The sequence below is a fragment of the Ranitomeya variabilis genome, chromosome 8 (genome assembly GCF_051348905.1).
Source record: "Ranitomeya variabilis isolate aRanVar5 chromosome 8, aRanVar5.hap1, whole genome shotgun sequence".
In the NCBI taxonomy this organism is placed as follows: Eukaryota; Metazoa; Chordata; class Amphibia; order Anura; family Dendrobatidae; genus Ranitomeya; species Ranitomeya variabilis.
The window spans coordinates 164,365,106-164,509,284 of NC_135239.1; the positions used below are offsets into that span (position 1 = coordinate 164,365,106).

The 144,179-nt window shown below is 44.8% G+C and overlaps 1 long non-coding RNA gene across 1 annotated transcript; it reads left to right on the forward strand.

The window, feature by feature from the left end:
• The first annotated feature begins 9,120 nt into the window (after positions 1-9,120).
• Positions 9,121-75,975, forward strand: LOC143788619 (uncharacterized). Its single transcript, XR_013218685.1, has 3 exons — positions 9,121-9,361; positions 67,808-67,935; positions 74,350-75,975. It is a non-coding gene; the product is annotated as an uncharacterized LOC143788619 (long non-coding RNA).
• The last annotated feature ends 68,204 nt before the right edge of the window (positions 75,976-144,179 follow it).

Here is a 144,179-nt window from a genome sequence, read left to right on the forward strand (position 1 = left end):
CGCAGCTCCCTTATACACAGTATGATGGACCCGCAGCTCCCTTATACACAGTATGATGGGCCCGCAGCTCCCTTATACACAGTATGATGGGCCCGCAGCTCCCTTATACACAGTATGATGGGCCCACAGCTCCCTTATACACAGTATAATGGACCCGCAGCTCCCTTATACACAGTATGATGGGCCCGCAGCTCCCTTATACACAGTATGATGGACCCGCAGCTCCCTTATACACAGTATGATTGGCCCGCAGCTCCCTTATACACAGTATGATGGACCCGCAGCTCCCATATACACAGTATGATGGACTCACAGTTCCCTTATACACAGTATGATGGGCCCGCAGCTCCCTTATACACAGTATGATTGGCCCGCAGCTCCCTTATACACAGTATGATGGACCCGCAGCTCCCATATACACAGTATGATGGACTCACAGCTCCCTTATACACAGTATGATGGGCCCGCAGCTCCCTTATACACAGTATGATGGGCCCGCAGCTCCTGTATACACAGTATGATGGACTCACAGCTCCCTGTCATGATTTGGATGCCCCGGTCATTTACTCATCCTCCGGCGTATTCACTATTTTGTGGCACTGCCGCAGTGCCGCTGCTCAAACTTGTGAGCGCAGCTTCTGACAGGCCAGAAGTTAGAAGCTATGTCACAAGCGCTCAATGTAAGACTATGAGGCTATGTGCACTTGTTGCGGATTCGTGTGAGGAATTACCGCGGATTTCCTGTGATTTTGTGCAGATTTCACCTGCGTTTTAACACCTGAGGAATCCTATACAGGAGCAGGTGTAAAACGCTGCGGAATCCGCAAAAAGAATTGACATGCTACGCAAAATACAATGCAGCGTTTCCGCGCGGTATTATGTGCACTGTGGATTTGGTTTTCCATAGGTTTACGTGGTACTGTAAACCAGATGGAAAACTGCTGTGAATCCGCAGCGGCCAATCCGCACAGTGTGCACATAGCCTGAGAGTGAGAAAGAGGCCAGAACGAGGCTCCCATAGACTCACATTGATTAGTGACCTCTGCGCTGCTCCATGAAACACTGGAGCCCCGGACAGGTCACAAACTGCAGGAGACGGAGCCGAGCGGAGACTAAAACAGGTGAAGACGCCAGAAGGTGAGTATCAGACAGAGGGCAGGGGACGGGGATTATCAGCACCGCTCCAGCAATTAAATAAAAGATAATGCTGGAGTGGTGCTGTAAATGTGATGCAGCTCTTGGTTACTGTATGGGGGCTCCTAATACTAATACTCATAAAAGACCGTGGTTGTATCAAAAGCCCCCTACCCCTCCCCCCATCTCCAGCCTCCCCAGACAGCAAATATTACGTGATGGATCACATATAATATCATAACAAAACATTATAATATTCAGCCCCCAGTGACCTGTCCCCCCCCTACTTCAGCCCCAATACCCCCATCATCTCACATCCACCCCCTCAGTGCCCTGTCCCAACTCCCACCTTCAAACAACACCCAAATGGTCTCAGTGCATTCACCCCCCCAGTGTCCTGTCTCCCCTCCACCACAATACCCCCATGGTCTCACATTCAGAGTACCCTGTTCCCCCTCACTTTCAGCCCCCACAATACCCCAACGGTCTCACAGTGACATACCTGAATTTAATAAACCTAATAAGTTCCATCCCCACTTACTGATAAAAGTTGGCAGGCAGGACCAGGAAGTGTGTATGTGAAATGCAAGGTGGGCACTAGGACCCAGCGTGCCTGAGCCAATCCCAGCGTGCATAGAGTGAAGAAGACTGCAGCCAGGAAAAGCTTCATGATCAGGTCAGATGGGCGAAACCATTCACTGCAGGGGGGAGACTGCAGCCGGACACTGTGCTAGCCTGCAGCTTGTCAGACGGGAGCAGATATTATACTGCTCTGCTCCTATGCGGTGCTCTGCCTCGTCACAGAAGTGGCCCTGCCCTGGCTCCCAGTGGGCCCCTTCATGTGACAGGGCCCGGGGCGATGGCCCCCTCTGCCCCCCCAGTAGCTACGCTACTGAGCTAGACTCATCAAGGGAGAGTATACAGCAATACTGAAAAGTGTAGCTGTGAATCCAGCACTGAAGTGAGATAAATTACTTGCTATGAGCTGCAGCATGATCTGTGTGCTTATGTCAGTGTCAGTGCCCTATCTGATCCGCTCTCCTCTTTCTGCATCCCCTCTCCATACTGTAGATATTAATTGGAGCTGTAACTTGTATTTTTGAATGGTGAGTACATAAGGGAGGGGAAAAGGAAAAAGGGGACGAAGTGAAAAAATAAGATTTCGCTGATAAGCTATAACACAAGATTTTTGCATTTGCTTGCACCATTGATTTATGCACAGTTTGTTGAAATGTTATTGACCATGCGCTTCTATAATGGAGCTACAGCAGTGAATCGCTCGTTACTAGATGCAGATTATTTATATATTCTGAATAATAGTTTTTTTTCATACGTTATTAGTTTTCTGCCAAGACTATACTGCACAATTTTTCCAATAATGCATCTTGAAGGAAAAATTCCAGATCCATTATAAGCTAGCAGTGTGGTAAAAGTATAAGATACAAAAATGAATACATCAAATGAATCAAAATGCATCACGATTCACGGCAAATTAGAAATCATCATATCCATCATGGATTCTGTGAAAGGTTTTCAATGATAGCACGATGTCATTTGGTTTAGGCAGTGGCAGAAACATATAGAGAAGGGCCCCTGTGCAAGAACAGTATATGGGCACTTGGTAACCAAATAACTCTGGGCATTATGTGACAAGCCTGACACGTCTGAGGCAGATCCCCTGATGGCTTCTCCGAGCCTTAAAGAAACACTCACATAAAAAAGTTCCTCTTAATATATTTGAATCGTCATATTATATAGCACTGTGCACTTATAATTGCTCATTTTGCCATTCTACCCAGATAATTCTTCTCTCCTCCATTTCATCTACAGTGGGTATGGAAAGTATTCATACCCCTTTAAATTTTTCACTCTATGTTTTATTGCAGCCATTTGGTAAATTCAAACAAGTTAATTTTTTCACATTGATGTACTCTCCTCTGCACCCCATCTTGACTGAAAAAACAGAAATGTAGAAATTTTTGCAAGCTTAATAAAAAAGAAAAAATGAAATATCACATGGTCATAAGTATTCAGACCCTTTGCTCAGACACTCATATTTAAGTCCCATGCTGTCCATTTCCTTGTGATCCTCCTTGAGATGGTTCTATTCCTTCATTCGAGTCCAGCTGTGTTTAATTAAACTGATCTGACTTGATTTGGAAAGGCGCACATCTGTCTATATAAGGCCTCACAGCTCACAGTGCATGTCAGACCAAATGAGAATCATGAGGTCAAAGGAACTGACCAAGGAAGCTCAGAGACAGAATAGTGGCAAGGCACAGATCTGGCCAAGATTACAACAGAATGTCTGCTGTTCTCAAGGTTCTTAAGAGCACAGCGGCCTCCATAATCCTTAAATGGAAGAAGTTTGGGTCACCAGAAGTCTTCCTAGACCTGGCCATCCAGCCAAACTGAGCAGTCATGGGAGAAGAGCCTTTGTCAGAGAGGTAAAGAAGCACCCCAAGATCACTGTGGCTAAGCTCCAGAGATGCAGTAGGGAGATGAGAGAAAGTTCCACAAAGTCAACTATCACCGCAACCCTCAACCAGTCGGGCCTTTATGGCAGAGTGGCCCAGCAGAAGCCTCTCCTCAATGCAAGACATATGAAAGCCCACATAGAATTTTCTGAAAAACACATGAACGTCTCCAAGACTATGAGAAATAAGATTCTCTGGTCTGATGAGACGAAAATAGACCTTTTAGTGATAATTCTAAGCGGTATGTGTGGCGAAAGCCAGGCACTGCTCATCACCTGCACAATACAATCCCAACAGTAAAACATAGTGGTGGCAGCATCATGCTATGGGGGTGTTTTTCAGATGCAGGGACAGGACAACTGGTTGTCATTGAAGAAAACATGAATGTAGCCAAGTACAGAGATATCCTGGATGAAAACCTCTTCCAGAGTGCTCTGGACCTCAGACTTGGCTGAATGTTCACCTTCCAACATGACAATGACCCTAAGCACACAGCTAAAATATCAAAGGAGTGGCTTCAGAATAACTCTGACCATTTTTGACTGGCCCAGCCAGAGCCCTGACCTAAACCCAACTGACCATCTCTGGAGAGACCTGAAAATGGCTGTCCACTAACGTTCACCATCCAACATGACGGAACTGAAGTGGATCTGCAAGGAAGAATCTCATAGGATCCCCAAATCCAGGTGTGAAAAACTTGTTGCATCATTCCCAAGAAGACTCATGGCTGTACTAGCTCAAAAGGTGCTTCTACTCAATACTGAGCAAAGGGTCTGAATACTTATGAGTTATGACCATGTGATATTTCAGTTTTTCTTTTTGAATAAATTTGCAAAAATTACTACATTTCCATTTTGTTTCAGTCAAGATGGGGTGCGGAGTGTACATTAATGAAAAAAAATTAACTTTTTTGAAATTACCAAATGGCTGCAATGAAACAAAGAGTGAATACTTTCCTACCCACTGTATGACATCATGTGATTAAAAACTGACTAGCTGAATCCTTCTAAGCTCTATGTATGCAATTTTTTTCTTCAGAGAGAAAGAGAACTAGAACTCTTGTGCCACCTATAGGAAGTAGCAATCCTAAAACTCAATGTCGACCCTTTAACGAGCCTTGTCAAGTGACTTAGGATAAAAGCCAAAACCAGAATCTCAATTTGCAGACACTGTATTTCAGGGTACTGTCCTCTCGTCAGTGCAAAGTGTGAGATCTGGTTTGGCAGTGTGAGAGGCGTTTTACCGGTATTCAAGGTGTAACGTTTCTCCTTGTGGAGAATTACATGTTAAGCATGCTGAAATGAGGAGACTTAAAGCCGCTGTGGCACTAGAGGTCTAGTTCTCATCCTCTCTGAAGAGACAATTTGCATATTTCCCAGAGGAGCATTGCAGCTTTAAGTCTCCTCATCTCGGCATGGTTAACATGTCACTCTCCACAAGGTCTATGTAGAAACAGGAAGTCTCTTTTCCGTGCATGAGCCATTTCCCTCTTCAACTCCAAATCAACTGCTCCACTCCTACCAAGGACTTTTGCAGTGATGTAGGATGGTAGTTCTAATGATGATTAATGTAAGGAAAAGTGACTTTCTGTTTTGACATAAAGCTTAGTAGGATTCAGCTAACCTGTTTTAAATCACATGATGCCATAGACCTGATAGAAAACAGACAAATTAACTGGGTAGAAGGGTAAAATGAGCAATTGTAAATACACAGTACTATTTAGCTTATCTGTAACTAGCTGTTTCCAGCCAGCTAACACTCGGCACGCTCATTGCTATCTAATTAACGCTGCTGGTGATTAAACTAAAGTAAATAATGACAACATTCAATAGCGCTTACGCAGGTGGTAAATTAACTGAACATGAAGTTAATAACAATAGTGTGATGAGGTGGGGGGGCGGGATTATGTGTGGTAATGGGGTGGGGGGCGGGATTATGTGTGGTAATGGGGTGGGGGGCGGGATTATGTGTGGTAATGGGGTGGGGGGGCGGGATTATGTATGGTAATGGGGTGGGGGGCGGGATTATGTGTGGTAATGGGGTGGGGGGCGGGATTATATGTGGTGATGTGTTGGGGCGGGATTATGTGTGGTGATATGGTGGGGGCGGGATTTTGTGTGGTGATGTGTTGGGGGGCAGGATTATGTGTGGTGATGTGGTGGGGGGCGGGAATATATGTGGTGATGTGGTGGGGGGTGGGATTATGTGTGGTGATGTGGTGGGGGGCGGGATTATGTGTGGTAATGGGGTGGGGGGTGGGATTATGTGTGGTGATGTGTTGGGGGCGGGATTATGTGTGGTGATGTGGTGGGGGGCGGGATTGTGTGGTAGTGGGGTGGGGGGGCGGGATTATGTGTGGTAATGTGGTGGGGGTGGGATTATGTGTGGTAATGTGGTGGGGGGGCGGGATTATGTGTGGTGATGGGGGGTGGGATTATGTGTGGTGATGTGGTGGGGGGTGGGATTATGTGCTGTGATGTGGTGGGGGGCGGGATTGTGTGTGGTAATGGGGTGGGGGGGCGGGATTGTGTGTGGTGATGTGTTGGGGGGCGGGATTGTGTGTGGTGAAGTGGTGGGGGCGGGATTATGTGTAGTGATGTGGTGGGGGGCGGGATTATGTGTGGTTAGTTAGTTAGTAGTATGGCCGAAAAAAGACATTTGTCCATCCAGTTCAGCCTATATTCCATCATAATAAATCCCCAGATCTACGTCCTTCTACAGAACCTAATAATTGTATGATACAATATTGTTCTGCTCCAGGAAGACATCCAGGCCTCTCTTGAACCCCTCGACTGAGTTCGCCATCACCACCTCCTCAGGCAAGCAATTCCAGATTCTCACTGCCCTAACAGTAAAGAATCCTCTTCTATGTTGGTGGAAAAACCTTCTCTCCTCCAGACGCAAAGAATGCCCCCTTGTGCCCGTCACCTTCCTTGGTATAAACAGATCCTCAGCAATATATTTGTATTGTCCCCTTATATACTTATACATGGTTACTAGATCGCCCCTCAGTCGTCTTTTTTCTAGACTAAATAATCCTAATTTCGCTAATCTATCTGGGTATTGTAGTTCTCCCATCCCCTTTATTAATTTTGTTGCCCTCCTTTGTACTCTCTCTAGTTCCATTATATCCTTCCTGAGCACCGGTGCCCAAAACTGGACACAGTACTCCATGTGCGGTGGTGATGTGTTGGGGACGGGATTATGTGTGGTAATGTGGTGGGGGGGGCGGGATTATGTGTGGTAATGTGGTGGGGGGCGGGATTATGTGTGGTGATGTGGTGGGGTGGCGGGATTATGTGTGGTGATGTGGTGGGGGGCGGGATTATGTGTAGTAATGGGGTGGAGGGGCGGGATTATGTGTGGTGATGTGGTGGGGGGCGGGATTATGTGTAGTAATGTGGTGGGGGGTGGGATTATGTGTGGTGATGTGTTGGGGGCGGGATTGTGTGGGGATGTGTTGGGGCGGGATTATGTGTGGTAATGTGTTGAAGGGGCAGGATTATGCGTGGTGATGTGGTGGGGGGCAGGATTATGTGTGGTGATGTTGTGGGGGGACGGTATTTGTGGGGGGCGGGATTGTGTGTGGTGATGTGGTGCGGATTGTGTGTGGTAATGTGGGGGCGGGATTGTGTGTGGTAATGGGGTGGGGGGCGGGATTATGTGTGGTGATGTGGTGGGGGCGGAGCTGCTGTGCAGGGGGCGGGATTAGCGAGTAATCACGATGCCTCTTATATATATAGATAATACGAGCCAAAAGCAGCACCCCACTCTGAGATCTAAGCCGAAGTGGAGATCTTGTGCCTGTTACTGATCCAACAAGGGCCCGTCTATCTGGTCCATCAATAGTCACTCTCATCTCATCAGTCCATAAGACCTTTGAAAACTCTGTCATTAGATATTTCTTGACATATCATGTGTCTTGTTCAGTGGTGGTCGGGTTTCCGCCTTTCTTACCTTGGCCATGTCTCAGAGCACTGGGGGCTTTGTACTTCTGGGCCCTCCAGGAAGGCTGTAGTTCTGGAATATGACAGTATTGTAGGGTAATGAGTTCCTGGTCACTATATGTTTGTTTCTTCTCAAATCTTCGTCAATATCTTAACAATTTCTAGAGTTCTGCATCTCTCTGTAAAACTTGTAACAATTTTTGACTTTTCAGAGTCAGTTCAACCTCTTTTATGGCTCATTTGCCTGAGGAAAATAAGCTACCTAATAATTCTGCACACCTTCATAAAGGGTGTTAATAATATCTTTAGGCCGCACCCTCCTCGTTACACAAATACACATCACCTGATCTGCTTCATCCAATAAGCATTCAAGTTTGTGCAGCTTGGAGTTGAAAAATCAGCATAAAAATGATGATATGGTAAAAAACTGACTTGCCTAATAACTGTTCGCACAGTGTAGGCTTGTTGGAAAGAAATCAGCAAAATTTATATCCCTGGTGTTTATATGCATACGAGTCCACTGGGTGGTCCTACTCAGCTATCTCTGCATGCACAGTACAGGGAGGACTGTCAGTCACTGATAGGACTGCCTCCTGGACTCGTGTACATGCAAACATCAGGGATTTCAAAAAATAAATTGCAAGTTTTAATAAAACTTTTCCCACAAAAATATATATCAATCTAACCAGCTCCTCTTGTTCTAGATATCCTGCTTACAGATCACATACCATACCATTTTCAAAATGACAGGTTCCCATTAAATAATACTGTCATACAATGTTTAAATTATAACACCACACATTACCCTTACAAAATGTGGATACCCAGAGAGATAAAGTGTCCAGATGAATAGTGAATCAAGTTTCCACATGGATAATGAGAAGCTCATAGCTGCTCATGCACATATCAACTGGCCATGCTGCTGATGCTCCAAATTGGAGGTCCCCAAATGTCTCCAATAAGGCCAGGATCTGGATTGTATTCCTTGTCCTTCTGCCGAAAGGGGAGAGAGAGAGCAAAGCAGATCATTTTTTAAGTGAAGGAACATCTTCAGGAATGGTGACTGTTCTCTATTTCTACACAAGTACTGGAACTTCAATCACAATTCTGTGATACAATCTTTGTCCACATTGATCAAAAGTAGAATTTTTCACAGAAAACAGAAAATATGGCTGATCTCCACACTGAAGGCGGAAAATCAGTATGTCAAACATCTGTCAGAAAGCCCTATAAAACCACCTCTGGTGCTAAAACCGACAAATACTTAAAATCTCTTACCATAGCCAAGAATTGCTTGTAATGTGCTGTGACACTGGCTTTCTGGAGGAAGGGAGATGTGATGTGAAACGGGAATGTTTTTGGGTTTCCTGCACACTAGGTGCTTAGAGGCTGTATCAGAGTTTAATGGGCCGGTTTTATGTGAGCACCCGCAGTGCGGGAGGGAGAGTGCTCACTGTACCCCTTTTCCCTGCAGGACCTGTAGGTGTATGAGGACCTGCAGTGAGGTCATGATCATGTGACCAGTACATGTGATATATACCTGGACCTGTGGTTCAGTCTGTGTGGTGTCTTGGGAGAGGAAGCACTCCCATGTAGCTCCAAGGAGGAGCTGAGGACAGTGTGTGGAGAAAGGACTCTGTTGAACTTTGTTTAGTTTTACCTTTTTGTCAGAAAGGCTTTGTTTGTTTTCAGGAACCCTGTGAAGGTTTATGCTACCTAAAATAAACCAGCAGGTGAATTTCTACTTGGACTTTTCCTGTGTCTACCTTTGTAAAGCAGCGGAGCGAGTCAACCCCTCACAGTGTAAGTGATTCTAATGTATCTCACAGACCAAATGCTGTGACAAAATAAGAAAATATTGCTGACTCCAGTCTGTTCTTAGATGAGTGATGAGATTACTTCTGGTGACTTGGAGAAGAGTCCTGCCCTAGTCTGATGTGCAACCTTAATGCCATCAATATTTACATTACGTAATTGTCTGATTTAACTTTGCAGGCAACAGTATCAAAATGGATGTTTCATTGATTAGGACTAACATGAGCACACTCTGAGGGTATGTGCACACGTTCAGGTTTTTTTGCGATAAAAACGCTATAAAAACTCATTAAAAACGCATACATTATGCATCCTATCATTTAGAATGCATTCTGCATGTTTTGTGCACATGGTGCGTTTTTTTTCCGCGAAAAAACGCATCGCGGTAAAAAAAAAAGCAGCATGTTCATTCATTTTGCGGATTTTCCGCAATTCTATGCATTTGGAAAAAGCGCACAAAAAAAGCGTCAAAAACGCGGTAAAATCGCATGTGGATTTCTGGTAGAAATGTCCGCTTTTTTGTCAGGAAAATTTCTGCCAGAAATCCTGACATGTGCACATAGCCTGAGAGAGATTGGCGGAGCGAGAAACAAGACTCAGGCATTATGAAGATAAGTCTGTTATTGTTACTGGAGAGCTATCTGAGGTTTCCAAAGCAACCTGCCAAAGGCCTGGAGGATATGTCTAGAAGATCTAATTTCCTAATAGTCAGAATTCCTGAAAATAGCAATGGGCATGATATACTCTGAAAGAGATTCTTTGCCTTTGTCTCTAGGTATAGAGAGGGCTCTACTCAACTCCCCTGCTAGGAGGGATACGATGAGCTTTTGTGCTCCAGGAATTGTAATAATATGTGAAGTGCTCTCAGAACTCCTTGGGAATAATGGTCAGCAGATGACTCTGCTATGGAGATCCAAAATAGTCATGTCAGTTTCTATGAGGTTAAAAATAAGACTGAAACAAGCTGATATGATCCGCTCCATTATCCTGCACTTTCTTTAATTCATCTTATGAAGAGGCAAAGTGTCTACACAACAAGAATGGAACTTATCTGTGTGGTCAAATATGGATAGTATAGTATGGCAAGTATTAGAATTGACAGCAGCATCATTTTTGTCTTTTATGCTCACTTGTTTTCTTCTCGGAGAGGGAAATATGTTTTGGTGTAAGCGTCTGTTCAAGCAGTACTTTCATACCATGAATAGATTGTTTTGGTGCTTATGGTGGTATCTAAAATCCAGGGTAATCATTAAAGAGGTTGTCCACTACTTTAACATTGATGATCTATTCTTGGGTTAGGTTATCAATGTCTGATCATTGGGGATGCAACACCTGGCGCCCCACCGGTCAGCTGTTCTCAGTGCTGGCAGCTGCGGGACGTGGTCACGGTCACTTTTGGAGCTGCTCCGTCTACTGACAGTGGCTGCTGCTGCTACCGCATGTCTGCCCCTTATTTACAGTGAATCAATAGTGAGCGGATGTGCAGTACCCGGCCATAGACACTATCAGTAGGCAGAGCAGCTCCATAATGAGCACTTTCGGCAGCTGCCGACACCAAGAACATCTCATCGGCAGTGGTGTCAGGTGTCACACCCCCACCCATCAGACCTTAGGATAGGTCATCACAGTGTTAAAGGGAACCTGTCACCCCCAAAATCGAAGATGAGCTAAGCCCACCAGCATCAGGGGCTTATCTACAGCATTCTGGAATGCTGTAGATTAGCCCCAGATGTATCCTGAAAGATGAGAAAAAGAGGTTAGATTATACTCACCTAGGGGCGGTCCCGCTGTGGTCCGGTCCGATGGGTGTCGTGGTCCGGGGCCTCCCATCTTTTTACGATGACGTCCTATTCTTGTATTCACGCTGCGGCTCCGGCGCAGGCGTACTTTGTCTGTCCTGTTGAGGGCAGAGCAAAGTACTGCAGTGCGCAGGTGCCAGGAAAGGTCAGAGAGGCCCAGCGCCTGCGCACTGCAGTACTTTGCTCTGCCCTCAACAGGACAGACAAAGTACGCCGGAGCCGCAGCATGAAGACAAGAAGAGGACGTCATCGTATGAAGATAGGAGGCCCCGGATCGGACCGCGACGCCCATCGGATCGGACCGCGACGCCCATCGGATCGGACCGCCACCCAGGTGAGTATAATATAACCTCTTTTTCTCATCTTTCAGGATACATCGGGGGCAGAATGCTGATAAGCCCCTGATGCTGGTGGGCTTAGCTCATCTTCGATTTTGGGGATGACAGGTTCCCTTTAACCCCTTAAGCCCCGAGGGTGGTTTGCACGTTAATGACCAGGCCAATTTTTACAATTCTGACCACTGTCCCTTTATGAGGTTATAACTCTGGAACGCTTCAACGGATCTTGGCGATTCTGACATTGTTTTCTCGTGACATATTGTACTTCATGTTAGTGGTAAAATTTCTTCGATATAACTTGCGTTTATTTGTGAAAAAAACGAATATTTGGCGAAAATTTTGAAAATTTCGCAATTTTCCAACTTTGAATTTTTATGCCCTTAAATCACAGACATATGTCACACAAAATACTTAATAAATAACATTTCCCACATGTCTACTTTACATCAGCACAATTTTGGAACCAAAATTTTTTTTTGTGACGGAGTTATAAGGGTTAAAAGTTGACCAGCAATTTCTCATTTTTACAACACCATTTTTTTTTAGGGACCACATCTCATTTGAAGTCATTTTGACGGGTCTATATGATAGAAAATACCCAAGTGTGACACCATTCTAAAAACTGCACCCCTCAAGGTACTCAAAACCACTTTCAAGAAGTTTATTAACCCTTCAGGTGTTTCACAGGAATTTTTGGAATGTTTAAATAAAAATGAACATTTAACTTTTTTTCACACAAAATTTATTTCAGCTCCAATTTGTTTTATTTTACCAAGGGTAACAGGAGAAAATAGACCCCAAAAGTTGTTGTACAATTTGTCCTGAGTACGCTGATACCCCATATGTGGGGGTAAACCACAGTTTGGGCGCATGGCAGAGCTTGGAAGCAAAGGAGCGCCATTTGACTTTTCAATGCAAAATTGACTGGAATTGAGATGGGACGCCATGTTGCATTTGGAGAGCCCCTGATGTGCCTAAACATTGAAACCCCTAACAAGTGACACCATTTTGGAAAGTAGACCCCCTAAGGAACTTATCTAGATGTGTGGTGAGCACTTTGACCCAACAAGTGCTTTACAGAAGTTTATAATGCAGAGCCGTAAAAATAAAAAATCATATTTTTTCACAAAAATGATCTTTTCACCCCCATTTTTTTATTTCCCCAAGGGTAAGAGAAGAAATTAGACCACAAAAGTTGTTGTGCAATTTGTCCTGAGTACGACGATACCCCATATGTGGGTGTAAACCATTGTTTGGGCGCATAGCAGAGCTCAGAAGGGAAGAAGCGCTATTTTACTTTTCAATGCAAAATTGACTGGAATTAAGATGGGATGCCATGTTGCGTTTGGAGAGCCCCTGATGTGCCTAAACATTAAACCCCCCCACAAGTGACACCATTTTGGAAAGTAGACCCCCTAAGGAACTTATCTAGATGTGTTTTGAGAGCTTTGAACCCCCAAGTGTTTCACTACAGTTTATAACGCAGAGCCGTGAAAATAAAAATTATTTTTTTTTTCACAAAAATGATTTTTTAGCCCCCAGTTTTGTATTTTCACAAGGGTATCAGGATAAATTGGACCCTAAAAGTTGTTGTCCAATTTGTCCTGAGTACGCTGATACCCCCTATGTGGGGGGGGAACCACTGTTTGGGCGCATGACAGAGCTCGGAAGGGAAGGAGCGCCATTTGGAATGCAGACTTAAATGGATTGGTCTGCAGGCGTCACGTTGCATTTGCAGAGCCCCTGATGTACCCAAATAGTACAAACCCCCCACAAGTGACCCCATATTGGAAACTAGACCTCCCAAGGAACTTATCTAGATGTGTTGTGAGAACTTTGAACCCCCAAGTGTTTCACTACAGTTTACAACGCAGAGCCGTGAAAATAAAACATTTTTTTTCCCACAAAAATGATTTTTAGCCCCCCAAATTTTTATTTTCCCAAGGATAACAAGAGAACTTGGACCCCAGAAGTTGTTGTTCAATTTGTCCCTAGTACGCTGATACCCCATATGTTGGGGTAAACCCCTTTTTGGACGCACGGGAGAGCTCGGAAGGGAAGGAGCACTGTTTTACTTTTTCAACGCAGAATTGGCTGGAATTGAGATTGGACGCCATGTCGCGTTTGGAGAGCCCCTGATGTGCCTGAACAGTGGAAACTCCCCAATTCTACCTGAAACCCTAACCCAAACACACCCCTAACCGTTTACTGAACATTTTCTGACAGTCATAAGTGCCACGTATTTAAGTGCCACGTATTTAAGTGCCACGTATTTAAGTGCCACGTATTTAAGTGCCACGTATTTAAGTGCCACGTATTTAAGTGCCACGTATTTAAGTGCCACGTATTTAAGTGCCACGTATTTAAGTGCCACGTATTTAAGTGCCACGTATTTAAGTGCCACAATATTTCAGTGCCACGTATTTCAGTGCCACGTATTTCAGTGCCACGTATTTCAGTGCCACGTATTTCAGTGCCACGTATTTAAGTGCCACGATATTTCAGTGCCACGTATTTCAGTGACACGTATTTCAGGCACTGAAAAATACGTGGCACTTAAATACGTGGCACTTAAATACGTGGCACTTAAATACGTGGCACTTAAATACGTGGCACTTAAATACGTGGCACTTAAATACGTGGCACTTAAATACGTGGCACTTAAATACGTGGCACTTAAATACGTGGCACTTAAATACGTGGCACTTAAATACGTGGCACTTAAATACGTGGCACTTAAATACGTGGCACTTAAATACGTGGCACTTAAATACGTGGCACTTAAATACGTGGCACTTAAATACGTGGCACTTAAATACGTGGCACTTAAATACGTGGCACTTATATACGTGGCCACTGAAATATCGTGGCACTTATATACGTATATACGTATATAAACGTATATTTCAGTGCCACGTATTTCAGTGCCACGTATTTCAGGTTAGGGGTAGGGTTAGGGTTTTTTGTTTTTTTCTTGTTTTCTTGTGTTTTTCTATAAAAACGCATGCGTTTTACCGCGTTTACATGCATTTTTTTCACACATGCGGTTTTTTTAAAAAACGCATGCAGATAAAAACGCAAGTGTGAAACCACACTAAAAGACGCTTTTTATAGCAAAAAAGTTTTTGCGTCTCCACATTTTGAGACCTATAATTTTTCCACATTTTGGTCCACAGAGTCATGTGAGGTCTTGTTTTTTGCGGGACGAGTTGACGTTTTTATTGGTAACATTTTCGGACACGTGACCATTTTTTATCACTTTTTATTCCGATTTTTATGAGGCAGAATAACCAAAAACCAGCTATTCATGAATTTCTTTTGGGAGAGGCGTTTATACCGTTCTGCGCTTGGTAAAATTGATAAAGCAGTTTTATTCGTCGGGTCAGTACGATTACAGCGATACCTCATTTATATCATTTTTTTATGTTTTGACGCTTTTATACGATAAAAACTATTTTATAGAAAAAATAATTATTTTGGCATCGCTTTATTCTCAGGACTATAACTTTTTTATTTTTTTGCTGATGATGCTATATGGCGGCTCGTTTTTTGCGGGACAAGATGACGCTTTCAGCGGTAACATGGTTATTTATATCCGTCTTTTTGATCGCGTGTTATTCCACTTTTTGTTCGGCGGTATGGTAATAAAGCGTTGTTTTTTGCCTCGTTTTTTTTTTTTTTTTTCTTACGGTGTTTACTGAAGGGGTTAACTAGTGGGCCAGTTTTATAGGTTGGGTCGTTACGGACGCGGCGATACTAAATATGTGTACTTTTATTGTTTTTGTTTGTTTTTTTTAGATAAAGAAATATATTTATGGGAATAATATTTTTTTTTTTTATTATTATTTATTTAGGAATTTTTTTTTTTTTTTTTTTTTTTTACACATGTGGAAATTTTTTTTTTTACTTTGTCCCAGGGGGGGACATTACAGATCGCTGATCTCACAGTGTGCACAGCACTCTGTGAGATCTCCGATCTCACTTACAGCCGTGCAGGCTGCAGCTTTCATCTGCAGCCTGCTCCGACCCGGAAGTGCTCCCTGCAGGACCCGGATACAGCCCCTCGGCCATTTTGGATCCGGGGCCTGCAGGGAGAAGACGTTCGGTACGAGGTGAGTACATCACCTTGTACCGATCGTCTCAGGGAAGCACGCAGGGAGCCCCCTCCCTGCGCGATGCTTCCCTGTACCGCCGGTACACCGCGATCATGTTTGATCGCGGTGTGCCGGGGGTTAATGTGCCGGGGGTGGTCCGTGACCGCTCCTGGCACATAGTGCCGGATGTCAGCTGCGATATGCAGCCGACACCCGGCCGCGATCGGCCGCGCTCCCCCCGTGAGCGCGGCCGATCGCGTATGACGTACTATACCGTCACCGGGAATTAAGGCCCACCCCACCTCGACGGTATAGTACGTCATACGGGATTAAGGGGTTAACCCCTTCACCCCCGGAGCTTTTTTCGTTTTTCGCTCCCCTCCTTCCCAGAGCCATAACTTTTTTTATTTTTCTGTCAATTTGGCCATGTGAGGGCTTATTTTTTGCGGGACGAGCTGTACTTTTGAATGACATTATTGGTTTTACCATGTCGTGTACTAGAAAACGGGAAAAAAATTCCAAGTGCGGTGAAATTGCAAAAAAACTGCAATCCCACACTTGTTTTTTGCTTGGCTTTTTTGCTAGGTTCACCAAATGCTAAAACTGACCTGCCATTATGATTATCCAGGTCATTACGAGTTCATAGACACCTAACATGACTAGGTTATTTTTTACCTAAGTGGTGAAAAAAAATTCCAAACTTTGCAAAAAAAAAAAAAAAAAAAATTGCGCCATTTTCCGATACTCGTAGTGTCTCCATTTTTCATGATCTGGGGTCGGTTGAGGGCTTATTTTTAGCGTGCTGAGCTGGCGTTTTTAATTATAGCATTTTGGTGCAGATACGTTCTTTTGATCGCCCGTTATTGCATTTTAATGCAATGTCGCGGCGACCAAAAAAAGTAATTCTGGCGTTTCGATTTTTTTTCTCATTACGCCGTTTAGCGATCAGGTTAATGCTTTTTTTTTTTTTATTGATCGGGCGATTCTGAACGCGGCGATACCAAATATGTGTAGATTTGATTTTTTTTTTTAATTGATTTATTTTGATTGGGGCGAAAGGGGGGTGATTTAAACTTTTATGTTTTTTTTTATTTTTTTCACATTTTTTAAAACTTTTTTTTTTTTACTTTTGCCATGCTTCAATAGCCTCCATGGGAGGCTAGAAGCAGGCACAACGCGATCAGCTCTGCTATGTAGCAGCGATCATCAGATCGCTGCTACACAGCAGAATTGCAGGTGTGCTGTGAGCGCCGACCACAGGGTGGCGCTCACAGCTGCCGAGGATCAGTAACCATAGAGGTCTCAAGGACCTCTATGGTTACCTTCCTGATGCATCGCCGACCCCGATCATGTGACGGGGATCGGCGATGACGTCATTTCTGGCCGCCCGGCCGGATGCGGTAGTTAAATGCCGCTGTCTGCGTTTGACAGCGGCATTTAACTAGTTAATAGTGGTGGGTGAATCGCGATTTCACCCGCCGCTATTGCGGGCACATGTCAGCTGTTCAAAACAGCTGACATGTCCCGGCTTTGATGCGGGCTCACCGCGGAGCCCTGCATCAAAGCAGGGGAGCCGACATCGGACGGAATAGTACGTCCGATGTCGGTAAGGGGTTAAGGCTACTTTCACACTAGCGTTGTACGACGCACGTCGCAATGCGTCGTTTAGGAAAAAAACGCATCCTGCAAAATTGCTTGTAGGATGCGTTTTTTCTCCATACACTTGCATTAGCGACGCATTGCGACGGATTGCCACACGTCGCAACCGTCGTGCGACGGTTCCGTCGGACCGTCGGCACAAAAAAGTTACATGTAACGTTTTTTGGTGTGTTGTGTCCGCCATTTCCGACTGCGCATGCGCGGCCGGAACTCCACCCCCGCCTCCCCGGACATCACAACAGGGCAGCGGGTGCGTTGTAAAACTGCATCCGCTGCCCCTGTTGTGTTTTTAACTCACAGTTTGCGTCGGTACGTCGCATTGCGACATGCGTCGTACGACGCTAGTGTGAAAGTAGCCTAAAGTGGTGGACAACCTCTTTAATGAAGAAATTTTCTCTCTTTTGTTTGACTAGCTGAACTCATCAGACTTATCATGCATCTTCACATTTATCTGCTCTGCCATTGTGCCTCTTGCCATGATCATCAGAGGTGAGATAGAGTTGGAAAGTTTTATGTCATTAAAAACCTAGGAGAAGATTTTTCTAAGCAGGTGATTATCAATATTATCATGTTGGTAATAGTATAAAATAATGTCCTTTATTATGAGTAATTATGTTTTTATTCTAGCGAGGGGTGTACATAGAAATCATGTGGCTCAGTAAGAAAAATCCTAATTGGGCCCCCACTCTCACCTCCCCCTCAAAAACTATTTTTCAGAGTAGGTGGGGTCACAGTACTGAGGCGCAGTCACAGAAGGGCATTCCGCCCAATTTTTAAAGACACAGAGAGGGATATGTATAGCGGTATGAACACAGTAATGGTGCCCTTTAGTTTTCTCACCCACTACGACACTCCATTCATTGCCCCTCAAAAATGCCACCCCAAACACGATATGATACTCCACACAATTTGCAAAATTCATTTCTTACTATTATTAGTCAGTTATAAGATATTACTGTTTGGAGAAGGGACAGATATACCATCAGTGCAACCTGAGAAACTGTGCCCGGCCCAAGGGGCCCATTTCCACTTCTGAAGCATACGGGTTGGGCAATAGACAGACATGAGGGTGGAGATGTAGAGTGGTGCAGAACTGTGGAGAGCTTTGTGGGTGGGAGAGATAAGTTTATATTGTACTTTGCAGTGGATGGGTAACCAGTGTAATGACTGGCACAAAGTAGAGGCATCAGTGACCTAGGACAAAACCTTGAAGAACCCTGGCAGTAAGAGGAAGAGAAGAAAAGTAGCCAGCAAATGATACAGTGAAGGAGCGGTCTGAGAGGTGGGAGGAGAACCAAGAGAGAACGGGGTTTTTGAGGTGAATAGAGTGAAGCATAGTGATTATGAAATGATTCAAAGATGTAAAAAGGGCATCTGGTCTACCTCAGTATTTTATGTTTAATTCTGAGACATGTCATGGCTGCTCGGGCAAAGAATTCTCTATACATGTTAAAGAATTTCTGAATATTTCAGTTCCAATTGTTAAAAAGAAAATAAAAGCATAACTTTATTATTTGTTAATTAATAATGTTTGTAATAGACATGTCTTTATTTGATATGAGAAGTGGCATAGCAATACAGATTAAATTTCATAATCTGTTTAAGAGAAACTTTTTGTACAATCCACATTATTGTAATAAAACATGGGATATTTTGCAATAGTTAATAGTTGGTTTATTGATTTACATTTTACAAGATTTAAAATGTGTAAAGATCGACGTTGTTCACACTGGTCTTAATGAGGGAGAGTGGTAGAGTCAGATGCTCCTGATTCAGGAAGAGGCATAAACATAAGCTTCTTCATGAATCAGGAGCATCGGACGAGTGGCGTGCATCTCTCTGTGTGCACCTTGTTGCAAACGCTACTACAGGCCTCGGCTGGAGTAATATTTGTAGTGTAGAGAACACTGCTACTCATCATGAATTTGATGAACGGGGGAATGTTATGCCCTTATCCCGGCCCAGCTCTGACCAGTTATGACTGGACAGTACAATCAATGGGCTTTTTACCAATACCAATCTTCTATCATGATGGCTTTGGTCATGCTTAGGCTCAACACCTACTTTGACAGATTCAGGTCCATATTTGATTAGCGCATCTGTGATTTTCACAGTAATGTGGTTTATGTGTCTTTTTGTACTATTATTATTTCATTTCCTTAAAAAGTAAACATAAATGAGAATAAGATTCTCACTGAATAAGAATTTACCCAGTTTGGATGTGTTATTAAGTTTGGCAATGTGTTAGAATTGTGTGCTGTAACACAATTAGCAATTAATGCTCCTTCCAATTAAATAATGGGGGAGGGGAGTATCTCTGTTCTAGCTCTCTAGGACCTGATCAAATAAGCAGAAAATAACTGCATTATCTTGTTATGGATGTAAAATTCTACAGTATATACATTACTGTACAAAAGTATTAGGCAGGTGTGCAAAAAATAGCTGCAAAGTATAAATTCTATAGTTTTTTTTTTTGTAATCAATTTATAAAATGCTAAATAAATTGAAAGAGAAATCTAAATCACATCAGTATTTGGTGACAGCCCGTTGCCTTCAAAGTAGCATCAATTTTTCTAGATACCCTTGCACACAGTTTTTTTTCTGTCTCTTCATGTAATACCAATCTGGATGATGTTGAGATTAGGGCCCAGTGGAGGCCATATCATCATTTACCGGAATCCTTATTCTTCTTTATACTGAAGATAGTTCCTAATGACATCGGATGCATGTTTAAGGCTATTGACCTGCTGCAATGTAAATTTGGAGATGCCTAACTGATGGTATTTTGCATGATGGATTTACCTTTTATTTCTCAGCATTGATGGCACCAGTCATCCTGACCAAATTCCCAACTCCATTTGCTGAAATGCAGCCCAAAAATTTTAAGTTATCTCCTCTGTTTCACTATTCTCTGCAAATCCTCAACAATTCTACCGCTCTCCAGCCCTTCGGCAAACAAAACTTCCTCCTGTTATAGCCAAATATAATCAGTCCAGAGATACTATTGCCATTTTTCTGTACTCTAGTTGCCATGTTTTCGAGCACAGTTGAGTTGCTTGGCCTTGTTTCCATGTCAAAGGTGAAGATTTTTGGCCACAATTCTTACATGAAGACCGCTTCTGGGTAGACTTCTCCAAACAGTGGAAGGGTGTATCTTTGTCCCACTGCTTGCTACCATTCTGAGCTGATTGCACTGCTGGCCATGTTCCAATTTTGAAGGAAAGTAAGCATGATATGTCTTTCATCTGCTGTTCTAAGTTTCCCTGGGGGACCACTGCATCTAAGGTCCTCAACATTGCCCATTTCTTGGTGCTTCTTCCAAAGAGCTTTCACATCACTTCTTTAAACCAATTCTGCTTTGAAATAATTGCATGGGAGAGACTTAGCTGATACATAGAAACATTTGTCTTGTTGCTGTGCTCAGTCTTGCCATGGCATGTATGACCTGTGACATAAAACTAATTTCTTCAACCTCACCATCGTAGCAGAGTTTGTCTATTCCTCGCTCCATTTAAAGCCTCTTGCACAGCAGATTCTGCTTCAACTTATATATGAAAATTATGATCATTATCAGTCACCTGTTTGGTATATTCGGTTAGTCGCACACCGACTAGAATCCTACAAAATCCTTGACTTTGTTCAATCTTGAACCAATAACAAAAACTCTAACCCAAAATAAGGATCGAGTGAAGAAGAGATCCATGATAAAAAGTTATTTGTATTGAATCACAAATGATTAAAAACCAAAAATAGAGTAAGCAAAAAAATGTCATAGGGAATGCTAATAGGTGAGAAAATGTAAAGTAAGGTTAAAATAGACAAAATGGTATGGATAAAGTAATTCAGCTGTTCTGTGACAATCAATGACTCTAAATATCCTTTTAATACACCTGGCATTATTAATAATTGGAGATTAATACTTCCCAAAGAGTGGATACAAAGAAAATGTATGATGCGTATTCGTCGTACGAAAAAAAGCCTGTTAATAAAAGAGAGAAAATTTCTCAAGGTGCTCCGCAGAAGCATAAAAGGGGACAGGACAAACAGGGTAAGATAGTGGATCGCATGCATGGATCTGAATATATTTATGAGCTAGAATACCATAATAAGTAAAAGTTATCAAATAGACCCAATGTGAAGTCCCATAATGAGAACAATAATCCCTCAGAGAAGTAGTTGCACAGGCAATAAACGACAAATACATATACATAATTATAATAAAAGTGCTATATGCCATTTTACCTTATGACAACAAGTAGATGGTATCCAGAGTTAGCTTGATCACCCAAGCGTCCCCTCACTTTGTGTAATCTTGCCTAGAAAAATTAATGATGTTTTAAGGGCACAGTGTGGTCACATCTAATATTGATTTGACAAAAAAAACCTAAAGAAGGCCCTATCCAAATCGTGCGTCAGGGTGTGCGTCACACTAAGTACCCTGGACCACCTAGGTAATGTGTTTATCGTATCATCTTTACTTACAAAACCTTTCATGCCACTCTTCCATATATGTTTCCACTTGTCCCTTATGCCTATTAACATCCCAGCATCTGATGGCCACCTGTTTAGTGTTTCTCTATAACCATCTCTCGTATTATCACCTCAGACCTTTGGTATTTGAACGACCAGTAATGGGTTATGCTGTATATTTAATCTCTAATCACTAGTATTTACCAGTCTATTACTGACTACTGTATATACCACTGTCTAATAGGAGTGTTTTTTCGGTGTTTTTTCGGTTTCTGCAATTGTCTGCTCTGATATAGGGCCACTTTGCATATATTTTGCTTTTTGCTCCACTATTCAGGCCCGCATTAGAATCATCAGGCAGGCTCTTGTTAGTTTACTATTGCGTGGTATTAGGCCTTCTCTTTTTATTTGTCTATTTTTACTCTTGTGTGGTTCAGGACACATATTATATTTGAACCATTATATATCTTGTTCATACACGTTACATGTAGTGTGGGCACCTGTCTCTGCGTGCCACCATGTAACCAACTACTTTGACTCTAGATTCCACACCTCTGACGTTTCATGACCTGATGTTCAGTGCTTCCTCCTTTGGGTTTTCTGTTAATTTCCGAATGGGCAGACCCCATTTACCGTACATCTCAGCTTATATAAGTCGCCATATGGTGTCACTTGACATTTGTCGGACACAACCCCCGCCCTTTGTTTTTGTGTGATGTATATCATTAGCGAAGTCCAGTTTTTGTTTTTCTACTAATATTGATTTGAAATACATTTCTCTTTTGTTCATTCACTTAGCATTTTAATTGATAAACTATTAATACTTCTGATTTTTGTAAACTTTTTTGCAGAATTTTTCTACACCTGCCTAATAGCTTTGCACAGTAGAGTGTATAAACATCGCTATAAACATTTAATTATCCTCATGATCTATGGCTTATGTAGCCTATTCTCCAACCCAGGTACAGACTGGGACTGAAATTCAGCCCTGGCATTTGAAATCACACAGGCCCATGTTGTCCCCGTCCCCAAGGACCAGATGGGATATATTACTAATATTACCCTGGATGGAGGAAAGCAAGATTTACTACATGACTAATATTTCTAATGATGGCTCTGTCATAACTCTTAGCAGTATGGGTGTCTTGAGAACACAGATTCTGTTAACAACGTAGCAGACAAGGCAGCCCACGACCAGACAGGCCCTTCTGGCTTTTGCCAGATGGCCAGTCCGGCCCTGCTCCAATCTAAACCTGCTATTGGAAACAGACATTTTCCATTGCCCGTGACAAGTATGGACAGTTCAGATCTAGGAAATATGATTAACCATGATGCGATCTAATACATGTCATCATTGCATACTCAGATGAGAGATGAGAACATTGCTTTACAGGACCTGCAAATATTGACTTTAATCACGTTCCACATTTTAACCCCCTTTTGATACCATACCATACAAAGATTTGGAATGATTCCTTAGTGTGACATTCCAGTTAATCCATCAGTCCCAGTTATATATCTGGAGGAGCCTGAAATTACATGATTAATTCCCTTTAAAATGTCTCCTGTTTTCTGGTACCTGACAAAGCTGCGCAGCGTGCATGAAATAATGGTGCTCATTCTCCTAGCAACACAGGTTTGAGCTGAAGAATAGAGAGCACTTAGCTTGGTAATGGCATTAAACCATTAAAAAGGCACTTTTCTCATTTCATTACCTGCCAATGATTAATAGTTTTCTTTGTGCTTTATTTGTAGAGTTGTCAACACATAAAAACTGTGGCATTTACTTTTTTTTAGGTAATTGGCAAATTAAAGTATTCATGAATACATTTACCTGTGTCCTTCATATTTCATAAATGAGGCTAGAGCAGACAATCAGTCATTAACAGTTTATAATTATGACTAATGCAATTTCCGAAATTAAAGCGTTGACATTAATTAAAAAAATATTTTTTGGCCCACTACTCTTCCATCTTTAGTGAAACTCTGCCAGTTTATTGCACAGATAATAAGTAGCAATAAAACCCACATAAAACTGTAGTGCACTAACTCAGCAGCACTCCAAACCATTAAATAAATATAAATATATAACAGCTTTTCATGGAGCAGATACATAAAAAGCCCTAAAGTTTCTTGTAAAGAGAATTACAATATAAATAATATTGGACTGCTCTTTTTTTTAAGAAAATCAGGTTGAAAAGATAAAATCATGATCAATGTAAACTCAAAAACATTTTTTTAAAGGCGTTGTCCAGCCTTAAACTACAAGTCTGCCATCACTTTACATGACTGCAGATTTGAGAATCCTCATATCACGTGCACTGTGTGCTGTGAGGATTTTCCAGATCCTGGAACAGCGGTATTGTCACCGCAGTATGCAATATGCATACTCCTGGCCACATTCTGACTAGACTTGTTCTGCCTCACTCAATAAACTTTCATTTTTTCAAACTTCATGTATTTCATCCAGCCAGGGTTTCGCCAGGCTTTGTCTAGTGTAAAAAAGAGTCACTTATGCACAATATTCATAGAATACAAAATATATATTTTTTTTAAACCGCCATATGTATATATTGAAACATAACTTACATTCTTAGGTAGTAGTTACGGTAGTTTACAATTTATGTAATTTCATTGCATTCAATTGCATCTCGCATTAAAACAGAATATTGTAGATTCCATTCAGATAAATGTAAGACCTTGTGCCAATTTAAATTATTTACCACATGGTCACATGGTGCAAGCTGACCAATGGAGAGTTCTCAACTTGACCCATTTCTCATGGTCATGTGGTACTAGGTTTGACCTACAATGTTGCTTGAAAGTTTATGACCCCTTCAGAATTTTTCATGATACACTTGCTAAAACATGTATAATGTATATCAGACTTTGGTAGATCCCTGTTTTTTAACCAAAAACAGGTCACACACACATCTTATTGTCATCCCATTGATTGAAAACACCAGACTGTAATTCCACCTTCAAATTACCTGCCGATACAAAAGGTCCATATACTTTTGCCACTTAGAGACATGTGGTAATGGGTCTATGACTAAACCAAATATTTTGGGCAGGGAAAAGTCACTGGGGCCTGTCTGGCTGAATAGTCACTAGCGCATCTCTGTCCCAGTAATTATTATTATTATACATTTTTTATAGCGCCATTTATTCCATGGTGCTTTACATGTGAAAAGGGGGCAAATATAGACAAATACAACTAAACATGAGCAAAAAAACAAGGCACACAGGTACATAAGGAGGGAGGACCCTGCCCGCGAGGGCTCACAGTCTACACGGGATGGGTGAGGATACACTAGGAGAGTGTAGAGCTGGTTGTGCGGCGGTTCAGTAGGTTGAGGATCACTGCAGGCTGTGGGCTTGTCAGAAGAGGTGAGTCTTCAGGTTCTTTTTGAAGGTTTCTATGGTAGGCGACAGTCTGATGTGTTGTGGTAGAGAGTTCCAGAGTATGGGGGAAGCACGGGAGATGTCTTGGATGTGGTTGTGGGAAGAAGAGATGAGAGGGGAGTAGAGAAGGAAGTCTTGAAAGGATCGGAGGTTGCGTGTAGGTAAGTACCGGGAGACCATGTCGCAGATGTATGGAGGAGACAGGTTGTGGATGGCTTTGTATGTCACTGTAAGGGTTTTGAACTGGAGTCTCTGGGCGATAGGAAGCTAGTGAAGGGCTTGGCATAGGGTAGAGGCTGGGGAATAGCGGGGATATAGGTAGATTAGTTGGGCAGCAAAGTGTAGGATGGATTGGAGTGGTGCCAGAGTGCTAGAGGGGAGGCCAGAGAGTAGGAGGTTGCAGTAGTCAAGGCGGGAGATGATAAGGGTATGCACTAGTGTTTTTCTGGTGTCGCAGTCAAGGAATGCGTGGATCCGGGAGATATTTTTGAGTTTGAGACGGCAGGAGGAGGCAAGGGCTTGGATTTGTGGCTTGAAAGAGAGGGCAGAGTCGAGGATCACCCCGGGGCACCGGGCGTATGGAACTGAGGAAAGTGAGCAGCCATTAACATTGACAGATAGGTCTGGTGGAGGGGTAGAGTGAGATGGGGGGAAAGATGATGAATTCTGTTTTGTCCATGTTCAGTTTTAGAAAGCAAGCAGAAAAGTAGGCTGAGATAGCAGAAAGACCGTGTGGGATTTTGGTAAGTAAGGAGGTGGGGTCAGGTCCGGATAGGTAGATCTGCGTGTCATCGGCGTAGAGATGGTTCTGTATACCGTGGGTTTCTATGAGCTGTCCTAGGCCGAAGGGGTAGATGGAGAAGAGAAGGAGTCCTAGAACAGAGCCTTGAGGAACAACGACGGACCACGAGCGGAGTGAGGAGGTGGTGTCGGGGAGGGAGACATTGAATGTTCGGTCTGTCAGATATGACGATATCCAGGATAGGGCCAAGTCTGTGATGCCAAGAGATGAGAGGATCTGTAGCAGAAGGGACTGGTCCACAGTGTCAAAGGCAGAAGACAGGTCCAGGAGAAGGAGGACAGAGTAATGTCGCTTGCTCTTGGCAGTTAGTAGGTCATTGGTGACTTTAGTTAGGGCAGTTTCGGTTGAGTGATGGGGTCGGAAGCCAGATTGTAACAGGTTAAAGAGGGACCAGGAGGAGAGGTGGGAGGACAGTTCAAGATGGACATGTTGTTCCAGTAATTTTGAGGCATAAGGGAGAAGAGATATCAGGCGATATCTAGACACAGAGGATGGGTCGAGGGAGGGCTTTTTGAGGATGGGTGTGATCACGGCATGTTTGAAGGATGATGGGAAGACACCGGTTGTGAGTGAGAGGTTGAAGAGGTATGTTAGGGTTGGGATGAAGACTGCGGCAAAGTTAGGGATGAGGTGGGACAGGAGTGGGTCAAGCATGCAAGTGGTGAGGTGTGATCTTGACAGGAGGGTGGAGACCTGATCTTCTGCCATGGTGGAGAAGCTGGTTTTGGGTTGAGCAGCTAAGAGGGACAATGGGCGCTTTGGGCCAAAGCTTTCTCTGATCGTATTGATCTTCTGGTTAAAGAAGGAGGCAAAGTCTTCAGCAGAAATGAGAGGGGAGGGAGAGGTGCGGGGGGATGGAGTAGAGAATTGAAAGTGTTGAAAAGCTGTTTAGGGTTGTGAGACAGGAAGGATATGAGAGATGAGAAGTAAGTTTGTTTTGCGGCAGTGAGCATGGACTTGTAGCTGGCGAGGGACTGCTTGTATGCAGTGAAGTGGTCGGCAGAGCGGGATCACTTCCATCTCCGCTCAGCGATCCTGGAAGCCCGTCTCAGTTCTTTGGTCAGCCAGGGCTGCCTGTTGAGTGTACGAGTTTTGCTATGCATGATCGGGGCAGCCAAATCAAATGTAGCTGTTATTGTGGTGTTATAAAAAGTGGTAGCAGCATCTGTGGTCATGAAGGGAGGCTATGTCTGTAAGAGGGAGAAGGGACTCAGAGACTGATTGTAAATTGAGGTGTTTGAGATTTCTGCGAGGGTGAGTGAGTTTGTGGAATGGGGGTTGCACACTTTAGCCAATTTAGCGGTTCTTTATATTTTCGTGCATTTGGAGGGCATACTTCTCCTCACGAAGCTGTTGTAAACAGCGATATGCGTGGAGTCCTTCCCCACACTCCCGATCCTTGGGGCTTGGTGCATATTATGGCCTCATGCGGGAGCTGTTTTTGAGTACTTGAGGAAGCCCTGTCTACAGATATCTTTCTGTACATTCACCTGTTGCCTTCTCATCAGGACGTTTTGCCCCCAGCTGTGTTTTTCTTTCCTCTCATGTGACACCTTCTCCCCTCTTCCATCCCTTATTTTTGCCCTGTCATTTCCTATGTGACCTCTATACCATACATCCCTGTGTCCTTTCCACTTCTACCATGTTCTGGACACCGCTTTTCTGGCCTTGATATAATATTTTTATTTCTGTATACGACTTGCTACTGACGTATAGTTGCTTTACAGGCCTTTGTGTGTTTATTGCTCTAGGGGTTCGCGATAGGAACTCCAGGGGGGTTCATGTTTGTTATCACACATCTGTAGACCATCTTTCAAGTGGGGTTTGATTTATTGTCGCATTGTTAGCAAAAGGGGAATTATTTGTCATTGGAGTTTCGGCTACCCTTTCATAAGCCTACAGTCATTTGACCTTGACCTTTCACAAGCGATACACTTGGTATTATTGTATTTCCACATGTTGAATTTGGTCCCATGTATACATCATTCAGAGGTGTTGGACGATTACCATGTTAAACACATGCTTTTAGATGTTCTTAATGTTTCGCTTTTGTATGTCATTGTATGTCATTGGTATTTAACCCATTACTTGCCAAATTAGCAATTTTCATTTTTTTTTTTTAATGACAGATTTTTAATGATTTGGGCCCTAATGAATCGGAAACATAATTTGCAAAATTTTTTCAAGTACGGATTTTTCAGAAAAGGGCGTCCCAATATTCATTTAAAAATGACAATGACATGATTTCCTATTTTACAAACACAATACAAAAAATTGGACCTAATTATAAAAATTATAAAATCTTAGTTCCTAGAAGCTAAAGATTAGGCGTCCCAATAAAGGACATTGGTAGATAATGGGTTAGTAAGGTTGCACTTTTTTGTACTGTATTGCATCAGGTGTGCACACTATTCTTTGTTTTGGTCTTTTTCTCCACAGCTTACACCTCATTACAAAACAAGGTGTGGCACCCTGACATCTACAGAGGTCCATATATATTTGGACAGAGACAACATTTTTCTAATTTTGGTTATAGACATTACGACAATGAATTTTAAACAAAACAATTCAGATGCAGTTGAAGTTCAGACTTTCAGCTTTCATTTGAGGGTATCCACATTAAAATTGGATGAAGGATTTAAGGCCCCGTCTCACATAGCGAGATCGCTAGCGAGATCGCTGCTGAGTCACAAGTTTTGTGACGCAACAGCGACCTCCATAGCGATCTCGCTATGTGTGACACGTACCAGCGATCAGGCCCCTGCTGCGAGATCGCTGGTCGTGTCGGAATGGCCTGGACCTTTTTTTGGTCGTTGAGGCCCCGCTGACATCGCTGAATCGGTGTGTGTGACACGGATTCAGCGATGTCTTCACTGGTAACCAGGGTAAACATCGGGTTACTAAGCGCAGGGCCGCGCTTAGTAACCCGATGTTTACCCTGGTTACCAGCGTAAATGTAAAAAAAAACAAACACTACATACTCGCCTTTCGGTGTCCAGGTCCCTTGCCGTCTGCTTCCTGCTCTCACTGACTCCCGGCCGTACAGTGAGAAGTGAGAGCACAGCAGTGACGTCACCGCTGCGCTCTGCTCTCGCTGTACGGCGGCTCAGTCAGAGCAGGAAGCAGACGGCAAGGGACCTGGACACCGAAAGGCGAGTATGTACTGTTTGTTTTTTTTGGTAACCAGGGTAAACATCGGGTTACTAAGCGCGGCCCTGCGCTTAGTAACCCGATGTTTACCCTGGTTACCGGGTGCTGCAGGGGGACTTCGGCATCGTTGAAGACAGTTTCAACGATGCCGAAGTCGTTCCCCTGATCGTTGGTCGCTGGAGAGCGGTCTGTGTGACAGCTCCCCAGCGACCACACAGCGACAAAACAGCGACGCTGCAGCGATCAGCATCGTTGTCTGTATCGCTGCAGCGTCGCTGTGTGAGACGGGGCCTTTAGGAGTTTCAGCTCCTTAACATGTGCCACCCTGTTTTTAAAAGGACCAAAAGTAATTGGACAATTGACCCCAAGGCTATTTCATGGACAGGTGTGGGCAATCCCTTTGTTATGTCATTCTCAATTAAGCAGATAAAAAGCCTGGAGTTTATTTGAAGTGTGGTGCTTGCATTTGGAAGGTTTTGCTGTGAAGTAAACATGCGGTCAAAGGAGCTCTCCATGCAGGTGAAACAAGCCATCCTTAAGCTGCGAAAACAGAAAAAACCCATCCGAGAAATTGCTACAATATTAGGAGTGGCAAAATCTAGAGTTTGGTACATCCTGAGAAAGAAAGAAAGCACTGGTGAACTCAACAATGCAAAAAGACCTGGGCGCCCACGGAAGACAACAGTGGTGGATGATCGCAGAATAATCTCCATGGTGAAGAGAAACCCCTTCACAGCAGCCAACCAAGTGACCAACACTCTCCAGGAGGTCGGCGTATCAATATCCAAATCTACCATAAAGAGGAGACTGCATGAAAGTAAATACAGAGGGTTCACTGCACGGTGCAAGCCACTCATAAGCATCAAGAATAAAAAGGCTAGACTGGACTTTGCTAAAAAACATCTATAAAAGCCAGCACAGTTCTGGAAGAACATGCTTTGGACAGATGAAACCAAGATCAACCTCTACCAGAATGATGGAAAGAGAAAAGTATGGCAAAGACGTGGTACAGCTCATGATCCAAAGCATACCACATCATCTGTAAAACACGGCGGAGGCAGTGTGATGGCTTGGGCATGCATGGCTGCCAGTGGCACTGGGTCACTAGTGTTTATTGATGATGTGACACAGGACAGAAGCAGCCGAATGAATTCTGAGGTATTCAGAGACATACTGTGTGCTCAGATCCAGCCAAATGCAGCCAAACTGATTGGTCGTCGTTTCATACTACAGATGGACAATAACCCAAAACATAAAGCCAAAGCAACCCAGGAGTTTATTAAAGCAAAGAAGTGGAATATTCTTGAATGGCCAAGTCAGTCACCTGATCTCAACCCAATTGATCATGCATTTCACTTGTAAAAGACTAAACTTCAGACAGAAAGGCCCACAAACAAACAGCAACTGAAAACCACCGTAGTGAAGGCCTGGCAGAGCATCAAAAAGGAGGCAACACAGCGTCTGGTGATGTCCATGAGTTCAAGACTTCAGGCAGTCATTGCCAACAAAGGGTTTTCAACCAAGTACTAAAAATGAACATTTTATTTAAAATTATTGAATCTGTCCAATTACTTTTGGTCCCTTTAAAAACAGGGTGGCACATGTTAAGGAGCTGACACTCCTAAACCCTTCATCCAATTTTAAAGTGGATACCCTCAAATGAAAGCTGAAAGTCTGAACTTCAACTGCATCTGAATTGTTTTGTTTAAAATTCATTGTGGTAATGTCTATAACCAAAATTAGAAAAATGTTGTCTGTCCAAATATATATGGACCTAACTGTATATTCCCTTATATTCTATTATTGAAAGTGCACCCTAGTCTCTCAAATTGCATGTGGATTGGGCAACATGTATCTGGAGCGCCCCCAAACGCAGGGCCGCGGGGTACTCGGTACCGGGCTTCTCTGTCTCAGTTCTGGGGTTGTCACGGTGGCTAGACCCGGTCCGTGACCCTGCTAAGGGGCGTCCAATGAAAGTTGTAAGTGGTGGTGCGTGGTGCAGGTCGAGATGAATAACAAGGACACAGGGTTGCAGTCTCTTTACCTCTTTACTGAAGGCTTCAAGGTCCTCAATCCAGAGTACTGTTAACAGGGCTGTCTGAGACCGGCCGGTCCGATGGCACCTCCAGAGTTCCCTTTGCCGGTGGAAATCTGTGCCTACCTTCTAGCGCCTGTGTGTTGTAGTACTTCCCTGCTGAGCACCACGGGATAGTCCTCACAACTGTTGTGTCTGTTTCTGATGTTCTTTCCCACAACTTATGTCTATTCTGATGTTCTTCTCCGTCCCCCAGATGATATATGGCTAGGACGCACCCGTATGACGGGTAGGCCTGGAGTTCTTCCGGGACCCTAGTGATGCCCCTCTCCTACAGTTGCCCCTATGTCTGCTTAGGTGATTTAGGTGAGACAGCCAACCTATAATTAACTGTCCTGCCATTGGTTTGAAGTAATGCTTGGAGCTTAATACTTCCTCGGCATTCCGGCCACCGGCTACGCGCCTCAGTAGGATGTTGCCTCGATCTTACAGCACGACTCCTACTGGTGTTATCTCCTTTTTGCTTTGATCTTGTTTCTCACTCTCCACAATAAACCTCGCTTCTTGTCCTTTCTTGAGATACCGCCGCGATGTAGTGCAGGCGCGGTTCCTTATCGTTCTTTCCTGTTCGCTAGGCCTCTGTCAGGATCCCACCCCTGACAGGGACCCCCCTGAATCTTCCCCTGCAACACCCTCTGCCACAGGATGTTGCCTGGTTCCAACCCAGTCAGCTTCTGATCTAACTTTCTATCTAACCCCCAGTTTTACCAGATTGTGAGGAGTGGCCTAATACATAGAGCCCTTTGCTCCCCCTGGAGGCCAGACTATGAAGTGTATTGGTGTCTGTGATACCTGGTCAGATGAACTCCTTCAGTGCCATCAGACGTACCATCACTCCCCTTAGCGGCGGAGCATCAGTACTGCAACGACCAGGACTCTGGGGCGCTGCATATCAACTGTTAGGTTCTCATTAAGAAATATAACAGAAAATGTCATGTTTCTAATTAAGCCTAAAGGCAAATCAACACTGAGATTGATGAGAGCAAAGTAGGAGGACGTAATGTGAGTAACAAAGGTCATACAGAAGCTCATTATAAGGTACTAGATAAAGGATTGAAGTTTACCCCAGTTAAGGGGACACGTATGTTTCTATATTCTAAAATATAAGGAGGGTGGTCTTAAAGGGACACTGTCACCTGAATTTGGAGGGAACAATTTTCAGCCATAGGGGCGGGGTTTTCGGGTGTTTGATTCACCCTTTCCTTACCCACTGGCTGCATGCTGCCTGCAATATTGGATTGAAGTTCATTCTCTGTCCTCCATAGTACACGCCTGCGTAAGGCAAGATTGCCTTGTGCAGGCATGTACTACGGAGGACCGAGAATCAACTTCAATCCAATATTGCAGCCAGTATGCAGCCAGCGGGTAAGGAAAGGGTGAATCAAACACCCGAAAACCCCGCCCCTATGGCTGAAAATTGCTCCCTCCAAAGTCAGGTGACAGTGTCCCTTTAATGAAAATTGTCAATAATGATTGTGTGGTGGCGATCTGAGATTTTGATAATATGCTCTGAAAGATTTAAAAGGAAGATTGTAGTATTGTAATAAAGCCAGCGATAAATGGGGAGGAGTTGTTATTTTAACAGTCTGTACATTTCTTTGTTATAATTTGCAGTGTGCATCTGATACGGAGACATATAAGGTGCAGCATGCACAAAGGATAGCTGTCGGCCCGACGATTGTTCAGCTAACAACTAACCTTTTTTGCGGGACAAGTTGTACTTTTGAACGACGCCATTGGTCTTAACATAACGTCTGTATACTGGAAAACAGGAAAAAAATTCCAAGTGCTGTAAAATTGCAAAAAAAGTGCAATTCCACAGTTGTTGTTTTTTTACCATGTTCAGTAAATGCAAAAACATGTCTAGGTTCTTCTTTATTTAAAGGGAACCTGTCACCAGTTTTTTGCCTATCAACTAAAAATATAATCTAATAGTGTGAGCTATACATTCCCCAACTACTTGTGAAACCCCCCCAGACTCCCCATGAATCCCCCATAAGAACCTTTTATATTGCTCCCGCGCTGTATGGAAATATCCTCGGTCCGGTCCGATGGGCGTTGGTTCTGGCCCCTCTCCCCACCCCAAATCGGCGTGCTGCACGCATTCCGTTCTGTGAATAGTGTTGTTCGCGTACAGGTCCCACGCGTGCGCCTTCAAATTGCCTCCTGCATTAGTACGCATGCACCGCTAAACTTCGTCCCGGAACACAGCAAAAGACTTCAGGGACATAGTACTTCCGGAGCATGCACACTAATCCTTTTCGGCTTTGCCCGCAGTTGGGCAAAGCAAACTGCGCACGCGCAGGAGGCAATTTGAAGGGGCACGCGTGGGACCTGTACGCGAACAACGCTATTCACAGAAAGGAATGCATACAGCACGCCGATTTGGGGTGGAGAGAGGGGCCAGAACCAACGCCCATCGGACCGGACCGAGGATATTTCCATACAGCGTGGGAGCAAAGGTTCTTATGGGCGATTCATGGGGAGTCGGGGGGCTTCACAAGTAGTTGGGGAATGTATAGCTCACACTCTATTAGATGATATTTTTAGTTGATAGGCAAAAAAACTGGCTGGTGACAGGTTCCCTTTAAGTGGTGAAAAAAAAATCCACATTTTGGTAAAAAAATAAATACTGTTTTCCAAGATCTGTAGCGTCTCCATTTTTAGTGATCTGGGGCTGGGTGAGGGCTTAATTGAACTTTTATATTTTTTAAATTATTTTAATATTTTTAGAAACTGGCTCTCCATTCATGTGTTCTGACTGTGACACAGCCGCAACCGACACATGCAGCTGCGGAGCCGAACAGCTGATCAGCCGATGCATTCCATGTATCCGGTTTCCCTCTGCAGCTTATTTGGTAAGCGCTACAGCTTGCCGAATAAGTAGGGACCTGATCAAATTCGCTAATCTCTAGTCAGGTGCTGTGCAGCAGATGGGACAGGGACCGGCCAGTGTGAGGAGGGCTCATAAAGCATTACTTGATTTGTCAGGAGTAATTTTTGCCTAGTGGGAAATACCGCCTAGAACCTAAGTGGAAACATGCTGTAGAGACATTCTCATGTGGTCTTATAGTTGTGAGCACTAGTGATGAGCGAGTGCCGGAGATTTAGTTTTCATCGCGTGGCAGCTGAATGATTTACAGCTATTAGCAAGGCTGAGTACATGTAGGGGTTGCCTGGTTGCTAGGGAATCCACACATGTAATCAAGCTGGCTAGTAGCTGTAAATCATTCAGCTGCCGGGATGAAAACTAAATCTCCGGGAAGTCATAAATACTCGGAGGTCACCTGAGCGTGCTCTGGAAAACCCAAGCAACAATTACACTCGCTCATCACTAGTGAGCACCATTCTTGGGAGATATCACACAAGTGACATTAGTGTCGCTTCTACTGGAAAATAGCCAGATAGAATAGAGAATCTGTACTGCAACTGTTTAAATGTTCATTGTCATTTTTGCTAATATTGTATTACTTAATATCCTGTATTTGAATCATTGACTCCTTGTAAAATGAACCCCTTTATTTCTGTATTAACAGAATAAATAGTTTAGTTGGTTACTTCGGCCTTGTACTTGTCTGCGTGTCACATCCTAGTAACCTGTTTTACAGAGAGACCTATGGAGATTAGCTGATCATCAGAAGGTCCTTTCGTAGACTTAGTGTTGAGCAGACGTGGAGAAGCGATTAATACTATTTGTTGGGTACAGCCTAAAACAGCTGCTGGCCCCTGGTACAAAATAATGAACGCCCTCACCTTAGTGAAATCTGAGGGGGTCGCATGATAACACAGCCACCATGATAATGCAGCGCCCCCACTGCCGCAGGGCCGAGGGGTACCCGGTACCGGGCCTCTGAGTCTCTGTTCTGGGGTTGTCACGGTGGCTAGACCCGGTCTGTGACCCTGCTGAGGGGCGTACAATGAAAGTGGAGGGGATGGTGATGATGTTGTGGTGGTGTGGTGCAGGTCGCAGTAAATAACGAGGACACCAGGTTGCAGTCTCTTTACCTTTTTACTGAAGGTTTGGAGGCACCCAATCCAGAGCACTGTTAACAGGGCTGGCTGAGACCGGCCGGTCCGATGGCACATCCAGAGTTCCCTTTTCAGGTGGGAATCAGTGTCTACCTTCTAGCGCCTGTGTGTTGTAGTCCTTCCTTGCTGAGCTCCCCAGGATAGTCCTCACAACTGATTCTGTCTGTCTCTGATATTCGTTCTCTCTCCATCCCCCAAATGATATGGTTAGGACGCACCCGTATGACGGAGTAGGCCTGGAGTTCTTCCGGGACTCTAGAGTCGCCCCTCTCCCACAGCTGCCTCCGTTGTCTGCTTAGGTGTTTTAGTGAGACAGCCAACCTATAATTGACTGTCCGGCCGTGGTTTGAAGTAATGCTTAGTCTCTTACTTTCTTGGCGTTCCGGCCACCGACTGTTTGCGCCTCAGAAGGATGTTGCCTCGATCTTACAGCACGACTCCTTCTGGTCCTATCACCTCTTTGCTGTATTCCCGTTTTTCTCTCTCTCTTTTTGTCCTTTCTTAGGAATCTGTCAGGATCCCATCCCTGACAGGTCCTCTCTCTAGCTCTTCCTAGTTACTTCTCCCTGTCTTCCTGTCCAACCCCCAGTTTTACCAGAGTGTGAGGAGTGGCCTACTAGATAGAACCACTCCCCCTGGTGGCCAGAGTGTGAAGTGTAGTGTGAGTGTTACCTGGTCAGGTGAACTCCTTTAGTGCAGTCAGACGTAACATCGCCCCCTTAGTGGCAGAGCGACATTACTGCAACGACCAGGACTCTGGGGCGCTGCAATAACAATGCGTAATATACGTTAATCTTCACAGTTTTTATTCTCTACAAAGGGTTAATGAATTTGTTATGTAAGCTGTGCAGTGCACGAGCAGATTATTCTGGTTCAAGCTGGTTTTTTCAGGTGTCCTTCCCGCAATTTTTTATGGATTTTGATTGGTCAAATGGCTTTGAGCGGGAAAGAATTTTGTGTATAAATACAGCTGTTCGGGAGCGCTGCGCGTAGTTACTTCAAGCAAGTTTTGAAGATAAGAAGAGGAACAGCTGATGGAATCGCTTATGCAGCTGCTCCGAAGGGCGGAGGATGAGGGCGGTGTCGAGTGGCTACGGAGCTGTTTAGCTATAGAACCTGCTATAAAACCTACCTCTGCTCCAGAGGTTTTCTCAGCTTCTGCACCGCAATCGCCGCTCTCTCCTACTGTCCCCCGTGAGCCGCTGGTACCTCCGCCTCCTTGCCGCAGTTCAGCGAGGAATCGACAGTCCAGGAATTCATACTCACCGCCACCAGCTTCCGGAGCTGCTGACTGGATGTCGGAACCGCGCAGTAGAAGCAGGAGGTCCTCGTGTCGGAAGTCCCACAGCCCATCGTGGGAGTTCAGCGAAGCTCATCTCGCGTTACAGGCGTCATCATTTCCAGCCTTCCTCGAGGTCTCGTTTATGCATCTCTGAAATCCCGGATGCCAGTTTTGGAGCGCAAGGTTCATCTAGCCACCGCATCCATAAAAGAGCTGCGGCGGCCCAGGGAATTCCAGCGACAACTTGCCAGCCATGCAAGAGAGCATCATCAAGGGAGGTGAGCACTGCTGCTGCCGCAGCGGCGTCGTGGAGGTCCGTATCACCAGTCTCGGAGCAAGAAGAGGATCACATCTCACGACCGCTACAGCATTCTCCAGCTCATGGGGGTTCGTGTGCCGAAGTCTCCATGGAGCGTGACGTCGTCCATCAAGCCAGAGGTGAGATTTTAAATGTGTCCCCGTTTGTCTCTTCTTCTAATTTGAAATCTGTAGTCAGGGATGTCCTTTACGAGTATTTTTCTAATGGTGTTCTTGCAGCAATGGTTAATGTCCCTTCTGCGATTAATGAGTCAGTCTCTGGGAACGTAGTTATCAAACCTGGTTTGCCTGAGGTAGTTTTAAAAGAGTCCCTTACTTGTGAGGTATCCCCCTGGGTTTTCATCTTAATCCCTCAGTAAAGGAACAAATATGGAAAGGGAATACATTGACGTTTTTTCCCTTTTACCTTCTGTAAAGGAACAGCAGCATAAATATGACAAGAAGGAGGAAATGGATGAGAAAAGAGATTTCTAACCCTAAATCATTTAACAATTGGCTCCAGGCCTTCGCTATTTATGCTGCTCTTTTAGGGGAGAAATTCCCCAATTTATGTTCAGGCCTTTTTCAACACCTAGATTCTATTCTCGAAGCTTACAGAAATTTTGAGAGTATGGTGTGGCTTCAATAAGATGAGTCGTTCAGACAGAAATTAGCTATGTACCCCAATTTATCTTAGGGTAAGAAAGATATAGGTTTATGGATCAATTTAACCCCTTAACGACCGCCGATACGCCTTTTAACGGTGGCCGCTAAGGGTACTTAAACCACAGCGCCATTAATTAACGGCGCTGTGGAAAAAGTGAATAGCGCCCCCCAGAGTCGGATTTTCTCTGGGGTCTCAGTTACCGGGGGTAGCCGAGACCCCAGAGAACATGATTCGGGTTTTTTTTACCGACCCCCGAGTTGCGATCGCCGGTAATTAACCGTTTACCGGCGGTCGCAAAAAAAACCAAAACGCGATTTCCCATTTAATTTCTCTGTCCTCCGATGTGATCGCACATCAGAGGACAGAGAAATGGGGTCCCCGATGGCCCCCCGATACTCACCTGTCTCCCCCGGTGCTCCTCGTGGCTCCCGATGGGCGCCGCCATCTTCTTCCGGCAAAGAAATGGCGGGCGCATGCGCAGTGCACCCGCCGGCCGGCACCCGGGAGATCTTTGGGGTCTCGGCTGCCAGGGGTAGCCGAAACCCCAAAGAACATGATTGGGGTCGGTTTTTACCGACCCCTGTTTTGCGATCGCCGGTAATTAACTGTTTACCGGCGACCGCAAAAAAAAAACAGCGATGTGTAATTCTCTGTCCTCTGATGTGATCGCACATCAGAGGACAGAGAAATAGGGGGATTCGGGGACCCTATCATACTTACCGGTGTCCCTGGGTCCTCCTGTGTCCTCTTCTGGCCGCCGGTTTCTTCCTTCGGTAAGAAAATGGCGGGCGCATGATCTGCAGGCCGGCAGCTAGAGGAGTTGGGGCTAAATTTAGGGTTAGGGCTAGGGTTGGGGCTAAATTTAGGGTTAGGGTTGGGGATAAATTTAGGGTTAGGCTGGGGCTAAATTTAGGGTTAGGGCTAAATTTAGGGTTGGGGCTAAAGTTAGGACTAGGGTTGCGGCTAAAGTTAGGGTTAGAGTTGGGATTAGGGTTGGCATTAGGGTTACGTTTAGGATTAGGGTTAGGTTTGGGATTAGGGGTGTATTGGGATTAGGGTTAGGTTTGAGGTTAGGGTTGAGATTAGGATTAAGGGTGTGTTGGATTTAGGGTTCTGATTAGGGTTATGGTTGTTTTGGGGTTAGGGTTGCGATTATCCTTAGGGTTGTGATTAGGATTATGGATCGGGTTGGCATTAGGGTTAGGCATCTTTCACACTTCAGTCTTTTGGCGTCTGTCTGAAACCGCTATTTTCCCATAGACATGCATTAGCGATGGATTGTGGCGGATGGTCGTCCGTTCCATCCGCCATGCGACGGATCCGTCGAGATTTGGCGGACGTCATCTAGACATTGACGGCCATTGTAACGATTTTTGTCTGTGCCGAAATGGCGGTTCATGACGATCCGTCGCGTCTGTCATTCCATAGAATGGCCGCCTATGGGCGACGGATCCGCCGTTACCGTCATTTCGGCCGATCCGTCGCCCCAATCCGCTTTTTCAAATGCGCATGCTCCAAAAAGTAGATACTTTTCCCAGACAACCCCCAAGTAACGGATCCATCAAAAAAACAGATCTGTTAGAACCGTTTTCTCAACAATTGTGACGGAACCGTCGATCCGTCACTATGTCGGAGCTGACTGACGCCAAACAACTGAAGTGTGAAAGAAGCCTTAGGAGTGTGTTGGGGTTAGGGTTGGAGTTAGATTTGGGGGGTTTCCACTGTTTAGGTACATCAGGGGGTCTCTAAACACCACAGCCAATTTTGCGCTCAAAAAGTCAAATGGTGCTCCCTCCCTTCTGAGCTCTGCCGTGCACCCAAACAGTGGTTTTACCCCCACATATGGGGCATCAGCATACTCGGGATAAATTGGACAACAACTTTTGGGGTCCAATTTCTCCTGTTACCCTTGTGAAAATAAAAACTTGGGGGCTAAAAAATCTTTTTTGTGGAAAAAAATATTTTTTATTTTCACAACTCTGCATTATAAACGTCTGTGAAGCAGTTGGGCATTCAAAGTTCTCACCACACATCTAGATAAGTTCCTTGGGGGTCTAGTTTCCAAAATGGGGTCACTTGTGGGGGGTTTCTACTGTTTAGGTACATTCAGGGGCTCTGCAAACGCAACATAACGCCCGCAGACCATTCTATCAAAGTCTGCAATCCAAAACGGCACTTCTTCCCTTCCGAGCTCTGCCATGCACCCAAACAGTGGTTTACCCCAACATATGGGGTATCAGCCTACTCAGCATAAATTGCACAATACATTTTGGGGTCCAATTTCTCCTGTTACCCTTGAGAAAATAAAAAATTGCAGGCTAAAAAAATCATTTTTGAGGGGAAAAAAAAAGATTTTTTTATTTTCACGGCTCTACTTTATAAATTTCTGTGAAGCACTTGGGGGTTTAAAGTGCTCACCACACATCTAGATAAGTTCCTTAAGTGGTCTAGTTTCCAAAATGGGGTCACTTGTGGGGGGTTTCCACTGTTTAGGCACATCAGGGGCTCTCCAAACACGACATGGTGTCCGATCTCAATTCCAGCCAATTCTACATTGAAAAAGTAAAACGGCACTCCTTCTCTTCCAAGCTCTGCGGTGCGCCCAAACAGTGGTTTAACCCCACATATGGGGTATCGACGTACTCAGGAGAAATTGCACAACAACTTTTGTGGTCTAATTTCTCCTGTTATCCTTGTGAAAATAAAAATTTGGGGGCAAAAAATCTTTTTTGTAGAAAAAATGCAATTTTTTTATTTTCACGGCTCTATGTTATAAACTTCTGAGAAGCACTTGGGGGCTCAAAGTGCTCACCACACATCTAGATAAGTTCATTAAGGGGTCTAGTTTCCAAAATGGTGTCACTTGTGGGGGGTTTCCACTGTTTAGGCACATCAGGGGCTCTCTAAATGTGACATGGCATCCGATCTCAATTCCAGCCAATTCTGCATTGAAAAAGTCAAACGGCGCTCCTTCTCTTCCAAGCACTGCGGTGCGCCCAAACAGTGGTTTACCCCCACATATGGGGTATCGGTGTATTCAGGAGAAATTGCACAACAACATTTATTTCTGTTTTTACACTTGTGAAAATTAAAAAAAATGGTTCTGAAGTAAAATGTTTGCAAAAAAAAGTTAAATGTTCATTTTTGCCTTCCACTTTGTTTCAGTTCCTGTGAAGCACGTAAACGGTTAATAAACTTCTTGAATGTGGTTTTGAGCACTTTGAGGGTGCAGTTTTTTTGAATGGTGTCACACTTGGTTTCTATCATATAGACCCCTCGAAATGACTTCAAATGTGATGTGGTCCCTAAAAAAAAAAAAAAATGGTGTTGTAAAAATGAGAAATTGCTGGTCAACTTTTAACCCTTATAACTCCCTAACAAAAAAAAAATTTGTTTCCAAAATTGTGCTGATGTAAAGTAGACATGTGGGAAATGTTATTAACTATTTTTTGTGACATATCTCTCTGATTTAAGGGCATAAAAATAAAAAGTTTGAAAATTGCAAAATTTTAAATTTTTTTGCCATATTTGTTTTTTTTCATAAATAATCGCAAGTAATATCGAAGAAATGTTACCACTAACATGAAGTACAATATGTCACGAAAAAACAATCTCAGAATCAGCAGCATCCGTTGAAGCGTTCCAGAGTTATAACCTCATAAAGTGACAGTGGTCAGAATTGTAAAAATTGGCCTGGTCATTAAGTACCAAATTGGCTCTGTCACTAAGGGTTTAATGTTGCCTCAGAGATTTCCAACATCTAGGCAGAATGTGAGTGCCCCTCTCAAAAAAGGTATATGTTTCGCTTTCAATGAAGGTAGCTGTAAGTGGGCTCTTAATTGCCGCTTTCGGCACGACTGTTCATTTTGCGGGGGAAATCACCCACTGTCTAAATGTTACAGGAAACAATTTTCAAGCCGGACATCATGGGCTCATTAAGGATACTATTCCAAAAGGCTCAGACTCCGGTGAAATTGCAAAACATGGTCCCATGGTTAGAAGCGTTCCCAAATCAGGGGATTAGTTCTCTAATCTTTCACGGTTTTCATGATGTATTTTTTTGTTCCTCAATTCAAAGACTTAGGTTGTAAATTAGTTCAGAATTTACCCTCAGCTGCTGAATACCCATTAATAGTTAGAGATAAATTGTTGAAAGAGCTGAAAACGGGTAGAATTTCTGGCCCTTTTGATTCCCCCCGTTTAAAAATTTTAGGATCTCCCCTATTGGGGTAGTCCCCAAAAAAGAGCCAGGCTCCTTTCGCTTAATTCATCATTTGTCTTATCCGAAAGGAGCCTCTCTTAATGATGAAGTGAACACTGATATTTGCTCTGTTAAATATTCTTCCTTTGATGAAGCCATTGAAATCCTCCAAAGGTTTGGGCAAAATTCATGTATGGCAAAATCTGACATAAGATCTGCTTTCAGAATCTTACCCGTCAACCCAGATGGTTTCAATTCGCTTGGTTTATTTTTTGATAATAAATTCTTTTTTGATAGGTGCCTCCCTATGGGCTTTTTGTTGTCCTGTTACTATTTTGAATCATTTTCTACATTTTTGCACTGGGTGGTTGAAATTTCTGTAGCTAAAGGGGGAATGTTACATTATCTAGATTTTTTGTTTGTTGGCCCAATGGGCTCTGATGCCTGTTTTTCCCATCTGCATAGATTCATAAAAATTTGTGAGCATTTTGGTGTTCCGATTGCAGATGAAAAAACAGTTTCTCCCTGTACTTCTTTAGAATTTCTTGGTATTCATATTGACTCTGTGAGCATGACGTGCTCCCTTCCGAATGATAAGATTTGCAGGTTGCGTACATTGATTCTAAATTTTTTACTTAAAGATAAGGTTACGCTAAAAGAGCTCCAGTCTTTGTTGGGAATGCTAAATTTCGCCTTGAAGGTTATCCCTATGGGTTGGGTGTTCTCTAAATGATTGTATGATCTCACAGCCGGTCACTCTTCCCCTCATGCTCATTTGCGTCTTAACAGTGATACAAAGGAGGATCTGAAAATCTGGTTGAAGTTTTTGTTAGAGTTTAATGGTAAGAACCTTTGGCAATCTGCTTTCATATTTTCGGACGAGCTCAGTTTATCATATTTTACTGACGAGCACCTTGGTATGGGTTTAGCATTTTCTTCCAATTGGGCCTTTGAATCATGGCCCAAGGCTTGGGTCGATAGGAAAATTACTAGTAATTTAGCATTTTTAGATCTTTTTTTCTATTTTTCTAGCTATCCAGTTTTGGGGTGATTATCTTGCCAACAAACGTATTGTTTTCCGCTCTGATAAGCAAGGTCTTGTCTTCATGCTAAATACCCTTTCTTCTAAGAATCATCTGTCTTCTGTAGTTCTTAGGCAGTTGACCCTTCTTTGCTTAAAATCAAATATTTGGCTGAAAGCTGTTTTTTCCATCAATACCAATAATGATAATGCACGGCTTATTTGTCACCGCCAGGCGTCTCAACCTTTGGATCGAGTCTCAGAAGCGGACAAAGGAAAATCAATTTGTCCTCCGGAGATATGGGAATTAATTCAAGTTTGATTCATTGTTGTGTTGAAAATTCTTTAGCAGATAAAACTTGGGCTGACTACTCAGTCGCTTGGAATACCTGGGTAAAATTTGGTCATGCCAATAATTTCCCCTTTCAGGAAGGCGACTCTGCTGTTGCCTTATGTTTTGATGAACAAATGGTAAGAAATGGCTTATCCTACTCGGCCCTTGCAAAAAATCTGGCTGGAATTTCATTTTTTCTAAAAATTTTAGGTAAACCGTTGACTGATTTTTTTCGTAGTCAAGCAATTTTTGAAAGGCTATAAGAGGGCTACCTTCGTACCGGACATGCGTCGCCCTATTTCAGTTCAATTACTAAATGACATTTGCCTATCTCTTCCTTCAGGTTGCAACGATCTTTTTGAAGCATCTCTGTTCTCTACCGCCTTTTCTTTTGCATTTTTTGCGGCTTTGAGAGTGAGTGAGATTGTTTCCCTCAAGAAATCGTCCCCGGCGGGTTTATCACTAGAACATGTTATTTTGCAGGGGCATCATTTGGTTTTGTTTATCAAAAAATCTAAAACCGATCAATTGGGCAGAGGTGTGTCTGTGAAATTGAATGCCATTTCCGACCCGATCATCTGTCCAGTTTCCAATGCTAGGAGATGGTTGGCCTATCGGCCTAGTTCAGATGGCCTGTTCTTTTTGCATAAAAATAACAAACCAGCAACGGTGTTTCAATTTAATTTTATTCTCAAGAAATCTTTGAATTATTTAGGTTTGGGAAGCCTTTAAATTTCATCGCATTCCTTCCGTATTGGTGCAGCTACTGAGGCTGCCAGGCTCGGCCTGAGTGAGACCCACATAAAAAGAATTGGTAGATGGGAGTCTAACCGTTTTAAATTATGATAATTCTGGATGAATATATATCATTAACATGTTGTTCATCTTTTAGGTGTTTTCACTATTTGGATCATCGGACATTCCTTTGTGTATTGGGCCGAGAAGAGGGCATTCGTAAGATGTTATACAGAAAATTTATCTTTTAATAATTCCTTCCTCCAGATTTTTTGGCATAGCAAGAGAGGAATGTTGTGGCAGAACTTGATTTTTGAGATTCATAAGCTAGCCGAGAAGAGACCTTACCCGAACTTAGTCATTATCCATTTAGGTGGTAATGACCTGGGTAAGATGAAAACCCTTGACCTTTTATCTTGCATTAAGAGGGATTTGTGTTTATTAAAAACAGAGTTTTTTAATGCTACATTTGTATTCTCAGAAATTGTTCCGAGATTGTTGTGGTTTCAGAAGAATACATCGTTCCTCGAGCGGATTAGAAAGAGGATTAACAGGAAGGTTCAGAGTTTTATGCCGTTAATTCATGGCTTCTCTTTCAGGCACGTCAACCTTGAGGATGCAGTTCCAGGATTGTATAGGAGGGACTTGGTGCATTTGTCTGATATTGGCCTGGACATTTTTAATCTGGATCTCCAGGCCATTATCGAGGATTGCCTGGGGCGTTTTGGGGGGGCCATGCCTTGTTAAGGCATGGCTTTTGGGAAAAATCGCCCGGGTCCGGGTGGATTCGGACGTTTCATGATGCAGTTTATTCAGTTTTGATGGAGATATTATAAAGGATATGTTGGTTATCCATTTTATTAAAATTTCAGTTATGTTACCCAAAAATAAACGCCACGGCCAATTTCTATTCCAAACTAATACACATAACAAGCAAGGCAAACACTGAAGGCTGGTAAAAGTTTGTACGCTCATACTAATACATATAATCATGTGATAGAACCAGCCCAAATATGGAAAAAGTGTAGGACACACTACTGCTAATAAGCAAAACCACTACGAAAATAGTGTCATTAACCCTTTGTAGTGAATAAAAACTGTGAAGATTAACGTATATTACACATTGTTATCATGGTGGCTGTGTTATCATGCGACTCCCCTCAGATTTCACTAAGGGGAGGGCGTTCATGGTAACACAATCCTCACCAAAACCGATAAATAAAGACACACAACTACAATACTTAGTTTGGAATAAGCAAAACCACTACGAAAATAGTATCAAAGTCCAAAAATGCGTATAAAAAGATGTTTATTAAATACAAAAACAGACAAAGTCAGCAAGGTAGGGGACGTGAAACACAACCTCATGGAACCTAGGAGTAAGACAGCGATCTTCTATATCTATCTATATGCTTCTATATATATTTATGCCCCGATTGTTTAGGTATGTTCCCATATGTTGGTATTGACACTTTGATCTTTTGCATCGTGCATAGTGTGCCATCTGTTTGTGAATAGGAGTGCACTGTTTGCGCCCTGTTCCAATGCACTCGATGTATGTATTTATGGCGATCCTGTTTGCCCCCAATCAAAATGGCTGCCGGCACATTTCCGGTCATGCGCGGTTCACATCTTTCCACTTCCGGTCCGCGATTCTGCGCTGGCACACATGGGTCCGTGTGTGGCTGGCGTGGACAGGTGCGGCCGGTTGGTGGTGATGCGTCCGCCCATTGGTTGGACCCAGCGGCTTGGCAACTATATATTCCACCGGCCTCAGTACTTGGCATGCCCCCTGAGGAAGGACTTTACCGAAATGCACGTTGGGGTGTGTTGGAGTTGGCGTGTATTCCCCATTTCTGAGTGGTATGTTCACCTCTATCATCTGTACTTACACTTGTCTATGGTTGTTCACCATTATCATTATTCTATCACTATATTACTGCTTTGATGTAACCATTTGACAGTGTTATACATTTTTACATGTGAAGCCCACTTTAATGTTATGTACCATCTATGGGTTGATTGTTTTATTGCCTTTGGGGATCACTGTCTTACTCCTAGGTTCCATGAGGTTGTGTTTCACGTCCCCTACCTTGCTGACTTTGTCTGTTTTTGTATTTAATAAACATCTTTTTATACGCATTTTTGGACTTTGACACTATTTTCGTAGTGGTTTTGCTTATTAGCAGTAGTGTGTCATACACTTTTTCCATATTTGGGCTGGTTCTATCACATGATTATATGTATTAGTATGAGCGTACAAACTTTTACCATCCTTCAGTGTTTGCCTTGCTTGTTATGTGTATTAATTTTTTCTGTGTTATGCACAGGTTCGTTGGCTCTCACAATGGATTTTCGAGCCAGAGAGAAAACATGGCTCAACGAAATGGACAAGGTTTTTGGCAGTGGTGGGGTTGATATACAGCAGCCAGTTGATGTTGGCTTGGAGGATACATTTTCTAATATTAGTGGTCTAATTACCAAGAGGTCTAGGCTTTGGTGGAATCTGTTATTCCTTGATAGATACAAGACTAATGGGATGATCCCTAGAGGGTTGAGAGTTAGAGTGATTCCATCATTCCCTGTTGATGATACATCTTTTATAGATAAATGGGAGGAGGCATGTAATATCTGCTCTGTCTCTTATGCAGCTTTTAATTGACCTCAATACCACCAAAATCAATGAACTTGATGGTCAAATTGATGCCGCACAATTGGACATACGTTCCATTTGCTCTCCTGAGAAAATGCAAAAATTTGAAATGGATCTTGATAAATCAATGGATGTCATGGTTAAGAAAGTTCAGGACACTCAGTTGGTGAAATATAGGAGGGATATGAAAGATTATCAGACCAAACGGGTATATTTATGGAGGAAAGACTCTAAGACCAACCTACATAGAAGTACTTCCAATATATCTGTTTCATCACTGAGTGGTCGTTCAGATGTATCAGTGGCATCAGCATCAACTACCGGGTCTATTGAGAGCACGAGACTACGTGATCATGCCTTCAATCCATATAAGAGAAATGCGGCTCCCTCTAAAGTCAACAGGGACAACAAGGTGATTAATCTGAGTCAGTATGCCCTCTCTAGGTCTGATGTGTCACTACTGGAGAGAGGTTTATCTTTTTCACCAGTGGCGGCGTTCGATCTGTTTTCTACCATTAAGGATCTGCATATTTTTGCTAGGTCATTGCTATTCAGAAGGTACTTTAACAATAACAATCTTCATTCTCTTTTTCCTACAGAGGAGGAACAGGAGGCCCTAAGAATCATTGAGGAACTTGCGGTTGAACATACCAACGATGGGGGTGAGATTCCTGCCTCGATCAGGCCACGGTCCACTAAGTTTCCCCCTTTGTCATCTTGCTCTAATGTTGAGACGTTTGTCCAGGTGGTGATGGCGGAACTATATAAGATCCCTAGATTTGTAGTTAATGACAACTTAACAAAAGAGGAGAGGAGTCGGTTGACATATCTTCAGGAACTGCCGGACTTACTTGTCAAACCAGCTGACAAGGGGGGTAATGTTGTCCTCTGGCCTTGTTGTATGTATGAGAGAGAAGCTTTTCAGCAATTGAATAATAATATATGCTATAAGAAGTTATCTTATAATCCTCTCTGCATACTCAGCGAAATTGGATACCATCATTAAGCGGGCTTTGGGTGACGGCATTATCTCCAAAGATTTGTCTTCTACTCTGGTGGTTCCTGAGCCTACTATGGATCGACTACCATTTGCAACCCCTGGTTTCGGGCCTCCCTTCCTTCCTCAAGGATACGGGGGATTTGTTTGCGCGGGGGTGATGGACTGCATCTGGAGGGTGATTCTCTGATGGTTTCAGCAGATGTTGAATCCCTGTACACCAATATTAGACACACTGACGGTTTGGCTGCCGTCCAATTTTTTTCTCAGCAATTCTATATTACCGATTGGTATACGGTATCTTCTGCTGGAGCTGTTGGAGTTCACCCTCACTCACAATTTTTTTTTGTGTTTAAGGGGTCCTTCTACCTGCAGCTCCAGGGGACCGCCATGGGGGCGGCCTTTGCACCGGCTTATGCTGGTCTTTTCCTGGGGCTGTGGGAGAGGGACCTTTTCCAGTCGGATAGAGTGGGGTCTATGGAGTGTGTCCCATTTTGGACACGCTACATAGACGATATCTTCTTTATCTGGCAGGGCACTCCATCTGACCTTGCGCGACTTATTGAGGCTCTGAATGGCAATGACTACAATATCCATCTCACATTTACATCCAGTGCTACATCTTTGGACTTTCTTGATGTTTCCATCAGGAGAGATCCTTCTGGGATGTTGCAAACTGATGTCTTTAGGAAGAAAACAGCGATGAACTCCTTGTTACATGCATCATCTGGCCACCCACGGCACATGATCAGATCTGTCCCGATTGGTCAATTCCTCCGCATTAGGAGAATCTGTTCATCAGATACTGTGTTTGAACAACGTGCGGAGGAACTGACGGAACAATTCAGATCCCGTGGTTATAGTCAAAGGTCGATCAAGCAGGCCTATTTTAGGGCAAAACATGCTTCCCGTCATGACCTACTATATGGCACTCGGACTAGGGGTGGGCAAGGTGATGAGCAGATATTGCGATGTGTTACCACTTTTAGCTCTCAGTCTGACAGGGTTCGCTCCACTTGGATAACGCCTGGCCTATTCTAAGGGTAGATCCGATTATGTCCAAATTTATTTTGGTGCATCCCTCTTTGACTTTTCGACGTGCTAAAAATTTGAGGGACCACCTCATCTCCAGTCACTATTCTAACTTTCATAAAGCTATGTTCCTGGACGGATTCCCAAGGAGGGTGGGTTGTTCCCCATGTGGCAGCTGCGTCGCCTGCCCTAACATAGATCGATGTGACACTTTTGTCAACTCTGATGCAACTAAGAGCTATAAGATTTGATCTTTTATTACCTGTACCACTAGGTACGTGGTATATTATGCTACTTGCCCTTGTGGGTTGATTTATGTTGGGCTTACCACGCGACAGCTCAAAGTTCGCATCAGAGAGCATGTTTTGGGCATTCAGGCAGCAGCTGTCCATGTGGAGACATCCACCTTGAAAACTATACCCCGACACTTTAAGGAGTTCCATAATTGTGATGGCACCCTTTTTCATGTGCGGGGCATTGATGCCTTGAAGATTAATATCAGGGGTGGTAATCTGTCCAGGAGATTGGGTAGACTGGAGACGAGATGGATTTGGCAATTGTATACGGTCCATCCCTTTGGACTTAATGAATGTATTTCACTTGTCCCCTTCCTTCGATCTTCTGGCTGCTGAGTATATCAGGCGTGCTACTCACCACATGCTTCCTTTTTACTTGTTTTTAACTTACTGTTTTTTATTTGTAATGATATTCATTCACCATGATGCTTGTTTTGGCTACGGTGGATTCCTCTTATTGCATGGTGTACCATGGACCTTCATCTAGTTACTGTGTTTGAATATAGTTACATGTATTGTAATAAAATCATTATATGTATTTTTTATGTATGTGTATTATTGTATGTCATGTTTGATTTTTACATGTTGATTTGATCCGGTTGTTGTTGCATAACGGTTGAAGTGTTTTATATACTCATTCTTCGTCACAGTACATTGAGTCATTGGGGCATTCTGTGGTTGTTGTATGTATGTGTGTAGAGATAGAGAGAGATATATATATATATATATATATATATATATATATATATATATCTCTTTTATACACAACTTGTGGGGGCTATATATGTGCATTGGGGTGTATATGTATTGTTTTTGTTGTTTTTTTGTATATTTCGTGTATATCCCATGTCTTTTCATTGGTAGTGGTGCATACATGCATCATAGTTATTGTTATTATTTATTTTTTGTTTTGTATATGATGTTTTATACTTTGTATTTTGTGTTTATTAGTTTTCTTATTATTAATACATTCGCTTGTCCCGGTTGCTATGTATGTTTCCGCATATGCGATTGGCATTCTGATTTTTTGTATTGCTTGTAGTATGTCACCCTTTTGTGAATAGGTGCGCATTGTTTACGTTCTATTTTTATACTTAATACGTGCAATGGTGTCGAATTCGTTTGCCCCTAATTAAAATGGCCACTGGTATATTTTCGGTCATATGCGGTTCGTATTCTGTCGCATTCTATCTCCTCCGGTTATACAGCTTTGTAATAATTAGTATTAATGTTTTGTATATTGTATGTTATTTATGGTCGCTATCCATTATGAGTACCTGTATGCTTCTATATATATATTTATGCCCCAATTGTTTAGGTATGTTCCCATATGTTGGTATTGACACTTTGATCTTTTGCATTGTGCATAGTGTGCCATCTGTTTGTGAATAGGAGCGCACTGTTTGTGCCCTGTTCCAGTGCACTCAATGTATGTATTTATGGCGATCCTGTTTGCCCCCAATCAAAATGGCCGCCGGCACATTTCCGGTCATGCGCGGTTCACATCTTTCCACTTCCGGTCCGCGATTCTGCGCTGGCACACATGGGCCCGTGTGCGGCTGGCGTGGACAGGTGCGGCCGGTTGGTGGTGATGCGTCCGCCCATTGGTTGGACCCAGCGGCTTGGCAACTATATATTCCACCGGCCTCAGTACTTGTCACGCCCCCTAAGGAAGGACTTTACCGAAATGCGCGTTGGGGTGGGTTGGAGTTGGCGTGTATTCTCCATTTCTGAGTGGTATGTTCACCTCTATCATCTGTACTTACACTTGTCTATGGTTGTTCACCATTATCATTATTCTATCACTATATTACTGCTTTGATGTAACCATTTGACAGTGTTATACATTTTTACATGTGAAGCCCACTTTAATGTTATGTACCATCTATGTTTTATTGCCATTTGGGGATCACTGTCTTACTCCTAGGTTCCATGAGGTTGTGTTTCACGTCCCCTACCTTGCTGACTTTGTCTGTTTTTGTATTTAATAAACATCTTTTTATACGCATTTTTGGACTTTGAAACTATTTTCGTAGTGGTTTTGCTTATTCCAAACTAAGTATTGTAGTTGTGTGTCTTTATTTATCGGTTTTGGTGAGGATTGTGTTACCATGAACGCCCTCCCCTTAGTGAAATCTGAGGGGGGTCGCATGATAACACAGCCACCATGATAACAATGTGTAATATATGTTAATCTTCACAGTTTTTATTCTCTACAAAGGGTTAATGAATTTGGTATGTAAGCTGTGCAGTGCACGAGCAGGTTATTCTGGTTCAAGCTGGTTTTTTCAGGTGTCCTTCCCGCAATTTTTTTATGGATTTTGATTGGTCAAATGGCTTTGAGCGGGAAGGAATTTTGTGTATAAATACAGCTGTTCGGGAGCGCTGTGCGCAGTTACTTCAAGCAAGTTTTGAAGATCCCAACCTCCCTCCCTTTGGGTCTTTTTACCCCCCCTCTTTTTTTTTTTTTTTTTTTTTTGTCGTGTCGTTTATTTTGTGGGACAAATCACCCGGGTCCGGGTGGATTCGGACGTTTCATGGTGAAGTTTATTCAGTTTTGATGGAGATATTATAAAGGATATGTTGGTTATCCATTTTATTAAAATTTCATTTATGTTACCCAAAACTAAACGCCACGGCCAATTTCTATTCCAAACTAAGTATTGTAGTTGTGTGTCTTTATTTATCGGTATTGGTGGGGATTGTGTTACCATGGCCCTGCATCTACCATTTAAAATACTAGCAGAGGAATTGTTGGAGCATCTCAGGTTGCATGGCCATGGAACCAACCTCTACACCCCCTGTAGGTATGATCCTGGATATAACTGTCCATTAAGCTAGGGGTCATACCAGTGTATATTCTCTCATCAGAGAGAATCAGGCCGATTATGCAAATCACACTGATCAGAGTGTGATCATATTTTTCTCTGATTCTCTCTGATCAGAAGTTGGAAAAAAAAATGTCTCCATTTTCTCTATTCTGTCAGTCCATGGAAATCAGACTGCACTTGGATGTCATCCGAGTACAGGGCGATGGCTTACTCAGACTCATTGACTTGCATGGCAGATTGCAATCCAAATATCAGCTCAAAAATTGGACATGAGGCGATTCTTCCTTGGACCAGAACAGTCGGAAGAAAGAATCGGATAGTGAACAGCTCCATAGTCCAACAGTATAGATGATTGATTTACTTTACGTAAGACTGAAAAATGTTGATAAACATTGCAGTCAGCCTTCATAGTGTGTGTGTGTGTGTGTGTGTGTGTGTGTATATATATATATATATATATATATATATATATATATATATATATATATATATATATTTATATTTACACTATGATGGAGACTTTGAGAAGTAATGTATGACATTGCTCAGAGGTTGGAAATTTGATTTAATTGTGTTATATCTTGTAAATGTAGTAATATTAAACATTGTATGAAACAAAATCCAATAATGGAATTTGGGATCAAGGAATGGGATAGGACTTTCATGGGTAAAGGTAGGCAGCTATGTGATGATTTCCATTGTTTGACCACTAGAGAAAATCCCTTGCAGCACTCTGTCGTTTCCCGGTATACTGTAGCACCAAAAATATGATCTTGTAATCTGTTACGCATTATCACTGTTCAATCTTTATACATGGATCATCCCTCTTTACTGCAGTCATACAGACGCAGGCTACAATGCTGGGATTGGCTGCTCCGAGGGTAGGTTGTTTGGAGGGGGTATAGTTGGGAGGGGTGAGTAAGGGGAATGCGGAATAAGATTTGAGATTCTGTTACAGTTTCACCCTGTATAATGCAGTCTGTGTAACAGCTCTTCTGTTTGATGACTGCTCAGTTGAGACATAAGAGCCAACAAAATGGCAATAAACATACGAAGACATTGCGTTTCATTGCCTCATTGAGCTAACAGTGCCCTGACAGATAAATTATACATATTGCAAAGCATGAACTGTAGTCTTCGTAAATTACAACAGTGAACTCGTCATTTTCAGGGTTAAAGCCACATTTGCTCTAACATGCACTGATGCATTGGTAGATCATGCATTACCTATACTGCAGATAGTGTTATGTCCATTAACATGTTTCACATCAAAGTTGTTATAATGTTTATTTCATAAATCAATAGCACACATGAAAACAAGCAACACTGTAATGTATTTCTTTCTCCTTCTGGATTGATCTTTCATTATCAATTCATAGTAAAAACACCAATAGCCTCGATCAGAGGTATCAAAGCCCAAAAGCAGAACAAAATATAAGAAACGCCAAAAACACAGCACTTTTTTTAACAAAAAGCTAAAATAATATTTTTATTATAATATTTATAAAAACACATAAATGTTTGCAAAACGTGGGGAGGAACAAGTACAGGAAAAAGAGGGTGGGTACACCTGGGAATAGATGGCATATAAGGCACTGCGGAGGTATATTATTAATCAATCATCAAACATTCACCACATCAATGCACCTTTCGCAGTGGAAAGCTTCGTCCAGGGTGTGATGGGTCCTGGATGAAGTTTTCCACAGTGAAATGCGCGTCTGGTCTGGTGGGTCCCTGGCTTCTGGCTCTGCGGGTATATTTTACTATGATAGTATTGTTTCATTTATCATGATTGCACATTTATGTGATTTGATGCTGCTATTACCTCGTACCTGATACTGCTCAGTCTATTCCTATAGGACTGAGTAGCTGTATTACACTGATTCATTACCCGTTATGCACATGTATTAACATTGTGGATATTAGCACATCATTTAAATTTTTCATGGTTGGTTACTTATATACCTCCACAGTGCCTAAAACGCCCCGTATTCCCAGTTATACAACCCCTCTTTTTCCTGTACTTGCTCCTCCCCACGTTTTGTATATATTTGTGAATTTTTATAAATATTACAAAAAAATGTCATTTTAGCCTTTTCAAAAAAGTGCTGTGTTTTTGGTGTTTCTTATTATCCATTCATAGGTAAAATCTGTAAGTGAAGACAGACTTTCTCATAACTGAGCTACGAAATAACAGTTGGTGCTATTAAAATCGTGCCAGATATTCTTCCAGACATGATTTAGTATATAAATCAAGCAAGAAATTACCCGATGAAAAGGTCAGATTTGTTACTGATTACCAGTTACCACAATCGTTTTTCAGCAGTTAGTGAGGCTCCTACTAGGCCCTTCGTGACCTCCTAGTTCCTAGTCACTATACTGGTAACCCTAAATCCACATTTTTGGATTTATGTCCTAAAAGAGTGGGTTGTGTCCCGTGTGGACGTTGTGTGGCTTGTCCTAATGTGGAAAAAAGTGATACGTTTTTTAATGCAGACAGATCTAAAACTTTTGAGATTAGGAAGCGTATCACTTGCACCACCTGCCACCTGTAATGTAATATATTTGGCCACATGTCCCAGTGGACGTCTTTACATTGGCCTAACTACACGCCCTTTCAAACTCCGTATCAGGGAACAAGTCTTAGGTATTTTGGCTGCCGCCGATTATACTGATCCTTCCACACTTAAAACTATCCCTAAACACTTCTGGCTGTGCCATGGCTGTGATGCCATCCTACTTAGAATAAGGGGCATTGATTCCCTTGAGGTTAATATCCGTGGGGGGAAAGTATCACAGAGATTGGCACAGCTCGTATCCCATTGGATTTGGACGCTAAATATGGAGCGCCCCCACTGCCGCAGGGCCGAGGGGTACCCGGTACCAGGCCTCTCTGTCTCAGTTCTGGGGTTGTCACGGTGGCTAGACCCGGTCCATGACCCTGCTGAGGGGCGTCCAATGAAGGGTGTGGATGGTGATGATGTTGTGGTGGTGCGGTGCAGGTCACGGTAAATAACGAGGACACCAGGTTGCAGTCTCTTTACCTCTTTACTGAAGGCTTCGAGATAGTCAATCCAGAGCACTGTTAACAGGGCTGTCTGAGACCGGCCGGTCCAAAGGCACATTAGGAGTTCCCTTGACAGGTGAGAATCAGCGTCTACCTGCTAGCGCCTACGTGTTGTAGTTCTTCCCTGCTGAGCACCTCGGGATAGTCCTCACAACTGATTCTGTCTGCCTCTGATGTTCGTTCTCTCTCCGTCCCCCAGATGATATGGCTAGGACGCACCCGTATGACGGGGTAGGCCTGGAGTTCTTCTGGGACCCTAGAGTCGCCCCTCTCCCGCAGCTGCCTCCGTTGTTTGCTTAGGTGTTTAAGTGAGACAGCCAACCTATAATTGGCTGTCCTGCCGTGGTTTGAAGTAATGCTAAAAGTCTCTTACTTTCTCAGCGTTCCGGCCACCGACTGTTTGCGCCTCAGAAGGATGTTGCCTCGATCTTACAGCACGACTCCTTCTGGTCCTATTGCCTCTTTGCTGTATTCCCGTTGCTCACTTGTTGCGTTGTTCTCTTAGGAGTCTGCCAGGATCCCATCCCTGACAGGTCTTCTCTCTAGCTCTTCCCAGTTACTTCTCCCGGTCTTCCTGTCCAACCCCCAGTTTTACCAGAGTGTGAGGAGTGGCCTACTAGATAGAACCACTCCCCCTGGTGGCCGGAGTGTGAAGTGTAGTGTGAGTGTTACCTGGTCAGGTGAATGTTAAATATGCTTATTTTGCACATTTATTTAAATCAGGACTTAACCAGGTGCGTTATTCTTAAAAGAAAAATGTCGTCATATTCACATAAAAAGTATAGTGGTTTATTGATTGTCCATAGAAAAATCACTTTGCAGCAAAAACATAAAACAGATGAAAATAGTTACGAACGGATTGTCCATGTGTAGAGATCAGCATTAGTTACCCCTCTTTCCCAAGTTCTGAATGGAAGCCATCTGTCTGTGTGTCTGAAGTTTGAAGGTCATCACGGCTGCTACCAGTTGTTCCTTCTTCGTCTGTCGTCCATGATGGTAGAGGCAGGAGGTGACAGTCCCACGTGACAAAAAGACCCCCACACCCTCCTAAGAGACGCTTATATATCTTCTCTACAGATCACGTGTTCCCTGTATATGGAGTTGACTTATACATACACAAAAATAGCTCTTTGTACTGTCAGCAAGAAGCGATGTGCTCTGTACTGCATCGAGACCAAGAATAAGTCAATTAATTAATATTTAACAGTGAACTCCTTTAGTGCAATCAGACGCAACATCGCCCCCCTTAGCGGCAGAGCGACGTTACTGCAACGACCAGGACTCTGGGGCGCTGCACCCCCCCCCCCCCCGGTTAAATCCAGTACTCCCGGACTGGGGAAATAAGAACAACAATACATGTTAACAGAAAACACACAAAATTCTGAAATATCATAAACAATTAAACATAACAGTGCTTCCCTTTATGGGAGGTGAGGACTCTTGAACGTTGCAAAGGTTAGGTCATGCACAGTTTGACTCTCAGTTCAGTGGTTGAAACAGCGGGGACCCCGGGTAAACAAAGGGGTCCCCTTCTAGAAGTTTTTGGAGCAATCACTGTCCATTACTCCGTTGTCCATTTTAAAACCTGTAACAAAAGATATGCACACAAACATTTTCAACTAAATAGCAGCCCTCACTAATACCTCCAAGTTTTGTAGCGGAGGGGAGTTTGATTCTTGGTGCTGCGTGTCGACCTTCGCAGCGTAGGGGTTGCTGCTGGCCTAACAGGGCCCACTATGCTTGCTACCGCTGGTGTAGTGCACTGCCTTCTATCTACACTTCTAGTGAGTCTGGGTAGCACTGGCAGGCTGGAGCTCTCAGGGCTGCTGCTACCAACAGTGGGTACGGCAGGTTCGCCGATAGCAGAGGGAGGATTTGCTAGTTCAACGGTCGGTACGGCATCTTCAGGTAGGGCTTGTTGAGGTTGCGGGGCCGGATGATCTGGTACCACCATTGGTTCTGGTGGGTTCGGCTGGTGGAACGTTAGAACAGGTACCACGATGGCCTGAGTCCAGGACTGGGGAAAATCACCAAGGACAGTGTGGATCATCTTCTCCTTTTCTACAGGTGGGGAGGTTCCTGGATCCATTTCCCTCGCTCTCAGCTTATCAGGGCAGGCTTTAAGGTGGTCCCTGGATATCACCGTCGAGGTCTCCCCTCCATCCTTGCTGATGAGGCAAACCTTTGTGTTGTCAAAATCGGATGGCAGGACAGTATACGGTTCCGCTTCCCATTGGTCGTCGAGTTTGTGTAGCCTCCTCTTTCGTTTGAGTACGTGCTCACCAGGTGGCAAGGGAATTGCAGGGGCATGCTGGTTGTAGTCCCTTTCCTGTTTTTGCCTGGCCTGAGCAAGGCTTCTTTCCACGCACTCCTGTACCTTGCGGTACCTTTGCCGCCTCTCGGTATCCCAATCGGCATCCGGCGAGGTATCCTCGGGGGTTAGGACCCCCATGTCCAGATCAACTGGTAACTTGCTAGACCTTCCTCGCATCAGGTACGCTGGAGTGCAGTTGGTGGAATTACTGGGATGTGATTATATATGTCCACCAAGTCAGGCAACTTCGTTGGCCACGGGCTCCGTTCCTCTACGGGCAAGGTCTTTAAGTCGATCACCACCTGGTTCATCTTTTCGCACATCACATTGGTTTGGGGATGGTACGGTGTGGTTCTGATCTTCTTACACCCGTACAATTGGCAGAACTCTTGGAACACTTCCGCTTCGAATGCTGGTCCCTGATCGGTCAGTACCTTCTCCGGGTAGCCATGGGGCCTACAAAAGTACTGCTGGAAAGCCTTGGCGGCCGTCCTGGCCGTTAGGTCCTTGACAGGCACAACCACCAAAAATCTGGAGTAGTGATCCACGATGGTAAGAGCGTAGACATAGCCTGACCGGCTAGGTGTCAGCTTCACATGATCCAGCGCGACCAGTTCGAGCGGCCGCTTGGTGATGATAGGCTGCAAGGGAGCCCGTTGGCTGCCACGGTCCCTCCTGCGTAGGCTACATGGACCGCACTCTCGACACCACTTCTCAATGGCTCTCTTCATGCGAATCCAATAGAACCTCCCTCGGAGTAGCCTCTCCAGCTTCTTCCATCCGAAGTGTCCGGCTCCATCGTGGTAGGCTCCCAGGACCATGGGCGCATCTCGCCTTGGCACTACTATCTGCCATACCAATTCGTGAGTACGTGGGTCGATGCTTCTCTGGCACAGCTTGCCATCATGGATAAACAGTTTACTTCTCCCCTTCCACAGCTGTTGGGTCTCCTGTGGATCGTCTGGGCCGGGATGCAACCCTGCCCGCGTCAAGAGCTCTTTCACCCGACGGACCGCGGGGTCACCATCCTGGGTCTCCGCCCATCCGTGGTGGGGCAGGGGATTCAGCATGGCATCCGGTTGGTTCTTGTGCCTGTTCTTCACATGATGGGAGCTCTGAGTGGCTTTGGGGCGATGGAATGCAGGCAGCTCCACCTCTTCAAGTGCCTCCGGATCTTCTCCCGTTTCTGGCAAATTGGGCATTCGGGACAGGGCATCGGCATTTGCATTCTTGCGTCCTGCCCGGTACTTGATGGTGAAGTCCTAGTTGGACAGTCGGGCCATCCACCGCTGTTCCAAGGCCCCGAGTTTGGCGGTATCCAGATGCGTTAGCGGATTGTTATCCGTGAAGACGGTGAATTTCGCTGAGGCCAGGTAGTGTTTGAACCTCTCTGTCACTGCCCAGACGATAGCAAGGAATTCCAGCTTAAAGGAACTGTAGTTGTCAGGGTTCCTTTCCATGGGACGAAGCTTCCTGCTGGCGTAAGCGATTACCCTCTCCTGGCCTTTCTGGACCTGGGACAGCACGACCCCCAATCCTACATTGCTGGCATCCGTGTACAGCACAAACGGTTGGTCGTATTCGGGGTAGGCCAGTACCTCTTCTCCCGTCAGTGCCGACTTTAAGCAAGTGAAGGATCCCTCCAGCCCCTCGTTCCAATCAAATGGGGTATTCCTCCCCTTGGTCTTCTTCGATTGGCCCACCAACAGGTCTTGCAAGGGCGCGGCCTTCTTGGTGAAGTCCTTAATGAACCTCCGGTAATAGCCTACCAGCCCGAGGAACTGCCGACTTCGTGGAGGTTGCTGGGCTTTGGCCAGTCCTGGATCACCGTGACCTTGTCGGGGTCTGGGGCCACTCCTTCGGCGCTCACCACATGGCCCAGGTACTGCACTTTAGGTTTCAGCAGATGACATTTGGACGGTTTCACCTTTAAGCCAAAGTTGGACAGGGCTTCAAACACCTCAGCCAGGTGCTTCAGATGGTCTTCATAGGTCTTAGAGAAGACAATGACATCATGCAAATACAGCAGTACGGTTTCAAAGTTCTTGTGCCCCAGGCAGCACTCCATCATCCTCTGGAACGTCCCCGGGGCATTGCACAATCCGAAGGGCATGTAGTTGAATTCGCAGAGACCCATCGGTGTCGTGAAGGCCGTCTTCTCTTTGTCCGCCTCCGCCACGGGAACCTGCCAGTACCCACTGGTGAGATCTAAGGTAGAGAAGTAGTTAGCAGATTTTAAGGCAGCCAGAGACTCCTCTATCCTGGGCAGTGGGTATGCGTCCTTATGTGTAATGCGATTCAACTGCCTGTAATCAACACACATCCTCATTGTACCATCCTTCTTTTTAACAAGGACTAATGGAGCTGCCCAGGGGCTACAACTGTCTCTCACCACCCCAGCCTCCTTCATTTCTCGCAACATGTCCTTGGCACACTGGTAATGAGCTGGGGGTACAGGGCGATATCTCTTTTATGGGTCGGTGATCTCCCGTGGGGATGTGATGTTGGATCCCTTTCACCTGTCCAAAATCTAAGGGGTGTTTGCTGAATACTCGCTCGTACTCGTGAACCACCCTGTAGGCCCCCTGTTTCTGATGGGATGGGGTAGAGTCAGTGCCCACATGCAATTCCTGACACCAATCTTTCGAGTGCCCTGCAGAACCGTTGTCCTCCGCCACGATTGACGGGACCAAGGGTCCAGGTGTCTGTATCACACTATTATTGACATCGAACAGTTTGGCGAGCGTGGCATACTTGGTGAGGTGGACCTCTTCCTCCCCACAATTGAGGACACGTACGGGCACCCTCCCCTGGCGGACGTCGACCACCCCCCGGGCTGTCAGGATAGTAGGCCTATTGTCTGAATATACGGGTTCTACCAAGGCCTGGTAGTCCTTACCCCTGAGGCCTATGGCTGCCCGACACCATATTAACATCTCACTCCTGGGGGGTATCGCGATGGGGTTTGAATCACTCACAGTGACACGACCAATCTCACCACCAGTCAGCTCTACCTGCTGTCTCTGCATCAGAGCTCTGATTTCTTTTTGCAGGGCGCGTTGTTCACTGTGGCCAGCAGTTTCTGCTACCTGTTGCAACAAAACAATAACTTCTGCAAGACCATTTTCTATAACATTAGTACCGATAGTCATCATGGGATTACATTCTCGTCGATCAATATCAACAATCACAATCCCTTGGGCTTTCAATTCCACCCGCCCCCACCTTGATGGTGACCTCTTTATACCCCACTTGTGGCAACGGCTGACCATTACTGGCTATTATGTTGAAATCGTCATCGGGGCCACGAGTAATATCGGTGTCCTCCCAATACCGTTTATAAAGCACGTAAGGCATAGTTGTCACCTGAGAACCGGTGTCCAGCAAAGCGTTCATGGGGATACCGTCAACCACTACAGGAAGAACTGGTCGCCCTCCAATGTATTTGGCTCTCCAATGCTGCGGGCCTGACCGTCCTACTCCTGGGGGTTGGCCCTTTTCCCCAGGGGTTGCTCGTTTAAAGGACAGTACCTTGCAAGGTGGCCCACCTGATGACAGCGGCGGCAGATGGGTCGTCCGTCCCGATGGAAGCGATCGTCGTCCCGGCCTCTGGTCGGCGGAGTCCTCCTCTGTCGCATCCAAGGGACATCCTCTGGTCTGGAGGCCAGCTGGATCTTCTCCTTGGGGGCCTCCTGTAGGGACTGCACCGTCCGGGCCAGGGCAGCAACGCTCTTGGTCAGCTCCTGCATCTGGAGGCGGAGTCCTGCAGGGGAGTCGTCCTCTAGGCTCTGGGCATCGGCCTCGGCAGCGACTGGGGCATCCAACGCCACCTCCTGGTGGTACGTGAGAGCGGGACGCCTGGGAGGTGCTGCAAGGCTGGGCTGTCCCTCCTGCAACGCCTGGATAGCTTTATCCTTGAATTGCGCAAAAGTCAAGTCTGGATTTTGCATGGCCAGGAAGTGCAATTGGCCCCGTTGGTGACTGCACAGGAGCCCCTCAATGAACCGCTCCTTCAGGAGTTTATCCTCATCCTGCATGCTGTCGGGATCACTCTGCTTAATAGCCCGCAGCGCCTCCTGGAGATTAAGGGCATAGTCCCGTAAGCTATCCTGCGGTCTCTGTTTGCATCCATAGAAAGTCAGTTTAATTTCTGTAGCAGTGTGGGTATCGAAGGTGGCTTTAAGCTTTGCAAAAACCTGCTGTGCAGTTCCCTTATCCGCAGCGGGCCAGGACTTCACTTCCCTCAGAGCCGCCCCGAAGAGTTGGCCGATTATCATATGGACCTTCTGAGGCTCCGTCAGGGGATAGAACTCGAGCAGGCTGCAGATCCCTTCTTTAAAATCAGTTAATGTGTGTGACTCCCCGGAGTATCGCGGGAGCCAGGCCGCTCCGGGCAGGTACGGCATAGAGAAGGGCATTATGGCCTTTGTGGTAGCGGCAGTGTCCGACTGGCTGATGGGGACAGCGGGCTCTGCGGCCACCGGTGGTGGTATTAGGGCCGCGGCTACGTCCGCTACGTGGACCGGAGCTGCCTCTGCGTCCACGGCTGCGACCGCCGCCTCTGCTCCCCCTGACTCAGACATGGCTGTCCCTTCCTCCCACTAACCTGCTGGAGGTCGGAGTTCCTCTTCCGGGGTTGGCACTTTACCGCGCTTTCTCGTTCCGCGCTTCTTTTTGACCGGTCCCGCCCACGAAGCTAAGGCTCCTCCCTCCATGCGCAGCGATGGCGAATTGTGGCGGGAACTCTTGGCGGCAATAACAATGCACAGTCTTTGCAATAAGTCACAATCCAAGCACAATAAATCACAGTTCCAAGGCACACATGACCTGTTTCTTCAGGCTTAAGTAGATCCTGTTCGTGACGCCAAGTTGGAGCGCCCCCACTGCCGCAGGGACGAGGGGTACCCGGTACCGGGCCTCTCTGTCTCAGTTCTGGGGTTGTCACGGTGGCTAGACCCGGTCCGTGACCCTGCTGAGGGGCGTCCAATGAAGGGTGTGGATGGTGATGATGTTGTGGTGGTGCGGTGCAGGTCACGGTAAATAACGAGGACACCAGGTTGCAGTCTCTATACCTCTTTACTGAAGGCTTCGAGATAGTCAATCCAGAGCACTGTTAACAGGGCTGTCTGAGACCGGCCGGTCCAAAGGCACATTAGGAGTTCCCTTGACAGGTGAGAATCAGCGTCTACCTGCTAGCGCCTACGTGTTGTAGTTCTTCCCTGCTGAGCACCCCGGGATAGTCCTCACAACTGATTCTGTCTGCCTCTGATGTTCGTTCTCTCTCCATCCCCCAGATGATATGGCTAGGACGCACCCGTATGACGGGGTAGGCCTGGAGTTCTTCTGGGACCCTAGAGTCGCCCCTCTCCCGCAGCTGCCTCCGTTGTTTGCTTAGGTGTTTAAGTGAGACAGCCAACCTATAATTGGCTGTCCTGCCGTGGTTTGAAGTAATGCTAAAAGTCTCTTACTTTCTCAGCGTTCCGGCCACCGACTGTTTGCGCCTCAGAAGGATGTTGCCTCGATCTTACAGCACGACTCCTTCTGGTCCTATTGCCTCTTTGCTGTATTCCCGTTGCTCACTTGTTGCGTTGTTCTCTTAGGAGTCTGCCAGGATCCCATCCCTGACAGGTCTTCTCTCTAGCTCTTCCCAGTTACTTCTCCCTGTCTTCCTATCCAACCCCCAGTTTTACCAGAGTGTGAGGAGTGGCCTACTAGATAGATCCACTCCCCCTGGTGGCCGGAGTGTGAAGTGTAGTGTGAGTGTTACCTGGTCAGGTGAACTCCTTTAGAGCAATCAGACGCAACATCGCCCCCCCTTAGCGGCAGAGCGACGTTCCTGCAACGACCAGGACTCTGGGGCGCTGCAAATACACTACATCCCAGTGGGCTTAATGAGCAAATTAGTTTTGCCCCTTTTCTTTGACACCTGACATCTGCAAAGTCTACGCTTTCCATCTGTGCTATATCAATTTTCTTTGTTTTTAATTCTGTTGATATTTAATTTTAATGTTTTATATTTTGGATATAGGACCTCCTAGCTCCACATCGGTGTCCCTGGTTAATGTCCAGCTTTCCATGTACAGTGTGTATTCTGCATGAAGATTCCTCATCTACACCTCTAAGACTACTATAATATGACACTTTCTGTCTATCTAATGTTTTAACTATGCTATATTTATTCTGACATGATGTTATGTAACGTTAGTATATTAATATCTTGTTTACGGCACATGTGAAATATCTATTTTCTACTAAACATCCATTTTGCTGGCTATTAAACTGATCTATCACTATTGGATTTAAAAATTGCTGGCAATTGACATTTTTGATATAGCAGGTTGGTGGTTCTCTTGCCGAGTACGCATGTGGGCCGTGTCCTCCCGTGTCTGCCGGCTTTCGGCGTCTCCTGGGAGACATGACGCCGCGTCACATGATTGTGTCTCGGCTCCGCCCCCGCTGACGTCGACTGACAGGGTTTGGACTCTGACCGCGCATGCGTCACTATCAGCGTAGAGCACTAGCCCATACCGAGATTACTGTTCTGCCATCCGCTGCCTTGATGTCTCCCTCACCCTGTATGTCGGCGCCGTGTGGATTCTTCCCGACGAGGCTGAGGTTGTTGAGGTGATGACTGATGGCGCGGCATGTTGCCATGACAACCTTGCATTACCTCCGGTTGCACACCGATTGGTTCCGGTCCTGTTTTTAAGCAGCGCACTTTTGATTGTATCTATGCCCCCTGACGAAGGCTCCACCGAAACGCGCGTTGGGGTGACATGGGGACTACTGGCTCTACCTTTACCCCCTTACCTCCTGGGTGACCCACCGGACTTTGAAATAGGTATGTGAATTTTGGTGACTTTGTCTTGATTTTCTTTTTTATTGCCATCTTATCTATATAACGCTTATGACTGATTGTCAATTGGACTTCCAACTATGATAATGGGTTTACCTATACCCTATTGGGGGTTATACTAAAGGGTTTCTAAGCATAGTTTATTACCAATTGAGAATGGCAAATATGATATTTTGATTGTAGTAGCCAGGGTCTCCATGTCCCATCTCTGTAAAGTTGTTTATATGCACTGTGGTTGTATCCACTTCTCTACCTGTTGTTTGTATTGAACCTAAATAAAGCTTTTCTATATTTTCATATAATATTTGGCCTTTTGATCATCTTTTTTTCTTCGGTTGCTGTGTTATATATGTAATTGATGATTGGCCTATAATTCCAGTCCAATATCTAGGACATTAAAATGATTACTCTTGATCAAAATATGTACATCGAAAATTGAAAATGTCGCCAGGATATTTGTTGGGTTATTCTTATATTTTCTATCTCAGTAGTGAGAAAATCTGTCTTGAGAATTTTGAAAATGAATGATCAGTCCAGAAAGAATCACATTTCTCTAACAAGATATATTACACATATCTTATTTTCATGCACATTATTAATTTATGAAAATAAAGTGATGGTTACTCTTTAAAAGCTTCATTGCAGCTTTTTTCTGTGTGTTCAAAAAATCTGACATTACAGAAAATTAATTCACTGACAAAAAAACACTCGCGAGTCGCTATAGCACTTTATATTCAGAGTTGTCCTTTAGCCCACAGCAAACATTTAGTGCTAATGGATCGCCCCCATGGGGCCGTGGGGTACTCGGTACCGGGTCCTGCGGTTCACAGGGGGATGTCACGGTGGCCGACCCGGTCCGTGGCCCTGAGACGTCCATGTAAAAGGGAAAGGTCTTTAAAGGGATAGGGTTTGTGTTCGTGACGCCACCTGTGGTATGAGGGGTCCGCAGTGAAAACCGCAGTGGTTTTGCACTGCAGATTTTCCAAATCCGCTGCGGAAAAATCCGCAGCAAAATCCGCAACGTGTGCACATACCCTTACTGAAGACTTCAGCATCCACAGTCCAGGGTACCAGATCACAGGGCAGGCAGAGTCCGGCCAGTTTGGAGGCAAATCCTGAGTCCCCTTGTCCAGGTGGAAATCAGTAGCCTTCCTCTGCGCTGTAGAGGTGTAGTCCCTTACTGCCTATGGCTTCACATAAGGGTCTCACAGATGCAATGTTTTGCTCTCTCTGTCACCCCGTATAGGATAGGACAAACCCATATGACTGGTGGCTTGAGGCTGTTTATAGGGACTCTAGCACGCACCGGCCTCTAAGGGTGCCACCGTGACTCCTGGGTGTAGGTGCGGACAGGTAACCTGCAATTAGTTGTCCTGACGGTCTCTGGAGCAAGGCATAAAGGTCCTTACTCCCTCGGTGTTCCAGCTACTGGGCTTCTGTGCCTCAGAAGGAGGCAGCTTGTGGAGGGCTGGTCCCCTTCTGGTATCCTCTCCTTTGCTCTGATTTCCTTCACGCTCGCTGCAATACAGTTCTGCCTTCTGAATGTCTCTCTCTGGGAGCTGCAGCTCTGAGGGCATGCACAGCTCCTTGGACCCTCTGTCCACCTCAGACTTCTGTCTGGAACGTTCTAACAGAACTCCTGTCTGGAGCTCTGCCAGGAACTAACTAACTTTCCCTACAGGCTACCAGATATATATATATATATATATATATATAGATATATAGATATATAGATATATAGATATATAGATATATAGATATATAGATATATAGATATATAGATATATAGATATATATATATATATATATATATATATAGATATATATATATATATATATATATATATATAGATATATATTATATATAGAGTGACCTAATAAATAGGAGCAGAAGCTCCCCCTAGTGGTCTGGAGGGTGAAATGTGTTGCAGGTTTGTGATACCTGGATGCAGTTATCCTTTCTTGCCTCCAAACGTAGCATCATTCTCCCCGAGAGGAAAGCAATACCACTGCGACGACCAGGACCCTGGGGCGCCGCAATAACTTCTTGTACAGTATAGAAATTCCATAAAATATTAGCATAATGATCAAATCATCATGCAATCAACATATTTCAGAATGCCTCCAAAAAGATCACTTCTGTGGCCCAAGAGTGCTGTTGGTAATTGTAACCCAAATTATAATGCACCTAACAGGAGTGAGTTAATTATCATTTATCATGTTAGATACAATCATACATTCGAATATAGGAATATATTTCGCTGCAATAATAAATGCAAAAAAAAAAGTTAAACCTAATATTTTGATAGAAGGTTTTGGGTACAGTAGAAAGGTTAGCAAAATGCTCAAATAAATACTATGTCTTAATTGAAGGGAACTTGTAGACAAAGCCATAATCTGCAGACGAATCCTGTTTTAAACATGTTTAGCTGTGTTCATCGGAGCCCATCTGCCATGGCAAGGCGTACCTTTCTTTGAGACCCTAGCCTAATATTTATCATACATGATTTTCTGTTTTTGTAGTATACTATTGGAGCTGGTCACTGCCCTCTTTTCTGACTAGTACTCCTCCCATCAGCCTAAGGATTTGTTCACTCATCAGTATTTTTTATCAGTCTTTATCAGTATTTACAGTATATACCAAAACCAGAAGTCTCCAAAACACAGAACAGGTGTCCATGTTTCAGTTTCGGTTCTTCTATGTAAGTTCAATTCATGGTTTTGGCATATAAGTACTGATGCAAAATACTGACTAAATACTGATGTGTGAGTAAGGCCTAAGGTGGCTACTTTTAATTAGTGCTGGACCCTCAATGCCCTTTAAATCTTTAAGGTTTAAAGGGAATCTGTCCGCAGGTTTTTGCAATGTAATCTGAAGACCACATTCTGCAGGGGTTAAAACACAGATTTCATTGATGCCTCTCTTATTAAGCTCTGAGGTTTTGTTTGCTTACAATGATTGTTTTAGCACCAGTAGCTTAGCATTGCTGTGACTAGCTGGTGCTTGAGCCCTGGTCCCACAAGACCCCTCCTGGGATAGATTGCTCAGTGTCTATAGACATTGTACATGGAGAGCCTGGTGTGGGTGGGGCAGCTCTACAGCTCTGCTACAGTGCTAAATCTAAAAACCCTGATTTTCTCAGAATGGCTGCACCCAGTAATCTAACTGATACATCATTGGATTCAGCTTCACTTTGCCTACATTACACTGCTCTCGGATGAGGTAGCAAAAACCTGCAGACAAATTCCCTTTAAGCCCAGGAGAGACATGTATAATAAATATGAGGTTTAGGGTCAGAAAGAAAGTTCACCTTGCTGTGGCTGATGGGCTCACACGAATATGTGAGGCCGCAACAGGTAAGCACCTTTACCTGTGTACTGTTTTTTTTTTGTTTTTTTTTCTAGAAATTAGTGGAGGTTTTTTCCTCCTATGGTGTTTTTTTGTTTAGAGTAGGACCGGCAAAATACAAGGACCCTTGACGCGGGTTGCCGGCTTAAGTATTGTGGCCATAATATAAACCAATACCTTGCATACATTATTATGTTTTTGTGCACTTTATATCTTTCGGGGTGCAGTTGGACCCTAGTTGGCTCTGTATACTGTGGCCGCTGTTCACACAGGATGCATTAGTCAGCACTGATTAAGTCCGCCATATGGCGTCACTAATAGGCTTTGAGTCAGATGCTTTGCATTTCTGTGTGAACGTGCCACATACAGTTTATTTGTCTGCACTGGTGTGCCAAGCGGCCAATCCCTGATTGTAGGCTGGCTGCCTCATCGGTATTATTGCACCTGTGTAGTTGCCATCTTAACTTGGGTCTGCTGCACCTTGATAGTGCATTTGTTTGGAGGTCGCAACAGGTAAGCACTTTTACCTGTATACTGTTTTTTTTTTTTTCTCACACAAATATGCCACCTTATACGTCAAGTACTTTCATTTTATAAGTCTATTCTATATAGCAATAATGCAGTTAAATTTTCATATATTCATTGTTTGCATTCATTTTAGCTCCTACAGAGGAAGAGTCTTGCAAGAGTCTTTTCTTAGACTTGCCCCGGAAGAAGCAAAGGCGAAACGGCGTCACGTGTGGGAAGGACATGGCACTTGATTTTCCCATCTGGTAGTTTCCTATTCAGGTATTAATTTTTTTTGTTATTTCTCACCACTTGGGATCAGCTACATACTATCCTTTTGCATTTACAGGCTGGCTTTTCTAAGTATTGATTTTATGGCACTTATGTACTTTACATAGAGGCAGTATGGACAAATGATATGTGATCATCTGGAGGTTTAAGATAGAATATATTTACAGTTGTGCTCAAAAGTTTACATACCCCGGCAGAATTTTTGCTTTCTTGGCCTTTTCTCAGAGAATATGAATGATGACACCAAAACTTTTTCTCCACTCATGGTTAGTAGTTGACTGAAGCCATTTATTGTCAAACTACTGTGTTTTATCTTTTTAAATCATAATGACAACTAGTAAGGAGCGAAAATACTCGTTACTCGAGATTTCCCGAGCACGTATTATTTAGTGCTCGGAGATTTAGTTTTCTTCACCGCAGCTAAATTATTTACATCTGTTAACCAGCATAAGTACATGTGGGGGTTGCCTGGTTGCTAGGGAATCCCCACATGTAATTAAGATGGCTAACAGATGTAAATCATTCAGTTGAGGTGAGGAAAACTAAATCACCGAGCACTAAAAAATACTCGGAGGACACCCGAGCGTGCTCGGGAAATCTCGAGTAACGAGTATTTTCGCTCATCACTAATGACAACCCAAAACATGTATTGTATTGCCCCCTCTAACATCAATGACAGCTTGAAGTCTTTTGTGGTAGTTGTGGATGAGGTTCTTTATTTTCTCAGATGGTAAAGCTGCCCACTCTTCTTGGCAAAAAGCCTCCAGTTCCCGTAAATACCTGAGCAGTCTAGCATGAACTGTGCGCCTGAGATCTCTCCAGAGTAGCTCAATGATATTGAGGTCAGGAGATTGAGATGGCCACTCCAGAACCTTCACTTTGTTCTGCTGTAGCCAATGACAGGTCGACTTGGCCTTGTGTTTTGGATCGACATGTTGGAATGTCCAAGCACGTCCCATGCGCAGCTTCCGAGCTGATGATTGCAAATTGGCCTCCAATATTTGCTGATAACGTGCTGCATTAATCTTTCTTTCAACTTTGATCAAGTTTCCTAAGGTTTTGCAGCTCACACATCCCCCAAACATCAGCAATCCACCTCTGTGTTTTACAGTAGGAATGGTGTTCCTTTCATCATAGGCCTTGTTGACCTCTCTCCAAATGTAACATTTATGGTTGTGGCCAAAAAGTTCAATTTTGGTCTCGTCACTCCAAATTACCTTGTTCTAGAAGTTTTGAGGCTTGTCTCTGTACTGTTTTTCGTATTGTAGGCGAGATACTTTGTGGCATTTGTGCACTAATGGCTTTCCTCTGGCGACTCGACCATGCAGCCCATTTTTTCTTCAAGTGCTTTCAAGAACGCTGCTGACTGGCATTATCAATTCCAATTTCCATTTTCTGTTTTATACAGTTCAACTACCTTCTCCCGTAGATCCTTTGACAATTCTTTTGCTTTACCCATGACTCACAATCCAGAAACGACAGTGGCTGTATGAAAGCTGCAAGAGTCTGTCTGAATCCCAGATACTCACTCAGCTTTTATGCACACACACTGATTACAAGCAAACAGGTCACAGGTGAGGATGTTACCTTTAGTAGCCATTCAAACCCATTTGTGTCAACTTCTGTGCATGTTATCAGGCCAAAATCACCAGGGTATGTGAACTTTTAATCAGGGTCATTTGGATGTTTTCGGTTGTCATTATGATTTAAAGAGAAAACACAGTACCGTAGTTTGACAATAAATGGCTTCACCCAACCACTAACCATGAGTGGAGAAAAAGTTTTGGCATTATCATTCATATTTTCTGAAAAAAGGCCAAGAAAGCAAAAATTCTGCCCGGGTATGTAAACTTTTGAGCAGAACTGCATATATATTGCACTTAGCACTTTGTCTTGCCACCTCATGATTATGCAGATATGTATTCCATTTTCAATACACTAGCCTCCTATAGTGTGCTATAAGTGGTTACACGCTACACATTTTTTACAGCATTTTTTCTGCATTATAGCTTTGGATGGAACGACATATATAACTATGCCTCATTTTCCATATTATGATTTATGGTTATCCATTTTTTCTCCCCTTTTTTGGAGGATTTAGCCCTGTCTTTTTATTGTTGTTTGATTTTTATTATATTTTCAATAAATATCTCTTTTTTGCCATGAAGCTTGAATCTCTTTATAGCTATCAGCTTTTCATACTTGCTATTATGAATATCGGTTGTGAACCTACTGTATAGGTTATATATCAGTATTTGAGACTCACTCTTCTTCATCATTCAAGATATCCACTGGCATTTTATTAAAAGAGCCATATTCAGGGGTAACCATTCTGTTTGATTCTATGAACCCTAGATTTTTCACTTTCTTTAATCCCCTATTTGTGGGGATTATGAATGCTGTTTTTAACCTATTAGATTTAGTATCAGATGTCCCGTTGTAGATGCATCGTTTTTTAATTTGATTCTATGTTTTAATATGGCGAATGAAGGCTTTTTGTATTTTCTACAATATAATTGTCTAAGGGGTACTTCCGTCCTTCTGTGTCTTTCTGTCTGTCTGTCACGGATATTCATTGGTCGCGGCCTCTGTCTGTCATGGAATCCAAGTCGCTGATTGGTCTCGCCAGCTGCCTCTCATGGCTGCCGCGACCAATTAGCGACAGCCACAGTCCGATTAGTCCCTCCCTACTCCCCTGCAATCAGTGCCCGGCGCCCGCTCCATACTCCCCGCAGTCACCGCTCACACAGGGTTAATGCCAGCGGTAACGGACCTCGTTATGCCACGGGTAACTCACTCCATTACCGCCGCTATTAACCCTGTGTGACCAACCTTTTACTATTGATGCTGCCTATGCAGCGTCAATAGTAAAAACATCTAATGTTAAAAATAATTAAAAAAATAAAAAAATCATTATATACTCACCTTCCGCCGCCTTTCCCACTCCTCGCGACGCTCCGGTGACCGCTCCATGCAAGCGGCAGGTTCCGGTGGCAAGGATGGTATGCGAGAAGGACCTGCCATGACGTCACGGTCATGTGACCGTGACGTTATCACACCCTGCGACCGGAAGCTGCTGCCTGCACCACACACAGGCGACAGAACTACAAGGGACCTTGGAAGGTGAGTATATGTTTATTTTTTATTTTTTAACCTGTGACATACGTGGCTGGGAAATATACTACGTAGCTGGGCAATATACTACGTGGCTGGGCAATATACCTCGTGGCTCTGTGCAATATACTACGTGGCTCTGTGCTGTATACTACATCACTGGGCTATATACTACGTCACTGGGCAATATACTACGTCACTGGGCAATATACTACGTCACTGGGCAATATACTACGTCACTGGGCAATATACTACGTCGCTGGGCAATATACTACGTGGCTGGGCAATATACTACGTCACTGGGCAATATACTACGTCACTGGGCAATATACTACGTCACTGGGCAATATACTACGTCACTGGGCAATACACTACGTGGCTGGGCAATATACTACGTGGTTGGGCAATATTCTTTGTGGCTGGGCACTATACTATGTGGCTGTGCAATATACTATGTGGACATGCATATTCTAGAATACCCGATGTGTTAGAATCGGGCCACCATCTAGTTTTAAATAATTATGGATCTTTTTGGGGGGTTTTGATAGTCACTATAACCCAAAAATGACTATTTGACTGAACTCAACAGTGTCATAGTCAAACATGAGGCTAAGTTTTTCCTTAGACAGACTTGGTCCAAGGAAAAAAATCAGACATGCACGGCACCACAGAATAACACTGGTTCGACTGTGACCCTTTGTTTTGTCAGATAGTACTATGACTCAAAATATGGTGCCATGAGAACCACGTTTTTTGCAGACTTAAAGGGGCATTCCCATCTCCAAGACCCTATCCCAATATGTAGTAGGTGTAATAAATAATATTAGCAAATATCTCCAATTAGAAAAAGAATAGCATAGTAGCTATGTCTCTTTTTTCATGTGCAGGGTATTGCAGGACCTTAAGTATCCATGGTTACGTCCACTGATGTAGTGACAGGTAGATAGCTAGTTGTTAGTAGTCGTAACCATGGATCCATAAGGTCCTGCAATGCCTGCACATGACGAAAGAGAAATAGCGATTCAGAAAAACTATACTACATTTTTAATTTGAGGTATTTTCTAATATTATCTATATATATAAGAGGCATCGTGATTACTCGCTAATCCCGCCCCCTGCACAGTAGCTCCGCCCCCACAACATCACCGCACATAATCCCGCCCCCACCACATTACCGCACATAATCCCGACCCTACCACATTACCGCACATAATCCCGCCCCCACCACATTACCGCACATAATCACACCACATTGCCGCACACAATTACGCCTCCCCAACCCATTACCACACATAATCCCACCCCCACCACATTACCACACATAATCACACCACATTACCACACACAATCCCGCCCCCCACCACATTACCACATATAATCCCGCCCCCCACCCCATTACCACACACAATCCCACCCCCCCACCTCATTACCACACATAGTCCCGCCCCCCACCCCATTACCACACACAATCCCACCCCCCCACCACATTACCACACACAGTCCCGCCCCCCCACCCCATTACCACACACAGTCCCGCCCCCCCACCCCATTACCACACATAGTCCCGCCCCCCCACCCCATTACCACACATAGTCCCGCCCCCCACCCCATTACCACACACCATCCCGCCCCCCACCCCATTACCACACACCATCCCACCCCCCACCCCATTACCACACATAATCCCACCCCATTACCACACATAATCCCGCTCCCCCACCACATTACCACACACAATCCCGCCTCCCACCACATTACCACACATAATCCCGCCTCCCACCACATTACCACACATAATCCCGCCTCCCACCACATTACCACACACAATCCCGCCCCCCCACCACATCACCACACATAATCCTGCCCCCCACCACATTACCACACACAATCCCGCCCCCCACCATATTACCACACATAATCCCACCCCCCCACCCCATTACCACACATAATCACACCACATTACCACACACAATCCCGCCCCCCACCACATTACCACATATAATCCCGCCCCCCCCACCCCATTACCACACACAATCCCGCCCCCCACCCCATTACCACACATAATCCCACTCCATTACCACACATAATCCCACCCCATTACCACACATAATCCCGCTCCCCCACCCCATTACCACACATAATCCCGCCCCCACCACATTACCACACATAATCCCGCCCCCCACCACATTACCACACACAATCTCGCCTCCCACCACATTACCACACACAATCCCGCCCCCCCACCACATTACCACACATAATCCTGCCCCCCACCACATTACCACACATAATCCCGCCCCCCACATTACCACACGAGACTCCGTCCCCACAAATTACTACACGAGGCTCCGTCCCCACACATTACCACACGAGGCTCTGTTCCCCCACATTACCACACGAGGCTTCGTCCCCACACATTACCACACGAGGCTCCGTCCCCCACATTACCACACGAGGCTCCGTCCCCCACATTACCACACGAGGCTTCGTCCCCACACATTACCACACGAGGCTCCGTCCCCACACATTACCACTCGAGACTCCGTCCCCACAAATTACTACACGAGGCTCCGTCCCCACACATTACCACACGAGGCTCTGTTCCCCCACATTACCACACGAGGCTTCGTCCCCACACATTACCACACGAGGCTCCGTCCCCCACATTACCACACGAGGCTCCGTCCCCCACATTACCACACGAGGCTTCGTCCCCACACATTACCACACGAGGCTCCGTCCCCACACATTACCACACGAGGCTCCGTTCCCCCACATTACCACACGAGGCTCCGTCCCCCACATTACCACACGAGGCTTCATCCCCACACATTAGCACACGCAGCACTTCCTTTCTATGTAATTCAACCACTTCAGCCAAGGTAAACGTACATTTAATTGCATCCGAATTCTCCAAAACAAAATGAGCCAAGAAGAGTCGCCAGGTCCATCTTACAGGCCGCAGGAAAATCCGGACAACGATGCAGTAGCTGATCGACAACAACAATATCGACTAAATCGTAGGATTGTTGTCATTATTTACTGTAGTTTAATCACCAGCAGCGTTAATTAGATAGCAATGAGCATGCAGAGCGTTAGCTGGCTGGAAACATCTAGTTATTATTATTATTACACCTACTACATATCGGGATAGGATCATGGATATGGGAATACCCCTTTAAATGTTTGACCAATAAAAGGAGTTTGTCAGAGAAGAGAACAATTATTATTATGGTTCTGATTCTGCCCTTGTTTGTGATTTTGGTCTTGGCATCTTTGGTTTTCTCTCAGGTAACCCCTACTCTGAAGAGAAGGAATATAAACCAGCTCACCCGTGATGCATAAGCTCAGTTTCGGGAGCACGGACCCGCTATGTTCAGGCGTGTAGAATCCAAGAGAAGAAAATGCCCAGCTTCACCGAATCCATGAAAAAAAGTTTTCTTTATTCACAAACTTAAACATGGAGGATACAAACTTCAGCACAAACCATATGGATAAGAATCTCAACGCGTTTCTGGAGACTAAGCTTCCTTAATCATGAACAATGGTCATGATTAACCCCTACTCTGCAGATTCAACATGAGAGCATGATCAATGAAGGCCAAACTCTAGTATACAGGATAAAGGGTGAACACAAGGATATTCCTCCGTACTAGGCTAAACAAAGTGGCTAGTTCCAAGTCTCGCTGTGGAAACCTGCTTTGGGGTGACAGCATCAATGTTAACTTCATATGGCAGTTCAATAATTGCTTAGTCGTCAACCTAACATATGACTAATACTCAATTTTGTGCCATTGTACTGCTACACCTTCCACGAGATTGGCAAAAAATATCTTAATTTGAATATAATTATTTTAGTCTTTATACGCTTGGTTAACCTGGATTCAAACAATAAATGTATTAATTAAAAGAGGATTGAATGACCGGAACGTATGAAGGTGACTGAAAATCAATTCTGAATAAGGTTGTGGAAGGTCGAACTAATAGGCTAAAATGTATTCTGTTCAATAATAATATTATGTTTTATATTAATTGTATCACTTAATATTGAGCAGAGTTACGTGTGCTGACACCCTCTTATATACCATATGAGCTGACACACAGCCCATGTACAGTTTGAGCCCCCACACAGATGAGCCCTCACATAGCCCCCTATATACAGAATGAGCCCTCACATAACCCCCCTATATACAGTATAGCTTCCTACAGTCTCGCTCTATAGAGTATGAGCCCTCACAGAACCTCCCTATATACAGTATGAACCCTCCACATAGCCACTTATATACAGTAAACCCCCACATAATCCCTCTATAGACAGTATGAGCCCTAACATAGCCATCCTATATTCAGTAGCCCTCATATAGTCCCTTATATACAGGCACACATCCCATATACATATACTGTATATAGAAAATACATACTCAACTCGTTCTCATTCCCCTGGCCTCTGGTGCACTGACTCTTCACACAGCAGACGCGATGTAGTGACGTCAACACATCTGTTGCACGCGCTGATTGGTGGAAGGAGATGGTGCGGCCCAGGTCTGGACAAAATGATTATTCGTCCTACAGCCAGAGTATCTAATATAAAGTGTTTTTCCTTGATCTAACTCTTGGAATAGTTTGTGATGTATGTAAATAGAAGTTGGGGAATAGAAGTTTATGTCATGCTAGACAGAGTGGGTGGAATGACTCTGTAACCTCAAACATGTCGCATATAACACCTGCAGTCTTCCTAAGATTAGGTACAGCTAAAATTAATGTATATTTTCAAGTGGCAGATTTGTTGTGTTCATGTGAATGTGATTTAAAGAAATCCATGGAGTTACAATATAAGGGGATGGAATTACCTGTTTAAACTGTGCTGTTCCCATTTGTTACCTATGCCAATCTTCATATACCTACCACTGCTCCTTCATCTGTCTTTGTGTTTTGTCCCTTTGAAGGGGATTTCGGGTTGTGGTAATGTAAGGGGGAACTTGGCCGACATCTAATTCTTCCTCTCTAAACGCCTTACATAGGGGTCTCTGGGTTACCCTATATTAACAGACTTTCCGCTTATGGGCCATGGCATCCAAAATGAATTCAGAGCAGATAGGATCATATTCTATCTATATATATATATATATATAGATGAAAAAAAGAAAGACAGCACAATGTCGCCTGAACGGCGTGGCCACGTTTCGGATATCTTTATCCTTTTTCAAGCTTGAAAAAGGATAAAGATATCCGAAACGTCGCCACGCCGTTCAGGCGACATTGTGCTGTCTTTCTTTTTTTCATCTATTACCAAAGACCATTTCAACAGTGGTTGGGAAGACGCTGCACTACAGTTTGGTAATATAAGATGCTGTTCCGATTTTGAACCATATATATATATATAGCTATATTCTGCCCCAATTAATACCAGCCTTGGGGCAGGATAAGTGCAGGGAGGAGTGCACAGCCAAGATGGAGGCAACCATGCACCCATATGTGCAGGGTGAGCTCAAAGTGCCGATAAAGAGCAGCTGAGCAGCACTCCACGGACAGAAGTTTGTCTTTACATCATGTAATCAAATGCTACCGAGCTTTATTGACATCTGACTTGCTGTGTCTTCTCATCTCAAGAGTAAGAAGGATGTCAATCACACCTGGGGAGGTGTGATTACAGCACGTAAAGCTAAACTTCACTACATGAAGAAATGCCCCTGACTAGTCAGATTCATCAGTATGTACCCAGGACAGCTTTAAAGCGTATTTTTATGACAACCACAACTATTTCCTCATATATAAGAGTCATAATTAAGAAGCTGGATTAGTATTCTAAATGGCACTGGATGAGCTTGGGAGCCTTGGGTTAAGTTCCCATGATGAGTTTTTAAAGTTGCATATTTGGCGGTGTTAAAAGCGCAGCGTCTGAAAGTTCCAGCAAAGAGGATGGGATATATAGAAATCTAATGCTCACTGGCAGAGTGTATCGAATTGCGAAGCGTTTGAAATCTCCAACATGTCAATTTGTCTTGCGTTTCCGCCTTGTTTTATATGTGGATTTTCACCATAGAATTGTATTAGATGCAGGTAAAAAAACACATGCGTTCTTAGTCCATTTCCCCATGTAATCCATACATGACTTTATCAATAATGTTTTTTTCAAAGACAAATATAAGGAAGTATCAAAAACAAAGTACGGTAGCTTTATTTAAAACATGACACACCGAAAATACAAAAACTGCAACTTAAAAAAAGCTATTAAAACACTCAAAAACACAATGAAAAAAAATGTACGTAACCTAATAGGCGCAGAAATGCTGCAGAAAATCTGAAACATTCAAAATTCCTCAAATGCTCATCTTAAGAATGTAGCCTTGAGGTCCCTGGTGGGTGCTTTTTAAGCAAATGAGAAAATCAATTTGAGATAAAACATAGAGTAATGCAAACGTTAACCATTTTGGTGTGGAGTCTGTGGCCAATTTACACACATGCTTCAGAAAGTACAGCTTTCAGATGTATTAAAAGAAATATTGGGCAGCATGGTGGCTCAGTGGTTAGAATTGCAGATTGGGGCCCTGGGTTCAAATCCCACCAAAGACAACATCTGCAAGGAGTTTGTATTTTCTCCCCGTGTTTGCGTGGGTTTCTTCTGGGTACTCCGATTTCCTCCGAAATGCAAAAGACCTACTGATAGGGAATGTAGATTGTGAGCCCCAGTGGAGACATAGATGATATTGTTTGTAAAGCACTGTGGAATTAATGGCACTTTAGAACTGGCTAAAATAAATAAATATTAGGTACAAAAAAATGTCTGCCAGAAATCTGCAGTTTGTCAACATGCCATTAGGCCATGCTTACACCTGGCAAACATACAAAATTTTCATCGAAATTTTGCATGTAACAAAATCCCATTTACTTATAAAGCAAAATATCAGCAATAAGACCAACCCTTGGGGAAATGCAAAAGACACAAAAGTAGGAACCGTTGCCATAGTGATGACATTAAAACCAGGATACAATTTTTAGCTGGAAAAAAAAAGAAAACTGATGTAACACGCTAATCTAATGTAATCTGCACTATGTATACAGGTAAAATTGTATATACAGAGAGCCCATCTTTGCTATATATGGAGGAAGATCCCAGGTCATCAAATAGTCCCCGGGATTACTATCTGTCACTACTGTACTATGGCCATACAATAGCAAAAGTATGTATGTATGTGTATGTATGTATGTATGTATGTATATGTGTGTATATATATATATATATATATATATATATATATATATATATACATACACACACATACATATTTATATTAAGTCTCTGGTATCTCCCTTGTTTCTTTCGCTGAAGACCGCCTTGATTGCTGGTTTAGACCTCAGTCCAGCTCCTCTAAGTCCTTTGCCGCATCTAGTTACTATAACAAGCAGTGTTATGGCAAGCAATCATAAATTCTCATTTATCCATATTAGATTATTATTATTATTATTATTTATTGTTATAGCGCCATTTATTCCATGGCGCTTTACAAGTGAGGAGGGGTATACATAATAAAAACAAGTACAATAATCTTGAACAATACAAGTCATAACTGGTACAGGAGGAGTGAGGACCCTGCCCGCGAGGGCTCACAATCTACAAGGGATGGGTGAGAATACAGTAGGTGAGGAATATAGATAGATATACCCTTTTTCTTTCGATTTTATAAGTCTTGCTCATAGAAAGCAGCAAGACAGGGCAATGTCTTACAGGAAACTTATTCAAGGCTTAGAAACGGTAATGATATAATTTCTTGTCTCTTAGCATCATCCCCTCACCAGCACCGGCAGAGCAACAGACCCCTTGTGTCTTCCACAAAGCTCTTCCGAAAAAGGGTTTGCACGGCACCAGCACCAAGAGATGACCGCGACACCAAGGATTGATGCTATTTAAAGGGATATTTTACTGCCATGATTTGCCAGTTCTATAATTTTCTGGCTCTTGTAGCAGTTTTGATCCTAGTACTGATCTTGGCTTGAGTTTGGTGGATATCAAGAGCATTATCATGATATGTATTTTTGCACATTTTTTTTAAATTGTGCATTTATTTTAGTTTTTTTATTATGATGTTTCTTAAATTTGGAGGTTGCCTGTAGCAATACTGTTTTTAGCGGGTCCTCCTTGTGTAAGATGTGATTAAGTTTTTTTGCAGTTTTTCTCAGCACCTCAAGCTGTAGGTTGTAGAACACCACCAGAGGTACACAATTATTTTCCTCCTTTTCTCCATATTGAAGTAATTGTCTTCTAGGGATCCTCGTGGCTCTAGTGAACTGATCATCAATGGGGTGGTAGCCGTGATTTAAAAACGTCTTTTTAAGATGGGTTAAGTGTTCATGGAGCGCCCCCACTGCCGCAGGGCCGAGGGGTACCCGGTACCGGGCCTCTCTGTCTCGGTCCTGGGGTTGTCATGGTGTCTAGGCCCGGTCCGTGACCCTGCTGAGGGGCATCCAGTGAAAGTTGAGAACGTGATGATGCTGTGGTGTGGTGGTGCAGGTCGCGGTGAATAACGAGGACACCAGGTTGCAGTCTCTTTACCTCTTTACTGAAGGCTTCAGGATCCTCAGTCCGGAATACGGTTAACCGGGCTGCGTGAGTCCGGCCGGTCCGATGGCACCTCCAGAGTTCCCTTTGCAGGTGGAAATCGGTGCCTACCTTCTAGCGCTTGTGTGTTGTGGTCCTCCCCTGCTGTGCTTCCGGGATAGTCCCCACAACTGTTGTGTCTGTTTCTGAAGTTCCCTCACAACTCGATTATGATGTTCTTCTTCGTTCCCCCAGATGATATGGCTAGGACGCACCCGTATGACGGGTAGGCTCGGAGCTCTTCCGGGACCCTAGTGTCGCCCCTCTCCAAATGTTGCCCCCTATGTCTTCTTAGGTGATTTGAGTGAGACAGCCCGCCTATAACTGACTGTCCTGCCGTAGGTTTGAAGTAAGGCCTGGAGCTCAATACTTCCTCGGCGTTTCCGGCCACCGGCTACGCGCCTCAGTAGGATGTTGCCTCGTCTTACAGCACGACTCCTACTGGTGATTCTCCTTGTTGCGTTGATCTCGTTTCTCACTCAGCACAATAAACCTCGCTTCTTGTCCTTTCTTGGGGTACTGCCGCGATGAAGTGCAGGCGCAGTCCCGTAACGTTCTTTCTGTTCGCTAGGCCTCTGTCAGGATCCCACCCCTGACAGGGACCCCCCTGAATCTTCCCCTGCAACACCCTCTGCCACAGGATGTTGCCTGGTTCCAACCCAGTCAGCTTCTCCCTAACTTCCTATCTAACCCCCAGTTTTACCAGATTGTGAGGAGTGGCCTAATACATAGCACCCTTAGCTCCCCCTGGAGGCCAGACTGTGAAGTGTATCTTCCAGATGTGCCTTTTCTGGGGTGGCTGGGGGCAGATGTTTGTAGCCAGGGGGGGCCAATAGCCATGGACCCTCTCTAGGCTATTAATATCTGCCCTCAGTCACTGGCTTTACCACTCTGGCGGAGAAAATTGCGCGGGAGCCCACGCCAATTTTTTCCGCGATTTAACCCTTAAATTTAATAGCTACAGCGCCAAAATTTTGCACATACACACTACTAACATTAGAAGTGTGGAATATGCAAAAAAAGGGGGATATGACATGGTTTACTGTATGTAAACCATGTCTCATATCATGTCAGGTTTAGGCAGGAGAAATGAAAAGCCGGCAATTGAATTACTGGCTTTTCACATATATCGCGCTGAAGTAAATATAAAAATATATAGATTTTCCATTACCTTGCATTGGGTTTCGTGTTTCGGCCGATCCCCGACCCCGACTTTTCAAGAAGATCGACCAATTTCACTCGACTCGACTTTTGAGAAAGTCGGATTTCGTGAAACCCGACTCGACCTCAAAAAAGGAAAACCCTCAACCCTATTACAAACAAAACAAAAAACATTTACAGGTGGCCAAACATTTCTGAGGTCCAGGATACAACATAAACAATATGAAACTTGTCATATTAAAAGACAATTTTAAATCAGACAAACATTGCAAAGCTAAGGAATACAAACTTATTAAAGTATTTTATTCCATCCACACAGGATCTGTCATGAGGATTTATAACACACTACGGAATCTGAGGAGTCTGCTCCAGAGACAGTGAGGGCACCCTGCCTCTGATCTTACTTAGATATAGGGGGGGGCTGGAATGGGCAGAGCTAGATGAAAGCCCCCCATGACTGAGTTGCCATGGGAGGGTTTTTTCCCATATCAGATTTGAATTAGTGAAAGGGATTGGCTGGGGGAAAAGGGGGGGGGAGGAGCTGGGGGCTGGGTATTATTGGTTAGGGGAAAAAGTGCGGGAAGAAGTCCAGTCACGAGGAGGAAGGCAATAGAGAAAGACTCCCTCTACTCACTGCAATCTGTTACCTGGAGAAGATGGATTCCGTGGACGGCATGATGGATCGGCTTCGGGAGATGGCGAGATCGCGCAGGGACGGATGGCTGCAGGAGCAGCTGGCCACCTTGCTGGGGACTGCGGAGCCGAGCGGCACCAGGACGAGGAGGACCAGGCCACCGGAGCGCCTGTCGCCGGAGATGGGTACGCGAGGCAGGAGGAGGCCGCGGAGCCCCACTCGGGACCCTGCGGAGGCTCGGTGCCCCGGCGCGGCTGCTTCGCCCGGCGCCGCCTCCGGCAGGAATCCTGGCCCCCGACCTGCCGGCGCAGCGCGGCGCCGCACTATGGAGACCAGGAGCGCGGCGGCTGGGCGCGCTTCCCCTTTACCACAGGCCGCACCAGAAGTGAGGCCTGCGCCTGCGCGCCGGAGTTCGGGGCAGCCGGGGAGAGTACGGAGCGGCGTGGCGCCGGTGTGCACGGCTCGGGCAGCAGCGGAGCAGAGGCGCCAGGCAGCTGGGACAGCTGCAGGAGGAAGCGGAGTGATTGCGGAGGATCCAGGCGCCCACGGTGTTGCAGGAGGGCGGGCGTCCGACATGCGGAGAGGCCGGCAGAGCAGGCTGCAGGGCAGACAGCCTCAGGACTCCCAGGCTGGGGACAACAGTGGCACAGGAAGAGACAGCAGGCTGCAAGCGACGGCGGCTGACGCCAGATCCAGATCCGGCAGACGGTCTAGGGAGCGCCGCATATCCCCCGCTCCGGTCCCCCCTGGTGACGAGGAGGCCAGGGGCGCGGGCCTGGAGAGGCAGGGCTACGACACCAGGAGCGAGTCGGGGAGCGAACAATTGGAGGATGGAACTCGGCAGGAGTCTGGATGTCCGGCTGGCGGGGACACAGCACCCGCGCAGCCCCGTGAGTATACGTCCACGTCTAGTCTGTCTCATTTAGGGGGTAGTTTAAGGGGGGTTGGGGGTATGGGGGGTACGGCATCCGTTATTAGCTCTATAGCGGGGGTAGGGGGCTCTGGGATGTCGGGAATTAGTGATATTTTGGCTGGGGTGTCACATTTTTTGAAAAGTCTGGAAGGGGGAGTTGCGGAGGGGGATGGGGGTTCCCCCCTTGGAGCCTGGTTACAGGGTGTGAGGGCGGGATCGCGGTTGGCTAGTGATGCGACTAGCTCTGGGGGGTCAGCACAGGCATCGTCCGCCGGTGTATCGGTGTCGGTACAGACTGAGAAGGATAAAGGGGATAAAGTAAAATTGGACGACAGGGCAAAGGGGGAGGTATACATCTGCTTCGAGGGCCCGCTGGGGGCGCATTTAAAGAAGGAAGTGAAGGAGAGGATTTGGAAGGATGAGTATGTGGAGATTTTCTCCCTACTCCCTTTGGAAAAATTTAATTTGGACAAGAGTAAGAAGGAGGACAGCAAAAAAGAGGAGGAGGAGAAGCGTAGGTGGCGGTTGATTCCGCAGACTTTCGTTAATTGGCAGCAGGCTTTTGCGATACTGGCTAGTGTCATAGGTGAGAAATTTCCAGATAACTGTTCGGGCCTGTTTTGTTACTTTGACTCGATAGGTGAGGCACATCGGACTTATGGGGGGCAGGCGTGGCTCCGTTATGACGAGCAGTTCCGTCAGAGGAAGGCAGTCAGGCCCGAAATCAAATGGGACCAAAAGGACATCGGGCTCTGGTTGAAAGTCATGGCTCCGGTGAGATATGGGCAGTCCTTTCAGGGTAGCGGGGGCAACAGCACTCAGCAATCAGGACATGCCAGCGGAGGCCAGGGGGCACAGGGCGGGAAAGAGAAGTCCGGTACTTGTTGGCAGTTCAATGATGGCCAATGTAAGTACGGGAACTCCTGCAAATTTAAGCACGTTTGTTCCCATTGCAACGGGAGCTCCCATGGAGCATCCAAATGTTTCAAAAAAGCCAAGGGTAAGCCAGGAACGGGTAGTAGTCAAAGGGGAGACACCGGTGAGGCTTCAAGGGATGGTCCCTTATCTAAATAGATACCCTGATCAAGATAAGGCGGGAATTCTTTTACGGGGTTTTTCGGAGGGTTTTCGGATCCCGGCCCCTAATCACGTGGTTCCCTTTACTACTAAGAATTTGAGGTCAGCGGATTTGCATGCTGAGGTAGTTAGCAGTAAGTTGGCGAAGGAGGTGGAACTGGGTAGGATGGCTGGGCCATTCAGTTCATTGCCCATTGAAGGCATGGTCCTTTCACCTTTGGGGGTGGTGCCCAAGAAGGAGCCGAACAAGTTTCGATTGATCCAACATTTGTCGTATCCGAAAGGGAGGTCAGTTAACGATGGCATAGATGGAGAGCTTTGTTCAGTGGTGTACACCTCGTTTGATACGGCAGTGCAATGGGTACGGCGGTATGGCGAGGGGGCTTTACTGGCCAAGACAGATATTGAATCGGCTTTTCGGTTGCTCCCTGTGCACCCGGATAGCATTCCTTTGTTGGGTTGTAGTTGGAAAGGTGGCTTTTATCTGGACAGATGTTTGCCTATGGGATGTTCGATTTCTTGTTCACTGTTTGAGATGTTTAGCACGTTTCTGGAATGGGTTATCAGGGATGTGTCCGGTGTTCCTTCCGCCATCCACTATTTGGATGATTTTTTGTTTATTGGCCCCCCAGATTCAGCCGTATGCAGGAATTTGTTGGCTACTATGGAGTGGATGGCAGGGTTGTTTGGAGTACCGTTGGCGAAGGAGAAGACGGAGGGACCCTGTAAGGTTCTGAGTTTTTTGGGTATCCTTATCGATTCGGAGAAGATGGAATGTAGGTTACCCGAGGACAAACTTTCGTTGCTGGTACATGAGGTACGCAGGATTGGTCACTTGCGTAAGGTGACGTTGAAAGAATTGCAGTCCCTTTTGGGGCGTTTGAATTTCGCGTGCCGGATTATGCCCATTGGCCGAATCTTTTGCCGAAGGTTGTCGTTGGCAACGGCCGGAGTTAGGGCGGCGCATCATTTTGTTCGTTTAACCAAGGAGCATAGGGAAGATTTGGTCGTTTGGCAGCGTTTTTTGTCAAATTATAATGGTCGCTCTTTGATTCAGTTGGAAGCCGTGGATGATTTTGACTGTGAAATTTACACAGATGCGGCCGGTTCGGTTGGATACGGCGCGTATTGTGCAGGTCGATGGAGTGCGGAGGTGTGGCCGGAAGTATGGCGGAAGCAGGGTTTAACTAAGAATCTTGCACTCTTAGAACTGTTCCCAATTGTGGTGTCGGTTGCGATTTGGGGTGACATTTTTCAAAATCGGAAGGTCAGGTTTCATTGCGATAATTTAAGTGTGGTTGCTATTATCAATAGTTTAACCTCTTCCTCCCCCCCGGTGATTAGGCTGGTTAGGGAACTTGTGTTGCGCTGCTTGGAGTTAAATGCATACATTTCTGCAGTACATGTACCGGGGGTACAAAATTCTTTAGCGGATGCTTTGTCTCGTTCACAGTTGGAACGTTTCCGGGAGTTGGCCCCAGATGCGGACGCCTCAGGAGTGGTATGCCCTTCACGTTTGTGGAAAATTGTTGCGGACGAGGAGGAAGGTTGATTCAATCCTCGGTCTCGAGGTCGACGTGGCTGGCTTACAAATCGGCTTGGGAAATCTGGGAGAGTTGGTCTGGTCAATGGGGAGTGGCTGAATCGGACAGTGATAGGACAATGGCGGTATTGTTTTTGGTGGGCAAGGCAGCTGAGTGGAATTGGTCAGTATCGAAGTTGAATAAATTTATGGCGGGTTTGGCCTTTGGTTTCAAGCTGCAGGGGTCGGTCGATGTTACCAAGAATTTTCTCGTAGTTCAGGCCCTGCGGGGTTTTCGTAGCGGGAATACTAGTGTTGACAAGCGTAGACCCATTTCTTTTAGTTTGTTAGTAAGGTTAGGAGATGCAGTTGGGAGAATTTGTGGTTCTCAGTTTGAAGTTGCCTTGTTTAGGTTGGCATATTCTTGGGCGTTTTTTGGGGCCTTGAGATTGGGTGAGCTGGTGTCCCCTAACAAGGCTAAGGCGGGAGGTTTGTCAGCAGAGGATGTTGATTTTTGGGTGGGAGGTATTTCCTTTTTGATTCGGAGGTCGAAGACTGACAGGTTCGGAAAGGGTAAGCGGGTGGCTTTAGGAAGGGTAAATGGATGTTTGATGTGTCCGCAGCGATGTTTGGAGGAATACTGGGGTTTGTGGTCGGTTAGGTCTGGCCCGTTACTTTGCCACCAGGACGGGACTTTCTTGTCACGTTTTCAATTCTCGGCGGTTTTAAAAAAGGTTTTAGTCGAGTTGGGACTGGATCCCCAGTCATACGGGTCTCATTCTTTTAGAATTGGGGCGGCAACGGTTGCGGATGGTTTGGGTTTAAGGTCCGATGTGATTAAACGAATCGGGCGCTGGAGTTCTAATCGTTATTTGACTTATATACGGCATTAGTCGGTGTGGGGCCATGTAGCTTTCTGGTTCATTTAATTGTTTTGTTTTTCAGGTCGGCCCCCGTTATTGACATGGATTTTCGGACATTCGTTCGTGTATTGGGGTGCGGCGCGGGCTGACGCGAGACCGGACGGCAGACAGTTGGGTTTTTGCCGCGACACGGTAGTGATTCGATGGTTGGGGTTCCGGGGTATGTTATGGAACCGGGTGTTGCCCGAATTTTCCCGGGCGGTTCGTCTGGATAGAGCACCCGATATCTTGCTGGTGCACATAGGGGGGAATGATTTGGGTACGAAGCCGGTTAGGGAACTGATCAGGGACATCCGCTTCGATTTTTTGAGATTGTGGGTCTCTTATCCGGGAGTTACGACGGTTTGGTCCGACATTGTGCCCAGGAAACGGTGGAGGTTGGCTCGGTCTTTGACAGGCATTAATAGGGCCAGGATCAAACTTAATAGGGCTGTGGGGAAGTTTGTATCCAGGAATGGAGGAATTGCAGTGAGGCACTTCGAGTTGGAGGCCGGGGTCGGTAACTTTTGGAGAGAGGATGGTGTGCACCTAAACGATATCGGTGTAGACTTGTGGGCGCTTGCCATACAGGAGGGTGTGGAAAGAGCGTTGGCGGTGGTGGGGCACTCACGAGCCTGAGGTGGTCAGGGCTGTTCGTGGTTGGCGGGGGGGCGGGGTTCTTGGAGTTGGTGATGTTTATTGGAGGAAGGTCAATTAAAAGGATGGGGGTGGATCTGGCTTGTGGTTACGCGCTCTGGACGGGGATTGTCCTCGGGAGCTTTCGGGTTTTTGGTCTGCCCTGAAATAGGGTTACATGGTGCCCTCGAGCTGGTTGTCACGGCTGAGGGTAAAAAAGTGTTGGGTTTTGCCTATATATATATATATATATATATATATATATATATATATGATGCCAGATCTTTTAGCTCCAAGAACCCTCCCCCTCAGGTTTTTTCAGATAATTCTGTATGGTTATAATGTTTTAACTGTTGTTTGTTAATAAACTGGCCGCTGTGGCCAAAAATTTCCAAAGAATTTAATGTGTCATGTTTTTTGTGCATATGTAGCATGAGACGGGGTGGCAGAATTTGGTCTGGGGGTGGGGGGGGGGGGGGGGGGACGGTCCAGATGGGCTATACGCGGTCATGGGACTATAAAACTTTCACACCACTAAACTAATACAATTAGGGATTCATTCTCTGAGCTCAGTTTGTTTATTTAAATGTTCATTTACTATACCATGTTTCTACTAGCAAAATTAAAAGATTAATAGAAAAAATATATACATAGAGAAACTATGTACGGATTTGGAGGGAAAAAAGACACAAAAGGAATAGAGACAGATTAGAAAATTACAGCACAGGGAATGTTTAGAATTGGGCTACAGTCACGCTATCAGTATTTGGTCAGTATTTTACATCAGTATTTCTAAAGGTACCTTCACACTTAGGCTGTGTTCACACGTTCCGTTTTTTCGCGTTTTTTTCGCGGTTTTTCCCGATAAAAACGCTATAAAACCGCAAAAAAAAGCATACAATAAGCATCCCATCATTTAGAATGAATTCCGCATGTTTTGTGCACATGATGCGTTTTTTTCCGCAAAAAAATGCATACCGCACAAAATCCGGACATGCTCTATCTTTTTGCGGTTTTCTTGCGGATTTCCCACTCCAAAATGCATTGGGAAGTGTCCGGAAAAAACCGCGGCAAAAACGCGTCAAAACCGCGGCAAAAACGCACGCGGTTTTCTTGCAGAAAATGTCCGGAATTTTCTGCAAGAAATCCTGAACGTGTGCACATAGCCTAAGCGACGCTGCAGTGATACAGACAGATGCCGATCGCTGCAGCGTCGCTGTTTGGTCGCTGGAGAGCTGTCACACAGACCGCTCTCCAGCGACCAACGATGCCGAGGTCCCTGGGTAACCAGGGTAAACATCGGGTTGCTAAGCGCAGGGCCGCGCTTAGTAACCCGATGTTTACCCTGGTTACCAGTGTAAAATGTAAAATAACAAACAGTACATACTCACCTTCGCATCCCCTGCCGTCCGCTTCCCTGCACTGACTGAGCGCCGGCCCTAACAGCAGAGCGGTGACGTCACCGCTGTGCTGTGCTTTCACTTTACGGCTGGCGCTCAGTCAGTGGCAGTGCAGGAAGAGGACAGCGAGGGACGTGTGACAGACATCAGAAGGTGAGTATGTACTGTTTGTTTTTTTACATTTTACACTGGTAAACAGGGTAAACATCGGGTTACTAAGTGCGGCCCTGCGCTTAGTAACCCAATATTTACCCTGGTTACCATTGTAAAACATCGCTGGTATCGTTGCTTTTGCTGTCAAACACAACGATACACGGCGATCTGACGACCAAATAAAGTTCTGAACTTTAACCAACGACCAGCGATATCACAGCAGGATCCTGATCGCTGCTGCCTGTCACACTCAACGATATCGCTAGCCAGGACGCTGCAACGTCACGGATCGCTAGCGATATCGTTTAGTGTGAAGGTACCTTAAGCCAAAACCTGGAGTGGAACAATCAGTGGAAAAGTATAATAGAAACATATGCCCCACTTCTGCATTTATCATCCACTCCTTATTTTGGCATTCAAATACTGAGGTAAAATACTGACCAAATACTGCTAGTGTGACGGCAGCCTCAGCAGAGAAAATGTATACTTCTGCTCCAACTCCCATTTACCTCCTCACATTAGTAGCAGGTATATACCCACTCTTTCTCTTTGATTCTCTAAAACGTGGCATGAGATACTTTTGCTTTTCTGATGGAACATGCACTTTGTACAGCCTCATTATATATATACACTCACCGGCCACTTTATTAGGTACACCATGCTAGTAACGGGTTGGACCCCCTTTTGCCTTCAGAACTGCCTCAATTCTTCGTGGCATAGATTCAGCAAGGTGCTGGAAGCATTCCTCAGAGATTTTGGTCCATATTGACATGATGGCATCACACAGTTGCCGCAGATTTGGCGTTCCGGCCACCGGTAGTGCGCCTCAGTAGGGTGTTGCTCCGGTCTTACAGCACGACCCCTACTGGTATTCTCCTATTGCTTGATCTTGTTTCTCACTCAGCACAATCTATCTCGCTTCTAGTCCTTTCTTCGGTCCCGCCGCTTCCCGGAGCTGGCGCGGACCCGTTACGTTCTTTTCAATGCCAAGCCTCTGTCAGGATCCCACCCCTGACAGAGACCCTACCGTCTCTTCCTCCACAACACCCTCTGCCACTAGGTGTTGCTTCGTCCAATCCAGTCAGCTTTCTGATCTTACTTCCTGCCAGACCCCCAGTTTACCCACTATGGTGGGGAGTGGCCTAATGAATAGCACCCTTAGCTCCCCCCGGAGGCCTAGCTGTGAAATGTATTGGTGTCTGTGATACCTGATCAGATGAACTCCTTCAGTGCCATCGGACGCACCGTAGCTCCCCATAGTGGCGGAGCCACAGTACTGCAACGACCAGGACTCTGGGGCGCTGCATATACTGTATATATATATATATAGTAGAAGAAAAAGTGAAGTGGCGTGGCACAACTCAACTTCGGAGGGTTTTACAGGTTACATGTCCATAGACGTATTTTAAACGGCGGTGCTAGCGTTGGAAAATAGTCTAAAATACTGCAAGAAGGAAGAAAAAACTGTGTCTCGCCTCACATGTTCCTTCCTCACTAAACTCCCCCGTGCCGTGAAGATGCATGATTGTATGTTGAAATAAAGAAGACTTGACCACAAACAACGGTGAGTGCAGCGTTTTTTCTTCCTTCTTGCAATATATATATATATATATATATATATATATATATATACACATATACATACAACCCCTGGCAAAAATTATGGAATCACCGGCCTTGGAGGATGTTCATTTAGTTGTTTAGATTTGTAAAAAAAAATCAGATCACAGACATGGCACAAAACTAAAGTCATTTCAAATGCTTTGAGAAACACTAAAAGAAATCAAGAACAAAAAATGTGGTAGTCAGCAATGGTTACTTTTTTTAACCAAGCATAGGGAAAAAAATATGGAATCAGTCAATTCTGAGGAAAAAATTATGGAATCACCCTGTAAATTTTCAAATCCAAAAATAACACCTGCATCAAATTAGATCTGCTCGCTAGTCTGCATCTAAAAAGGAGTGATCACACCTTGGAGAGGTTCCTGCACATACTCTGCCCACGCCCCTAAAAACCGCAGACACTTTTTTTTTTCTTTCATTCTTCTTCTCCTCCCCCTCTCCTGCCCCCAGAGACAAGGGCCCACCGGGTATTTCCCCGATACCCTGCCAGGCCAGTCCGACCCTGTGCTCAATTATACTATTTGTACTCTGGGACAATTGATGCCACTTTTCCTGGTGTCTTCCTCTAATTTGAGTTGTTTGGGAAGCTTTTGGGCCACCCTTAACTTGTCTATGCATTTAGTTATGCTTCCCATTGAATTCAATGGGGTTTGGGTATGTACAATGAACATCATGGACATTCAACGAATCGAACCAAACCTTGAAAGGTTCACTCATCCCCAGTCATAATTCATATACAGTCTAGAAAGGAAAGCGCAAATATAGACTGTGATCACAATGTCTCATTGAAGTCAATGATCCTCCTCTATTTAAATAGAGAAATCCAGAAATGGCGATTTGTGTTAACATATACACTGGAAAACTTCTGTTAAGATGTATTTATATCAGAATGAAAATAAATGGGTTGTGATTTTTGATTATAGAGTTACCCAGGGCATCAGTCAATGCAAAATTGGGAGATTAACTTCTAATAACTACCTGTCTGTATAAATGACTCTGCAGGAGAATAATCATTACAAATTACAGGACAAAACACTACAGGAAAGTGCACTGCCAGTTGCTGCTAAATACACTGTATATTACTAAAGCTGTTAGACCTTTATTCATTCTCCTATTGCAGTAAATAGTTCAGCTTAGTTATAATATATCTGATGAGAGCATTGATGCAGTACTACAACTAAGGCTAGGTTATCCCGATTGTTGTGTTTATTTTGCTGTAAAAAACGCCATGGAAACATGATTCAGGTCAGTTTAATTACTGAAATACCAAAATTATATAAGGTATATTTCTAAAAATATTTTAATAGTTAGAAAAGCACTTGCATCAAAGTTTTTATACTCTTATTATATTGCAGTCAGCAGATTATAGAGCACTGTGTACTTACAATTGCTCCTTTTGCCTTTCTACCCAGCTAATTCTTCACTTTTCCATTAGGTCTATAACATCACTTGATTAAAAACTAACTAGCTGAATCCTTCTAAGTTATGTCAATTTTCCTTGCATGAGTCATCATCAGATCTACAATTCTCCATCACAACAAAGTCCCTGGCAGGAGAAGGGGAGCTGCTGGGGTACATAAGACATTTTGATTACGTGGCATTTTATTTTCAGTATCCAGCTTAATTGTTTAATACATTTTCTTTTGTGATAGAAGGTACAAGACAATACCAAATATGTTTATTTATTTATTTATTTTTTTAAAGATGGGATTTAAACAAAGATGACTGATATGGAAAGGATTGGAGTTCAGCAGGCCCACAACTGCTATAGTAACCTATCTGTAATCAGTGGTAAAGTCACAAGGGGGTCAATGGTTTTTGGTGCAGCAGTGCACTGGCAATCACACCATTTAAGGCCGGTTTCACACGTCAGTGGCTCCGGTACGTGTGGTGACAGTTTTCTCACGTACCGGAGACACTGACTCACGTAGACACATTAAAATCAATGTGTCTCTGCACATGTCAGCGTGTTTTCACAGACCGTGTGTCCGTTTTAAAAACACGGAGACATGTCAGTGTTCGTGGGAGCGCACGGATCACACGGACCCATTAAAGTCAATGGGTCCGTGTAAAACACGTACCGCACACGGATGCTGTCCGTGTGCCGTGCAGGAGACAGTGCTACAGTAAGCGCTGTCCCCCCAGCTTGTGGTGCTGAAGCCGCCATTCATTTCTTCTCTCCAGCAGTGTTCGCTGGAGAGAAGGAATGAAAAATTATTGTTTTGTTTTTTTTGTTTGTGGTTAAAATATAGATCCTTGTCACCACCTCCCTCCCACCCCCTGTGTGCCCGCCCGCTGGAAATAAAACACTCACCCAGCTCCCTTGATGCTTCCTCTCAGCGCCGCAGCTTGTCCTGTATGAGCGGTCACGTGGTGCCGCTCATTACAGTGATGAATATGCGGCTCCACCTCCCATAGGGGTGGAGCCGCATATTCATCACTGTAATGAGCGGTACCACGTGACCGCTCATACAGGAAGAAGCTGCGGCGCTGAGAGGAAGCATCGAGGGAGCTGGGTGAGTATTTTATTTCCAGCAGGCGGACGCACAGGGGGTGGGAGGGGGGTGGTGACAAGGATCTTTATTTTAACCACAAAAAAAAAAAAAACAATGATTTTTCATTCCTTCTCTCCAGCGAACGCTGCTGGGAAGAAGGAATGAATTCCGGCTTCAGCACCAGATGCAGGGGACAGCACTTATCTCTAGCACTGTCTCCTGCACGGTCCGTGTGGTACCCAGTCGGCACACGGGCGGCACACGGCTGCCGCACGTGTGCCACACTGATGTGCCATGTGAGCTCACGGACACACAGACACGGATAACTCCGGTACCGATTTTTCCGGTACCGGAATTATCTGGACGTGTGAGACTGGCCTAAATACTGCTGTTAGCAAACTTTAGGATCATTAGTCATCAGGTTTAATGTGTCCAGTTTTTTATCTAATTTTGTTCACATTGCTCCAAGTGGGCCTTTCATCAAATTTTTCACATTGTACTGGACACAAGATGTAATAGTGGCTGCAGAGCATAATAAAACATTTTTGTATTTTTTTTTTTATTCTGTATCTTTGTTGCAGAGGTATAAGGTATTTGGTATAAGTATTTGGCACATAATCAGTTAGGGTACCGTCACACAGTACCATTTTAATCGCTACGACGGCACGATCCGTGACGTCGCAGCGATCGTATGATTATCGCTCCAGCGTCGTAGACTGCGGTCACACGTTGCAATCACGGCGCTGGAGCGATGCCGAAGTCCCCGGTAACCAGGGTAAACATCGGGTAACTAAGCGCAGGGCCGCGCTTAGTAACCCGATGTTTACCCTGGTTACCAGCGTAAACGTAAAAAAAACAAACAGTACATACTTACATTCCGGTGTCTGTCCCCGGCGTTCTACTTCTCTCCACTGTGTAAGCGCCATAGCCGGAAAACACAGCGGTGACGTCAGACGTCACCGCTGTGCTCGCTTTCCGGCTGGCAGACGCTCACACAGTGGAGAGAAGCTGAGACGCCGGGGACAGACACCGGAATGTAAGTATGTACTGTTTGTTTTTTTTACGTTTACGCTGGTAACCACGGTAAACATCGGGTTACTAAGCGCGGCCCTGCGCTTAGTTACCCGATGTTTACCCTGGTTACAAGCGAACACATCGCTGGATCGCTGTCACACACAACGATCCAGCGATGTCAGCGGGTGATCAAGCGACGAAAGAAAGTTCCATACGATCTGCTACGACGTACGATTCTCAGCAGGATCCCTGATCGCTGCTGCGTGTCAGACACTGCGATATCGTAACGATATCGCTAGAACATCACGAATCGTACCGTCGTAGCGATCAAAATGGTACTGTGTGACGGTACCCTTAGTTTAACAAAAGTTAAGTGGGTGTTATCAGCTAGCAACTCATACAGGAGGAAATACACACCCTCAGTGAAAACCATCAGAGAACACCAACTTGGACTTAACTAAAGTTTAATCATTAGATGCAAAATACTTTGATTGTTATTATGTCAGCAGTGCAGAGGCAAAATAAATAAAAAGTTTTATTCCACTCTGCAAGCACTGTTACATCATGTGTCCAGTGCAACATTAAAAAATCCACCATACTGTTCCAGAGGTATGAGCATTTTTATTAAGTGCTAATTTGTATGGTCTTTACAAGGGGACATGGCTCACAGGATCTTCTGGGGCGAGTCTTTAGGCTACTCTGCAATATTGCAGAAAAAATCCCTCATAGGTAAAGGATGATCCCCTTGTATAGAAGGAACATACATGATTATTATGTAATCGTAATATATCAAAGTTTATTGCACATATCAATTGTGCTCTTTATCCTGTTTATCTGTATTTTATATATTTGTGAATAAAAAATAAACTTTGACATATTTCTATTACGTACTGATCACGTAAGCTCCCTCTACATCACTGTAGGTTTCATTGCTCTACATATTACCCTGTGAGCCTCGCTCCACTCGTAAAGATGAAAACAAAATGATCACGGAATAAAAAGGCCTAGATCCCTGGAACCAATTGACGGATTTTAAAACAAAAAAAAACCCAGCATAATCAGTAGAACATCAGGGAATCGAAAACTGTCCACTTTTGACCAGTTGAGAGGTCTTCGCCAAAATGGTTAAACAACAGTGATTGGAGTGAGCGCAAATTGCTACTGATACAGGCAGATGCCATCTGTAACCCACTCCATAAATGTGCAATCTACTTGTGACCTACAGTTACAACAGGTGCGCCAAGGGACTAACATCTATGCTAAGAGTCTCCGCTGCGAGCCTCCATCAAGGATTTCAAGAAAAATACTGAACAAAATTGAAAAAGCATGTTGTGGCATTTCATCCAGCAAATGCCAAACACTTTGGCTTCTTTCACACTTCCGTCGGTACGGGACCGTCGCTAAGCGTCAGCGCGACGTACCGACGGACGTTGTGAAAATTCGGCACAACGTGTGCAGCGGATGCAGTTTTTCAACGCATCCGCTGCCCATTCTAAGGTCCCGGGAAGGAGGAGGCGGAGTTCCGGCCGCGCATGCGCAGTAGGAAATGCAGGACCTGACGTACGAAAAAACGTTCCCTTGAACGTTTTTTGTGCCGACGGTCCGCCAAAACACGACACATCCAGTGCACTACGAACGCGACGTATGGCCATACGTCGCGATCCGTCGGCAATACAAGTCTATGGGAAAAGACACATCCTGCGGGAACATTCGCAGGATGCATTTTTTTTCCCAAAACGACGCATTGCGACGGAGGCCAAACGACGGAAGTGTGAAAGAAGCCTTTGACGGAAACGTGACAAACACAATTATTGTCAATGGATTGATGCCATCCAGTCACACCGCACAGCCTTTTAATCAAGTGCAGTCTTTATCACATATATTATCACAATTATTTTTTTTTAATCTTTGTCAACTCTTTCAAATGGATTATCCTTGCACTGCTTTTAAAGTTGATCCAAATAGGATATTATTCCATGACCTGAAAAGATAAAAAGTTTTAGTAGAAAAGTACTAGTTATAAAACACCATTCTCAATACATATTCCATTTTATATAGATAAAATGTATCACTGTATCTGCAGTTGGCATAATTTAATTCCAAGGACAGTTTAAAATCAAAACTTCCTGACCTCATTTATAATGCTAAAGTAAATGTTACAGAACTATTAAAATTATTAGATTTTATATTTCATTATTTATCTCTGCAGCTCTGATAAAAATCAATATATATGCAATCTGCTAGGGGGAACATACTGTACGTCAAACAACTGTGGCTAGCAAGTGATGCATTGTGGTTGGATAGCAAACATTTTTGGCATTGTGACTGTCTTGGGATCATTTTGCTGGGACAAGAGGGCATTATGCCTGTGACAATAGCATTGTGATTGGCATTTGCAGTAATGTGGCGGAATAAGGAATATTGATATCATTAGGAAACATTCATATAATGGTCATTAGATGCCACCTGCTTGCAAACGTACTCACCGTAAGTCAGATATATAGAAAAGTATGTCTACGGAAAGAAAGTATAGACTGGGCTTATGCAAAAGAAGGTCAGCCTGATTTGCATAGGGCACTTTGTTATTAAGGCAGGCATTGTGATAGGCATAAGGGGTAAGTGGTTTTAATTGGGGCACTAGTGCTGAAATGAGGCATAGTGGTTGTTATAATGGACATGATTGCTGTTATGGATCTATTTTGACCGTTATTGTGCATTATGGCTAGCAAGTGGACCACTAAAACTGGGGTTTTCTGCCATCAGTGGGTATGAGGTGAAGAGCCTCGGCAAACTATCCATCGCATACTGTATTTGGCTGTAAGAAGCAATTGTTTATGTTGGGAACAGAAGGAATATCTGAATAACAACTGCTATCCAACAAATATACCAGTGTCTCCCAGGAATTAATTATTATTTGGGGGTCAAGCTAAATTTTGGGGCAAAGCTTTGTTCCACGGCTACTACCTACTTCTATTTAGTGTTCAGACCTTACCTTTTCAGTGACTCAAGGTGCCACTAGTGTTTTCAGAGATTATCAACTCCATTGATTCTTCTTGCATTAATATAAGTGGAGTGTCTTATTTGGAGATATATGGACTAAAATGTTACTGATATTACATGATTAGCATTCCTTCATTAGCGAATTCTTTAACCTTCTAGCAGAAGTGAATGAAACGGGAAATTCACCAAGAATTTTAGATTCCTGTGCATTTCCGCTAGCCTATCAGGTTCTGAATTCCGGAAAAAAACATGTTGCTGACCGTGACCGTACGACCAACACAGATATTATACCACAAAACCACAACTTAGACTTCATCCACATTGTGAGTCTATGTTCGGTTGTCCTTGTTTTTTACAGCAAGAAATGTATAGTCTGCAGAGCTATTCTTGCTAACAACAACAAAAAAACAGACCCAACATACTAAATAGAAGCTGTCAGGATTTGTTAGGGTTCATTTAAAAAGTTCTGTCAGATCAGTCATGGCTCTATTAACCCCTTCACCCGGAAGGGTGGTTTGCACGTTAATGACCAGGCCAATTTTTACAATTCTGACCACTGTCCCTTTATTAGGTTATAACTCTGGAACGCTTCAACGGATCTTGGCGATTCTGACATTGTTTTCTCGTGACATATTGTACTTCATGTTAGTGGTAAAATTTATTCGATATAACTTGCGTTTATTTGAGAAAAAAAAACGGAAATTTGGCAAAAATTTTGAAAGTTTCGCAATTTTCCAAATTTGAATTTTTATGCCCTTAAATCACAGAAATATGTCACGCAAAATACTTAAGTAACATTTCCCACATGTCTACTTTACATCAGCATGACTTTGGAATCAACATTTTTTTTTGTTAGGGAGTTATAAGGGTTAAAAGTTGACCAGCAATTTCTCATTTTTACATCACCATTTTTTTTTAGGGACCACATCTCATTTGAAGTCAGTTTGAGGGATCTATATGATAGAAAATACCCAAGTGTGACACCATTCTAAAAACTGCACCCCTCAAGGTGCTCAAAACCACATTCAATAAGTTTATTAACCCTTCAGGTGTTTCACAGGAATTTTTGGAATGTTTAAATAAAAATGAACATTTAACTTTTTTTCACACAAAATTTATTTCAGCTCCAATTTGTTTTATTTTACCAAGGGTAACAGGAGAAAATGGACCCCCAAAGTTGTTGTACAATTTGTCCTGATACCCCATATGTGCAGGTAAACCAGTGTTTGGGCGCATGGCAGAGCTCGGAAGCGAAGGAGCGCCATTTGACTTTTCAATGCAAAATTGACTGGAATTGAGATGGGACGCTGTTGTGAAATTGGATTTTGGGCTCCCCCTGTGGCCACTGGTGGAATTGAACTGGTGTGCATCATCCTCTCTGTTCACCTGTTTCCATCAGGATGTGGGAGTCGCTATTTAGCCTTGCTCCTCTGTCACTTCCATGCCGGTCAACATTGTAATCAGAAGCCTTTCTGTGCATGTTCCTGCTGCTAGACAACTCCCAGCTAAGTTGGACTTTAGTCCTTGTTTGTTTTTGCATTTTGTTCCAGTTCACAGCTGTAGTTTTGTTTCTGTGTCTGGAAAGCTCTTGTGATCTGAAATTGCCACTCTGATGTTATGAGTTAATACTAGAGTCTTAAAGTAATTTCAGGATGGTGTTTTGATAGGGTTTTCAGCTGACCATGAAAGTGCCCTTTCTGTCTTCCTGCTATCTTGTAAGCGGACCTCAATTTTGCTAAACCTATTTTCATACTACGTTTGTCATTTCATCTAAAATCACCGCCAATATTTGTGGGGGCCTCTGTCTGCCTTTCGGGGAAATTTCTCTAGAGGTGAGCCAGGACTATATTTTCCTCTGCCAGGATTAGTTAGTCCTCCGGCCGGCGCTGGGCGTCTAGGGATAAAACGCAGGCTACGCTACCCGGCTACTGTTAGTTGTGCGGCAGGTTTAGTTCATGGTCAGTTTAGTTTCCATCCTTCCAAGAGCTAGTTCTTATGTTTGCTGGGGCTATGTTCTCTTGCCATTGAGAACCATAACAGTTTGACCGGCCAAAAAAGGGTTAAATTAATTAACAGAGAAAGGAGAGAAAAGAGAAGTCTGCTGAAGATTTTTTTTTTTTTTCCTCAGTTCTGAGTGTGCTTGTAATTGAATCTCTTGCAAGTCTGCCTATATTGCAGCCTTTCTCTCTCTCTCTCCTTCTAATCCTGGAATGGCTCTGTGTTCACCTGTTTAAAATGGATATTCAGAGTTTAGCTGCAGGTTTGAATAATCTCACCACGAAAGTTCAAAATTTACAAGATTTTGTTGTTCATGTTCCTATATCTGAACCTAGAATTCCTTTGCCTGAATTTTTCTCGGGGAATAGATCTTGCTTTCAAAATTTCAAAAATAATTGCAAGTTGTTTTTGTCCCTGAAATCTCGCTCTGCTGGAGATCCTGCTCAGCAGGTCAGGATTGTGATTTCCTTGCTTCGGGGCGACCCTCAGGATTGGGCTTTTGCATTGGCTCCAGGGGATCCTGCGTTGCTCAATGTGGATGCGTTTTTTCTGGCCTTGGGGTTGCTTTATGAGGAACCTCAGTTAGAACTTCAGGCGGAAAAGGCCTTGATGTCCCTATCTCAGGGGCAAGACGAAGCTGAGGTATACTGCCAGAAATTCCGTAAATGGGCTGTGCTTACTCAGTGGAATGAGTGCGCCCTGGCGGCGAATTTCAGAGAGGGTCTCTCTGATGCCATTAAGGATGTTATGGTGGGGTTCCCTGTGCCTGCGGGTCTGAATGAGTCCATGACAATGGCTATCCAGATCGATAGGCGTCTGCGGGAGCGCAAACCTGTGCACCATTTGGCGGTATCTACTGAGAAGACGCCAGAGAATATGCAATGTGATAGAATTCTGTCCAGAAGTGAACGGCAGAATTTTAGACGAAAAAATGGGTTGTGCTTCTATTGCGGTGATTCAACTCATGTTATATCAGCATGCTCTAAGCGTACTAAGAAGCTTGATAAGTCTGTTTCAATTGGCACTTTACAGTCTAAGTTTATTCTTTCTGTGACCCTGATTTGTTCTTTATCATCTATTACCGCGGACGCCTATGTCGACTCTGGCGCCGCTTTGAGTCTTATGGATTGGTCCTTTGCCAAACGCTGTGGGTATGATTTGGAGCCTCTTGAAACTCCTATACCCCTGAAGGGGATTGACTCCACCCCATTGGCTAGCAATAAACCACAATACTGGACACAAGTAACTATGCGGATTAATCCGGATCACCAGGAGATTATTCGCTTTCTTGTGCTGTATAACCTACATGATGTGTTGGTGCTTGGATTGCCATGGCTGCAATCTCATAACCCAGTCCTTGACTGGAAAGCTATGTCTGTGTTAAGCTGGGGATGTAAGGGGACGCATGGGGACGTACCTGTGGTTTCCATTTCATCATCTATTCCCTCTGAGATTCCTGAATTCTTGACTGAATATCGTGACGTTTTTGAAGAACCTAAGCTTGGTTCATTACCTCCGCACCGGGAGTGCGATTGTGCCATAGATTTGATTCCGGGTAGTAAATACCCTAAGGGTCGTTTATTTAATCTGTCTGTGCCTGAGCATGCTGCTATGCGAGAATATATAAAGGAGTCCTTGGAAAAGGGACATATTCGTCCTTCGTCATCTCCCTTAGGAGCCGTTTTTTTCTTTGTGGCTAAGAAAGATGGCTCTTTGAGGCCGTGCATTGATTATCGGCTTTTGAATAAAATCACGGTTAAATATCAATATCCGTTGCCACTGCTGACTGATTTGTTTGCTCGCATAAAGGGGGCCAAGTGGTTCTCTAAGATAGATCTCCGTGGGGCGTATAATTTGGTGCGAATTAAGCAGGGGGATGAGTGGAAAACCGCATTTAATACGCCCGAGGGCCACTTTGAGTATTTGGTGATGCCTTTTGGTCTTTCAAATGCCCCTTCAGTCTTTCAGTCCTTTATGCATGACATTTTCCGTGATTATTTGGATAAATTTATGATTGTGTATCTGGATGATATTTTGATTTTTTTCGGATGACTGGGACTCTCATGTCCAGCAGGTCAGGAGGGTTTTTCAGGTTTTGCGGTCTAATTCCTTGTGTGTGAAGGGTTCTAAGTGTGTTTTTGGGGTTCAAAAGATTTCCTTTTTGGGATATATTTTTTCCCCCTCTTCCATCGAGATGGATTCTGTCAAGGTTCAGGCTATTTGTGATTGGACGCAACCCTCTTCTCTTAAGAGTCTTCAGAAATTTTTGGGCTTTGCTAACTTTTATCGTCGATTTATTGCTGGTTTTCTGATGTTGTTAAGCCATTGACTGATTTGACTAAGAAGGGTGCTGATGTTGCTGATTGGTCCCCTGCTGCTGTGGAGGCCTTTCGGGAGCTTAAGCGCCGCTTTTCTTCCGCCCCTGTGTTGCGTCAGCCTGATGTTGCTCTTCCCTTTCAGGTTGAGGTCGACGCTTCTGAAATCGGGGCTGGGGCGGTTTTGTCGCAGAGAAGTTCCGATTGCTCCGTGATGAGACCTTGTGCTTTTTTCTCGCGTAAATTTTCGCCCGCCGAGCGGAATTATGATGTTGGGAATCGGGAGCTTTTGGCCATGAAGTGGGCTTTTGAGGAGTGGCGTCATTGGCTTGAGGGGGCTAGACATCAGGTGGTGGTATTGACTGACCACAAAAATCTAATTTATCTTGAGTCCGCCAGACGCCTGAATCCTAGACAGGCGCGCTGGTCGTTGTTTTTCTCTCGGTTTAATTTTGTGGTGTCCTACCTGCCGGGTTCTAAGAATGTTAAGGCGGATGCCCTTTCTAGGAGTTTTGAGCCTGACTCCCCTGGTAATTCTGAACCTACAGGTATCCTTAAGGATGGAGTGATATTGTCTGCCGTTTCTCCAGACCTGCGGCGGGCCTTGCAGGAGTTTCAGGCGGATAGACCTGATCGTTACCCACCTGGTAGACTGTTTGTTCCTGATGATTGGACCAGTAAAGTCATTTCTGAGGTTCATTCTTCTGCGTTGGCAGGTCATCCTGGAATCTTTGGTACCAGGGATTTGGTGGCAAGGTCCTTCTGGTGGCCTTCCCTGTCTCGAGATGTGCGAGGCTTCGTGCAGTCTTGTGACGTTTGCGCTCGGGCCAAGCCTTGTTGTTCTCGGGCTAGTGGATTGTTGTTGCCCTTGCCTATCCCGAAGAGGCCCTGGACGCACATCTCGATGGATTTTATTTCGGATCTTCCTGTTTCTCAGAAGATGTCTGTCATCTGGGTGGTGTGTGATCGTTTCTCTAAGATGGTCCATTTGGTTCCCCTGCCTAAGTTGCCTTCTTCTTCCGAGTTGGTTCCTCTGTTTTTTCAAAATGTGGTCCGTTTGCATGGTATTCCGGAGAATATCGTTTCTGACAGAGGTACCCAATTCGTGTCTAGATTTTGGCGAGCATTCTGTGCTAGGATGGGCATAGATTTGTCTTTCTCGTCTGCTTTCCATCCTCAGACTAATGGCCAGACCGAGCGGACGAATCAGACCTTGGAGACATATTTGAGGTGTTTTGTGTCTGCAGATCAGGATGATTGGGTTGCTTTTTTGCCTTTAGCGGAGTTTGCCCTCAATAATCGGGCCAGCTCTGCCACCTTGGTATCTCCCTTTTTCTGTAATTCGGGGTTTCATCCTCGATTTTCTTCTGGTCAGGTGGAATCTTCGGATTGTCCTGGAGTGGATGCTGTGGTGGAGAGGTTGCATCAGATTTGGGGGCAGGTGGTGGACAATTTGAAGTTGTCCCAGGAGAAGACTCAGCTTTTTGCCAACCGCCGGCGTCGGGTTGGTCCTCGGCTTTGTGTTGGGGACTTGGTGTGGTTGTCTTCTCGTTTTGTCCCTATGAGGGTTTCTTCTCCCAAGTTTAAGCCTCGGTTCATCGGCCCGTACAAGATATTGGAGATTCTTAACCCTGTGTCCTTCCGTTTGGACCTCCCTGCATCTTTTTCTATTCATAATGTTTTTCATCGGTCATTATTGCGCAGGTATGAGGTACCGGTTGTGCCTTCCGTTGAGCCTCCTGCTCCGGTGTTGGTTGAGGGCGAGTTGGAGTACGTTGTGGAAAAGATCTTGGACTCCCGTGTTTCCAGACGGAAACTCCAGTATCTGGTCAAATGGAAGGGATACGGTCAGGAGGATAATTCTTGGGTGACTGCCTCTGATGTTCATGCCTCCGATTTGGTCCGTGCCTTTCATAGGGCTCATCCTGATCGCCCTGGTGGTTCTGGTGAGGGTTCGGTGACCCCTCCTTGAGGGGGGGGTACTGTTGTGAAATTGGATTTTGGGCTCCCCCTGTGGCCACTGGTGGAATTGAACTGGTGTGCATCATCCTCTCTGTTCACCTGTTTCCATCAGGATGTGGGAGTCGCTATTTAGCCTTGCTCCTCTGTCACTTCCATGCCGGTCAACATTGTAATCAGAAGCCTTTCTGTGCATGTTCCTGCTGCTAGACAACTCCCAGCTAAGTTGGACTTTAGTCCTTGTTTGTTTTTGCATTTTGTTCCAGTTCACAGCTGTAGTTTTGTTTCTGTGTCTGGAAAGCTCTTGTGATCTGAAATTGCCACTCTGATGTTATGAGTTAATACTAGAGTCTTAAAGTAATTTCAGGATGGTGTTTTGATAGGGTTTTCAGCTGACCATGAAAGTGCCCTTTCTGTCTTCCTGCTATCTTGTAAGCGGACCTCAATTTTGCTAAACCTATTTTCATACTACGTTTGTCATTTCATCTAAAATCACCGCCAATATTTGTGGGGGCCTCTGTCTGCCTTTCGGGGAAATTTCTCTAGAGGTGAGCCAGGACTATATTTTCCTCTGCCAGGATTAGTTAGTCCTCCGGCCGGCGCTGGGCGTCTAGGGATAAAACGCAGGCTACGCTACCCGGCTACTGTTAGTTGTGCGGCAGGTTTAGTTCATGGTCAGTTTAGTTTCCATCCTTCCAAGAGCTAGTTCTTATGTTTGCTGGGGCTATGTTCTCTTGCCATTGAGAACCATAACAGGACGCCATGTTGCGTTTGGAGAGCCCCTGATGTGCCTAAACATTGAAACCCCCCACAAATGACACCATTTTGGAAAGTAGACCCCCTAAGGAACTTATCTAGTTGTGTGGTGAGCACTTTGACCCACCAAGTGCTTCACAGAAGTTTATAATGCAGAGCCGTAAAAATAAAAAATCATATTTTTTCACAAAAATGATCTTTTCGCCCCCAATTTTTTATTTTCCCAAGGGTAAGAGAAGAAATTAGACCACAAAAGTTGTTGTGGAATTTGTCCTGAGTACGCTGATACCCCATATGTGGGTGTAAACCATTGTTTGGGCGCATGGCAGAGCTCGGAAGGGAAGGAGCGCCATTTGACTTTTCAATGCAAAATTGACTGGAATTAAGATGGGACGTCATGTTGGGTTTGGAGAGCCCCTGATGTGCCTAAACATTAAAACCCCCCACAAGTGACACCATTTTGGAAAGTAGACCCCCTAAGGAACTTATCTAGATGTGTTTTGAGAGCTTTGAACCCCCAAGTGTTTCACTACAGTTTATAACGCAGAGCCGTGAAAATAAAAATTCTTTTTTTTTTCACAAAAATGATTTTTTTAGCCCCCAGTTTTGTAATTTCACAAGTGTAACAGGATAAATTGGACCCCAAAAGTTGTTGTCCAATTTGTTCTGAGTACGCTGATGCCCCATATGTGGGGGGGAACCACTGTTTGGGCGCATGGCAGAGCTCGGAAGGGAAGGAGCGCCATTTGGAAAGCAGACTTAGATGGATTGGTCTGCAGGCGTCACATTGCATTTGCAGAGCTCCTGATGTACCCAAACAGTAGAAACCCCCCACAAGTGACCCCATATTGGAAACTAGACCTCCCAAGGAACTTATCTAGATGTGTTGTGAGAACTTTGAACCCCAAAGTGTTTCACTACAGTTTATAACGCAGAGCCGTGAAAATAAAAATTATTTTTTTTTTCACAAAAATGATTTTTTTAGCCCCCAGTTTTGTATTTTCACAAGGGTAACAGGATAAATTGAACCCCAAAAGTTATTGTCCAATTTGTCCTGAGTACGCTGATACCCCATATGTGGGGGGGGAAACCACTGTTTGGGCTCATGGCAGAGCTCGGAAGGGAAGGAGCGCCATTTGGAAAGCAGACTTAGATGGATTGGTCTGCAGGCGTCACATTGCATTTGCAGAGCCCCTGATGTACCCAAACAGTAGAAACCCCCACAAGTGACCACATATTGGAAACTAGACCTCCAAAGGAACTTATGTAGATGTGTTTTGACAGCTTTGAACCTCCAAGTGTTTCACTACAGTTTACAACGCAGAGCCGTGAAAATAAAAAAATCTTATTTTTCCCACAAAAATGATTTTTAGCCCCCCAATTTTTATTTTCCCAAGGATAAAAAGAGAACTTGGACCCCAATAGTTGTTGTCCAATTTGTCCCGAGTACGCTGATACCCCATATGTTGGGGTAAACCCCTGCTTGGGCGCACGGGAGAGCTCGGAAGGGAAGGAGCACTGTTTTACTTTTTCAATGCAGAATTGGCTGGAATTGAGATCGGATGCCATGTCATGTTTGGAGAGCCCCTGATGTGCCTGAACAGTGGAAACTCCCCAATTCTACCTGAAACCCTAATCCAACAACACCCCTAACCCTAATCCCAACAGTAACCCTAACCACACCCCTAACCCTGACACACCCCTAATTCTAATCCCAACCGTAAATGTAATCCAAACCCTAACCCTAACTTTAGCCCCAACCCGAACCCTAACTTTAGCCCCAACCCTAACTTTAGCCCCAACCCTAACCCTAACTTTAGCCCCAACCCTAACTTTAGCCCCAACTCTAGCCTTTCCCTAATGGGAAAATGGAAATAAATACATTTTTTTAATTTTATTATTTTTCCCTAACTAAGGGGGTGATGAAGGGGGGTTTGATTTACTTTTATAGCGTTTTTTATATCGGATTTTTATGATTGGCAGCTGTCACACACTAAAAGACGCTTTTTTATATAGCAAAAAAGTTTTTGCGTCTCCATATTTTGAGACCTATAATTTTTCCATATTTTGGTCCACAGAGTCATTTGAGGTCTTGTTTTTTGCGGGACGAGTTGACGTTTTTACTGGTAACATTTTCGGACACATGACAGTTTTTATTCACTTTTTATTCCGATTTTTGTGAGGCAGAATGACCAAAAACCAGCTATTCATGAATTTCTTTTGGGGGAGGCGTTTATACCGTTCCGTGTTTGGTAAAATTGATAAAGCAGTTTTATTCGACGGGTCAGTACGATTACAGCGATATCTCATTTATATAATTTTTTTATGTTTTGGCGCTTTTATACGATAAAAGCTATTTTATAGAAAAAATAATTATTTTGGCATCGCTTTATTCTGAGGACTATAACTTTTTTATTTTTTTGCTTATGATGCTGTGTGGTGGCTCGTTTTTTGCGGGACAAGATGACGTTTTCAGCGGTATCATGGTTATTTATATCCGTCTTTTTGATTGTGTGTTATTCCACTTTTTGTTTGGCGGTATGATAATAAAGCGTTGTTTTTTGGCTCGTTTTTTTTTTTTTTTTCTTACGGTGTTCACTGAAGGGGGTAACTAGTGGGACAGTTTTATCGGTTGGGTCGTTACGGACGCGGCGATACTAAATATGTGTACTTTTATTGTTTTTTTGTTTTTATTAGATAAAGAAATGTATTTATGGGAATAATATATATTTTTTTCTTTATTTAGGAATTTATTTATTTATTTATTTATTTATTTATTTACACATGTGGAAATTTTTTTTGTTTACTTTTTTACTTTGTCCCAGGGGAGGACATCACAGATCGCCGATCTTACAGTTTACATAGCACTCTGTGAGATCGGCGATCTCACTCATCGCTGCAGGCTTACAGAGCTGCAGCTGCAGCCTGCTCCTGACCCGGAAGTACTCCCTGCAGAACCCGGATGCAGCCCCGTGGCCATTTTGGATCCGGGGCCTGCAGGGAGGAGACGCTCGGTACAAGGTGAGTACATTCCCTTGTACCGATCGTCTCAGGGAAGCCCGCAGGGAGCCCCCTCCCTGCGCGATGCTTCCCTGTACCGCCAGCACACTGAGATCATGTTTGATCGCGGTGTGCCGGGGGTTAATGTGCCGGGCGCAGTCCGTGACCGCTCCTGGCACATAGGGTCAGATGTCAGCTGCGATAGCTGCGATAGCTGCGAAACCCACGCAAACACGGAGAGAACATACAAACTCTTTGCAGATGTTGTCCTTAGTGGGGCTTGAACCCAGGACTCCAGCGCTACAAGGCTGCTGTGCTATCCACTGCGCCACCGTGCTACCCTTTGGTCTTAATCAGTGGTTCTTTGCAGCCATACACACAGACGGGCATACATTAGACCTAATCGTCACCTGTCTGTGCCCCATATCTAATCTCAAAGCCTCACTTCTCCCTCTACCTGACCGCCATCTACTAACTTTTTCATCCCTGTCATCCTCACCCCATGTTCAGAAAATATCACACCCCCGCAGAAACCTCGCACATCTAGATATTCAAACACTCTCAAACTCTATTTTACCACTGTCCTCTATATCTTCACTACACGACACAGACACTGCCACCGTTTTCTACAACACCACACTGGCATCAGCTACTGACTCAGTCTTCCCTCTCATGCATGGCAGAAGGCAACAAATCAATAGACAACCCTGCACAATAACCTCACTAAAAAGCTTTGGCAAGTGTCCAGGGTTGGAATAAACCATACTCTCAAGACTTCACCACATTCAAAACAGCAACTTTCACATTCAAATCGGCCCCCAACTTTGCATCTTCTTTATCCCACAGCCACAGTTACAACACTTAACTCTCTCTTCTGCCCTCCACTGCCACCTATAACCTTCCTCATCTCTGCAGAAGACTTTGCTGCAGATTTCAAAAATAAGTTCGTCCAAACAAGGCAAGTCTTTACTGCCCATTCACCACAACCCCTATGTGTAAAAGACCACTGCTCCTCCCTAATTACCATTCTCCCCAGAATCACTGAAGGAGAAGCTCACTCATCTCCTCTCTAAGGCTACTTTCACACATCAGGTTTTTTGTTTCAGGCACAATCCGGCAAGTTCTGAAAAAAAACGGATCCAGGTTTTTTTTTACACCGGATCCATTTTTTTCTCATAGAGTTGTATTAGCGCCGGATTGCGCCTGATGGCCAGATGTTTCATCCATTTTTTTCCGGATCCGTCCAAATAGTCGTTTCCGGCAGACAGAGAAAACGTCCAGAGGAACTTTTTTTGTGCGGTGAAAAAAGCGCACAGTGAAGGTGTGATAGAAATATGTATATCATGTAGATCTCACTTGCATGTATACTCCTCTATAATCATATATACTCATATACTCACAGCTAATATATACATTATAATCAATGGTTTAAAATGGCTGACATGAACTAATATAAACCAGACAGATCGTATAGGGTTCTCCATCCCAAAAGTGGAATAGTGTCAGATGTATTAACTGCTGATCAAATGTCTCAACTCTGTCCTACATGCAGAGAGCTACATTTTAGTTGCTTGGTCAGCAGTCATATGAGCATTAATCACAATATTCCATATATGTTTAGATAACCAATGACAGAGGAGCTGGACAATATGGTAATTAACTAACCACCCCTAACAACCCCTAACCACTCCTTTCTATATGCTATCATAAAAACTATGTATGTACAATAAAGTATCAGTATTGATGGAATGTTATTGACACAACAACGGTGTGCAGTCTCATTCCTTGAGCGCTCAAAATACTCAGTCTTATTGGGAGCGGCCACAGCACACACATAGGGATAAGTTCATCCAACCCAAAAATTTCCATAACAAATGGCCCCCAACAGCGAGGCAAAGGGACGAAACACACACGGGGACCCACTACTGACCGGAGAGATGGAGGTGTTGGCCATTGCCTTGGTTCACGGGACAGAGACTACGCAGCTCCATAAGTAAGGTAAGAAAATGTTATCTTACCTGAAAGTCCCCTGTGCCCAGTCCGGGTCTATGCCTCTTGCCGGTCAGGTGTGGTCACCAATTCCCAGGTAATGTAAAAAGTCCGAAGCCTGAATCCAAACCCTAGGAGGTGTCTGCTGTGTGCCGTGTATGTGTTCTGTGTTTGTGTAAAATCCGGGAGAAGGAAGGAACAGTGACTGCTTTGTGGTGGCTGGGTAACAGACCGCAGGAGGTCAAATCGCTCGATAAGTTATTGCAGGATTCCCGTGCATAGGAAGGACAGGTAGTCCTGGGGCAGGTAGTCCCATGTTCCAGGCACGGGTAGTGATAACTTAGAGGGCTACTGCAGATTCCCGTAGTGCCGGCGATCCAGTTAGGACGACCGGACCGGGGTGGTAGATTTCCCGCTTGTTGTGCTTCTCACTCAGGCGGCCCGGGCGCAGGTGCGCCCAGTGCGATTGGCAGTAGTCTGTTCCCAGCGCAACCTGCACGTGTCACAGAATTTAAAAGGGCATCTCCTGGATTGTCTATCTGTTTCTGTCTGTCAAGTATTGCTGCTTTAAAAGCATGAAATAGTAAAAGAAAGTTTTGGTTTTTTTTTCTTCTCTCTTGAACTTCCTCTTTTTCAGCTGCTGAAGCAGAGATGCATTGTAAATCACACTGTCACATCTGTTTTTTGTTTTTTTTCCTGACTGTTTTCAGCTGCAATGCTGGCTATGTGTAGCTTTTTGTGAAGAAGTGAAACAAATTGTATCTATCATTTTTGATGCGACATACGTGTTTTCGGATACGTGATTTTAGTGACATTGATTGCAATAGCATAAGAAAAGGGGAAGTGTGTGTCTCTGACTGCGTTGAGCGCGGAGAGAGGGGAGAAGGAAAATATATATATATATATAGTTTTTTTTAGTTTTTTTTTTTACTCTTTTGAAAGTATTTATTCTGTTTTTCATATATATATATTTTAAAGGTTTTTTTAAAAAAAATTTAAGTCTTTTTTTTTTAAAGTTTTCCAAAGTTTTTTCTTTTTGTATCAGAATTTTGAGTTTTTGATCATTTTGTTTTTTTTCTGGAGTTTTATATACTCATTTTTAGAAGTTTTTTTTTTAGTACTGTTTTCTTTTTTCATTTTTGTGTGTTTTTCATTTTTGCTTTTGCCATGGGGAGTAAAGTGGCCAAGCAACAGGAGAGTCTTTTACTTCATGATGAGAAAACAGCTCCTAGATAGTGGCAGAACACGAAGGTAAGTATGTGAAGATTTTTGGAAGGTATAAAGTACGTGAAATTCATAAGAATGGCAGACTTCAAGCTGCGGAGTGGCATGACGTAGAAAGGAATATAAGGGAAGTTAGCTGATGTTAGATTGCTGAATGCTAATACATGGTATGAAGTAGCAGCAGAGCTTACATCGTTTAGGTGGTACAGAAAGTTATGTGAGCAAACCAGGAAGTGATTTTTGTGTGTATAAGACGGGAAATATTGGATCTGCGCAGTCTGCTTTTAGCAGAATCCATGATATAGGTAGTTATTTTTGCACAGTATGTGGTGCGCCCCGTCTCTCCCTACAGGGAGAAGGCATAATTGCTCCTCTCTATTATTCTTGTTGTTCTCCTCTATCCTCCTTTTTCTCTGTCATTCTTTTTTCTCCTCATTCTTCTCTCCCGCTCTCCTCTTTCTCCACACTTTTCTCTCTCTCCACTCCTCTATTCTCCTCTGTATCTCTCTTCTCCACACCTCTTCTCCTCACTCTCTCTCTCTCCTCCTTCTCCACTCCCCCACCACACCCATCCCTCCTCCTCTCTCCACCTCCTTCTGCACACCCTGATTCTCCCCGTTTCTCTTTACCACACCTTTCTATCTCTCTCTCTCTTCCTTTGTCTCACTCATCAACCCCTCCTTCTTCTTCTTCTTCCTCTTTCTTCCTCTTCGTTGCCGGCTGGGCCAACGCCCAATTCAAACAATATGGTGCTTACAGCACAAGGTTCCCCTTTCTATGTCCCTGGCAAAATCCAGCCATTGCCAGTTGTGATATTGGGGAAAGAAAGTGAAAATCCCCCTACACAAAAGGCAGTAGACAGCTCAGCCCTGGGTGCAGATGGGGGAGGACTGATATCACCATCTATTGATAATGTACAACTTCAGCACCGGTCAGAGCTGCCTACATTCACACCAACATGAAATTATAAGCCTAATCCATCACAGCTTCAGCAAGGGGGAAGACATCCTCACATAAAAAAAGAAAGGCAATTTCTAAGTCCAATATCAGCCAGTGTATGACCATTACATGCTGTCACAACTATTCCTCTGATGAAGATGAAGAGGGAACATCATACACGCTGTTCAGGACTAGGAGAAGAAACCCACAGGCACCAAGAATGCAAGGGCAGATAGAGGCACCACCATTACACTATGTGCACTGCACTTCAAGTCAGGTGACAATCTTCCAGACCCAGGGATGCATCCCATGCCATTTTACCGAAGAAAGTAGCAGAAGCAGCAAACATATGCAGCCACCTGGAATGATCTCTGGGCCATGAATGGAAATAGAAGCAGGCGATGCACTCCGGCCAATCATGAAGGAACAATTCAAATTTCCAGCAGAATTAGATGTACACGCTTGGGAGTCAGTGCCACAGCTAATTGAACAGCTCAGAGAGTGGGCCGAGGGCAGATTGGCAGGATAAGCCCTCGGCTTACGGGACATGAGCCAAGAAAAGACAGAGTCTGTAAAGAAGTTTCATGGCAGAGTAATGCAAGTATTGCAAGACTTGGGCTTCACCATTCAAGACCAGATACACAGGCAAATGTTGGCACAGGCCTTTGTGCATGGACTGAGACAGCCAATCAGGAAACCACTGATAGTGGCTAGGCCTGAGAACAGGTCAATAGCAGTGGACTGACACAGCAAAATGGTTTATGTGCGCCTAGGAGACTGTTTATCGCTAATTGTTGCCAAAACTGCCGCCATTATAGCACCACAAAGAGCGCGAAGAAGGAAATGGGTGCTGTGCTGCTGAGAACTCCAGAAGGGGAGCCAGAGGTGAAGACGCTGCAAAGTGCCAATCAACACACCAGAAGAACCGCTGCAGACTCCAGAGAGGAGACACCGACCTCAATAAGGTTAGCAAAGGGGAGAAGCTATGTCAGACCAGGGGTAAGAAGTGACGGCAGATGCAGCCGCAGCCCCTGTAATGCCCCAAGACCTTGGGTTGGATGCAGCCGCCGGTCTCATGGCACCCCCGGGCCTCGCCATGAATGCACCTGCAGGCCCCATCTTACCACCGCAGCTTCAATCAGCAGGCCGGACCCCGCTGCCGCTGAAGTGCCCATCATGCCGTTGTCCACAGTAGCCAAAGGGATTGAGTCCCAACCAGGGGTGCAGAAGACAGCCCCTCTCAAGGTGACCACTGACCTGGAAGCGCAACCACCCTACAAAGACAGAAAAAGTGTCAAGTGTTACATCTGTGGCAAGTTTGGCCATTACCAGAACCAGTGCAAAGCACCCACGCCCCCGAAGAGACTGGACTCATGCAATCCAAGAGTTGGTCCAGAGAAACAGGTCAAGAAAGAAGTGCAGAAAGCAATGAAGTACCCCGTCCATAGGACAGAGGCAAGCAAGCCAGGTCCGCAAGACACTACACTCCTGACATGTAAAACTTCATCTGCAAGACCAATACCTCAAATTACCCTTAAAATGGATGGCGTTGTCAGATCCAACGTGGTGCAGCCAGAAGTGTGATGAGACCTGTGGAACTCACTGATCTCACCTGCCTATCAGAATCCTCTGTGTCTCGCATGGGCATTGATGGTCAAGTCAGACATTCTCAGCTTACAAAGCCACTGAGCGTGTGCACTCAGCCAGGACACTCTATCCTGTCCCAGTTTGTGGTGTCAAGGACCTTCCATTCAACCTGCTGGGAGCGAACCTACTGCAGAAGCTGAAGGCAACCACAGTGTTCCAGACAGATGGGACAGTGACACTTTCTTCATCCCTGACCCAAGAAGAATCATGCTGGCGGCCCTACAAGAACCTTAAGCAACCGATGAGGCCTACTCAAGGAGGTACTGGACATAGTACCAGAAAGTCTATGGTCTAAGGGACCCCAGGACGTGAGAGAACCTCAAGTTGCCCCAGTACGGGTGTCACTCAAGCCATGTACCCCGTACCCTCGTAAGGCCCAGGCCAGGCCTAGAGTCAAGCTGCCTCTGACCAACTGAAGGTCTACCTGGAAATAGGAATCATGGTTCCTCGCACATCGCCTTGCAAGTTGCAATACCCTGCTTTCCCCGTCAAGAAAAAGACTGTAAGAGGAGAGCCAGCCAAGTTCAGAATGGTACATGACCTGAGAGCTGTGAATGACGTCACGGTGTTTGAAACTCCAATTGTTCTGAATCCGCACACTCTGCTCTCAAATGTGCCTGCCACAGCAAAAGTGTTCACAGTGACCGACCTGGCTAATGTTTTCTTCAGTGTTCCCCTTCATCCGGAAGACCAGTTCCTGTTTGCCTTAATGCACCAGGGGGGACACCACACATGGACAGTGATGCCATAGTGGGCCCAGAACAGCCCTTCACAATTCACCAAAGCAATGTCCACAGTCCTCACCAACTGGGTCACAGAACATGCAGAAGTAACCCTGCTACAATACGTGGACGATCTACTCCTTTGTGCAGTTGACTTTGACACATGTAAAGCCCATTTCTTGTATCTCCTACTCTACCTGGCGGAGCAGCACTGCAAGATCTCAAAGAACAAAGTCCAGTGGTGTCTGAAGCAAGTTACATTCCAGAGGCACTGAATTGCTCACCAGGTGAAACACCTGACAGATGACCGGAAGACCACAGTGGAGAAGATGGTTCCTCCAACAACTCCAAAGGTGCTACAGGCCTTCCTTGGTCTAGTTTCGTGTTGCAGAGCCTGGATCCCTGATGCCTCAGACCTAATGCAGCCTGTTATGGACCTGGTGGTTAGGAGCACTAGGAATGACCTGATAGTTAAACTGTAGAACAGGACAAGCTCTGGGAAGTGGGAGCTCTGCTGACCGCAAACCCTAATCCTATCACACACACTAGAAATAGCCGTGGAGCGTACCTAACTCTGCCTAGATGCCTCTTTACAGCCTAAGGGCTAACTACCCCTAAAGTTAGGAAATAAAGCCTTACCTTGCCTCAGAGAAATCCCCCAAAGGAAAAGGCAGCCCCCCACAAATATTGACTGTGAGTTAAGATGGAAGTCACAAACACAGGAATGAAACAGGTTTCAGCAAAGGAGGCCAGACTTCACCAAACAGACAGAGGATAGAAAAGGTATCTTTGCGGTCAGCACAAAAATGACAAAATACCACACAGAGTGTGCAAAAAGACCCCCGCACCGACTCACGGTGTGGAGGTGCCACTCTGCATCCCAGAGCTTCCAGCTAGCAAGGCAATATCATGATAGCAAGCTGGACAAGAAAATAATAAACAACAAATTAACTAGCAGGGACTTAGCTTCTGCTGGAGTAGACAGGTCATCAGAAAGATCCAGGAGAGATCTGAACCAGTGCTAAGACATTGACAGCTGGCATGAAGTAACGATCTGAGTGGAGTTAAATAGAGAAGCCAGCCTAGCACTAAACGAGGGCAGCTGAGGAAGGAATCTCAGAACCAGCAGCTCCACTCACAGCCACTAGAGGGAGTCCACGGACAGGACTCGCCGAAGTACCATTCATGACCACAGAAGGGAGTTCGAGAACGGAATTCACAACAGCAGCCTCTGTGTGAATACATCAGCGTGACCCCATTCCTCCTGACAGATGCAGCCCTCAGCTCGTTCAAGAAGTTAATAGACTCTGTAGTCTCAGTGCCAGCACTAGGCCTATCTGACTACGAGAAGCCATTCCGTCTCTACTTGATGAGAAAAGAAGGCCTTGCTACTGGAGTCCTGACGCAGCTTCAGGGGGGAAAGCAGAGACTTTTGGACTACTTTTCAGCTCGCCTGGATACAGTTGCAAGGGGAGCCTCTTCCTCCCGCTTGAGAGCAGCAGTTGCATCACGCCCTCCTGGACAGGACTACTGACATCAGTGGAAAAACCATTGGAAATCCTGGCTCTGCATGGCATCTCAGCAATACTCAACCAAACCCAGCTAAAACATCTCTCCACCGCCAGGCATCTTCGCCTCCAGTGCTCTCTACTCCTGCCTGACAATGTCACCATCTCCAGATGCACAGTCCTCAACCCGTCCACTCTACTCCCACTCCCAAGGGGGGATACAGATATGGACGCTCAGATAAAAAGTCTGTATGGGATCTGAATTTGCTCCGGACGGATGACCATGATTGCTTCAGCATCATGCAACAGGAAACAGCAGTACTACCCAAGGTAGCAGAAGAGCCACTGACCAACCCAGAGTTGTTCCTCTATGTGGATGGCTCCAGATTTGCAGATGATGAAGGAAGATTCCACACGGGATGTGCAGTGACCAGCAATCAAGAGATCCTGTGGACCAGAAGTCTGCCGCCTAGTCTGTCAGCCCAGGAAGCAGAACTGATAGCGCTGATGAAGGCCTACCAGATGGCAGAAGACAAGACTGAGAAAATGTATACCGATTCGAGGTACTCGCATGGCATAGCACATGACTTCGGACCCATCTGGGCTGCAAGGGACTTCATCACAGCAAGCGGAACAACCGTGAAGCATTATGGAGCCATTAAGGACCTGCTGAACGCACTTCAACTTCCAAAAGTGGTGGCAGTACTAAAAGTCAAACCGCATGGAAAACTAAGCACAGTAGAGGCACGAGGCAACAATATGGCGGACATGGCAGCCAAAGAAGCAGTCAAGGGAAGACAATATGGGAAAGTGGAAGAGGTCGTAGAGCCAGACGGCTACTACAGGACGGCTGAAGACAGGAAACCTGACAAGATGACATCCTGTGATCTGCTCAAAAAGCTGCAAGAGCAAGCCCAAAAGGACACGAAGGAATGCTGGATGCAGAAGTGAGCAACACATGAAGAAGGAAGGGTATACTCAATGGACTACAAACCCTGTTTACCTCGAAGCATGTACCCTATGGTGGTCCAGTGGGCACATGGGCCCACACACAGATTAAAGACACAGATGAATGATCCGATTGGTGCTTACTGGTTCGCTCCAGAAATCTCCACCCTAACAGCCAAGTTTATAAACAGCTGTCTGACCTGCGGCAAATGCAACCCTGGAAGAATGGAGAGAGTTCCCACACATCGTCTTGCCAGACCACTGTACCCATTCCAGAGGATCCAGATAGACCACATCCAGATGCCGCCAAGTGGAGGTTTCGAATATGCCCTTGTGGTCGTGGACATGTTCTCAGGATGGCCAGAAGCTTTCCCAGTGAGGAACCAGTCAGCAAAGACTACTGCAAAGAAGCTACTCTCAGAGACGAGATGTGCAGCTATGGGGGCCCAGAAGTGATAGAGAGTGACCAGGGACCCACATTCACAGCAAATCTCACACGAGAGATCTAGTCAGCAGTAGGGTCAGACTTAGGCCTACACACTCCCAATCACACTACTCAGTGTTAGGCACACTCCCAGAGGCCCAGAAAAGCTGTTACCATATGAAATTTTGTTTGGGTCTAGTCCCAGGTTAGGGGTATCCTTTCCCCCAGCAGCTGATTATGCAATATGATACTTTGTCTGCTTATGTAAATTGAACTCACCAAGAAACTTGCTAATATCCATTCTCAAGTTTTTTCTTCATTACCAGATCCAGATTCAGTGTCCGGTACTCACTCCTAGAAGCCAGGAGACTGGGAGTTGGTGAAAAAAGTTTGTAAGGAGAACACCACTCAATCCCAGAATTGATTGTCCTGATGACACCAAACTCTGTGAAACTAGAGGGAAGACCCACTTGGATCCACTCATCGCATTGCAAGAAAGCTCCCCTACCAGAAGATGACACCCAAGCCAGAATGATGTTGTGGATGCCCTGCCTGACTGAATAGATGACCTACCTGATAAAGACTACACATCGCTCACTGCACATGCTATTGACTAAGAGACTGATTGCAACGAACCCCCGTTAGGGACAGATCTCCTGACCGCCCATTTGCGAAAAGTCTGTACGGAGTGGGGCACAGGCGTTAGGCTTGTGTCACTTCACCGACAGCACAAAAGAGTTGCAGCGCTTTGGGACAGGAGGCTAGGATTAGGGCAAGTGATATCTAAGGGGGGCTTGTGATAGAAATATGTATATCATGTAGATCTCACTTGCATGTATACTCCTCTATAATCATATATACTCACAGCTAATATATACATTATAATCAATGGTTTAAAATGGCTGACATGAACTAATATAAACCAGACAGATCGTATGACGTTTTCCATCCCAAAAGCGGAATAGTGTCAGATGTATTAACCCCTTCCTGACCTATGACGCCACGTAGGCGTCATGAAAACCTGTGCCAATCCGACCCATGACGCCTATGTGGCGTCATGGAATGATCGCGTCCCCGCAGATCGGGTGAAAGGGTTAACTCCAATTTCACCCGATCTGCAGGGACAGGGGGAGTGGTACTTCAGCCCAGGGGGGGTGCCTTCACCCCCCCGTGGCTACGATCGCTCTGATTGGCTGTTGAAAGTGAAACTGCCAATCAGAGCGATTTGTAATATTTCACCTAAAAAACTGGTGAAATATTGCAATCCAGCCATGGCTGATGCTGCAATATCATCGGCCATGGCTGGAAGCACTGATGTGAGCCCCCCCCACCCCACCGATCGCCCCCCCAAGCCACCGATCTGTGCTCCGCTCCACTCCGTCTTGTGCTCCGCTCCCCCATCCTCCTGTCCGCTCCCCTCGTGCTCCTATGCCACCGCCGTGCTCCGACGCCCCCCCCGTGCTCAGATCCCCCCCCCCTTATACTTACCGGGCCTCCCAGTGTCCGTCCTGTTGTGAACTCTGTTTTCGGACTCCCTCCTGTGGTCGTGAGTGGTACTGTGTGAGTTCTATCTTTGGGCTCCCTCTGGTGGCTCTTTTGTTATTCTGCGGGTCTGTGGCTGGGATCAGCTGCCTCGTCACCTGCTATTCAGGTGTTCTATTTAACTCACCTGGACCTTCACTCTTTGCCTGCTGTCGTTGTACTCAGTGCTGGTCTTGGTCTCTCCTGACTTCATTCGTGATCTGGCTCTCCAAGAGAAGCTAAGTTTTTGCTAGTTCATTTTTGCTCATATGTGTTCTATATGTTTTCTCAGTATATGATGAGTTCAGTCCAGCTTGCTAATATGTGATCTTTTTGCTTGCTGGTAGCTCTGGGGTGCTGAGGTTCTCCCCTCACATCATTAGTTGGTGTGGGGGTTCTTGCATCCTCTACGTGGATATTTTTGGATAGGGTTTTGTACTGACCGCATAGATTCTTTACTGTCCTCTGTCTATTTAGTGATTAGCGGGCCTCCTTTGCTGAACCTGTTTTCATTACTGCGTTTGTGCTTTCTCCTTTACTCACCGTTATTATTTGTGGGGGGCTGTTCTAAACTTTGGGGTTATTTCTCTGAGGCAAGTGAGGCTTCTATTTCTCTCTAGGGGTAGTCAGTTTCTCAGGCTGTGAAGAGACGTCTAGGATTTTAGGAACATTCCACGGCTGCCTATAGTGTGTGCGGTTAGGATCAGGTTTGCGGTCAATCCAGTTACCACATCCCCAGAGCTCGTCCTACGTTCTGTTACTTATCTGGTCAGATTTGTGTTCCTAAGCCACTAAGGATCATAACAGTACAGCTGGCCCGAAAGTGTTAAATGCATCGCAGAAGCGGGATAAGAGAAGTCCTGAGCGCATTTTTTTTTCTTTGCTGCAGTTTGTCTTGCTTCTCTCCTCCCCTTAATCTCTGGGTGGCTCTGAATTCAGCTGCAGACATGGATATTCAGAGTTTGACTTCTAATATGGATCAGCTTACTGCAAGGGTACAAAGCATTCAGGACTATGTCGTTCACAGTCCTATGTCAGAGCCTAAAATACCTATCCCTGAGTTGTTTTCTGGAGATAGATCTAGGTTTAGGTCTAGGTTAAATCTGTCACCATTGGTACTTTACAGCCTAAATTCATTTTGTCTGTTACTTTGATTTGCTCTCTGTCATCCTACCCTGTGATGGCTTTTGTGGATTCAGGTGCTGCCCTGAATCTGATGGATTTGTCATTCGCCAGGCGCTGTGGTTTTGTCTTGGAGCCTTTGCAGTTCCCTATTCCATTGAAGGGAATTGATGCTACGCCATTGGCCAAGAATAAACCTCAATACTGGACTCAAGTGACCATGTGTATGACTCCTACACATCAGGAGGTGATTCGCTTTCTTGTGTTATATAATCTGCATGACGTTGTCGTGTTGGGTCTGCCATGGCTGCAGGCTCATAATCCAGTCTTGGATTGGAAAGCAATGTCTGTGTTAAGCTGGGGTTGTCAGGGAATTCATGGTGATGCTCCTTTGGTATCAATTGCTTCCTCTACTCCTTCTGAAGTCCCTGAGTTTTTGTCAGACTACCAGGATGTATTTGATGAGCCCAAATCCAGTGCCCTACCTCCTCATAGGGATTGTGATTGTGCTATAAATTTGATTCCTGGTAGTAAGTTCCCTAAGGGACGACTGTTTAATTTGTCTGTGCCAGAACATGCCGCTATGCGGAGTTATGTAAAGGAGTCTTTGGAGAAAGGACATATTCGCCGGTCCTCGTCCCCTCTTGGTGCAGGATTCTTTTTTGTGGCCAAGAAGGATGGTTCTTTGAGACCCTGTATAGATTATCGCCTTCTAAATAAAATCACGGTCAAATTTCAATACCCTTTGCCATTGTTGTCTGATCTGTTTGCTCGGATTAGGGGGTCTAGTTGGTTCACCAAGATAGATCTTCGTGGTGCGTATAATCTTGTGCGTATAAAGCAGGGCGATGAATGGAAAACAGCATTTAATACGCCCGAAGGCCATTTTGAGTACTTGGTGATGCCTTTTGGACTTTCTAATGCCCCTTCTGTCTTTCAGTCCTTTATGCACGACATCTTCCGAGAATATCTGGATAAATTTATGATTGTGTATCTAGATGATATTTTGGTCTTTTCTGATGATTGGGAGTCTCATGTGAAGCAGGTCAGGATGATATTTCAGGTCCTGCGTGCCAATGCCTTATTTGTGAAGGGCTCAAAATGTCTCTTCGGAGTCCAGAAGGTTTCCTTTTTGGGCTTTATTTTTTCTCCTTCTACTATTGAGATGGACCCAGTCAAGGTCCAGGCTATTCGTGATTGGACTCAACTTACATCGCTTAAGAGTCTTCAGAAGTTCTTGGGTTTTGCTAATTTTTACCGTCGCTTCATCGCTAATTTTTCTGCGGTGGTTAAGCCTTTGACGGATTTGACCAAGAAGGGTTCTGATGTGACTAACTGGTCTCCTGCGGCCGTGGAGGCCTTTCAGGAGCTGAAGCGCCGATTTTCTTCAGCTCCAGTCTTATGTCAGCCAGATGTCTCTCTTCCCTTCCAGGTCGAGGTTGATGCTTCCGAGATTGGAGCAGGGGCTGTTTTGTCGCAGAGAAGCTCTGATGGCTCTGTGATGAAGCCATGTGCCTTCTTTTCAAGAAAATTTTCACCTGCCGAGCGGAATTATGACGTTGGTAATCGGGAGTTGTTGGCAATGAAGTGGGCATTTGAGGAGTGGCGACATTGGCTAGAGGGAGCTAAGCATCGTGTGGTGGTCTTGACTGATCACAAAAATTTGATTTGTCTCAAGTCTGCCAAACGGTTAAATCCTAGACAGGCTCGATGGTCGCTGTTTTTCTCCCGTTTTGATTTCGTGGTTTCGTACCTTCCTGGTTCGAAGAATGTGAAGGCTGATGCTCTTTCTAGGAGTTTTGTGCCTGACTCTCCTGGAGTTTCAGTGCCGGCTGGTGTCCTCAGAGAGGGGGTGATTTTGTCTGCCATTTCCCCAGATTTGCGACGGGTGTTGCAGGAATTTCAGGCGGATAGACCTGACCGTTGTCCACCAGAGAGACTGTTTGTCCCAGATAGATGGACCAGCAGAGTTATTTCCGAGGTTCATTATTCGGTGTTGGCGGGTCATCCTGGGATTTTTGGTACCAGAGATTTGGTGGCTAGGTCCTTCTGGTGGCCTTCCTTGTCGCGGGATGTGCGTTCCTTTGTGCAGTCCTGTGGGATTTGTGCTCGGGCTAAGCCTTGCTGTTCTCGTGCCAGTGGATTGCTTTTGCCTTTGCCAGTTCCGAAGAGGCCTTGGACGCATATTTCTATGGATTTTATTTCGGATCTTCCAGTTTCTCAGAGAAAGTCTGTCATCTGGGTGGTTTGTGATCATTTTTCTAAAATGGTCCATTTGGTGCCTTTGCCTAAGTTGCCTTCCTCCTCCGATTTGGTTCCGTTGTTTTTTCAGAATGTGGTTCGTTTGCATGGCATCCCTGAAAATATTGTGTCTGACAGAGGATCCCAGTTTGTGTCCAGATTTTGGCGGTCCTTTTGTGCTAAGATGGGCATTGATTTATCTTTTTCGTCGGCCTTCCATCCTCAGACGAATGGCCAAACAGAGCAAACTAATCAGACCTTGGAGACTTATTTAAGATGTTTTGTTTCTGCTGATCAGGATGACTGGGTGACTTTTTTGCCATTGGCTGAGTTTGCCCTAATCGGGCTAGTTCTGCTACTTTGGTTTCGCCTTTTTTTTGTAATTCTGGTTTTGATCCTCGTTTTTCCTCGGGTCAGGTTGAGTCTTCTGACTGTCCTGGGGTAGATTCTGTGGTGGATAGGTTGCAGCAGATTTGGAACCATGTGGTGGACAATTTGACGTTGTCACAAGAGAAGGCTCAGCGCTTTGCTAACCGCCGTCGCTGTGTGGGTCCCAGACTTCGTGTGGGGGATTTGGTGTGGTTGTCTTCTCGTTATGTTCCTATGAAGGTTTCTTCTCCTAAGTTTAAGCCTCATTTCATCGGTCCTCATAAAATTTTGAAAATCCTCAACCCGGTGTCATTTCGTTTAGACCTCCCAGCATCGTTTGCCATTCATAATGTGTTCCATAGGTCTTTGTTGCGGAGGTATGTGGTGCCTGTGGTTCCTTCGGTTGATCCTCCTGCCCCGGTGCTGGTTGAGGGAGAATTGGAGTACGTGGTGGAGAAGATCTTGGATTCTTGTATTTCAAGGCGGAGGCTTCAGTACTTGGTTAAGTGGAAGGGCTATGGTCAGGAGGATAATTCCTGGGTTGTCGCCTCTGATGTTCATGCGGCCGATTTGGTTCGTGCCTTTCATGTGGCTCATCCTGATAGCCCTGGGGGCTCTGATGAGGGTTTGGTGATCCCTCCTCAAGGGGGGGTACTGTTGTGAACTCTGTTTTCGGACTCCCTCCTGTGGTCGTGAGTGGTACTGTGTGAGTTCTATCTTTGGGCTCCCTCTGGTGGCTATTTTGTTATTCTGCAGGTCTGTGGCTGGGATCAGCTGCCTCGTCACCTGCTATTCAGGTGTTCTATTTAACTCACCTGGACCTTCACTCTTTGCCTGCTGTCGTTGAGTGCTGGTCTTGGTCTCTCCTGACTTCATTCGTGATCTGGCTCTCCAAGAGAAGCTAAGTTTTTGCTAGTTCATTTTTGCTCATATGTGTTCTATATGTTTTCTCAGTATATGATGAGTTCAGTCCAGCTTGCTAATATGTGATCTTTTTGCTTGCTGGTAGCTCTGGGGTGCTGAGGTTCTCCCCTCACATTGTTAGTTGGTGTGGGGGTTCTTGCATCCTTTGCGTGGATATTTTTGGATAGGGTTTTGTACTGACCGCATAGATTCTTTACTGTCCTCTGTCTATTTAGTGATTAGCAGGCCTCCTTTGCTGAACCTGTTTTCATTACTGCGTTTGTGCTTTCTCATTTACTCACCGTTATTATTTGTGGGGGGCTGTTCTAAACTTTGGGGTTATTTCTCTGAGGCAAGTGAGGCTTCTATTTCTCTCTAGGGGTAGTCAGTTTCTCAGGCTGTGAAGAGACATCTAGGATTTTAGGAACGTTCCACGGCTGCCTATAGTGTGTGCTGTTAGGATCAGGTTTTCGGTCAATCCAGTTACCACATCCCCAGAGCTCGTCCTACGTTCTGTTACTTAGCTGGTCAGATTTGTGATCCTAAGCCACTAAGGATCATAACACCGTCCGTCTTCTCCATGGGCGCCGCCATCTTCCAAAATGGCGGGCGCATGCGCAGTGCGCCCGCCGAATCTGCCGGCCGGCAGATTTGTTACAAGTACATTTTGACCACTGTGATAGGTTCTATCACAGCGATCAAAATAAAAAATAATAAATAAACCCCCCCTTTATCACCCCCATAGGTAGGGACAATAATAAAATAAAGAAAATATTTTTTTTTCTTTTTCCACTAGGGTTAGGGTTAGAACTAGGGTTAGAACTAGGGGTAGGGTTAGGGGTAGGGTTAGGGTTATGGCATGTGCACACAGTGCGGATTTGGCTGCGGATCCGCAGCGGATTGGCCGCGGATTGGCCACGGATCCGCAGCGGATTGGCCGCTGCAAATTCGTAGCAGTTTTCCATCAGGTTTACAGTACCATGTACCCCTATGGAAAACCAAATCCGCTGTGCCCATGGTGCGGAAAATTCCGTGCAGAAACGCTGCGTTGTATTTTCCGCAGCATGTCAATTCTTTGTGCGGATTCCGCAGCGTTTTACACCTGTTCCTCAATAGGAATCCGCAGGTGAAATCCGCACAAAAAAACACTGGAAATCCGCTGTAAATCCGCAGGTAAAACGCAGTGCCTTTTACCTGCAGATTTTTCAAAAATCGTGTGGAAAAATCTCACACGAATCCGCAAAGTGGGCACATAGCCTTAGGGTTAGGGTTGGAATTAGAGTTAGGGTTGGAATTAGGTCTAGGGTTGGAAATAGGGTTAAGATTAGGCTTGTGGTTAGGGTTACGGATAGGGTTAGGGGTGTGTTGGGGTTACAGTTGTGGTTAGGGTTGGGATTAGGGTTAGGGTTGGGATTAGGGTTAGGATTAGGGTTAGGGTTGGAATTAGGGTTACGGGTGTGTTGGGGTTAGGGTTGTGGTTAGGGGTGTGTTGGGGTTAGGGTTGTGATTAGGGTTATGGCTACAGTTGGGATTAGGATTAGGGGTGTGTTGGGGTTATTGTTGAAGTTAGAATTGAGGGGTTTCCACTGTTTAGGCACATCAGGGGTCTCCAAACGCAACATGGCGCCACCAATTGATTCCAGCCAATCTTGCGTTCAAAAAGTCAAATGGTGCTCCCTCCCTTCCAAGCCCCGAAGTGCACCCAAACAGTGGTTTACCCCCACATATGGGGTACCAGCGTACTCAGGACAAACTGGGCAACAAATATTGGGGTCCAATTTCTCCTGTTACCCTTGCAAAAATAAAAAATTACTTGCTAAAACATAATTTTTGAGGAAAGAACAATTATTTTTTATTTTCACGGCTCTGCGTTATAAACTTCTGTGAAGCACTTGGGGGTTGAACGTGCTCACCACACATCTAGATAAGTTCCTTGGGGGGTCTAGTTTCCAAAATGGGGTCACTTGTGGGGGGTTTCTACTGTTTAGGCACATCAGGGGCTCTACAAATGCAATGTGACGCCCGCAGACCATTCCATCAAAGTCTGCATTTCAAATGTCACTACTTCCCTTCCGAGCCCTGACGTGTGCCCAAACAGTGGTTTACCCCCAGATATGGGGTATCAGCGTACTCACAACAAACTGGGCAACAAATATTGGGGTCCAATTTCTCCTGTTTCCCATTTGAAAATAAAAAATTGCTTGCTAAAACATCTTTTTTGAGGAAATAAAAAATATTTTTTATTTTCACGGCTCTGCGTTGTAAACTTCTGTGAAGCACTTGGGGGTTGAACATGCTCACCACACATCTAGATAACCCAATACAAAACTTACAAAAATCAATATATGTTTTCGGCCGAGAGCATAAAATTATAGCATCTCTCCCTATATTTCTGTCCACACCTTTAGGACAGTTTAGGCAACTCCCCAATAAATACAAAACAAAGAAACGGAGTATAAAAGTCCAAATACACATTTTTTAAAAAATATATATATAATTTTATTAATCTCATATAATAAATCTCAATACAAATAATCCATAATCAATACAATACATCTATAACAGAAAGTGAAAAGGAGGAAAACAAAAAGTAGTGGCGGAGCAGGTAGGAGACCTATCACATCACCTCACAGGTGCTGCTGTATGGGGATCATAATGTAAGAATGCTCTATGGCAGTTGCCCAAATCTCCATACATCAATTACTGAACAAAAGTGCGGTAGTGCAATTTAACATAGTTACCTAAGGTGCCGTAGTGCTACCCCGGTCAAACAGTTCAGATCATATGCAGCAGCTTACCCATTGAATCTGGATGTCCCACCGTGCTCCACACGCTACCCCCTGACGCACGTTTCGCGGTCGCTTTCTCAAAAGGGGTTTGTTAGTAGCTTGCTCTCTCACCAATTAAAATAGGACGCAGACCGGAAATCACATCAGGCATAACGGCGCGCACCTGCCTGGGATCCGGCTCCATTGTACCCGGCGATCGTCAACGCCGCACACACAGGGGGCGGAAATCCGCTCAATGACGTCACCTGGTGTGTGTGCGGCGTGTAATGATAACCGCCCAGGAAGTCAGAAGCATGGAAGCCAGAGCACGTGCGCGCACAGCCCTAAGTCCTCCCACCGGAGACCATGGAGGCCGCCATTTTCAAGGTGAAATCTAATGGGTAAGATACCATATACCTAACATATATTAACTAGAAAACGGCAATGATCAAAAGCCATTGAGAACACTGCATATTAAGTCATGTTGGAAGCTGCGTGTGCACACAGGCCAACAACCTAGTACAAAAGACAATACTAGCTGCCTTTATCAGAGAAATCTCTAATAAATAAAATTCCGGATAGCTAATATATAAATAAACAATAAAAAATAAATAAATAAATAATAAATAATAAATACAAATAATAAATAATTGATAAACACTCAGAAAAATAAGAGAAAATAAAGAATAATAAATAAATAATAAAAAATAATAAATAATAAATAATAAATAATAAAAAATAAAAAAAAATAATAAAAAATAATAATAAATAAATAAAGAATAAAAAATAAATAATAAATAATAAAAAAATAAAAAATAACAACAAATAAAAAATAAAAAATAACAATAAAAATAAAAAATAAAAAAAAAGAAATAATAAATAATAAATAATAAATAATAAATAATAAATAATAAAAAATAAATAATAAAAAATAAATGAGTGAAAATAAAAAACAATTGCAACCAGAAACCATTAAAGACATAAATCACCGCATACAAAACGGTGTTAAAGACTACTGTGTGAAGTATAAACAACATTATTTAAATCTCAAAATGTCCTTTTCAAGGACCATAGAAGATGTGCTGACTATACCTAAATGCACACCATAAAGATCCATGGGAAACCATGGAGGTGACTGAAAAGTAATGACCTAAACGTTCAAAATGTGATGCATGATCAACTCTAATAAAGTGTAGTCAAGGGTGATGAAACTTCCCCAACCACAATATAAATTAAAAACACATACTTAGTGAAACCATAACGATATGCTAAAAAGAGGAGCGAACAATACATAATTGAAATGTATATACCACAAAAATACAGTGAACACTACGTGCATATGTTGCAGAAATAAATATATATAAAAAAAAAAAAAAAAAAATTAAATATATATATAAAAAAAAAAAAATGATAAATATAAAAAATAAGAAATAATGAAAATTGAAGCAAACACATATAATACATTACACAAATGACAATAGTATTGCACATAATACAACACGCAGTTATTATATTCATATTATCTCCAATAATGTCATATGATCATTATTCCAGTACATCTAAGGATCTCAAGTAGGTCCGGTAGGTGATCGCATGGTGGATTACATTATGGCAGCGTCCCATAAATAAAATAACTAAAAACAAGAAAGACAAACATATTAGTATAAGGAATTAAAAATATGGAGGGGAATCCTCTGGGAAGAGGATGTGTAACGATAATCAAAAATTGCACAGAATACTGAATGAAAAACTGGATGAAATAAACAGCACCAAAATACTCCAGTAAGGACCAAGCTGCGTTGGAACACGGGTCAATCATAAAAATTACCCATAGAGGGTAAAATATTATGTCATAAAAATGGAACGAAGCTTAGTTGTTCGTTGAGTCCCTTGGGGGACATGGTATCAAGGGTGACAATCCACCTACATTCACATTGCGCAAGAAGTTGTTTAAGATTGCCACCCCTGATACCCCCGTGAATCCTATCAATGCCCCTCACTTTTAAACCGGCGGGATCGGATCCGTGGTGGACGCGGAAATGCCTTGGTAGGGTTTTCAAAGTTGAAATATCTTTCGTCTCCTTTGCGGCCAAAATATCCCGAACATGCTCGCGCGTCCTAACCTTCAACTCCCTAGACGTGAGACCAATATAGATCAGGGAGCAGGGACATGTAGCGTAATATACCACATGGGTGGAATTACAAGAGATGTATTCACGAATTGTACATTCCCTGCTCCCATCAGATGATGATAAGGTCCCACATCTAAGGATGTTAGGACACGCGACGCATGACCCACAGGGGAAGCAACCCAGTCTGGGATTCATCCTTGCCAAGAAAGTATCACATTTTGCCACATAATGGCTCTTCACCAGACTGTCTTTAAGGTTTCTTCCCCTGCGCTGTACCATGCATGGGGCTGGAGACAAGTATTTGGCCAAAACATTATCCGTCATCAACACCGACCAATGTTTGGTCAAAATATCACGGATCCGATCCCACCGGCAGTTTGCTGTGGAGATAAACCGTATCTCAGGGTCCCCTACTTTCTGAGTCTTCTTAGATGGTACTAACAGATCCTCTCTCCGGGTCTGTTTTGCCCGTCTATAACCTGCCTTGATGCACCGACGACTGTACCCCCTGGCTTTAAACCTGTCTGAAAGAGTCGCAGACTGTCCCTCGAAGCAGGCCTCTGTGGAGCAGACACGCCTGTTCCTCAAGAATTGGCCAACTGGGATGGCCTTAATAGTTGAATAATTGTGTGCCGAGGATGCATGAAGCAAAGAATTGACAGCCGTCTCTTTACGATAGAGATCCGTCTCTATAGAGCCATCCCCGGCAACACAAAGTGTAATATCCAAAAAGTTAATCCGAGTTTTGTGCCAACAATAGGTAAATTTCAAATTAAAACAATTTTGATTAAGGTACTGCATAAACTGGGTCAGGCTGGTCTCGTCACCATTCCAGATCATAAGTACATCATCGATGTAACGAAACCAGCCCACCACTTGGTCCGCGGCGTGCGCCCCGTCCCCCTGGAAGATGGTTCTTTCCCAGTACCCCAAAAATAGGTTAGCATAAGACGGAGCACACGCCGCGCCCATTGCAGTACCTTGTAACTGTAAAAAAAATTTATCCTTGAAAACAAAAAAGTTATGTGTCAAAACAAATTCCAATAACTCTAAAATAAATTCCGAAAAATGTCCATCCCAGTTGGCCGTCTCGAGAAAAAAGCGTGCCGCCCTCAGTCCATCACTATGTCTAATTGACGTGTATAGTGATTCTATATCTATAGTAACCAAGAGCATACCCGCCTCGAGGGACAGGCCATCGACCCTTGTTAAAACATCAGTGGTGTCCCTGACATAGGAGGGAAGCGTCTCCACGAGTGGCTTTAAGTAGTAATCAATGAATTTACACACGTTGTCACACAAACCTCCCATGCCAGAGACAATTGGTCTGCCAGGGGGATTAACAGCGTCTTTGTGCACCTTCGGCAGTAAATAGAAAGTGGCTATCTTAGGATATTTTGGAAGGAGGCCATCAAGGACCTTCTTAGGGACCATCCCTGACTCCCCGGCATAAGATAGGATCACCTCCAGTTCATTGGTAAAGGATTGTAAGGGATTACGAGGCAAAACACGATACGTGGTTTTGTTCCTAAGCTGGCGAAATGCCTCTTTCTCATATTTGTCGGTTGGCCAGATAACCACATTCCCTCCCTTATCTGCTGGCTTAAAGACCACTGAATCTAATGCCTGTAATTCTCTCAGAGCTCTTCTTTGTGTATACGTAAGATTATCATTACATCTAAAATTTGATATCTTCTTGAGATCCTCTGTTACAAGTCTACAAAAAATCTCAATTTGTGGACACAGAGACAAGGGAGGGAAGGAGAGAGATCTGGACACAACCGACATAGGAAATTTACCTGGGGATTCAGACTCCTGTTCCCTCAACAAATCCTCCAATGCCTCACGTTCCACATCCATGGATATATCTTGATTAGAGTCCCTTTGGCTGTATAATTTCTTAAGTATCAGCTTTCGACAGAACAAATGAGTGTCCTTTAAGACTGTAAAAAAGTCGAAATTGTTACAAGGTACAAAATTTAAACCTAATTTCAACAGTTCTACTTGTGTTTCGGAGAGGTGATGGGATGATAAGTTAATTACCTCCAAATCGGAGGATTTGGACTTGCAGTCATATGTCGCTGCTGAGGTAAATTTGTTCTTGTTGAAATTTCGTTTCTTGGCGACCCTGCCAGGTTGTATTTTTCTAATAGGCTGCTTATTCCTAGAGTGATCAGATGCCACACTTGATTCATCGATGGAAGTTCCAGACGATATGGAACCAGATCGGGATTGAAATCGTGGACGACCCCTTATGTTATTATTTCTCCATCGGTATACTTTATTATCTAAATAATCAGAGTTATCCCTCTGTAGCTTTTTCGTTTTCACTGCGCCAATCTCTTGTTCCCACCTCAAAAAATCTTTGTCCAAATCTCCATTTAATTTAACTAAAGCCTCAGTTGTCAGATCATCCTTGAATTGAGACTGGAGGGTATCAATCTCCTTTTCAATCTCTCCCAATTTCATCTCATCCAGTCCCATAAGTAAGTCAATAAACCCCCTGGAGCACTTAGTAGCCAAATCCTCCCATTTTCCTTTGAAAATTTCATCGTCTACTATAAAAGAAGGAAAAATCTGGACCCGCAGGCCTCTGGGTATTAAGTTGCGAGACAAATATTGACCTAACGAAGCCCTATTCCACCACAGCTTAGTCCTTCTGTACAACAGTGACTTCAATCTAACAATCCTCTCCCCAGAGTCCCCTCTGTCGGAAGTTAAAACAACATTGGCATCCTCCTTAAACACATCCTGTAACCGGGATAACCAGGTTTGGTCCCGGGTACGGAAGTTCCTTGGGGGGTCTAGTTTCCAAAATGGGGTCACTTGTGGGGGGTTTCTACTGTTTAGGTACATCAGGGGCTTTGCAAACGCAACATCACGCCCGCAGACCATTTCATCAAAGTCTGCATTCCAAAACGTCACTACTTCCCTTCCGAGCCCCGGCATGTGCCCAAACAGTGGTTTACCCCCACATATGGGGTATCAGCGTACTCAGGAGAAACTGGACAACAACTTTTGGGGTCAAATTTCTCCTGTTACCCTTGCAAAAATAAAAAATTCTGGGCTAAAAAAATATTTTTGAGGAAAGGAAACACATTTATTATTTTCACGGCTCTGTGTTATAAACTTCTGTGAAGCACTTGGGGGTTCAAACTGCTCACCACACATCTAGATAAGTTCCCTTGGGGGTCTAGTTTCCAAAATGGAGTCACTTGTGGGGAGCTCCAATGTTTAGGCACACAGGGGCTCTCCAAACGCGACATGGTGTCCGCTAATGATTGGAGCTAATTTTCCATTCAAAAAGCCAAATGGCGTGCCTTCCCTTCCGAGCCCTGCCGTGCGCCCAAACAGTGGTTTACCCCCACATGTGAGGTATCAGCGTACTCAGGACAAATTGGACAACAACGTTCGTGGTCCAGTTTCTCCTTTTACCCTTGGGAAAATAAAAAAATTGTTGCTAAAAGATCATTTTTGTGACTAAAAAGTTAAATGTTCATTTTTTACTTCCATGTTGCTTCTGCTGCTGTGAAACACCTGAAGGGTTAATAAACTTCTTGAATGTGGTTTTGAGCACCTTGAGGGGTGCAGTTTTTAGAATGGTGTCACTTTTGGGTATTTTAAGCCATATAGAACCCTCAAACTGACTTCAAATGTGAGGTGGTCCCTAAAAAAATGGTTTTGGAAATTTTGTTGTAAAAATGAGAAATCCCTGGTCAAATTTTAACCCTTATAACTTCCTAGCAAAAAAAAAATTTGTTTCCAAAATTCTGCTGATGTAAAGTAGACATGTGGGAAATTTTATTTATTAACTATTTTGTGTCACATAACTCTCTGGTTTAACAGAATAAAAATTCAAAATGTGAAAATTGCGAAATTTTCAAAATTTTCGCCAAATTTCCGTTTTTTTCACACATAAACTCAGAAATTATCGACCTAAATTTACCACTAACATGAAGCCCAATATGTCACGAAAAAACAATCTCAGAATCGCTAGGATCCGTTGAGGCGTTCCTGAGTTATTACCTCATAAAGGGACACTGGTCAGAATTGCAAAAAACGGCAAGGTCATTAAGGCCAAAATAGGCTGGGTCATGAAGGGGTTAACTGCTGATCAAATGTCTCAACTCTGTCCTACATGCAGAGAGCTACATTTTAGTTGCTTGGTCAGCAGTCATATGAGCATTAATCACAATATTCCATATATGTTTAGATAACCAATGACAGAGGAGCTGGACAATATGGTAATTAACTAACCACCCCTAACAACCCCTAACCACTCCTTTCTATATGCTATCATAAAAACTATGTATGTACAATAAAGTAATAAAGTATCAGTATTGATGGAATGTTATTGACACAACAACGGCGTGCAGTCTCATTCCTTGAGCGCTCAAAATACTCAGTCTTATTGGGAGCGGCCGCAGCACACACATAGGGATAAGTTTATCCAACCCAAAAATTTCCATAACAAAGGAACCGGGCAATAACACGTGAAACGGAGATGTGAAACAATGAATCTGGCGTCCGGATCAGGTTTTCCAAGCATTTTCCATTGAAATCATGCTGATTTTTCTCTCTCTCGCTCTCTTTCTTCCAGGAAGTCACTGTAAACTCCATGTTAAAAAAAAAAACCAGATCCAGCAGAAAAACGGATCTGTTGCATCAGTTTTTTTCACTATTTGCAACGGATCCATTTTTTCAAACATTAGCCGGATTCTGCCTTGAAGCAAGAAACCTGATGTGTGAAAGTAGCCTAAATCACACTTCACCACTTGTGCACTTAACCCCATCCCATCTCCTCCCCAACTTCACCACTACACTTATCCTAGCCCTAACCCACCTTTTCAACCTATTGCAAACCTTTGGTACTTTCCCTTCTGCTTTCAAACATGACACGATCACACCGATCCTAAAGAAGTCATTCCTCAACCTGACCTCTACGTTTAGTTATCGCCCCATATTGCTGTTCCCATTTGCCTCCAAACTCATTGAACAGCATGTCCATGCTGAACTTTCCTCCCATTTCTCATCTAATTAACTGTTTGACAACCTACAATCCGGCTTCCATTCCCAATATTCCAACGAAAGTGTTCTGACCAAAATTGCTAACTACCTACTGTCAAAGCTAACAGACAATTCTCTATACTCCTTCTTCTAGACCTGTCCTATGTGGAGCGCCCCCAGACGCAGGGCCGCGGGGTACTCGGTACCGGGCCTCTCTGTCTCGGTTCTAGGGTTGCCACGGTGGCTAGACCCGGTCCGTGACCCTGCTAAGGGGCGTCCAATGAAAGATGTGATGATGGTGCGTGGTGCAGGTCGCAATGAATAACGAGGACACAGGGTTGCAGTCTCTTTACCTCTTTACTGAAGGCTTCAGGATCCTCAATCCAGAGTACTGCTAACAGGGCTGGCTGAGACCGGCCGGTCCGAAGGCACATCCAGAGTTTCCTTTGCAGGTGGAAATCAGTGCCTACTTTCTAGCGCCTGTGTGTTGTAGTACCTCCCTGCTGAGCACCACGGGATAGTCCTCACAACTGTTGTGTCTGTTTCTGATGTTCTTCTTTCTCACAACTCGTATCTATTCTGATGTTCTTCTCCGTCCCCCAGATGATATGGATAGGATGCACCCGTATGACGAGTAGGCCTGGAGTTCTTCCGGGACCCTAGCGTCGCCCCTCTCCCACAATTGCCCCCTATGTCTGCTTAGGTGATTTAGGTGAGACAGCCAACCTAAAATTAACTGTCCTGCCGCTGTTTGAAGTATTGCTTGGAGCCTAATACTTCCTCGGCGTTCCGCTACGCGCCTCAGTAGGATGTTGCCTCGATCTTATGGCACGACTCCTACTGGCTTTATCTCCATTTGCTGCGATCTCGTTTCTCACTTCTCCACAGTAAACCTCGCTTCTTTTCCTTTCTTAGGATGCCACAGCATTCGAGTGCAGGCGCGGCTCCTTAACGTTCCGTTCTGTTCGCTAGGCCACTGTCAGGATCCCACCCCTGACAGAGACCCCCCTGAATCTTCCCCTGCAACACCCTCTGCCACAGGATGTTGCCTGGTTCCAACCCAGTCAGCTTCTGCCTAACTTCCTATCCAGCCCCCAGTTTTACCAGATTGTGAGGAGTGGCCTAATACATAGAACCCTTTGCTCCCCCTGGTGGCCAAAATGTGAAGTGTAAAGTGTGACTGTGATACCTGGTCAGGTGAACTCCTTAAGTGCCATCAGATGTACCATCACTCCCCTTAGCGGCGGAGCGTCAGTACTGCAACGACCAGGACTCTGGGGCGCTGCATATGCATTTGACACAGTCGACCACCTCCTCCTACTCCAATTCCTCTCTTCCCTTGGCATCAAAGACTTCACCCACTCCTGGATCTCCTCATACCTCTCCAACTGCACATTTAGAGTCTCCTCTCCCACACCAGCTCGTCATCCCGCTCTCTCTCAAGGCTCTGTTCTGGGACCCCTACTCTTCTCAATCTATACCTTTGGCCTGGGGCAACCCACAAAGGTCCCATAGCTTCAAGTACCATCTGTATGCTGATTATACTCAGATCTACCTCTCTGGCTGAGACGTCACCTCTCTGCTGTGTAAAATCCCTGAGTCTCTATCAGCCATATGTTCCTTCTTCTCATCATGCTTCCTAAAGCTCAATGTAGACAAATCTGAACTCCTCATATTTCATCCATCTCTCTTAACTCCTCTACCTGAGCTATCACAATAAATGATATCACGCCTTCCCCTGTACCGCAAGTCTGCTGCCTCGGAGTAACTCTCAACTCTGCCCGGTCCTTCAAACCACATATCCAAGTTCTTGCCATCTCCTGCTGCCTCCAATTCAAAATTATTTTGAGAATCTGTCCTTTCCTCAACCACTATTCTGCTAAATTGTTAGTGCAGGCCTTCATAATATCCCACCTAGACTACTGTAATATCCTCCTCTGTGGCTTCCTGGTAACACTCTCGCACCTCTCCAGTCAATCCTTAACTCTGCTGCACAACTAATCCATTTCTCGCCTCACTCCACCCCCACTTCTACCCTCTGCAAATCCCTTCATTTGCTCCCAATTCCCCAATGTATTCAGTTCAAACTTTTACCATAATTTGTCTCCTCATATATCTCCGAACTAATCTCCTGTTAACTTGCAACGAATAGTCTCCATCCTCTCAAGACCTCCTTCCCTCATGCACACTTTTACGTTCCTCACCCAATTGGCTCCAAGACTCTTTCCGAGCATTCCCCATACCTTGGAATTCTGTGCCCCGACACAACTAATCATCTGCCAATTTCTGAACTTTCATATGTAACTTGAAAATGCATCTCTTCAAGAAAGCTTGCAGCCTGCACTGACCCCCCCCCCCCCCACACACACACACACACACACACACAAACACACACACGCCATCGATTTTACATAGAAGTGCATATGTTTATTCTATTAGGTGGAGCTTTTCAGGGTGCGACAAACAGGATTCCACTTGAAAAAGACACCATGAGCTCATACTTTAAGAAAGAGTAAATTTCAAAGTTGCTTGTTCTTACTAACACTTTGCAATTTTACCCATGTAAGAAGATGAGAAAATTCTATTAATCTATTGGAAACCTTTGCTTTTAATTTCTAATTAGAAAATTGTTTTAGAACATTAGTGAGAAAAAGTTATTATACAATTTATAAAATAGGGTTGAAAGCAGGTGAAAGTATCTTACTGTTTAAGCATCTCTGCTGCCTTTATGGTACTATAAGACTATGTCTTCAGGCTGTATAGATATATACCTCCTAGCGAATTTCTAGGGTAAAAACTGACATTTTTTTTATACAGGAGCTAGTCATAGGCAATCGAGAATACATAAAGGGAAGGTTGGTTGGAATTGCTTCTATTCATCATCGGTCATGAATAGGAGTAATTTTCTATATGGATGTAGTTAGGGATTATTCCCAGAGAAACTTAAGTATTGTAAAAAAAATTTAAAAAATGGATTTAAAAATCACAATTTCAAGTGGACGCCTACAGTTTTTTAATGTATGCCCCTATCGAAATTGAAAAGTGAGTTAGGAACTGCATGCAGAGCATGAGGTTTGGAAGGCAGAACACTTCCAATGTTATTTTAAAGGAACATAGGAGAAAAAGTTTGTTCACATGACAGTATTCTCAGTCCGAGTGCTGTCTGTGAAAAAATCTGACAGCACGCAGAGACAAATATTATTTTACTCTGTACTTTCAATGTCCATTAAAAAAATAGCTAAATCATGGTGGATAACACTTCTACCAGCATACGTACAGTAAATCATGTTCCAAGGAAGATAATAAAGGTCCCAAGAACAAACTAAGTGAATGCAGAATCCAAAGAAAAAAGTATACAAGTTTACTGGATATATATTCAACATAATGTGATTTAAATAATCACAGAAAAAAAGAGATCTATTAATTCATAAAAGTCAAATTTTATTAAGATAGTAAATTAAAAATTAACACACAAATTAAAAACACCTATAAAACAAGTATTGACTGTAAATCTTCCTCGGTGTAGGACTCCATGCAAGATCTCACCTTATGGGGTAAGGATGATTCTGAGAAAGGACAGGAACCAGTCTAGAACTACATGGGAGGACCTGGTCAATTCCCTGAAGAGAGCTTGGACCACAGTCTCAAACATTACCATTAGTAACACACTACGCTGCCATGGATTAAAATCCTGCAGGGCACACAAGGTCCCCCCTGCTCACGCCAGCACATGTCCAGTGCCATTTGAAGTTTGTCACTGACCATTTGGATAATCCGGAGGAGGCATGGGAGAAAGTCATGTGGTCAGATGAGGCCAAAATAGAACTTTATGGTATCAACTCCACTCTCTGTGTTTAGAGGAAGAAAAAAGGACGAGTACAACCCCAAGAGCACCATCCCAACTGTGAAGCATGGAGGGTGAAACATCATACTTTTGGAGTGCTTTTCTGCAAATGAGACAGGATGACTGCACGACATTGAAGGAAGGATGGATGGGGTAATGTATCACCAGATTTTTGGCAAACAACCTTCTTCCCTCAGTAAAAGTGGAGCGCCCCCACGTGTAGGGCAATGGGGTACTCGGTATCGGGTCTATCTCTCTCGGTTCTGGCAATGTCACGGAGGCCCAACCCAGTCCGTGGCCCTTTTGAGGGGTGCCCAATTAAAGGTGTAGTTGTTAGTATGGTGTTCGTGACGCCACCTGTGGTATTCGGTCAGGGTGACCGACGCTGCTAGGGGTCCGCTGGGGTGATGGAATGGCAGCTTGATGGTGTACCTTCCCACAGGTGAAGTATGTCCCCAGGGCTTCCCAGTTGTATAGGTGGTGATGGTGGACGTCGTAAGGCGCAATGAATAACGAGGACACAAAGGTTGCAGTCTCTTTACCTTTTACTGAAGACTTCAAGGTCCACAGTCCAGAGTACCGTTCACAGGGCAGGCAGAGTCCGGCCGGTCCAAAGGCACATCCAGAGTTCCCTTATCCAGGTGGAAATCAGTAGCCTTCCTACTAGTGCCTGTGTGTTGTAGTACCTCCCTGCTGAGCACCACGGGATAGTCCTAACAACTTTCGTGGATGTTTCTGATGTTCTCTCTCTCTCTGTCCCCCAGATGATATGGATAGGACAACCCGTATGACGGGCTATGCCTGGAGCTATTTTATAGGGACCCTAGAGATGCCCCTCTCCCACAATTTGCCTCCGTGTCTTCATAGGTATTAAGGTCGGGCAGCCAACTTGGAATCAACTGTCCTGCCGGTCTCTGAAATAATGCGTAGAGCCTATTACTCCCTCGGTGTTCCGGCCACCGGCTACGCGCCTCAGAAAGAGGCTGCCGATCTTGGGGCAGAACTCCTCCCGGTATTATCTCCTTGTGCTGTGACTTCGTTTCTCACTCTCCACAATATACTTCGCTTCATGTCCTTTCTTAGCATGCTGCCGCATGGGGTGCAGGCGCAGCTCCGTAACGTTCTATCTCGTGCTTGGCCTCTGTCAGGACCCCACCCCTGACAGGGACCATCTGTCTGCAGCTCAGATGTTCCTCCTTCTCCCCCTGTCTGCCTGACAGGTCCTCTCTGGGTCAAACCCAGGCAGCTTCTGACTGACTTCCTATCCAACCCACCAGTTTTACCCGTGTGTGAGGAGTGGCCTAGTAGATAGAACCTTTGCTCCCCCTGGTGGACTGGAGTGTGAAGTGTAGTGTGTGACTGTGATACCTGGCAAGGTGAACTCCTTTAGTACCATCAGATGTAATATCACTCCCCCTGGTGGAAGAGCGACATTACTGCAACGACCAGGACTCTGGGGCGCTGCAAAAGCATTAAAGATGGGTCGTGGCTGGGCCTTCCAGCATGACAATGACCCAAAACACACAGCCAGGGCAACTAAGGAGTGGCTCCATAAGAAGTATTTCAAGATCCAGCAGTGGCCTAGCCAGTCCCGAGACCTCAAATCAATAGAAAATCTTTGGAGGTAGTTGAAACTCAATGTTGCCCAGTGACAACCCCAAAACTTGAAAGATCTGGAAAAGATCTGTATGGAGTAGTGGGCCAAAATCCCTGCTGCAGTGTGTGCAAACTTGGTCAAGAACTGCAGGAAATGTCTGACCTGTGTAATTGCAAACAAAGGTTTTTATACCAAATGTTAAGTTCTATTTTTCCATTGTATCAAATACTTATTTCATGTAATAAAATGCTAATTAATTAATTAAGTCAAAATCATACAATGTGATTTTCTGGATTATTTTTTTTTAGATTCTGTTGCACACAGTTGAAGTGTACCAATGATAAAATTTTACACACCTCTCCAATCTTTGTAAGTGGGAAAACTTGCAAAATTGGCAATGTATCAAACACTTATTTTCCCCACTGCAGTAAACCGTATCCCATAGTGTATGAAAATATATGCACAGATGCAGCATAGATAATCAATTAAGGCATCAACAATTACCTGGAAATTGTGAAACCAGTGATTAGCTACATAAAGGTGTGAAGCAGGCACTGTGTCCCTGACTTTGTCATGCATTTCTTTTTGCCTCCTCCTGGGGTCATGTCAGGGTAGGCGAGTTGTTATGACCCCAATGGCAGAGGGTCTCAGAGGTTTCAGCAAAGTCTGCAAACACAAAAAACCAGCTCATAGGGCAGTGGTAACTAGGCTGACCGTATACCTGATCCTAGCACAAACAACTAGCAGTAGCCGGGGAACGTACCTACGTTGATTCTAGACGTCTCGCGCCAGCCGGAGAACTAACTAACCCTATAAGGGAAAAATAGACCTTTCTTGCCTCCAGAGGAAAGACCCCAAAGTTAAATACAAGCCCCCAACAAATAATAATGGTGAGGTAAGAAGAAAAGACAAACGTAAGAATGAACTAGGTTTTAGCAAAGAGAGGCCCACTGACTAATAGCAGAATATAGGAAGATGACTTATACGGTCAGCAAAAAACCCTATCAAAATATCCACACTGAATATTCAAGAACCCCCGAACCGACTAACGGTGTGGGGGGAGAATATCAGCCCCCTAGAGCTTCCAGCAATATCAGGAATCACATTTTGTACAAGCTGGACAAAAATTAGAACAATGCAAATAACCAAAAATAAGGAAGCAGGACTTAGCTTATCTTGCAAAGAACCAGGACCAGCAGACAGGAGCAAACAGAAATGAACTGATTACAACGATGCCAGGCACCAGACTGAGAATCCAGGAAGTTTAAATAGCAACACCCCTGGTCTAACGAACCAGGTGGGTACCAAGCTGGGGAAAGACAATCCCAGTGCCATACCACTAGTGACCACAAGAGGGAGCCAAAAAGTATAGTTCACAACAGTACCCCCCCTTTAAGGAGGGGTCACCGAACCCTCACCAAGACCACCAGGGCGATCAGGATGAGCAGCGTGAAAGGCACGAACCAAATCGGCCGCATGAACATCAGAGGCGACCACCCAGGAATTATCCTCCTGACCATAGCCCTTCCATTTGACCAGATACTGAAGCCTCCGTCTAGAGAGACGAGAATCCAAGATCTTCTCCACCACGTACTCCAACTCGCCCTCAACCAACACCGGAGCAGGAGGCTCAACAGAAGGAACCACAGGCACAACGTACCGCCGCAACAAAGACCTATGGAACACGTTGTGAATGGAAAACGACACCGGAAGATCCAAACGAAAGGACACTGGATTAAGGATTTCCAAAATCTTATAAGGCCCGATGAAGCGAGGCTTGAATTTAGGAGAGGAGACCTTCATAGGAACAAACCGAGAAGACAGCCATACCAAATCCCCAACACGAAGTCGGGGACCCACACCGCGGCGGCGGTTGGCAAAACGCTGAGCCTTCTCCTGTGACAACTTTAAGTTGTCCACCACATGATTCCAAATCTGCTGCAACCTATCCACCACGGAATCCACCCCAGGACAGTCAGAAGGCTCAACATGTCCCGAGGAAAAACGAGGATGAAAACCAGAGTTGCAGAAAAATGGCGAAACCAAAGTAGCGGAACTAACCCGATTATTAAGGGCAAACTCAGCCAATGGCAAGAAGGTCACCCAATCATCCTGATCTGCAGAAACAAAACACCTCAAATAAGCCTCCAGTGTCTGATTAGTTCGCTCCGTTTGGCCATTAGTCTGAGGATGAAAGGCAGACAAAAATGACAAATCAATGCCCATCTTAGCACAAAAGGATCGCCAGAACCTGGACACAAACTGGGATCCTCTGTCAGACACGATATTCTCAGGAATGTTGTGCAAACGAACCACATTCTGAAAGAACAAAGGAACCAGATCGGAAGAGGAAGGCAACTTAGGCAAGGACACCAAATGGACCATCTTGGAAAAACGATCACACACCACCCAGATGACAGACATTCCTTGAGACACCGGAAGATCTGAAATGAAATCCATGGAAATGTGTGTCCAAGGCCTCTTCGGGACAGGCAAGGGCAAAAGCAACCCGCTGGCACGAGAACAGCAAGGCTTAGCCCGAGCACAAGTCCACAGGACTGCACAAATGACCGCACATCCCGTGACAAGGAAGGCCACCAAAAGGACCTAGCTACCAAATCTCTGGTGCCAAAAATCCCCGGATGCCCTGCCAACACCGAGGAATGAACCTCGGAAATGACTCTGCTGGTCCATTTATCAGGAACAAACAGTCTGTCAGGTGGACAAGAGTCAGGTCTACCAGCCTGAAATCTCTGCAACACACGTCGCAAATCTGGAGAAATGGCCGACAAGATTACTCCCTCTTTAAGAATACCAGCTGGCTCTGAGACTCCAGGAGAGTCAGGCACAAAGCTCCTAGAAAGAGCATCAGCCTTCACATTCTTCGAACCAGGCAGGTACGAGACCACAAAGTCAAAACGGGAGAAAAACAATGACCAACGAGCCTGTCTAGGATTCAGGCGCTTAGCAGACTCGAGATACATCAGATTTTTGTGATCAGTCAAGACCACCACACGATGCTTAGCACCCTCGAGCCAATGACGCCACTCCTCAAATGCCCACTTCATGGCCAACAGCTCCCGATTCCCAACATCATAGTTCCGCTCAGCAGGCGAAAACTTCCTAGAAAAAAAAGCACATGGTCTCATTACAGAGCAACCAGAGCCTCTCTGCGACAAAACAGCCCCTGCACCGATCTCAGAAGCATCCACTTCAACCTGAAAGGGAAGTGAGACATCAGGCTGACACAAAACAGGCGCCGAAGTAAACCGACGCTTCAGCTCTTGGAAGGCCTCCACGGCTGCAGGAGCCCAATTAGCAACATCAGAACCTTTCTTGGTCATATCCGTCAAAGGTTTAACAACGCTAGAAAAGTTAGCGATAAAACGACGGTAGAAGTTAGCAAAACCCAAGAACTTCTGAAGACTCTTAACAGACGTGGGTTGAGTCCAATCATGAATAGCTCGGACCTTGACTGGGTCCATCTCCACAGCAGAAGGGGAGAAAATAAAACCCAAAAAGGGAACCTTCTGCACTCCAAAGAGACACTTTGAGCCCTTCACAAACAAAGCATTCTCACGCAAAACCTGAAACACCATCCTGACCTGCTTTACATGAGAGTCCCAATCATCAGAAAAAAACAGAATATCATCCAGATAAACAATCATAAATTTATCCAGATACTTCCGGAAGATGTCATGCATAAAGGACTGAAACACTGAAGGAGCATTAGAGAGCCCAAAAGGCATCACCAAGTACTCAAAATGACCTTCGGGCGTATTAAATGCAGTTTTCCATTCATCTCCCTGCTTAATACGCACAAGGTTGTACGCACCACGAAGATCTATCTTGGTGAACCACCTGGCACCATTAATCCGGGCAAACAAGTCCGACAATAGAGGCAAAGGATACTGAAATTTAACAGTGATTTTATTCAGAAGCCGATAGTCTATACAAGGTCTCAAAGATCCGTCCTTCTTGGCCACAAAAAAGAATCCCGCACCAAGAGGGGAAGAGGATGGACGAATATGCCCCTTCTCCAAAGACTCCTTGATATAAGAACGCATTGCGGCATGCTCAGGTACAGACAGATTAAATAATCTTCCCTTAGGAAATTTACTACCCGGAATCAAATCTATAGCGCAGTCACAGTCCCTATGAGGAGGAAGAACACTGGACCTGGACTCATTGAATACATCCTGATAGTCAAACAAATACTCAGGAACTTCTGAAGGAGTAGAGGAAGCAATAGACACCGGCGGGGAATCGCAATGAATTCCCTGACAGCCCCAACTTGACATAGACATAGCCCTCCAATCCAAAACTGGATTATGGGTCTGTAACCATGGCAGACCTAAAACGACCAAATCATGCATTTTATGCAGAACAAGAAAACAAATCACCTCCCGATGTTCAGGAGTCGTGCACATGGTCACTTGTGTCCAAAACTGCGGCTTATTTTCCGCCAATGGCGTAGCATCAATTCCTCTAAGAGGGATAGGATTTACTAAAGGCTCCAGAACAAAACCACAGCGCTTGGCAAACGACAAGTCTATAAGACTCAGGGCAGCACCTGAATCCACACTAGTAATCAGAGTCTGGACATTCATGTCTGCAGCAAAGCTTAAAGCCACTCAGAGAAAAAGGGGAGGAAGAAAAAAAAAAAAAAACTCAGAATTTCTTTTCTTTTAATCCCACTTCTGCAATGCATTAACTATTCACTTAGGCCTGGCATACTGTTATGACCCCAATGGCAGAGGGTCTCAGAGGTTTCAGCAAAGTCTGCAAACACAAAAAACCAGCTCACAGGGCAGTGGTAACTAGGCTGACCGTATACCTGATCCTAGCACAAACAACTATCAGTAGCCGGGGAACGTACCTACGTTGATTCTAGACGTCTCGCGCCAGCCGGAGAACTAACTAACCCTATAAGGGAAAAATAGACCTTTCTTGCCTCCAGAGGAAAGACCCCAAAGTTAAATACAAGCCCCCAACAATTATAACGGTGAGGTAAGAAGAAAAGACAAACGTAAGAATGAACTAGGTTTTAGCAAAGAGAGGCCCACTGACTAATAGCAGAATATAGGAAGATGACTTATACGGTCAGCAAAAAACCCTATCAAAATATCCACACTGAATATTCAAGAACCCCCGAACCGACTAACGGTGTGGGGGGAGAATATCAGCCCCCTAGAGCTTCCAGCAATATCAGGAATCACATTTTGTACAAGCTGGACAAAAATTAGAACAATGCAAATAACCAAAAATAAGGAAGCAGGACTTAGCTTATCTTGCAAAGAACCAGGACCAGCAGACAGGAGCAAACAGAAATGAACTGATTACAACGATGCCAGGCACCAGACTGAGAATCCAGGAAGTTTAAATAGCAACACCCCTGGCCTAACGAACCAGGTGGGTACCAAGCTGGGGAAAGACAATCCCAGTGCCATACCACTAGTGACCACAAGAGGGAGCCAAAAAGTATAGTTCACAACAGGTGGTACCAGATCATCCGGTTCCGCAACCTCAACAAGCCTTACCTGAAGATGCCATGCCAACCGTTGAACCGGCAAATCCTCCCTCTGCTATCGGTGAATCTGCTGTACCCACTGTTGATAGCAGCAGCTCTGAGAGCCCCAACCTGCCAGTGCTACCCAGACTCACTAGAAGTGTAGCTAGAAGACAGTGCACTACACCAGCGGTAGCAAGCATAGCGGGCCCTGTTAGGCCAATAGCAACCCCTGCGCTGCGAAGGTCCACACGCAGCACTCAAAATCAAACTCCCCTCCGCTACAAAACTTGGAGGTATTAATAAGGGCTGCTATTTAGTTGAGAATGTTTGTGTGTATATCTTTTGTTACAGGTTTTAAAATGGACAATAGAGTAATGGACGGTGAATTGCTCAAAAACTTTCAAAAAGGGGGACCCCTTTGTTTACCCGTGGTCCCCGCCGTTTCAACCACTGAACTGAGAGTCATAAACTGTGCATGACATAACTTTCGCAACATTCTAGAGTTCTCACATCCCATAAAGGGAAGCACTGTTATGTTTAATTGTTTATGCTATTTCAAAATTTTGTGTTTCCTGTTAACATGTATTGTTGTTCTTGTTTTCCCAGTCCGGGAGTACTGGATTTAACCGGGGGGGAGTGCAGCGCCCCAGAGTCCTGGTCGTTGCAGTACTGTGGCTCCGCCACTATGGGGAGCTATGGTACGTCTGATTGCACTAAAGGAGTTTCTCTGACCAGGTAACACCTCACTACACTTCACACTCTGGCCACCAGGGGGGGTGGTCCTATCTAGTAGGCCACTCCTCACACTCTGGTAAAACTGGGGGTTGGACAGGAAGACAGGGAGAAGTAGCTGGGAAGAGCTAGTGAGAGGACCTGTCAGGGATGGGATCCTGGCAGACTCCTCAGAGCAGAACTAACCAGTGCACAACGGGAATACAGTAAAGAGGAATTAGGACCAGAAGGAGTCGTGCTGTTAGACCGAGGCAACATCCTTCTGAGGCGCAAACAGTCGGTGGCCGGAACGCCGAGCAAGTAAGAGACTTTAAGTACTACTGCAAACCACGGCCGGACAGCCAAATATAGGTTGGCTGTCTCACTTAACACCTAAGCAGACAACGGAGGCAGCTGTGGGAGAGGGGCGACTCTAGGGTCCCGGAAGAACTCCAGGCCTACCCCGTCATACGGGTGCGTCCTACCATATCATCTGGGGGACAGAGAGAACGAACATCAGAGACAGACAGAAACAGTTGTGAGGACTATCCCGGGAGCTCAGCAGGGAAGAACTACAACACCCAGCGCTAGAAGGTAGACACTGATTCCCACCTGTAAAGAGAACTCCTGATGTGCCTTTGGACCGGCCGGTCTCTGACAGCCCTGTTGACAGCGCTCTGGACTGAGGACTCTAAAACCTTCAGTAAAGAGGTAAAGAGACTGCAACCTGGTGTCCTCGTTATTTACTGCACCGCACTACAACAACATCATCATCCCATACCTCCACCACTCTTTCACCGGACGTCTCCCACTGACCAGCAGGGTCACGGACCGGGTCT